Source organism: Salvia miltiorrhiza, chromosome 5, assembly GCF_028751815.1.
Source record: "Salvia miltiorrhiza cultivar Shanhuang (shh) chromosome 5, IMPLAD_Smil_shh, whole genome shotgun sequence".
Classification (NCBI taxonomy): domain Eukaryota; kingdom Viridiplantae; phylum Streptophyta; class Magnoliopsida; order Lamiales; family Lamiaceae; genus Salvia; species Salvia miltiorrhiza.
Window position 1 is genome coordinate 2,515,755 of NC_080391.1, and position 141,449 is coordinate 2,657,203.

At 36.7% G+C, this 141,449-nt stretch overlaps 15 protein-coding genes, 1 long non-coding RNA gene and 1 other non-coding gene across 43 annotated transcripts; 7 read left to right on the forward strand and 10 right to left on the reverse strand.

The window, feature by feature from the left end:
- The first annotated feature begins 1,385 nt into the window (after positions 1-1,385).
- On the forward strand, positions 1,386-15,146 carry LOC130985058 (callose synthase 7-like). Of its 2 annotated transcripts, none has more exons than XM_057907825.1 (42): positions 1,386-1,978; positions 3,096-3,196; positions 3,376-3,488; positions 3,584-3,671; positions 3,752-3,862; positions 3,981-4,103; positions 4,311-4,400; positions 4,533-4,624; positions 4,708-4,831; positions 4,985-5,122; positions 5,203-5,279; positions 5,390-5,477; positions 6,140-6,259; positions 6,899-7,016; positions 7,182-7,513; positions 7,594-7,646; positions 7,978-8,038; positions 8,139-8,220; positions 8,304-8,353; positions 8,439-8,525; positions 8,621-8,725; positions 9,068-9,162; positions 9,330-9,411; positions 9,487-9,650; positions 9,789-9,912; positions 10,020-10,126; positions 10,216-10,318; positions 10,422-10,573; positions 10,783-10,892; positions 10,975-11,094; positions 11,200-11,268; positions 11,408-11,597; positions 11,695-11,806; positions 11,973-12,095; positions 12,357-12,475; positions 12,578-12,661; positions 12,938-13,050; positions 13,136-13,365; positions 13,463-14,260; positions 14,354-14,404; positions 14,471-14,656; positions 14,748-15,146. In XM_057907825.1, the coding sequence occupies exons 1-42, from the start codon at positions 1,783-1,785 to the stop codon at positions 14,985-14,987; spliced, it is 5,721 nt and encodes a 1,906-aa protein (XP_057763808.1). In that variant the 5' UTR covers positions 1,386-1,782; the 3' UTR covers positions 14,988-15,146. The 2 variants fall into 2 exon arrangements, with proteins under 2 accessions (XP_057763808.1, XP_057763809.1); XM_057907826.1 differs by lacking the exon at positions 1,386-1,978 and adding an exon at positions 2,251-2,463.
- A 131-nt stretch (positions 15,147-15,277) lies between these two features.
- On the reverse strand, positions 15,278-16,602 carry LOC131024776 (putative late blight resistance protein homolog R1B-16). The gene is made up of 2 exons (XM_057954315.1): positions 15,665-16,602; positions 15,278-15,575 (listed from the first exon to the last, which is right to left on the reverse strand). The coding sequence occupies exons 1-2, from the start codon at positions 16,600-16,602 to the stop codon at positions 15,278-15,280; spliced, it is 1,236 nt and encodes a 411-aa protein (XP_057810298.1).
- A 7,195-nt stretch (positions 16,603-23,797) lies between these two features.
- Positions 23,798-28,229, forward strand: LOC130985059 (conserved oligomeric Golgi complex subunit 5). The gene is made up of 3 exons (XM_057907827.1): positions 23,798-25,104; positions 26,020-26,493; positions 27,153-28,229. Exons 1-3 carry the CDS (start codon positions 24,013-24,015, stop codon positions 28,077-28,079), a joined length of 2,493 nt encoding a protein of 830 aa, XP_057763810.1. The 5' UTR covers positions 23,798-24,012; the 3' UTR covers positions 28,080-28,229.
- Positions 28,230-32,677: 4,448 nt separating this feature from the next.
- On the forward strand, positions 32,678-32,750 carry TRNAR-ACG (transfer RNA arginine (anticodon ACG)). Its single transcript has one exon. It is a non-coding gene; the product is annotated as a tRNA-Arg (tRNA).
- A 128-nt stretch (positions 32,751-32,878) lies between these two features.
- On the reverse strand, positions 32,879-34,929 carry LOC130985060 (GDSL esterase/lipase At4g10955-like). The gene is made up of 2 exons (XM_057907828.1): positions 34,485-34,929; positions 32,879-34,060 (listed from the first exon to the last, which is right to left on the reverse strand). The coding sequence occupies exons 1-2, from the start codon at positions 34,691-34,693 to the stop codon at positions 33,055-33,057; spliced, it is 1,215 nt and encodes a 404-aa protein (XP_057763811.1). The 5' UTR covers positions 34,694-34,929; the 3' UTR covers positions 32,879-33,054.
- A 549-nt stretch (positions 34,930-35,478) lies between these two features.
- LOC130985061 (cytochrome b561 domain-containing protein At2g30890-like) lies at positions 35,479-36,700 on the reverse strand. Of its 2 annotated transcripts, none has more exons than XM_057907829.1 (4): positions 36,542-36,700; positions 36,292-36,459; positions 35,991-36,139; positions 35,479-35,917 (listed from the first exon to the last, which is right to left on the reverse strand). In XM_057907829.1, exons 1-4 carry the CDS (start codon positions 36,692-36,694, stop codon positions 35,680-35,682), a joined length of 708 nt encoding a protein of 235 aa, XP_057763812.1. In that variant the 5' UTR covers positions 36,695-36,700; the 3' UTR covers positions 35,479-35,679. The 2 variants fall into 2 exon arrangements, with proteins under 2 accessions (XP_057763812.1, XP_057763813.1); XM_057907830.1 differs by having other exon boundaries at positions 36,292-36,453; positions 36,542-36,699.
- A 1,552-nt stretch (positions 36,701-38,252) lies between these two features.
- Positions 38,253-41,473, reverse strand: LOC130985063 (putative late blight resistance protein homolog R1B-16). The gene is made up of 2 exons (XM_057907831.1): positions 38,904-41,473; positions 38,253-38,810 (listed from the first exon to the last, which is right to left on the reverse strand). The coding sequence occupies exon 1, from the start codon at positions 41,443-41,445 to the stop codon at positions 38,905-38,907; it is 2,541 nt and encodes an 846-aa protein (XP_057763814.1). The 5' UTR covers positions 41,446-41,473; the 3' UTR covers positions 38,253-38,810; position 38,904.
- Positions 41,474-42,936: 1,463 nt separating this feature from the next.
- Positions 42,937-62,561, reverse strand: LOC130985064 (protein VACUOLELESS1). Of its 24 annotated transcripts, none has more exons than XM_057907837.1 (15): positions 61,601-62,561; positions 61,007-61,297; positions 60,339-60,478; positions 59,997-60,102; positions 59,807-59,899; positions 58,939-59,028; positions 58,429-58,542; positions 58,139-58,246; positions 57,950-58,023; positions 57,805-57,859; positions 57,503-57,678; positions 56,712-56,841; positions 56,462-56,564; positions 50,847-50,944; positions 50,407-50,735 (listed from the first exon to the last, which is right to left on the reverse strand). In XM_057907837.1, the coding sequence occupies exons 1-15, from the start codon at positions 62,372-62,374 to the stop codon at positions 50,598-50,600; spliced, it is 2,490 nt and encodes an 829-aa protein (XP_057763820.1). In that variant the 5' UTR covers positions 62,375-62,561; the 3' UTR covers positions 50,407-50,597. The 24 variants fall into 24 exon arrangements, 7 of the variants coding, with proteins under 7 accessions (XP_057763817.1, XP_057763818.1, XP_057763820.1 ...); XM_057907838.1 differs by having other exon boundaries at positions 50,407-50,763; XM_057907836.1 differs by lacking the exons at positions 50,407-50,735; positions 50,847-50,944 and adding exons at positions 55,035-55,392; positions 55,479-55,576.
- An 899-nt stretch (positions 62,562-63,460) lies between these two features.
- On the reverse strand, positions 63,461-67,888 carry LOC130985066 (subtilisin-like protease SBT5.3). The gene is made up of 10 exons (XM_057907839.1): positions 67,565-67,888; positions 67,338-67,447; positions 67,146-67,243; positions 66,903-67,067; positions 66,186-66,294; positions 65,303-65,935; positions 64,967-65,212; positions 64,768-64,882; positions 64,470-64,683; positions 63,461-64,148 (listed from the first exon to the last, which is right to left on the reverse strand). Exons 1-10 carry the CDS (start codon positions 67,640-67,642, stop codon positions 63,610-63,612), a joined length of 2,307 nt encoding a protein of 768 aa, XP_057763822.1. The 5' UTR covers positions 67,643-67,888; the 3' UTR covers positions 63,461-63,609.
- A 20,197-nt stretch (positions 67,889-88,085) lies between these two features.
- LOC130985067 (heavy metal-associated isoprenylated plant protein 46-like) lies at positions 88,086-89,074 on the reverse strand. The gene is made up of 2 exons (XM_057907841.1): positions 88,886-89,074; positions 88,086-88,780 (listed from the first exon to the last, which is right to left on the reverse strand). The coding sequence occupies exons 1-2, from the start codon at positions 88,889-88,891 to the stop codon at positions 88,421-88,423; spliced, it is 366 nt and encodes a 121-aa protein (XP_057763824.1). The 5' UTR covers positions 88,892-89,074; the 3' UTR covers positions 88,086-88,420.
- Positions 89,075-99,251: 10,177 nt separating this feature from the next.
- On the forward strand, positions 99,252-101,272 carry LOC131024778 (heat stress transcription factor A-9-like). The gene is made up of 5 exons (XM_057954316.1): positions 99,252-99,373; positions 99,747-99,807; positions 99,883-99,927; positions 100,040-100,138; positions 100,537-101,272. The coding sequence occupies exons 1-5, from the start codon at positions 99,252-99,254 to the stop codon at positions 100,873-100,875; spliced, it is 666 nt and encodes a 221-aa protein (XP_057810299.1). The 3' UTR covers positions 100,876-101,272.
- A 1,824-nt stretch (positions 101,273-103,096) lies between these two features.
- LOC130985068 (putative germin-like protein 2-1) lies at positions 103,097-104,205 on the reverse strand. 2 transcript variants are annotated; one of them, XM_057907843.1, is made up of 2 exons: positions 104,023-104,205; positions 103,097-103,702 (listed from the first exon to the last, which is right to left on the reverse strand). In XM_057907843.1, exons 1-2 carry the CDS (start codon positions 104,141-104,143, stop codon positions 103,179-103,181), a joined length of 645 nt encoding a protein of 214 aa, XP_057763826.1. In that variant the 5' UTR covers positions 104,144-104,205; the 3' UTR covers positions 103,097-103,178. The 2 variants fall into 2 exon arrangements, with proteins under 2 accessions (XP_057763826.1, XP_057763825.1); XM_057907842.1 differs by having other exon boundaries at positions 103,097-103,705; positions 104,023-104,188.
- A 6,612-nt stretch (positions 104,206-110,817) lies between these two features.
- LOC130985069 (tetrahydroberberine oxidase-like) lies at positions 110,818-112,832 on the forward strand. Its single transcript, XM_057907844.1, has one exon. It carries the CDS (start codon positions 111,079-111,081, stop codon positions 112,675-112,677), a length of 1,599 nt encoding a protein of 532 aa, XP_057763827.1. The 5' UTR covers positions 110,818-111,078; the 3' UTR covers positions 112,678-112,832.
- A 2,212-nt stretch (positions 112,833-115,044) lies between these two features.
- On the reverse strand, positions 115,045-116,586 carry LOC131024779 (tetrahydrocannabinolic acid synthase-like). The gene has a single exon (XM_057954317.1). It carries the CDS (start codon positions 116,584-116,586, stop codon positions 115,045-115,047), a length of 1,542 nt encoding a protein of 513 aa, XP_057810300.1.
- A 1,991-nt stretch (positions 116,587-118,577) lies between these two features.
- LOC131024780 (berberine bridge enzyme-like 18) lies at positions 118,578-120,119 on the forward strand. The gene has a single exon (XM_057954318.1). It carries the CDS (start codon positions 118,578-118,580, stop codon positions 120,117-120,119), a length of 1,542 nt encoding a protein of 513 aa, XP_057810301.1.
- Positions 120,120-121,699: 1,580 nt separating this feature from the next.
- LOC130985070 (uncharacterized) lies at positions 121,700-123,554 on the forward strand. Its single transcript, XR_009088892.1, has 3 exons — positions 121,700-121,970; positions 122,908-122,971; positions 123,332-123,554. It is a non-coding gene; the product is annotated as an uncharacterized LOC130985070 (long non-coding RNA).
- Positions 123,555-124,581: 1,027 nt separating this feature from the next.
- Positions 124,582-127,504, reverse strand: LOC131024781 (uncharacterized). The gene is made up of 3 exons (XM_057954319.1): positions 126,691-127,504; positions 126,073-126,616; positions 124,582-125,317 (listed from the first exon to the last, which is right to left on the reverse strand). The coding sequence occupies exons 1-3, from the start codon at positions 127,430-127,432 to the stop codon at positions 124,726-124,728; spliced, it is 1,878 nt and encodes a 625-aa protein (XP_057810302.1). The 5' UTR covers positions 127,433-127,504; the 3' UTR covers positions 124,582-124,725.
- Between the last annotated feature and the right edge of the window lie 13,945 nt (positions 127,505-141,449).

The following is a 141,449-nucleotide window of genomic DNA, read 5'->3' on the forward strand; positions in this document are numbered from 1 at the left end:
TATCACAAAGAATCCAAAGTGTTCCTCGAACTCTTCGTAAGTTGGCACTTTCTTACTTTTTTTCACTCTAGTTGCATTACCATTTTTATTTTTTGTGTAAATTTTAATTTATCTCACGAGGTTAGATTTAATTGTGAATTGCAAGTCTCGTTTTACAAAAATTAAAATAGAAAAGCCGCTTCACGATTCAAAATGTCCGATCATACATTGGGATTTATGATTAATTCTGTTTTTCTTTTCAAATAAAAGAAGTTACAAAAAAAAAAAAAAAGATTTCGATCATAAAAATAAGAAAAGGAATTGAAATCAGTTTGTTTTGGGCTTTGCATCTGGTGGCCCAAATATTGGGCTCTCAATTACCGAACAAGAAAAGCCCAATTGCGATCTATTCACTTCTCATTTTGTTTTGTAATCAGTTTTTTGGTTTGTTTTCATTTTATTTTTGCTTTTTTTTTTTTATTTAGAGCTTTGGAATTTTTTTGGAAGCCAGCAGCTTTGGAATTAAAATCAAATGTAGCCCTCGACCCATTTTAAACCACGGATTAGGATAAAATATTTCTCTAATAAAAGAAATGGTGTTTTTTTTAATAAATTAACAATATTAAATAAAAAAATTTAATGACCGCGTCACAGGGACTCAAACCTAATACCTTTGACCTTAGACATTAACCTCTTACCGCTTGACAAACACACGCACTGACGCACACATGAAAGAAGTGGTGTTAAACAATCATATTCTGACGACCCACAAATTAGTTAAATATACAAATTTTTACTTTATATAGCTTAAAATAAAAATAAAAATTAATTATTTTATTATATTGTCAATACTATAGTTTTTTTAAAAACTTTTTTTTTATTAAAAAATAAAAAATGCAAAAAAATTATTAAAAATAGATACAATATAAATAATACAGTAAAATAATTAAATTTTATTTTTATTTAAAAATATAAATTAAATAAAGCAAAAAAATTCTTAAATTATGGATAGCCAAAATATGACCGCATAGATTTACTGTAATAAAGAAAGAGGGAGTATTATGTAATCTACTACTACTAGAAACTATGCAGATCCATTCAATATCTTTCAGGTAATCAACTATCAACTTTTTTAGTCTAACCACTCACATGCACTCAATACTTAAAAGTTGATAATTTCTCAACGCAAACTATCATTGATTCATTATTCTCAAATTATCAAAAATAAATTTGATAATCCACGTAGATATACAAATTTCAAAGGTCTTTGCTCCAAAATCAAAACTTTTTTTTTTTTTTTTGAATAATTCAAAATCACAACTTTAAAAAGTAAACATTCATTCTCCCCTAAACATCTCTTTGAAACTTGAAGAAAGTGATATAGTAATGGTTAGATATCCGAAATGGGAAGATGATGAAGAAAGGTGGCGACGACAGAAACAGCAATGGCGTCGGCGCATCAGATACAGTCCCTCCTCCTCAAGCATTCCTCCTCGTATTCAACAAAGCTAGTGCGCTTCTGATTTCCCACCATTAAACAAAACCCAAAAACCCCATAAAGCAAAACCACTCACACTAAGCAAAAGCAAGCCAAAGCCAAAGCTAAAAAGCACCTATTTTTATGCACACATCAAAACAAACATTTTTTCCCACTCTTCCTTACCCCACATTCTTTCCTTCCTCCCTGAGAAATCAAAAGCAGGAAAAAGCACACCATAAAAGAATGAATTTTTCGCACTCGTCTTTTCTATATATACAGTCATTACCATCTCCATTACGTTTCCTCAATCACTGTGAAGAATCATGGCTAGTTCGAGCGGGACCAAGAGCGAGCTCAGCCCGCGCTTGCCGTCGAGGAGGACGCCCACCATGGTGGACCGCGCCGACGACAGCGCCGCCGTCGACAGCGAGCTCGTGCCCTCGTCGCTGGCCTCCATCGCGCCCATCCTCCGCGTCGCAAACGAAGTTGAGAAGGAGAATCCCAGAGTTGCTTATTTATGTAAGAAATTGATGTACTGATTATGCATGGAGCTCTGATTTTGTCTTCTGTTTAGATATCGTTTTGGTGTGTGATGACTATGTTGTGATTTGTTGTGTTTTGTTTAGTTGGTTTTGGATGAAAAAATGGATAGTAATGATTGCGATTTTGTGGAATATTTTGGCTTTTTCTTGCTAAGAGCATCGATTCCTTATGCAGATTCAGGGGGGGCCAGTATGGCCCAGCCCCCCCAGTTTTTTGATGAGTGCATGTGTTTATATATAATACCATAATATGTAAATTTCAACCATCTACCTATCTGGCTCCGATTCGATTTGGTTGTTATGGAATTATGCTGGAGATTCCAGCCTTTTTGTGGGTGTGTGAAGTATTAGGATTTAGGAACATGGAATCAGAAGTGCATCTGCTCTTTTAAGTCCGCGGCCCTGGGGCCGGCCCTGGCCCGGGGGGGCCAAGAATCGGAGACCTTTGGTTTGTGAAACGAGGTATCTTACTTCCCTCTCTCACCTTTTGAAGAACACATATTCCATAGTCTACCTTGCCACTTGGAGGATCAATTGCTTATACCTTGATTGCTGACCAAGTTTGTTGTGATGTGGTGGTTTTGATTGATTCCTTTAGTCAAAGAAGAATCTAGTTTTTAGTAATTAATTGGAGCTTTGACTATCCGGTTTATGGTTATTTAGGTGTTTGTTTTTAGCATTAGTTTCATATTTATTTGGTTGGATCTATGGTTTCCTTTTAAGCAAATTGAGAAGATATCATAGATATTTATCAGGTTTGACTTTTTAAGGAGTTGCATTCTGACGAAATGAATGTTTGGAGCTAAGGAAGTGGGGTGGCATCATTGCAGAGCTGCCCTTCCTTCTTTATTCGTTTACCTACATGGAAAATAATGACTATTTAACCATATTTATAGTGAGGCTATACAGGGGCTTGCAATCTTTCATTTCATGTGCTGTTTCTAACTTCTTTGGACTAAATCAAGTTCTCCCATTTCAACAATCCATCTAGTGATTCTTTTTATGCATTTATAGTTTGCATGATCGTTTCCTGCTTATCATGCCCATGCATAACTACTTTGAATTCTTATTGATTTCTTGTAATTTTGGATTAGGCCGTTTCCATGCATTTGAGAAAGCACACCGGATGGACCCAACCTCAAGTGGGCGGGGTATTCGGCAGTTTAAGACGTATTTGCTGCACAGACTTGAAACGGTAGGCCTGATAATGTTGATTTTGGTTTTATTAGTTATCAACCTCTCTTTCTTTCTGCAGGATAATTTGTACTTTTCTATTTGGGTTTGGCATTGTTGTCATTTCCGATCACTTTTTATATGCTCATTTTGGTTGTATGCATCCTGGACTTGTACATCATTGGAACTGTATGGTTGCAGGAAGAAGAAGAGACGAAACCCATACTTGCCTCAAATGATCCTAGAGAAATCCAGAGATATTATCAGATGTTCTATGAGAAGAATATCCGAGAGGGCCAATATACCAAAAAACCGTATGCCTCATCTCAAGATCATTTTATCAACATAGCGTTGGCACATTGTGAATATGCACCTTTTGACCTTAATATTGTATTAATTGCCTCTACAGGGAAGAGATGGCTAAGATATATCAGATTGCTACTGTATTGCATGATGTCCTGAGGACGGTAGTACCTCCATCAAAAGTTGATGATCAGGTTTGGCTTCCGTGTCTGTTTATTGTTCAACTCAAGAATCTTAGTAAAATATGTTTATTCTATTTACATGATAAATGCAGACTCACAGATATGCAAAAGATGTTGAGGAGAAAAAAGAACAGTACGCGCATTATAACATTTTGCCCTTGTATGCTGTTGGCGTGAAACCAGCAATTATGGAACTCCCTGAGGTTTATTTGTGAAGATTCACAATAACTATGAACTCTAGTCTCTTGTTATATAAAGTTAAATATGGATTTTAATTAGCCAAATACCTGTTTTACCAAACTTATTGTATCTGCTAATCAGATAAAAGCAGCACTTTGCGCTATCCGTAGTGTAGATGATCTCCCCATGTTCCTAATGCCTGACGGGAAGGAAAGAAGAGTAATTGATATTCTCGAATGGCTTTCTTTACGCTTTGGTTTCCAGGTACAGTGAAATGCTCAATTTTCCTTTTCTAGAAACACCTAAATTGAACCTCTTTAAAAAAAATTGGTTCCTCTCAACATAAATGTGCTTATATTTCCAATCTACAGATTTTTATTTTTTGTTTGCTAGTTGAGTTTTGTCTGTGAACGCTTAAGATAGCTCAGATAAGCTGACTTGAGTTTGTTTGATCTCCTGTTGGTGTTGAAGAAAGGGAATGTAGCGAATCAGCGGGAGCACTTGATATTGCTTCTTGCTAATATGGATGTGAGGAATAAGAACCTTCAGGACTATGAACTCGTAAGTATTTTGTTTATCGCTCAATATCTAGAAAGAGAGATAAACTACCGCAAGTAAAATTTGATGCTCACCTCTTCCTTCAAGTGAACTGCTTCTCCTTATTATGTATTTTCTGTCGAATTGGTACTGCAGTTAGACAGCAGTACAGTGGAAAGGCTGATGGATAAGGTATTCAAGAATTATCAATCATGGTGTAAATACTTGCACACAGCATCTAATCTGGAGTAAGTTGACTGCTTTACGGCTACATTATCACCTAATTACCGTTAACTAAGCAATAATCACACATTTATCGTTCTACTTGCAGGTGTCCGTGGGGTGACAGGAGGCAACAGTCGCAGCTTCTTTACATTGGACTTTATCTCCTTATCTGGGGTGAAGCTTCCAACCTTCGATTCATGCCAGAATGCCTGTGCTACATTTTTCACCGGGTATGCTCTCTTCTTTGACACAATCATTCATATCTTCGAACGAGCTGGAAATGTTTTAGAATCATTTTATATGGGTTGAAAAAGTTACTCGTGTATTTATTTTTGTCCCCTTTTGGGAAAATATTAACTCTTTCGTATTTTACTAAATCGCAGATGGCACATGACATGTATGGAACTCTGTTTAGCAATGCTCAACATGTAATCGGAGCTACATCTCAGACAGCAGCACCACAAGGTGAGGAGTCGTTTCTGAGGGATGTTGTGACACCGATATATGAGGTTATGCAAAAGGTAAAAATCTTTCTCACTATGCTACTCAATGTTTACTTATTTTGTTTTGGTTTCAAAATCTTTCATCTCTATTATTGAAGGAAGCTAGGAGAAACAAAAATGGGAAGTCAAGCCATTCGGAGTGGAGGAACTATGATGATCTTAATGAATATTTTTGGTAACTTTATTATCTATTTAGTCAAACCTAATTTGATATCTATGTCTTTTGTGTGCTTTTATCTATTTACTTGGTTACTTCTCTTGACCTCCTTTTCCCTTTGTTCTTAGGACCGAGAAGTGTTTTAAGTTGGGGTGGCCTTGGGATCGCAAAGCTGATTTCTTTGTGCATTCAGATGTAATAAAGCCAGCAAACAAGGTATGCACTGTGTTTTTATAGTATAGGGCTCACCTATAAAAAAGAAACACAAAGATTAACCAAATTCTGTTTTTAAATCATGGCACTTTCTTCCTTTTACCCTAAACAACCTACGGTGACCGAGTTTTATTTAGAAATATCTAGAAGCTTACAACCAACAGATTAACCATATAGAAGACGGAAAGATAGCATGTTTCTTAGCTTCGAGGGTGACTTTCTTATATGGAAGAAATTCACTTCGCTACAATTTTGCCAGTTAACTGGAGTGTTGTAACTTGGTAGACCAACTTCCGGTTTTGCATAATGTGAGCATTTTGGCACAAGAACCAATAATATCCTCTTCCTATTGCCATTTGGTGGAATTTCTCTTTGCATGGAATTGGATGGTCAGGAATTCCGAGGATAGCAGTACTAATGGGAGTAGTTTGAGTACCTTTTAACAGCCGCCTGCCATAAAAGTAAAATGAGAATCTTTACTGCTTTGGAGAGAGTGAACAGGCTGTTAGTTTAGTGAGAAGTTTTCTTGTATATTAAATATATTCATTGTACTTGAACTAAAGAATACTCTGACTAGCCATTTAAGATATCTCAAAAAACAGACTGTTGCAATGTAATATTATGTGATTCTCTGATATAATTTCTTATTTGAATCATGTCCATAGGAAAATAACCAGGCTGTAGGAAAGAGAAAACCAAAGACAAATTTTGTTGAACTGCGCACGTTTTGGCACCTTTATAGGAGTTTCGACAGAATGTGGATCTTCTTCATCTTGGCCCTCCAGGTAATTCAAATTGCTTTTGCTATTTCCTTACTTATATCTGGCATTAATTAACTGTTATGACTTCTTATTAATCTTGATATATATAGAGAAATTGAATAAGACAAAAACAGATGGCATAAAGACATGGAAGGAGATGCATGGAACCTTACTGAATTATTCATTCTGTTGAATGTATGCTGATTTCCAACAACATATATTCTCTTGAATAAATGAAGTTGAAATCAAGTTTTTAAAAGAAAAGATGACGTAACTTTCTGGAAACGTTGCTACCAGAGCCCATTGTACGGCTAAAGCTACGAGCCCCCACCCGCATGGGCTTGGGGAGTTACATACTGATACACAGTTCATTAATTGGCACCCAATGAGCTTTAGTGCATGATTTCATGCTCGATAATAAGGCTCTACTTGAGTTGTTTATATGAGGCCTTTTGCATTTTAAATAAGGAGTCTGTAAAGTAGATAGTATCCTAATTTTGTACATGTAAACATGTATAATTTTCTTTACTAAGTGGATTCATTCCATAAAATTGATGTAGAATGTCTTGAGGAAAAATCACAGCATGGGTCGATGTTCTTTATATTCTTTGATTTTTTTCATGACTTCCTTTGGTTTCTTTAACTATCGTGTCTTCTTATCAGGCTATGATTATCATTGCATGGCATCAACGTATATCCTCAAATGCTCTTTTAGATGATAATGTACTCCAAAATGTCTCGAGCATCTTTGTCACGGCATCTATTCTAAACTTTCTACAAGGTAACTTCAAATTTTACTCCCCACATGCAGGGCTTTGTCTCATCTTTTCCTGTCCAGAATGCTATTTCCATTGTTGTGGAAATTCAAATAATTAAGAAATTACTGTCTTTTAAATCTGCTGTAAAAAGATTCATAACATGTCTACAATCTATTCTCCTTCTCCAGCTATCTTGGATATAGTCCTCAGCTTTAATGCCTGGAGGAGCCTGAAATATACTCAGACACTCCGCTACCTCCTGAAACTTGCATTTGCTGCATTTTGGCTTGTAGTCATGCCAGTAGCATATTCGAGATCTGTTCAAAACCCAAGAGGGATTATAAGATTCTTCAATTCTTTGGGAGGAGATTGGCAGACACAGTCTCTCTACTACTATTGTGTTGCAATATATTTGGTACCCAATATATTTTCTGCCTTACTATTTTTATGTCCTTGTCTGCGGAGATCTATGGAGCGTTCAAACTGGCGCATCATTAGTGTCCTAATGTGGTGGTCCCAGGTAAGTCTTTAAGAATTGATATTCCTCATAGTGGACAATATCTTGTGCTTTATGAACTAATGGCCGCCCTCATATTCCAGCCGAAGTTGTATGTGGGAAGAGGAATGCACGAAGACATGTTATCCCTTTTAAAGTAAGATAATAGATGCCCATCAAGAGCCCCTGAACTGTTGTTCTGTGGCAAACGCATGTTAACTTGTAAAGCCGTCTTGATTTTTTCACATCACTTTTTATCCTTGTGCTATCTGCCTCATCTGTCTTTGGTTTTTGCATTGCAATTTTACATATGATAAACGCGCAACTGTGCACATTTCAAGAACATGCACCCATGAAGAAAATATAATTGTCTTATTTTTTGAATGCAAATTATTTCTTGCCCCTGGGGCATAGATATTGTGTTCGAAGAGTTCTCAGATTACATCCCAATTTCACCTTACCTTGATGTGAACTTTCTTGATTTCCAGATACACACTCTTTTGGATTACCCTGATAATAAGCAAGCTTGCATTCAGCTATTATGTTGAGGTATGCGTTGGCAATCAAGTGCTTTGGCATCCTCTATAGCTTTCTACTCCTAGAGATATGCATTTTCTTGTCTTTACTGCTATTTTTTCTGTTGAACTAGATATTGCCGTTGATTCAACCAACATGGATTATCATGAATCTCAAAGTCAGTAGCTATGACTGGCACGAGTTTTTTCCAAATGGTAACACCATTGATTTGAGAGTTATTATGTTTTATGTAGCTTTTGTGGCCCTGGCCTAACTAATCTAGCATGAACTGATGCAGTTACTCACAATTCTGCTGTTGTTATTGCAATATGGGCCCCAGTCGTTCTGGTATGTGATGAGAAACACTAGTCAATGTAAAACTTTCTGCTAAAAATGTCTTTGCAAATCCTTGAAAAGGTTTATTTGCATATAGGTCTATTTCATGGATACACAAATATGGTATGCTATCTTCGCAACTATTATTGGTGGGATTTATGGTGCCTTCAGTCATCTTGGAGAGGTCAGAGATATTTCAGCCATTTGCCTGATAAAATAATAAGCGCGCTCTCTAAAACTTTTCCTTAATCCTTTTCGGTGCCATGTTTCCAATTGTAGATAAGAACTCTTGGTATGTTAAGGGCAAGATTCGAATCTGTTCCCTCAGCTTTCAGCAGGCGCCTCGTTCCATATTCCAAAGATGAAAGCAGACAACACCAGCAGGTATGTAGGTATCCTTGTGGTCATTCAGTGCTCCAATGTTAATACTTTGTAGTAAATGCTGTCCACTTATCGTAGAGGAATCACTATTCAATTACAACTAGAGCTTTATTTAAGAATAGAAATTTCAAAAACTCAGATGCATGAGTAATATAATAAGTATCAAATTAGTTGATTGTCATTATAACTGAGTACATGGATAATTTTGTGTACATTCACAACTAGTGTATTTATGGTCCTTATAGATATATCAGAAGTGTTCCGACTTTCAAATTTTGTGCTCCTGTGGCATTTAAATGTTTGATTCTGCCTTTCTCATTTGATTGAGAAACTTCTATGGCACAGGATGACACATTGGAGAGAATAAATATTGCAAAGTTCTCTCAGATGTGGAATGAGTTCATTTTATCCATGAGAAATGAAGATTTGATAAGCCATAGGTTAGTATGTTTCTATATGATGGTTTATCAATGCTTTAGTTTCAATGTGATTTCAACTACATGGAGACATGGAGTCATTGGAGAAGAAAGTTCTCACTGTATTCTGTCATAATGATGTTTTAACTCGATTCATGAAAATCCGTGCTGTATATAATCAAACTTTCCAGGGAGAAAAATCTGCTGCTTGTGCCATATTCATCAAGTGATGTATCTGTTGTCCAGTGGCCTCCTTTCTTGCTCGCTAGTAAGGTATAACATGTCTAATATAAAGTTCTTTAACTTTTAATGCACTTTTATTGTGACTCATTGTCTTATTATTGATAGATTCCGATAGCATTGGACATGGCTAAAGATTTCAAGGAAAGGGAAGATGCTGATCTCATCAGGAAAATTAAGAATGACGATTTCATGTATTTTGCAATAATTGAATGCTATGAGACGCTACGAGACTTGCTTTTTGCTCTTCTGCTAGATAAAGGGGATAAGAAGTAAGTTGTACCTATTTGCTTACCTTTCAGTGGCAACTCTACCTGTCAGTTTTGCTTGTTAACATTTTTTATTAGAAAGTTGTTCGGTCGCTATTCCTGCTAACATGAGTTGCTTCTATTGTTGGTCCACCACTCCAGAATCATATGGCAAATTTGTCAAGAAGTGGAAAACAGCCTCCAAGAGAAAAGATTCTTGAAGGAATTTAAGATGAGTGGACTACCAATGTTAAGTGATAAGTTGGATAAATTCCTAGACCTACTAGTAAGTTCCATCATTGATTTTTCAACTTATTTTATTTTGTTGAAGCAATCTAGATATTGTATATCTCTTGCTAACTTTATATATTGTTTTATTTTGTAAATTGGCAGATGGCAGACCATGAGGATGATATACAGTTATATCGGTCTCAGATCATCAACAAACTCCAGGATATTGTAGAGATCATCATTCAAGATGTAATGAAGAATGGGCACGAGTAAGTCTATCATAAAATCCCCATTAGCAGTCATGCCTACTAGTTTTTTCCAGAAGTTTGAGAGTTGTAGATGTTCCTTTTTTGTGTAGGGTTTTGGAGAAAGCCCATGCATTCCATAAAGATGAAAAGAAAGAGCAGAAGTTTGAAAGGGTAAACATTGACCTCTTGCAAAGTGGGCCCTGGATGGAAAAGGTATTGGCGATTTTGAAGATTTACATCTTCACTGGTTTCTTCCACCAAATCTCCCTTGTTCTTTTTTCCCCTGTCTTTCTTTGTTTCACATTCTGTTATACAGGTTGTCAGGCTTCATTTACTTTTGACTGTGAAAGAATCAGCAATCAATGTGCCCATGAATTTGGAAGCTCGTCGGCGGACTACTTTCTTTGCGAACTCTTTATTTATGATCATGCCAAATGCGCCTAAAGTTCGTAATATGCTCTCTTTCAGGTCAGTTTACATCTTAAAAGCCTCAGATTACTTGCTAGTATATCTGTGAGCTTAGTTATCAAATGGTTGATTACTTGACTGTTTAAGTTCTTTCAGTCTCATATTTCACTACATTTTGTTACATGTCAATTGAGAATTACGATCTTGGAAACACAATGTTGCTGTATGTCAAACAATTCTAGTTAATGCCACTTTTTTTAATGGTTCAGTGTTTTGACTCCTTACTACAAAGAGTCCGTACTTTATTCAACTGAAGAGCTTAACAAAGAAAATGAGGATGGCATTACGACCCTATTTTATCTTCAGAAAATATATCCTGGTGAGTTTTAAGCTTATTTTTTCTGTATAATAACTAATGATGGTTCATTAAACTCTTCAACTCTTTATTAACCATTGCAAAGATGAATGGAAAAATTATGAGGAGCGAATCAATGATCCTAAACTCGATTATGCCGATAAAGACCGTTCAGAATTGGATCGTCAATGGGTGTCTTACAGGGGTCAGACACTTGCCCGTACAGGTTAGACAACCTGCAGATTCGAGTAACTTATAAATGTTAGTTTTGGCCATTGGTTTAGGGTATATTAATTTTTTACTTTCTTTTTTGGGGTGGCTGAATCACCAGTGCGAGGAATGATGTATTACCGGGAGACTTTGGAGCTTCAATGTTTTCTGGATTTTGCTGATGATAATGGTTGGTTGAGGCTTCTGAATCTTTTGCTACGCACACTTTGATGAATCTTTTAATCTCTTTTAAGACTTTCTACAATTAACTTATCTTTGTTTTCTGATATGATGCTTTCTACTAATAAATATTTTCATATTCTTGCCAGCCATTTTTGGTGGATATCGAGCCATTGATGTAAAGCATAGGGACTACAGAATCCTCAAGGAACGGGCACAAGCTTTAGCAGACCTGAAATTCACTTATGTTGTGTCCTGTCAGGTTTATGGCAACCAGAAAAAATCTAGTGATGCACATGACAGGAGTTGTTATGTCAATATTTTGAATCTTATGTTGGCGTAAGTTAAGACTTAAACTCATTTATATGCGAGTGTGTGTCTGTGTCAGTGTCTGTGTATTCGAGTATGATCTATTGACAGTATTTTAATTTTCAAGGTATCCATCACTACGGATTGCTTATATAGATGAGAGAGAGGAGACTATTAGTGGGAAAACAGAAAAGGTCTATTATTCCGTTCTGGTCAAGGGAGGCGAGAAGTTGGATGAGGTATAAGATCAACCTTAACTCTAGTGCAGCTATCATTTCTACTACAGTTATCCTTCGGACAATTTGAATATGTACCTATGACATTTGATCTAATCTGAGCCTTCTTGTCTTTTTCTATTAATCGTTGCATATCTTAACAAGTAAGAAATGTGCATTGCAATGCCAGGAAATATATCGTATCAAGCTTCCAGGTCCTCCAACAGAAATTGGTGAAGGGAAGCCTGAGAATCAAAATCATGCTATCATTTTTACACGGGGGGAAGCCTTGCAAGCCATAGACATGAATCAGGTTGGTAATCTCCTTTTTTTCCTTTTTGTATATATATACATATGGCCCAACACCTTGTAAGAAGCTAGGCAAAAGATTTTTGTAATCAAAATAAATTATCGTCTTTCAGTTTTTTTTTCTAAATTTTTCAGTCACGAGTTTGAGGAGGATGAATCACTTGAGAAAATTATTGTAATAAAAAAAATTGAAATATCACTACAGCTAATACTATTACCAGCCACTGCTGTAAATATTAGCCAGTATCTGATTATTTTTCAATAGGACAACTATTTTGAAGAAGCTTTCAAAATGCGCAATGTTTTGGAGGAACTTTTGAAGACTCATCATGGAGATCGCACGCCAACAATATTAGGACTAAGGGAGCACATTTTCACAGGAAGGTCTGTATTTGCATTTTGAGGCTATAATACATTAGTTAGGTACAACAATACTATACTTATACACACTATTACGAATATGCTTACCATTTCCTTTGATCATAGTGTTTCGTCACTAGCTTGGTTCATGTCCAATCAAGAAACCAGTTTCGTGACAATTGGTCAAAGAGTTTTGGCAAACCCTCTAAGGTAAATCTGTACCTTCTGTATTTATTAGTCTTTTAAGTCATATTTTGGTTGCACATGTGGTGTAATGCTTATTATTGTGTTATGCTAATTAATCATGTTTAAAAGCGTTGGGATCCTGGTTATTAAGAATATAATCTTGAGCTTAATGTTCAGATAAATGTATCCCCTATTTGATTCATTGCTTTTATCTATCAAATTCATAGTTTGATTGAAATCGGAATTAGCCGGTTTGATATTAGTAGGTTCGATTTTCTAATTGTCCTTGTCGTTTTTCAGGGTAAGGTTTCATTATGGACATCCTGATATTTTTGATAGAATCTTTCACTTGACAAGAGGGGGCATAAGCAAAGCTTCAAAAACAATAAACTTGAGTGAAGACATCTTTTCTGGTAATATAATATCTACTTGAAGCTCATCTACTTAATGCTCACTTTTATCTCTCTATCTAATGTTTGATTGAGTTGCCATTTTCAGGCTACAATTCAACACTTCGAAGGGGCTATGTTACACATCACGAATATATTCAAGTGGGCAAGGGACGAGATGTTGGTATGAATCAGATATCTCTTTTTGAGGCGAAGGTTGCAAATGGCAATGGGGAGCAGACTCTTAGCCGAGATGTCTATCGACTTGGACATCAATTTGACTTCTACCGAATGCTGTCCTTCTACTTCACCACAATTGGTTTTTACTTCAGTAGCATGGTATGTGAGTGTAGTTATGTCTGGTCATCACTTTGCCAATGATACATATCATACAGGGCCATCGTAATTCACGGGTTGTTTTCGGAATTTCTTTCAGGTTACTGTGCTTACAGTCTACGTATTCTTATATGGAAGATTATACATGGCGTTGAGTGGATTGGAAAGGCGTATTTTGAGGGATCCGTCTATTCATCAGAGTAAAGCTCTTGAAGAGGCTTTGGCCACCCAGTCTTTCTTTCAGCTAGGCTTGTTACTCGTTCTGCCTATGGTGATGGAAATAGGGCTTGAACGAGGCTTCCGCAATGCTATTGGCGATTTTATTGTCATGCAGCTCCAGCTAGCTTCCGTGTTCTTTACATTTCAGCTTGGAACAAAATCTCATTATTATGGTAGAACCCTTTTACATGGAGGTTCCAAGTACCGAGCCACAGGTCGTGGTTTCGTTGTTTTTCATGCCAAATTTGCTGATAACTACAGGCTGTATTCTCGTAGTCACTTTGTGAAAGGGTTAGAGCTCTTCATATTGTTAATCCTCTATGTGGTCTACGGCCATGCTTCCAGCAGTTCGTCGCTCTACCTTTTCATTACGTTTTCAATGTGGTTCCTCGTAGCGTCCTGGCTATTTGCTCCGTTTGTTTTCAATCCATCTGGATTTGAGTGGCAAAAGACGGTAGATGATTGGACGGATTGGAAAAGGTGGATGGGGAACCGTGGTGGCATTGGGATCGCGCCTGATAAAAGCTGGGAATCATGGTGGAATGAAGAACAGGAGCACTTGAAATACACAAACCTACGGGGTAAACTGCTCGAGATTCTCCTCTCGTTTCGCTTTTTCATCTACCAATACGGGATTGTCTATCACCTTAAGATATCTCATGGAAACGACGACTTCCTGGTAAAAACATCACTGCTTTCATGATATTTCATTTTTTTTGTTTTTGGATTTTCCATATGTGCTCTGCTCATCGTTCCATTCAAATTCCTGTAGGTTTATGGACTGTCTTGGTTTGTTATGGCTACCGTTCTTCTGGTATTAAAGGTATGTTTCGTTGTAAAGCTACTTAATTCGTTACTTCAATTCGTTTAAACTTGATTTATGGAACAGATGGTGTCAATGGGGAGACGAAAATTTGGTACGGACTTTCAGCTGATGTTCAGGATTCTGAAAGCACTCTTGTTCCTCGGATTCGTATCAGTAATGACCGTGTTGTTCGTGGTGTGTGGGCTAGTCGTAGGCGATATATTTGCTGCTATCTTGGCCTTCATGCCCACAGGGTGGGCCCTTGTTCTGGTAAGCACGCGTTTCTCGTTTCTCTTGCTGTGGATCGAATGAACGAATCATCTCTTAGAGCTAAGCTAAGCTTGTGTTTGGAAATGTGCAGATTGGTCAAGCGTGCAGGTCTTGTCTGAAGCGTGTTGGCGTATGGGATTCAGTGAGGGAGTTGGCCCGAGCATTTGAAGCTGTGATGGGGCTCGTCATCTTCATGCCCATCGTGGTGCTCTCGTGGTTCCCCTTCGTCTCCGAGTTCCAGACGCGTCTCCTCTTCAACCAGGCCTTCAGCCGAGGCCTCCAGATTTCGATGATATTGGCTGGGAAGAAGGACAAGGCTTCCTTCACTTGAGTTGAGTTGATGGATGTCTCTGTAAATCTTTCTCATTCTTTTATGGGAAACAAAATCTTGTAGCTTTTGTTGTTAGCTATTTAGAGGTGAAATATACTCATCATATACATATATACAGGTTTCTTGTGTTGTTTTTTTTCTGCATGAGAAAGAGTCTTGCTTTCCCACACACTACCTACACTGAACACTCGTTCCATCACGAAAATGGAGTATTACAAATCAAAACTAGAAATCCAATCAATTTAAACCAAATCTACCATTTCTTTTTTGTACCTTAGTAGTATTAATTCTCATGAGACACGTTTAACACGAAAGTTAGGACTATCCAAGCTTTCCAGTCCTAGTCCTGCTTCGTTATCACTCCCGAGGCGAATCCGAACTTGAAGGGCTCCTTCCCCGTAATAGTCCTCATGTTCCTCTGATATTCTTTTTGCAGAAAACACAGCCGAATCGCTGCATTCGTTCACATAAATTTCTCTAAGTGTGGGTATTTCTGCAAAATCTAAAGGGATTTCCTGCAACTCTTCTAGTTCATCAAGATGAAGGCACTCAATGCATGGAAAATGGGAGCTTTCATTTTCCAGATTTCTAGATTAAGAGTACGGTAAAGACTCAAGAATTTGAGGCTGCGAAATTGGCCTTCAGTTGTTTCCCACTTCGCTTCGTCGTTGAAACACCCTTTGTAGAGTCTGAGCTCTTGAAGATGGGGCAACACACCTACCTTATCCAATATGTCTTGCCGCCAATAACTCCATCTTGTTTTACGAAGAACCAATCTCTTGAGCGAATGGGGAAAGTTGATTACCGACTTTCCTATAAACATGCAGTCCAAGGACTCAAGTTTAGTTAGACAATCGAGATTGCTGAAACAATACATCTCATCATCAGGCTCTCCCAAATTATAAAAAACCAATTCCTTTATATTGGGAATTTTTTTGACCACTTGTTCGCTACACTTGAAATCTTCAACTAACCCCAGGCTTTGCAGATTTCCCAAAACAATGTCATCTTGGTCGTTAGGAGGATCTGGGAGACGAAGCTTTCCGATCTCAACATGCCTAATGCGAGGCATGTACCAAAAATCAGTTGGCGCAGTAAGATACAATGAAACATTCCCCTCTCTTAAACCTATTTGAAGGAACCGTGAGTTAACTAATTGATCTGCGTGTCCAGATAAAACTTCATCAAATAAAGCTTCATCAGATAAAACTTCAACAGGATCAGTTTTATCTTGAGTTGTTTTCACTATCCTCAACAAGCTCATATTGAGAGGTGATAGTTTTTGTCCAACATTCCACATCATCAAAGAACGAGCTTGTGACATAGGCGGGAAGCCGCTTATGGCTACATTATCTGCTGCCGTATAATAAAACCTTTCTTTTTCGGCTTCTCTCAAGCACAAGTCTCTCAACAAGTCATGGATATGGCAGCTTTTTTCTCCCCACTTTCTTCTTGTGTTCCTTAAAACAAGATTTCTACCTATAAGGTCTTTTAAATACTCTTTTGCTATCTTTTCCAAGCTTTTCCCACTTACTGCTTTCAGAAATCCTTCCGCAATCCAATATCTACTGAGCTTTGACATACTAATCTCCTCATCTTCGGGAAAAACTCCCATATAGAGAAAACATGGTTTCAAATGTATTGGCAATTGCTCAAATTTAAATAACACAATTTATTTCAAATTTAAATTACATTAATTATAAAATCCTAAATATTACATAAAACTTTAATAAAATAAAAACAATTCCTAAAAATTAACTACTCTGGCCCTAGAGGTCCGAAACGTGCCCAAAGGTGCTCAATCAAATCATATCGGAGCTGAGCATGTAGTTGTCTATCTCGGAGAAGGCTATCCATTCGCACATATTCCTCGAAGGACACCGGTGTTTGTCCAGCACTCTCCGTCGAACCACTGCTAGACGCCTCGTCATCATCTCTCCAGTTGGCAGCCGCTTCACCTTCGTGCTCCACAATCATGTTGTGGAGAATGATGCAACACAACATGATGTCCTTCAAGTGCTCTACGTACCAATTGCGCGCCGGACTTCGAATGATTCCCCACCGACATTTTTGGAAGAACGAATATGATATTTTGCAAGAAAAATTGTAGGAGGAAGAAGGAATGAGTTGTGATGAATGAATTGTAGGTGAATGAGTTGTAGGGAGAAGTATTATTTATAGAGAGAAAAGAAGATTAAAAAAAAAAAAAAGGAAAATGGATGCAAACGGACGAAAGAGCCGTTGGGGAAGAAAAAAAAAATTGAAAAACGGTCGAAAAAGCCGTTGAAAAAATATATATATATATATATATATATATATATATATATATTTTTTTTTTTTTTTCTGGCGCGTGCAGAGCACGCGCCTTCTCGAGGATACCCGATAACTCGAGAACTCCTCGAGGACCTCCCCCCGCATCGCGCTCCTCGACGCCGCTCCTCTCCTCGAGTACTCACTCGAGTACCCGCGTTGCGGGTGCTCTTATTTATCATAAAATTATTATACTTTAATTTTTAATCTATTTTTTCACTTCGGATGATTAGTCCTAGGCGCAAATTTTGCTTATACTGAAGGATGAACAGAAAAGAGAGGGAAAAAAGGATAAAATAATATACAAATAAACTAATCTAATTTCGATGGATTCAACAATTTATAGCAGATATTACATGTTAATTTAATATATTAAATAATTATGTATATACCCTAAAATTTAATCTAATTTACTAATCGACTTACCAATAAAAAATCACAAATTCTCTTTGTGCATACATTTGCATGGTGAGGATCATTTGTAATTCTAATACAAGTATCCTATTATAATGCAATTTATTCTAATATTTATTTTTCAAAATTCCTCATCGAAAATATGAGATTCAATGTCTGAAGCGTGTTGGCCTATGGGATTCAGTGAGGGAGTTGGCCTTGATTATTTCTATTATATAAGCTATTTTACTTACTCCGTCCACTAATTCATGTTCTATTTTCCTTTTTGTTCCGTCCACCAATTCATGTCCTATCTATTTTTAGTAACTATTTATACATTTTTTAATTGGTGGGTCCTAATAAACAATACATTTTTTCTTCACTCAACTAATAAACAATACACTTTATGGGTCCCTTTCTCCACTCAACTAATAAACAATACACTTTTTCTTAAAACCCGTGTTTCCTCCCCTAGGTCATGAATTAGTGGACGGAGGGAGTATCATTTTAATCGTGGGATTGGAAAAGTCCTATTTTTAAGAATAAAAATACATAATGCATCTTATCAATCATGCAAAGTAAACCACCATAGCTATTTTTCATGAAGAACTCTTTTTCAAATATGTTAAGGCGAGATAAATTTAGATGATGATACAAAAATATATGAATAGATTTTATTAGAGAAAAAGAAAAAAATTAAGAACCCTTGAGAGCAAATGACTAAAGGTTGAGACTCATCAATATCTATTCAAAGAAAATCCAGTGAGAAAAGCTCCGTAAAAAAGGAAAACAAAACGAGCACACACACACGCAAAAGTCAAAGATTACAATAGAATTTCGTCAAAAAATGACTAAGGCCTCCAAAAATAGTAAAATGTCACAAGTAACCAAACTAGAAGCTCAAAAACCAAATGAACACCAAAAAAGTCCACGGCAAGTGGAATTAGCAGAAAAAAGGGCAGTGAATAAGAATTCAAAAGAAAGAAGCCAAAACATAAAGAGAAAACATAGCACCAACCACGTATGAATGGAATCATTCTGTCCTTCATCGTTCAACACAAAAGTTAGGACTATCCAAGCTCTCCAGTCCTGCTTCGTTTTCACCATAGAGGTCAACGCGAACTTGAAGGGCTCCTTCCCCGTAATAGTCCTCGTGTTCCTCTGATATTCTTTTTGCAGAAACCACAGCCGAATCCATGCACCAGCCCACATCAATTTCTCTAAGTGTGGCTATTTCTGCGAACTCTAAAGGGATTCCCTGCAACTCATATAGTCCACGAAGATGAAGGCGCTCAAGGCATGGAAAGTGGGAGCTTTCAATTTTCCAGATGTTTAGACCACACCAGACAAGAGTCAAGAATTTGAGGCTACGAAATTGGCCTTCAGTTGTTTCCCACTTCCCTTCAGTCCTTCGTTAGTACTCTCGAGGTCAACGCGAACTTGAAGGGCTCCTTCCCCGTAATAGTCCTCGTGTTCCTCTGATATTCTTTTTGCAGAAACCACAGTCGAATTGCTGCAACTTTCCACGATAATTTCTCTAAGTGTGGGTATTTCTGCGAAATCTAAAGGGATTTCCTGCAAGTTATATAGTCCATCAAGATGAAGGCACTCAAGGCATGGAAAGTGGGAGCTTTCAATTTTCCAGATTTCTAGATTAAGACAAAAGTCAAGAGTCAAGAATTTGAGGCTGCAAAATTGGCCTTCAGTTGTTTCCCACTTCCCTTCATTGAACATCCTCGACCCGAGTGTGAGCTTCTGAAGATGGGGCAACACACCTACCTTATCCAATATGTCTTGCCAACAATACCTCGATGGGATGGCACGAAGAACCAATCTCTTAAGCGAATGGGGAAAGTTGATTGCACTTCTTGGAGAAATCTCGCAATGCAAGGACTCAAGTTTAGTTAGACAAACGAGATTACTCAAACAATACATATCATCATCATCATCATCATCATCAGGCTCTTCCCAATTATAGAAAACCAATTCTTTTATATTGGGAATTTTTTTGACAACTTGTTCGCTACACTTGAAATCTTCAACTCTCCCCAGCCTTTGCAGATTTCCCAAAACAATGTCATCTCGGTCATTAGGAGGATATGGGAGACGAAGATTTTTGAACTCAACATGCCTGATGTGAGGCATGTACCAAAAATCAGTTGGCGCAGTAATAACCTCATCGATGTAGGTGTCAATAATTAGTGTTTGTAGATTCCAAAATCGCCATATTGAACAAGGAAAACTCCACTCTATTCTTCTGAAAAAACCTATTTCAAGGAACCGTGAGTTAACTAATTGATCCGCATGTCCAAATAAATCTTCTTCGAACCATTGGAATCTAGTTTGTTTTACTATCCTCAACAAGCTCGTATTGGAACCAACTTCATATTACATGCTACTCTGCTGCAGAATCGAAGAAGATCTCGAGGAATCAGGAGGCAGCTGATGTTGGACTCCAACTCTCCCTTGAATTTGCTTGGCCTCCTCTTCGATAGAAGCCATATCTTTTATCACCTTCTCCAGAGCTTCATACAAGCCATGAGAACTCATATTTTCTCCATTATTTGTGTAGTGTTCAAAAATATGAGATTCGATGGCGTGTTCGGCCGCATAAGCTGCATCTGCAATGCGAGACTCCAATGGATCCGCTTCTTTGCAGTAGTCACGATAGGGGTTATAGCCTTGGAGAAATTCGAGCAGGAAATTGATCTTTTGGGTGAGAGACTCAACTTGTTGAATGTGGAGAGAAATAGGAGGGCGAGGATGATGGTGAAGGTTGTTTATGATATTCAAAGCAGAAACTAGAGTTGCATAAGCTGCTGCCATGGCTTGTATTATTGCTTCGGAGTTGCAGAGGAAAGCAGAATATGAGATGAGAGGAGTGTGAAGGAAGATGAGATTCTTTATTCTAGTATTCAATCGATACCTCAATTAGCGGAAACCTTATTGTCTCTTTTTACAGCTAGCATTGATTAGTGTGAATTAGTGGAAACTTTATTGGCAATATAAAGTAAAGGAGGAGACAAACGCTCAAAGGTTGGGTCAAATAAGAGTTTAAATGTTTGTTATTTATCATAAAATTATTATACTTTAATTTTGAATCTATTTTTTCACTTCGGATGATTAGTCCTAGACGCAAATTTTGCTTATACTTCAAGGATGAACATAAAAGAGAGGGAACAAAAGGTAAAATAATATACAAATAAACTAATCTAATTTCGATGGATTCAACAATTTATAGCAGATATTACATGTTAGTTTAATATATGGAGTACATAATTATGCATATACTATTATTAACAGCGGTCCAACTCACTTTATACAATAACTACACTTTTCTTAATCTCCGTCTATCCATCAGAGTAAAGCTCTCGAAGAGGCTTAGCTTTGGCTACGTACCCAGTCTTTCTTTCAGCTAGGCTTGTTACTTGTTGTGCCCATGGTGATGGAAATAGGGGCTTGATCGAGGTTTCTGCAATGCTATGGGTGATTTTATTGTCATGTAGTTCCAGACGCGTCTCCTCTTCAACTAAGCCTTCAGCCGAGCCCGATGATACTGGCTGGGGAGAAGGACAAGGCTTCCTTCACTTAGGTTGATGGATGTCTCTATAAATCTTTCTCATTTTGGTATGGGAAACAAAATCTTGTAGTTGTTGTTAGCTATTTAGAAATGTTGAATATATTTGTGAAATAGAGAAATGTTCAACAGAGAATGCTAAATATTTAGATAATAGAGAATTCGTGAAACAAAAACGAACAGATCTATAATTTTGATGAACAAATCAATATACCGCATGATCAGAAATTTGCCCCGGATTCGAATTCTGCTGGTGGCGAGTTTTTCTCTATTTTTACTAAATACGTCTATTCATTACTTATGTTGATCTGTTCGTAAAATATATAGATTTATTTATGATGAACAAAAAGATTATTCTCTATACAACTCAACTCTTGTGAAATATACTCATATATACAAGTTTGTACATTCTTCACTTCACTCAACTAGTTCTAATCAAGATGTAGCATTCTTACTTGGTTGCTAATGTTTAATCAATTTGATTTCTAGTGAAACAATTCGAGGCTACGCTTATGATATGTGTGTAATAACTTGGAAATTGTACGGTGAAACAAATTGAGCACGTGTTTGTAATAGTACTGTAATGGATTTTGGAAAATAAAATCTCGAATTATTTTGAAATTGTAATTTTAACGTGATTTTTAAAAAATATCGAATTAAATTATCATCTTTTTAATTTTTGCAATTGCGTCTCTCCAATTATTTCCGGTCGCTGGATTATCGAGTTGAAATTTATGTGAATTAGTTCGTCATATAATATTCATGTTATAATGCTATTTGCATTAAAATTATTGAATATTGGAAATTAGAGTGCAAATACGTCTTTTTATACGTTGAGAAAAAATTTAATTGAAATTGTACGAAACGAGGTTTAAGCCTCACAAAAACAACTTCGTCTTTACTAATCCATGTAAGCACCAATTCAGCACTCCGGCGACCGAAAAAAAATTTGGCGAGACGAAATTGAAAAAATTGTGATTTAATTTGCTACACTTCAAAAATCAAGTTAAATTTATAATTTTAAGCAACTTCAAAAATCAAGTTAAATTTATAATTTTAAAATAATCAGTGATTTTATTTGTTAAAATCCATATTTTAATAATCAATAATTTAGTTAATTAGTGGAATTTATTTAATCATAGAATAAATCGAGGGATACAAAATCTTTAGCTGCGAAATGTATGGAACATATCATCAACCAATTAATATGGTCTAAAATCCACAAAATTACAAACTATTCAAGGGAGGATTCTTAAATATATGGGTTAATTTCATGAAATGTTACTAAACTATGGTACTTGTATCAAATTGGATACTAAACTTTAATTTGTTTCAAAATGATTACTAAACTTATATTTTGTTTCATTTAAAAGTTTAACTACATTTGTATAATAATTTTATTCCAAAAAATAATTAAAATACAATATAATCTTCTCCAATAAAATTAATTTCTCCCATCTTCTTAGGCTTTCCAATTACTCCATAGAAAGATAGCGAAAACAGCGCTCATCTCCAGATTTCGAGCTCAACGGTGCAAAGGCGACGCAAGCAACTTGACCTCCACTCCAACGATCTTCGAACCCAAGCCGGTAGCGCCGCTGCCCACCCCTCAATTCAAGCGCCTGAGAAGCATCTGAACTTCATTTGGGTCACCGTGGTTGTTCCCGACGGCTTCGCCATCACCCTCGACAAAAGCGATTTCCGGTTCATCACCATCCTACTCCTCATTGACAGTTGTAGCCACATGATTAATCACAGACCAGGATGGCCATCAAATCGAGCTCCAACCTAGCCATCATGGCTATTCAGATCGAGAATCGTCAAACATCAAACAAGGGAGCTCGCATGGAGCAGAAATCGAGCTGTCGGGCAACGACAATTGATGCGAACGTGGACGAAAGAAACTGAGGCTCAGATGTGTTGTTGCTCTCTTGCAGAAGATGGATGTTCGTATCAAGAAATGTCAACAGAGTTATGCACTAGCAATAGCTTACAATGTAGCAATTAAAATTGTGGTTTATTCCAACTGTGACTGTAGCTGAAAAAATCAAGCTAACACAGGACCGGGAAGATGGGAGCCAGGAGTTGATTTTAATGCAGAAGATTATGTGGTATTTTAATTGTTATATGGAATAAAATTATAAGAAAAAATCCATTAAAACCTTAAATGATACAAAATACAACTTTAATAATCATTTTGAAACAAATTAAATTTTAGTAACCAATTTGATACAAGTACCATAGTTTAGTGACATTTCATGAAATTAACCCTAAATATATATACATATACTATACTAAAATCCACAAAATTACAAACTATTCAACGGAGAATTCTTAAATATATATACATATATTATACTAGGGTCTTTTTTTTTACACCAAAAAAAGGAAAAAATACACACACACTCTAATCTTTTAGATGACTCGAACTCTCAATCTATTGATTGAAGAAGAAGCGTCTTACCAAGAAACGTGCGTCATCGTATAATTTATTGATTTTGCTATATATGATAGTTAGGATCGTTTAGTTCTCTTTTTGATGTAGTAATAATTTATTAAACAATAATTATATTATAATGTTAAATTAGTGTATTTTTCCTATTATTATAAACTTAAATTAGTAGTATTTCCAAATCATACTACTAGGCACTAGCTCACTAAAGTACAACTATTACTGCTTCGAGTACACTCATAAATCTGAATCGTGCACTGAAACGCAAAACCCAACCGTAGATCGCAGCATCCATGGCTTCTCCGGCCATCTCCAGATCTCCACTCCAACGCTCCTCCACCTTGAAAAGCAGCGCCATCGCCGCCACTCCTATCTCCTCCGCCGCAACCCCACACTCCTCCGCCTCTTCCCCCTTAGATACCTTCTCCTCCGACCCAATTTTGTCCGCTTTTCTCTCTCCGGACTTCAACCCCACCCAATTCTCCTCCTCCGCCCTCTCCTCCGGCTCCGCCGCCTCCCGAATCGAGAAGCTCCAGGAGGGGCTCCGCCTCCTCGACACCCAGCTCCGCCACGAGGTCCTCTCCCGCCACCACGATCTACTCCATCAGCTCTCCTCCATCAAATCCACCGAGTCCTCTCTCTCCTCCCTCCGATCCTCCATCTCCTCTCTCCAATCCTCCCTCCGCCGCGCGCGCTCCGAGCTCTCCGATCCCCACCGTGTCATCTCCGTCCAGACCGTCCAGCTCAACAACCTCCATTCGACTTCGTTGCTGCTTCAGAATACTCTCCGAACTCTCCGCCTCATTCAGAAGCTGAGGCAGCTTGTGGATTCACAGCCTGATGCATCCAAATGGGATCTCTCGAAGGCGGCTCAATTGCATTGCGAGATTCTGACCCTCTGCAACGAGTCACATTTATCAGGAATTGATGTGGTGGATGCTGAGTTGAAATGGGTAATCGAGATGGGATCGAAAATACGGGAGGAGGGGATGAAGGTGTTGGAGAAGGGTCTCGAGAGTTTGAATCAACCGGAAGTCGGGTTAGGGTTGCAGGTTTTCTACAATATGGGCGAATTGAGGGGGACGGTGGATGGGTTGGTGAGCAAGTATAAGCAAGTTGGGGTGAAGAGTGTTAGTAGCACATTGGATATGAAGGCGGTTTCTGGAGCCGGGGCTTATGGCAGTGGAGGTCCTGGGGGGGTGCAGAGACACGGGACGCCCCAAATTGGGGGCGGGGTGAAGGCGAGGGAGGCTCTCTGGCAGAGAATGAGTGGTTGTATGGATCAATTGCATTCGATAATGCTTGCGGTTTGGCACTTGCAGAGAGTGCTGTCGAAGAAGCGTGATCCGTTCACTCATGTTCTGTTGCTGGATGAAGTCATGCAGGTAGTGGAAATGAGTCCTCATTTATATATTTGTTGTTTCAGTTTTTGAAATTTTGCTTATTTATTGACTTGATAGCATTGACTGTATATTTGTTGGTGTGCATTAGATTTGATGAATTGCTTTATCTTAGAAATAGCATAAGATTGAGTGGCATTCTTGTTATGAACTTCTGTGATGGGGGTAGTAATTTTGCAATGAAAATGAAAAACCATGCTCAAGTATAGCCATCCATCTCTGTTAAATACAATTCTGTCATGAGCCACTTATTTGTCTTGTGACAGATAGGTCAACACACTTACTCTTTGTCTCTTCTAGCTCATTTAGTTTATCATTTATCATATTATGGGTTCCTTTTCTTGTTATTTAGATAATTTTAATATTCTTTACTGTTGGTTATGTATGTCTCCTCCTAAGCCTCTCCATGGTTTTAACCTTCCACTGTTGTACACTTGCTTGGAACACCTGCTTTTGTTAGTTTCTGCTTGAGTGGGAGTATGGGACAGCATTGACTAGAGATATAGGAACATCTCGGTGGTAAGGAATTTCGGAGGGAATGGAGACAGAGGAGAGGTTTGTTGGTCATTTCCATGTGTATTAAGCGTGTTAGCTAATGAGGGGATGAGGAAGTAGTTAGCTAGAATTTCGTTGAATCGGTTACACAAGTTGGAGGAAGGACGTATTTTATTCAATTATAAAAAAGGTCCCCCTTTTCCCATGTGTTTCATTATCGAATATTGACACTGAAGTGGTCCATAATTAGCATTTGGCGATGGAAGATGAGCTACACTTTCATACTTCCTTTGGATTAGACTCTTCATCAATTCAATTGTATAATCAGTTTTTGTATATTCCCTTTTTGGTTTATGTTGCCTACTATTCTATGCCTGCTTCTTATTTTTTCTTATGCTGTCCCAGGAAGGTGATCCGACACTAACTGATCGTGTCTGGGATGCGTTAGTTAAGTCTTTTGCAAGCCAAATGAAGTCTGTTTTCACGGCATCGAGCTTTGTCAAGGAAATATTTACTGTTGGGTATCCTAAGCTATTACCAATGATTGAGAATCTCCTTGATAGAATCTCTCGCGATACAGATGTGAAAGGAGTTCCACCAGCACTGACTTTAGAGGGAAAGGAACAAATGGTAGCTGCTGTTGAGAATTTTGAGACAGCATTTTTAGCCCTTTGCTTGAGTAGACTGTCAGATCTTGTAAATTCTGTATTTCCATTATCAAGCCGTGGAAGTGTTCCCTCCAAAGATCATATATCTAGAATCCTTTCGCGCATTCAGGAAGAGATTGAAGCTGTTCAGTCAGATGCACATTTGACTCTTCGAGTCTTGCGTCAAATCAGTAAAGTTTTGCTTCTACTAGCAGAAAGAGCAGAATGCCAGGTAACCTCTAATTTATCCCTGCAAATTCTTCCTACGCCTAATGTTGCCTATTCCGTGGTCATGTAATTTTAAACATGTTAGTATTTCTTTTGGATAAGAAACATCTTTTATTAAAAATTAAACTGTGGAAGTGATTTTAAATCCTGTCAAAAATATTGTAATGGTGGAGTAATTTTAGCCTTAAATTTATTTCAGAAAAGGACTACCATACACTTGAAAGTTATAGCAAAATGGTTATAGAAATAGAATAAAAACTTATCTGGTATATTTGATCTGAACTTAAAAATCACTAACCTTTTAATAAACATGCAATGTGAAACTCAAAACAAACTGGTTCATCAACTGCAAGAAGTCATTACTCTGAAAGCAGGTGCATATATGTTCATCTCTAAACAAACTGGTTGAGCTCATGATTTGCCGTCTATACATTATGGAGAATTTGCTGTCAATTAAAAAACCAATTGGTTCTTCAGATTTGAGTGTTGGCGTTTGATAAGTAATTTTACAAGTTTATACAGGCTGGTCCTAACATTTCTCCGTGTGTGAAATCTTTTTTGGCGCAATTGGCGAAGATGCCTCTTGCATGTTGTTAGTTTCTTCGACTATTATTGAGCTTACAATGCCTGCTTCGTAAAATCACTTGTACATTTTGATGACAGATATCTACGGGCCCTGAAGCACGACAAATATTTGGTCCTGCAACTCATGCACAGCAGAAGAACTTCATGTTGTGTCAGCATCTCCAAGAAGTTCATACCCGAGTGACATCCATGATATCAGGGCTCCCCTCCATTGCTGCTGATGTTCTATCCCCAGCTCTTGGCACAATATACGGTGTTGCTGGTGATTCAGTGTCATCCTTATTTCAAGCCATGCTCGATCATCTCGAGTCCTGCATCTTGCAGATTCACGATCAAAATTTTGGCACTCTCGGCTTAGATGCTGCCATGGATAACAACTCATCTCCTTACATGGAAGAACTGCAAAAGAGTATTTATCACTTCCGAACTGAGTTCTTGTCCAAGGTTTTGCCTTCTTCAGGAGCTATCTCTGCCGGAACAGAGACTATATGCACAAGGCTGGTAAGGAGCATGGCGTCCAGAATCCTCGTATTCTTCGTTAGACATGCATCCCTCGTTAGGCCACTATCCGAGTCAGGGAAGCTGAGAATGGCTAGGGACATGGCGGAACTTGAACTGGCAGTTGCTCAGAACTTGTTTCCAGTCGAACAGCTAGGTGCACCATATCGATCCCTCAGAGCATTTCGCCCCGTTCTATTCCTCGAAACATCTCAACTGGGATCATCACCACTTCTTCAAGATCTTCCCCCAAGTGTCATACTCCACCATCTCTACTCAAGAGGCCCCGAAGACTTGCAGTCGCCTCTGCAACGGAACAAGCTCACGCCTCTCCAGTACTCGTTGTGGATGGATTCGCAAGGGGAGGATCAGATATGGAAGGGCATCAAAGCAACTTTGGATGATTATGCTGCTAATATTAGAGCCAGAGGGGATAAGGAGTTTAGTCCTGTTTATCCTTTGATGCAGAAAATTGGTGCTTCTCTAACAACAGGAAGAGGATCTTAGCTTCTACAGATTCCTCTGCAGAGGTTATTACTCTCAATCTTCTTGTTACTGTCACTAATTTTGATTCTTTTATTTTTAGCTGCATTTTACCTGTACTGAATTATACAAAAACAACATGATACATAGATTTAAGTTCTTGAATTTCCTTCACATATTTGGTCTACTGTCAGAAAAATACAAATGATAAATTTACAATATTAAATAAAGAAATTAAAAGGCCGCGCCACGTGGGACTCGATCAGAAAAATACAGATGCATTTCAAAGATTATGGAGATATATAGTATTTCAAATTACAAAAAGCAGGAAAATCAATTTTTTGACTGGAAACTCATCAATATTGTGGCATATTTTCAGAAGTTATTAGCTGACCGACTCATCCAGATTTTTGTTTATAAATTTATCTGTTTGGCTTATTTAATTGACAGAAAAAATCTTACAGTCAATCTTAAATTTGGTCTACCATTTATACAAAATAAAAAAAGGAATTTACATGAGCCATCTTTTAGACTTTTACCATACTTGATTATATATGCTAAAGGATTGACTAACTAATTTTAATTAGCTTTGAATCTATAGACTATAATAGTGGTCCAAAAAATTAATTGTAAAATCTTATTATATGCCACGTAATTTATTCAGTATAGGAAATTCCACCGATATTTAATGCGCTCCTATTTTAATAGCTACGAGTATCTTTGAAAACTTAAAAAAAAATCTGTATAAATTCATTTTTCTTTTACTGATATAAATGCATAATACATACTCCCTTGTTTTTCTTTTTTAGATGTTCTGTTTATATAGGTTTATTTTTATTAAAAAATAATATTTTTTTTACTCATTTACTATTAATTTCTATTTATTTTTTTAATTTATTATTAAATAATAAATATGAGCATATTAGGAAGTTTATTTATATATTTTTTATTTTCAATAATTTTTTTAATACTTGTGTAAATTTTAATCAGCCAATATATACAGAATGAAGGGAGTATGCAACATACATAATTGGACTGAACGAGTTCGAAAAGAAAACGAGAAAACATAAAAGCTGAAGGACCTGCTATACATTATTATTCTTGTAATAAACCAAATAGACATTAATATTTTTTTATAAGAAGTTGCTTTCAAAATAATGAAACGCCGAATTATATGGAATAATGGGATAGTGAAAAAGGCTATATTAAATTATTAATGGGAAAGACTCCCTCTCAAAGAAAAATAATAGGGAAAAGACAGCCAGCGCCAAAATTCTAGATTTGGATACTGTATTTATATACCTAATTGAATGGACTAATAAGTCTAATATTAGTATTATTTTGATTTTGATTTTTGTCTTTGTTAGGTAGAAAAACTTCCTCCAGTTTATCATCATCATTATCATTATTATTTAATATTACTATTATGCCTGATGATTAGCTCGTTAATCTTCACATTTCACACCTAATGATGAGTATCAAAATTCCTATTTTTTTCATTTTTTAAAAATAAAAAAATCAAATTTCCTGAAATGAAGATGCGTTCATGTTATCTTCCCTCTTCATTTTTTGCAATATAAAACTGTAAATTTTTTCTGTCTCATCTTTAACACACACACACTCACACATACATGTGGATGTGTGTTTTGATCATGTAAGAAAATATATGAAGAAGATGACAAAGTAGTGAATAGTTTTATCAGCGTGCCTTTGATGTTGGTCTACCTCACACCATACAAATTAAATAAACTATTTTCGGACATTGTGTCATTTTCCCACAACTTCAACTTCAAGAATTAACCTTCATGTCCACACTCCCACATTTTACAAACTCCAAATTTTGTATTGCAATAAAGGCTACAAATGAAAAATGTATCTAATTACCTTAATTATTAAAAAAAGATAATAACTTTCATACTCCATATATAATAAGGATTTAGTAATTAGTATTAATTAGATTTGATTAAAAATTAAGCAAATGATTTAATTATAATTAACAAAAAAAATGAAGGAGCCGCACTGTGCGAATGTCTGTACAAGAGTAGGGTACGCGGTTCTTTAACTACTACTTTATTCTGAGCAACTATTGTATTGATGCTACACTCAATAGTCGTGCATTATCGCTTAACATTTACAATTTGTTCGCAATGTTCAGACTCTCATATATTGATCACTTGCTACGTTGAACATATGAAGAATCCCACTATCCCAAAAAAGAATCACAAATTCTTATATATGTACGATTGTTCGCATGGTACAGACCACTCACACACTCTAATAAGATATTTATAAATGTCTTTACAACAATGGGGTTCTCTAACTACTACTATCCTCGAGCAACTATTGATGCTACACTCGATAGCCATGTAACATCACATAATATTTACTATTTTTTTTCCCAATATTCAGACTCTAATATATTGATCACTTGCTAGCTAAGTTGAACATACGAATAATTAAACCATCCCCCAAAATAATCACAAATTCTTTTACGCAGACCACTCACACAATCTAATAATACACTTAAGAATGTCTTATTAATTACTCCCTCCGTCCCACGAATCTTGACACGTTTCCATTTCGGGTAATAATTATTACATTCTTTCTCCTACTTTATCACTTTTATTACATTTTCTCTCCTACTTTATCAGTTTTATATTTTACTATTAACTACATATTTAAAATACTAATCTACAATTCCTTAATTCCCGTGCCGAATCCAAACGTGTCAAGATTCGTGAGACAGAGGGAGTATTACGTATGAGTGATCCGCATGAGATACCTCTTAAAAAGGAATTTAGCACTCTTCCATGAATATAACTACAAATCTTGGCATATATATCATTAATATACTCCAAAGTGAATTTAATTAAGGAGCCATAAAAATACGATGAATAAACATCATCTTCGGCATCTTTGGGTCTCAATTACCTGCTAGGGCTGATCTCATACTATTTTAATATTTCCCAAACTAAATTAAACATTAATTACTAATTAATTACAGCTAACTCCATATTAATACCTCCTCGTATCCTCCGTTACGAAGCAAAGGGATCAAAATCTCCCCATCATTTACAAGAACCCCTCTCTCCTCATTTCCCTTTCCCCCTTTCTCTCTCCAAAATCAATCACATTTCCATGGGGAAGAAGAAATCGAGCCACGCGGCGGCCATGAAAGCTCCGAACAAGCAGGAGAAGAAGCAGCAAAGCCACACTAGTTTGATGAAGATCCTGAGGCCCAAAGTCTACATCACGGACTCGTCAAACTTCAAAACCCTCGTCCAAGAGCTCACCGGCAACGGCAGCTCCCCGGTCTCGTCGCCGCCGCCGCGCATCAACTCCGCCGCCTCCCCTCCGCCGCCCTTCGCGGATCATGCGTACGGCCACGACGCGTCGTTTGACTCGTCGTCGTGCTTCAGCTCGCCCGATTTGAGCCCGCCGCTGGAATACGGATTCGATTTCTCGTCGCAGATTAGGGATTTGGAGGCGCTGCTGATGGGGATCGACTCCATGAATTACTCCAGCGCTTATGATTCGTGCTCCGCGCCGATTCAGCAAGAGGTCTGCGCATATGATTATGATTTTTCCAGCTTGATATGATCGCGATGATGATGATGATGAACATATGTATATATGTATGTATATATATGTATGTTTGTGTTTTGTATATGTTTGGTATATATATGCAGAGGATGGTAGGGGATTAGCGATGTAAGATTTTGTGTGATACTGTAGATTTTGATACATATGATATGGATATGATATTCTCGAGATAATATATGTCTGTGAATAAATTTTTTCATATTATTGTTCATTTGTTCTTCTTCATGTATGTTGAAAAAATAAAAGAATAAAACTACAAATATAATATAAAAATGCAAAAATATATACGAGGGGATGAAAATATGATACTTGCATATTTTGATGGTATAGATTTGTGTATATGATAACATGAATATCACTATTTTGTACAACAAGTTAAACTAAATTAAATGTCAATTAGCAAATATGATGAACTTTCGTCGAGCAAATCTTTATATGTATGCAAAAACATAATACTAGTCTGTAAATAAAATTAATTAGAAAGGTCAAATCGAAAGTTTATTAATATATTTTCAAAAAAGTAAATTTATTAAACTTGTAGATTTTCTTCTCTATTTTTATTTTCACATCTAATTCAAATCAAACTTTAACTATTTAGAAACTTAAATGAAAGGGTCAATCCTTATTCCTATATTAGTTATTCATCATTTTTACATTGATTTTTTATTGAACTTCGCCATTATATGTTTTTAATAATACTTTAATCATTTACAATTCAAAATAATTCGCATATTTTACATTGATGTACGAATATGCAAAAAGAGCTATCGTGCGCATGCAAATACACACATGCATGTTCTACTTTTAACTTAGAAAGACTTCTTTTTATCTAGCATTTGATAAACCTAATTAGTAAAAACAAGAAATGAAGCATCAAGCATATATAGACTGTACAAGTAAAGATCATATATATGACATTTAATTTAATTTTTTTGGACAATAAATACTGATGATAACATAACATAAAATAGAATATATTTATATATTTCTATTTATATTTACAATATTACATCAACAATGACTCTGTGGCCCAATGGATAAGGCGCTGGTCTACGGAACCAGAGATTCTGGGTTCGATCCCCAGCAGAGTCGCTTTAATTTTTTTTTATATTTTTCCTCAGCATTTCAATCAAACCAATTTCTCACTTCATATTTTTTACTCAGTATTTCAATCAAACCATTTTATTATAATTGCAAGTTGCAACATAAAAGAATTTCAATAAAAAGAAAAAGGAATTTATATAATGAAACGAATAAACTATTGTTACACAAATAACCAGAAAAAACAATGTGTGATAATCATCAGATCATGCAACACAACTTTTCATTTCTCAGTTCCCTTTGAGGAACTTGAGCTTGTATGATCAAATTCTTGAAAATAAAAAAAAAAAGTTAATCACAGTTTCACGGCGGTCGTCGGGACCGCCGGTTTTTTGGCCGGCGACTGCTGCGTTGGCGGTGGGACGCTGTACAAGGACTTAAGCTGCCTGCTGATCAGCTTACTGTTGCTAACAGCCATTTGAAGCTCCAAATCATCCGACCACCACTGCTCCAAACCATGCGCTTCCAGAAACTTCTGCTTCCCCTTTGAGAACACGAAGAGCTTAGCCGCGCAGGGTGAGCTCGTCTCCGGTGGCTTGGCATTCTCCTTGTCACTACTATCCTCTGCCCCAACTTGATCACTATAGTAGCAGCAGATGTAGTCACTGTTGTTCACATACAAATGAGGCACCCACTGCTTTGATCCCAACGTGACCGATGAGGTCGCCTCCTCCACGCCATCATCAGCCATACTCGAAGGCAGCATTGATCTGACCCTCTTCCACATCATCCCTGCCTTCTCCCCCATGTTTCTCAGGCTCGAAGCTAGTGACAGCGATGGAGGATTGAACAGATGCGCCTCCACAAACACCCCTTCTTTGGCTAGAGCTTTCCCGACTTGGAGAGCAAAGCCAGCACCTAAAGAGTGGCCTGCAATACACACATTGCTGCTCCCATACTTATCCGAGATGGATCTCAATGCCTTGAATGCACAGCTGAATCTCACCGATCCCTTGAGGCTCTCCCAAGCCAAGAAACGGAGATCATCCTCTATGTCGCGCCTAATTGTGGGGCTCTTGAGCAGAGTCCCCCTCAGCACCAGAACAGCCCTCGGTGCACCTTTAGGCCTCAGAAGCACAAAATCTGCCAAAGCAGCTGCTCGATCCCATTCTAGTATCGCCCCGAATATTGATCCATCTCTCTCGTCTATGAGGGTTTCGACCAGTTTGTACTTGAAAGGTATCCACCACTTAGGGGCAAGACAGGTCTCATCGCTTCTGCTTTCTTGCCTGTCCAGTTCAAGCAAGTAAACTGCTTGTATGAAGCAAGCAATTACTGTCCTTTTGTATTTCCCATCCTTCCTGTTGTATTCAATTCGTGTTAGAGAAAGAAAATCAACTCCAATCCTCCAAATTGCAAGTAAGAAACAGTTGAATTTCTTCATTTAGTATCAAAATGCAAGAGATCAGATCAATTTATGTGGACAAAGAAACAATTTTGGATTTCTCTGGTTCTATTTCTATCTACTTCTCTCCTAACTATTCATTTTCCTCACTAAACACCATTGAACAGAGTAAGAGCTTACTATTTTTAATATTGAACCAGAAACAGATTTAGCTACAGAAAAAGAAATATAATTCATCAATTTATACAGCCACAGCAGAGATCACTAATTCCTTAATTCCAGCACACAAACGAGAAATCAGCACAAATATCTGAGAAAAATAACGATCTAATTCAAACAAAGCAATCAAAATTCAAGTATTGAAGATGAATTGCGCTAACCAGGTGGAGTTGATCAGATCTCTCCAGTTTATGGAAGGAACATTGCGCGGTCCAGATACATGAAACGCGTACGGATGCTGCTGTGTTTGAATTTGAGGCTCTAACTGATTCGCGCAATCTAGGTTTCTTCCTGCTTCATCCACCACCTGCAAAACCTCGCTTTTCGCCTCTTCTGCACCTTTCTTCGCCATTCCTTCTCTCTCTGACATTGAATGATTGAAGGCAGCGAGATGAATAAGATTGGAAAAATGTGTTAAAGCATTGCTGAATGTCGAGCGTGAGAAGGGGAGACTTTATTGCGTTAGATTTGGGAAAAAATCTAATGCCATTATTGCTGAATTTAAAAAACGCCTGCCTTTTGTTTTTTGATTTTGGAAGGGTGGGAGTTTCAGATTTTGTAACGGTCATATTTCCTGCTCGTTGGATTCCAGGTGGGTGCTAACGTAAGCCGTGTCTGGATTCCAACACGGCTAAGGTAAATGCTTCCAAGGGTATTCTCGTCATTCCACAAATTCCACTATACAATAAATGAAAACAATAAATCTATGCAAATGTGGGCTCTCTATAAATTAATTCAATTGGGAAAATTTTGATTTATTTAATTTATTTTTTTAAAACAAAAGTAGGGTTTTGTTATTTTATTGTATTCTCTCTACATTGTACTTATTTCTTTTATTTTTTTGCATTTTTTATTTTTATTTTATTTTTTAATAAAAAAATAATAATTACAATGTAAAGAATACAATAAAAGAACTAAATCTTTTGTTTTATAATAAGTTTAATAAATTAATTTTTTACTATTTAAATAATTATGGATGACCAGAATGTGGTTTAGCATCACTCATTTAGTTTAATAAGTTAAGATCTAAGATATATGGTGATGCATATTGATGAATGAATGCAACACATCATTTACAAATAATTTCACCATGTGTAAAGTGTTCCCACCATAAAATTGAATTTTCACGATAACCAACTTATATATATATAGTAACAAATGAAAGTTAGTACCTTTCTTCTTCTCAATCAAGTTCTTGAATTAATTTGTCTCAAAAAAAAAAAGTTCTTGAATTAATTTGATTACATTCTCTCCCTCTCTCTTCAAACATTCATAAATACATATCTATTGATGGTCTACTCCAATGTCACAAACATTACTCACAAACACAATTTCAAGCAACTAAAAATTTAATTCTCAGCAAGCCTCAGTCTTGTGTTGATGAGTCAAGTAGTGCCATTTCTCTTGGAGAAGGTAGACAAGAAGCATCAAACACAACTCAACCATAAAAGCAACTCTCCAAATTCTGACATCCTCCAACATCCTTTCATGGTAGGCTTCTAAACCAGTGAACACATTCATCACTCCCACCAACAAAGCTGCAATTCCCACTAGCCAGTGGAACACAAACCAAATCTTTCTGCCTTTGCTTCCCCTACAAAACTTACTTGTTATTCAAAAACACAAATGTATATAGTTAGTCAATCACTTTGTAATTATTTATTTACCTCTGTGGCCTCCAAATGCTAAGCATTGTTTGCAACAATATGGCAGCATAGAAGAGTAGACCTATTTTCTGGTGATGATTGCTGAATGAGTTATCAAAGTATTTTATTGATATTAAGCCTCCTGCTGTTGCTAAAAGGACTGCACAAACCTGCACCACATCATAGTAATCATTGATGTACACCTAACTAATTATATGAGTATGTTTCTTTCCTTGCAAGATTTCATTATGATTATTACACATCCATACCATTTAATGATGTTGCATGATGATAATAATCATTGAGATTTTTTTTTTCTTGCCTGAGTGATAGCATGAGTGTAGAATATGATTGTTAGTTTAGTGGGAGATGGATCTGAGTTAGAGATCCTCTTTATGAGTACAGAAATTGGCATCAAGAAACCAACAGAAGCCCAGAGGAGGAATGCATGGAGTTTGATCTGATATGACAGTTTGGGAGTGACCTGAATCTGAAAGTGATTGATGATTTATCAAAATCTTGAATTGTAATGAATTAAGAAATAGTTGGGTATATGTATATATGTATATTACCTTTTGAAGATTGTGTTTTGATGTATGTTGATCATCAAGTGATGCAACTAATGGCAGAAGATTGAAGAGGAGCAGGCCTGCAAGAGAAAGGAGGTTGTGTGCAGCAAACATTTTTGTAGCTGTGTTAAGAGAGGTATAACTATATATAAGCATATATAAATGAATATTTATGCTGAATCACAAGAGTAGAGTCTCTCTCTCTCTCTCTCTCATCATTAGTGGCAAGTTATATCTAGTTGCCAACTTCTTTTTGGATATGTGATAATTGCAATGAGTTTCTAGCTTTCCTACCTATGCCTTGATCTTGCTTTGAAGGGATATGGTCTTGAAGAGCTTTTTAGTATTTTCCTATTTTTTTTAGTCTTTCCCTAAGAAAAAAGTTTGGCAATCTCAATATATGAGCAAATTTACTCAAAGTTCTAGTTGATCAAGCTCCACTAGGTCTGATATAAACAACATTAAGAACTAAAATCATATATATACATATATATAAATATGAATATGTTATTTTATTCATAAACATTAAGGAATTCTGCAGCACGTTTTAACATGGCATCGCTAGAAGTGCCTGAGGCTGAGTCTCAGATTCGAGGATATGCCTTTGTGAGGGGTCTTAAGCCGGGATCTTTCTTTGATGCATTGCAAATCACAATCGAATCGCTGCCTTTGTGAGGATATGCCTTTGTGAAGGGCTCCTTCTTCGTAATAGTCCTCGTGTTCCTCTGATATTCTTTTAGCAGAAACCACAATCGAATCGCTGCAATATTTCACAACAATTTCTCCAAGTGTGAATTAGTGGAAACTTTATTGGAAATATATATAGTTGGAAAGCATACCTTAAACGAACCTACATGCTAACTACAAAAAAAAAAATGTCGGACATTGTGCATTCGTTTTTGTTCTCTTATTTTTTTTAATATACAGTTCAAATGTATTCAGTTAAAATTAATTTTTTACTATATTTATAAATATTATGACATTTGAGTTGATATCAGTTTCATATAAATAAAAAAAATATAAAAACGTTTCTCGTGTATTGAACAGGGTGAAAATGCTAGTCTAATACAATTTTGGGCCTATTTATTTGACATGGATTCAGCCAAGAAAATCTAAGATAGGATATAAGGCCTAAGCTCAATCTATATACTAATAGTAAAGAGCATTAGTCATAACTCATAACATGTGATTGTCTATTTTATCCTTATTATATAATTTTATTGTAAGATTATTAATGAATTTAAATATATACTAGAAAGACCGTTTATGCAAATATTGAATATTCCCCTAAATTCTTCTTTAGCAAATCAATACAGAGGGTGTTGGTGGGAGTTGTATTGGGCTTTTATTCTTGGTGGGGTTGGGCTGTGTAGCTGGGCCCTCAGTGATATGGGCTTCTTCGAGTTGGGGTTTTATATATAGGCTATTGATTCTAAAATAAATCATTCCAGAAAATTGATGTTTATCCTCTACAAATTCTCATTGATTTTACTCATTTTGTCTTTTGCAAAAAAATTAATTGAATATATATCGCTAAATTGGGGTTCAAATATGATTACAAAAATTATTAATACCTTGCTTGAATGATTCAAATATAAATTTACACCAAAAAGATATCGACGTTAATAACAACAACTATATATGGATTACAACAATAAAGCTTGTTCTTTTTTCATCATCATAATCCTTAGGGGTGGGAATCGGGTCGGGTTCGGGTACCCTACCCGAAAAAATCGGGTACCCGAACCCGAAAATTGACCAAAACTCCTACCCGATCCCGAACCCGATTCTGAAATCGGGTACCCTAATACCCGAGTTGGGTACCCGATTCAGGTATTCGGGTACCCTAAATTACCTAACTAAAATGAATTGAAATTAGTCTGCCAGAAGTGGGTGCTTTGATCTCCATCTACATACATAAATTTTAGATGTCCGCGCCGGAATAATTGTTAGACCTAATGGGCGGCGTCTCTTTGAAAAACTATGGTATGGTGTGAAAATAATTCAATTGGAAGTTAGGAGACGAAAAAATGAAACAGAATTGAATAATATATATAGTTCTTGGGTTGGCTATTTCAGTTCAACAATGGCCATCTCTCTTTATCTCTCCCACTTGTTTTTCAGTTATGCTGCCAATGGAAATTTGGAAATAGGAGAAAAAAGGGCAGTGAATAAGAATTGAAAAGAAAGAAGCCAAAACATAAAGAGAAACAGAGCATACGCACCAATGGATTCATTCTGTGCTGTGTTGTGCGCTCTCCCCACACACTACCTGCATTGCACACTTGTTCCATCACTCAAATATTAGAAATTAAAAGTAGGAATCCAATCCATTTAAACCAAATCTACAATTTCTTTTCTGTACCTTAGTAGTAGGCTTGTTTAACACAAAAGTTAGGACTATCCAAGCTCTCCAGTCCAGCTTTGTTATCATCATAGAGGTGAACACGAACTTGAAGGGCTCCTTCCCCGTAATAGTCCTCGTGTTCCTCTGATATTCTTTTTGCAGAAACCACTGCTGAATCGCTGCAACCTTCCACAACAATTTCTATAAGTGTGGGTATTTCTGCAAAATCTAAAGGGATTTCCCCCAACTTACCTACTTCAATAAGATGAAGGCGCTCAAGGCATGGAAAGTGAGAGCTTTCAATTTTCCAGATTTCTAGATAATTACAATACTTAAGAGCCAAGAATTTGAGGCTGCGAAATTGGCCTTCAGTTGTTTCCCACTTCCCTTCGTTGAACCTCCCCCACCCGAGTGTGAGCTTCTGAAGATGGGGCAACACACATACCTTATCCAATGTGTCTTCCCAATATTGACTGATGCCACTTAGATTCAATCTCTTGATCGAATGGGGAAAGTTGATTACACACTTTCCAAAAAATGTGCATTTCAATGACTCAAGTTTAGTTAGATAATCGAGATTGCTCAAGTTTAGTGTCACCAGCCTATTAGGAAAAACCAATTCTTTTATATTGGGAATTTTTTTTACTACTTGTTCGCTACACTTGAAATCTAATACTGTCCCTAACCTTTGCAGATTTCCTAAAACAATGCCATCTTGGTCCTCAGGAGGATCTGGGAGACGAAGCTCGTAGAACTCAACATGCCTGATGCGAGTCATGTACCAAAAATCAGTTGGCGCAGTAATAACCTCGCTGTTGTGGCGAACAATTAGTGTTTCTAGATTCCAAAATCGCCAAATTGAACAGGGAAATTTACCCTCTCTTATTGCGTAAGAAGCTATTTGAAGGAACCGTGAGTTAACTAATTGATCCATGTGTCCAAATAAATCATTTTGAAAAAATATTTGAAAGAATGTAGTTTTGTTCACTATCCTCAACAGGCTCATATTGAGAGGTTTTTGTCCAACATTCCACGTCGAAGAACGAGCTTGTGACATAGGCGGCAAGGCGCTTATGGCTACATTATCTGATGTTGTATTATAAAACCTTTCTTTTACAGCTTCTCTTAAGCACAAATCTCTCAACAAGTCATGAATTTTGCACTTTTTTATGTTTCCAATACTATCCAACCTATGGCATAAAATGAGATTTCTACCAATAAGGTCTTTTAAATATTCTTTTGCTATCTCTTCCAAGCTTTTCCCACTTATTGGTTTTAGAAACCCTTCAGCAATCCAATATCTAATGAGCTTTGACATACTAATCTCCTCGTCTTCACGAAAAACTCCCATATAGAGAAAACAAGGTTTCAAATGTATTGGCAATTGCTTGTAACTCATGTACAGTATTTTCAAGCAACGTTCATCATCCTCTAAATTAACATTTGCATTCAAGTTTTCCCAAATGTCTTCCCAACACTCTCTTTCATGTTTGGACTTGGCCAAAAGGCCTCCCACCACAACAATTGACAATGGAAGTCCTTTGCAGCTTTTTACAATCTTTTTTCCAATTTCCTCCAATTCAAGAGGCCAATCTTCTTTCCTAAACACAGTTTTGGAGAGAAGCTCCCAACTGTGAGCCTCATCCAAAAGTTCCATCGCAAGGCTATTAGACTTGGGTAATGTAGAAGCCAAATCCGATAGCCTTGTTGTTACCACTATTCTGCTACCATTTTTGTTATTTGGGAAATAATTTCTAACTCTATCCCATGCATCAATGCTCCACATATCATCCATTATAATTAGGTATCTTCTATGATAAAGGTGTTGATACAATTTTTCTCCTAATTCATGCTCCCTCAAATTGTCATCAACTCCTATATTTAACTGATGAAGAACAGCTGCAAAAATTTCTCTAATGCTATATTCTTGAGAGATGGTAACCCATGCACAAATATGAAAATGCTTCTTAATAAGACGTTCCTCATAAATATTTCGAGCAAGAGTGGTCTTACCCGAGCCGCCCATCCCTACAATGGAAGTGATTTGTAGATCACGGAAATGAGAAGTGAGCTTATCCATCATTTGAAGCTTGACATCATCAGCACCCACCATGATACTCTGCTGCGGGATCGAAGAAGATCTCGACGAATCCGAAGGCGTTGAGTTTGTGTGCAGCTGATGTTGGAGTCCAAGTCTCCCTTGAATTTGCTTGGCCTCCTCTTCGATAGAAGCCATGTCTTCTATCACCTTCTTGAGAGCTTCATACAAGCCATCATAACTCATATTTTCTCCATTATTTGCTAACTGATCGAGAATATGAGATTCAATGGCGTGTTCTGCCTCATAAGCTGCATCTGCAATGCGAGACTCCAATGGATCCGCTTCTTTGGAGTAGCCACGATGGGGGTTATACCCCTCGAGAAATTTGAGCAGGAAATTGATCTTTTGAGTGAGAGACTCAACTTGTTTAGTGTGGAGAGAAATAGGAGGGGTAGGATGATGGTGAAGGTTGTTTATGATATTCATAGCAGAAACTAGAGCTGCATAAGCTGCTGCCATGGTTGTTTTGGGAGTTGCAGAATATGAGATGAGAGAGTGTGATATTATGAATTCTCAAAGTGTGCCCACATGGAGTATTGTTTCCAATCAGCCTCTATTACTCCACTATGGGAGGAAGTTTCAATGTAGTAAATGTATAACCTCCATAGTGGAGTGATAAAAACGAGGTAGTAAATGTTGGATAGCAAAGAAAATGAAGCATATTTAATTCGCTACCTACAAAATATGAGATAGTTGAAAAACTATGGCTAGCACCAGAGCGGATGCCCATTGAAAACTTTAATTTCACACCTAGCATTCGATGGCGTATTTATTGAAAAACAGAGAAAAGATGGGGAAGAAATTCCTTTATTTGACATGAGAAATGAAATACACATTTATAACTTCAAAGCAAATTATATACATATATGTATTTCTTTTTAATTTTAAACTAGTGCGTTCACATGTGCGATGCACGACGAGCATCATTTGAACCATAAGTCTTACTATTAACATAGGAGGGGTCATCACTGACAAAAATAGACTATTTTTTGTGGACGGATGAAATGTTGATTACACTTATACTTCTTTTATCCATATCAACACATACATCTTTGTACTATTAATCACATTTACTCCATATCACACACATCTTTGTACTATTAATCACATTTTTTCCATATCACACACATCTTTGTACTATTAATCACACTTACTCCATATCACCCTTCTTAAGGAATACATCTTTGTATATGGCCGATAATAAGCAGCCGCTAGACAAAGTGATCTTATTATATGGTCCAACAAAATCTATCTATATAATATATAAAAAGATTATTTTTTTCCCTCCTTTTTTCTCTCTTTTTACCCACCAATTTTATCACTATTTTTCTGTTTATTTTTTAATTTTTTTCTAAACATTATCAAATTAGCTTCATGAAAAAATATTCAATATGCACCTTAAATTTAAGTTTGTTACAAGATCTTAGATATGGCATAAAAATCATTAAAAATGAACTTAAAACAAATAAGTTATGAAAATTTACGAATAATGGCAATTTTCATTATCAAATAATTTAAATTTATTTATCACTATACTTTATACAAAGTTAAAAATTTACATTTTAAAATTCAGGATTTTATTGAGTAATTGATGTAAATTATTTTATTTTATTTTTTAAACATATTTTGTATTTGTTTATATTTTGATTGTGCTTAATTTTTAGATTTATTTATTTAAAATGTCGTTTACTTTTGATGTTCTCCTTGCACCGCACAGATGAACGTACTAATTTATCTAAAAATTATGCAATTAGACAACCATGTGAACCTTATTTTCCATAAGGTCAGTAATAAACAATACATCGTCGAAATTTATCTAAAAATTGTGCAATTTGGCAATTTCAAGACAAATATTGACAAACGTGTTGAATTGCTCGTTTACTTGTGCAATTCTAAAGTTGGAAACTATATTTTCCTACAAATTTATTACAATTGAAGAAAAGTGTGCGCATGCACTTGTTTCATGATCAAGAACCATCAAAACAAGTGAGAGAATAATTTTTTATGCAACATCTTTCATCAAGTAAGACCAAAATAAATTGTGCTCATTTTTTGTCTTTTAGGCTGCGTTTACTTTTATGGATAAATTGATCCATGGAAAAGGATGGATAACAAAAATTTATGCCTTAAAATGTCTCCTTTTTTTTTTTTCTTAAGTAGATAATATTATCCATCATTGAAGTGAAAATAAAGAAGGAAAAATTGTGAACATCTCTTTTGTGTGTCAAATGTTGGAAAAGAAATGAAACATTTCAAGGCATAAATTTTTGTTATCCATCATTTTCTATGAATAAACTTATCCATGAAAGTAAACGCAGCCTAAATAAATAAACAAAATCTAATAATCTCATCTTTACAAAGGCTTCCATTCCCGACTTTTATATCATAGCAAAGTGTGAGATTTTTCTCCTATATATCCAAAACCACAAGTCACGGAAAGGGCCATGTTTTTCAGTTTCTCCTTCCTCATATGTTGAATTTAGAAGGAATGGTGTCAAAATCATCAAAATCATTTCTCTGCCGCTCCCTCCCAACCTGAATAGACGAAACGGCCGAATAAACAGTTGCAGTTTGGTTTTTGAGGAAACAAAAGAATCTACTTTGCTAATTCATTCATGTCCTACAATCTAGCAGATGGAATTGTTTGTCAAAAGAAAGAAGCCAAAACATAAAGAGAAACAGAGCACCAACCACGCATCAATGGATTCATTTCATTGTGTGGTGTGCGCTTTCCCCACACACTACCTGCACTGCACACTTGTTCCATCACGAAAATATTACAAATCAAAACCAAATCAATTTAAACCAAATATACAATTTCTTCTGTGTACCTTAGTAGTTGATACGTTCAACACAAAAGTTAGGACTAGCCAGGCTCTCCACTTCTGCGTTGTTCATACCCCAGAGGCCAACGCGAACATGAAGGGCTCCTTCCCCGTAATAGTCCTCGTGTTCCTCTGATATTCTTTTTGCAGAAACCACTGCCGAATCGCAGCAACCGCGCACAACAATTTCTCTAAGTGTGGGTATTTCTGCGAAATCTAAAGGGATTTCCTGCAACTTATCTACGTAAAGAAGACGAAGGCGCTCAAGGCATGGAAAGTGGGAGCTTTCAGTTTTCCAGATTTCTAGAGTAAGACTACGTTTAAGAGTCAAGAATTTGAGGCTGCGGAATTGGCCTTCAGTTGTTTCCCACTTCCCTTCCTTGAACTCCCCCCACCTGAGTGTGAGCTTCTGAAGATGGGGTAACACACCTACCTTATCCATTATGTCATCCCAACAATAATTGTTGCCACGAAGATTCAATCTCTTGAGCGAATGGGGAAAGTTGATTACACACTTTCCAGAAAAAGTGCAATCCAAGGACTCAAGTTTAGTTTAGACAATCGAGATTGCTCAAACAATACATCTCATCATCTCCAAAATTATAAAAACCCAATTCTTTTATATTGGGAATTTTTTTGACCACTTGTTCGCTACACTTGAAATCAAATACTGCCCCCAAACTTTGCAGATTTTCCAAAACAATGTCATCTTGGTCGTTAGGAGGATCTGGGAGACGAAGATTTTTGAACTCAACATGCCTGATGCGAGGCATGCACCAAAAATCAGTTGGTGCAATAATAACCTCATCGTAGGTGTAGGTGTCAACAATTAGTGTTTGTAGATTCCAAAATCGCCATATTGAACTTGGAAAAATCCCGTCTCTTATTTCTAAAAAACCTATTCGAAGGAAGCGTGAGTTAACTAATTGATCCATGTGTCCCAATAAATCTTTTTCGACCCATTTTGAACCGTGAGTTGTTTTCAGTATCCTCAACAAGCTCATATTGAGAGGTGATAGTTTTGGTCCAACATTCCACGTCAAAGAACGAGCTTGTGACATAGGCGGCAAGACGCTTATGGCTGCATTATCTGATGCACTATTATAAAACCTTTCTTTTTCAGCTTCTCGCAAGCACAAGTCCCTCAACAAATCATGAATTTGGCAACACTTCTTTCCCCAGTAATTGGTACTCCTTAAAACAAGATTTCTACCAATAAGGTCTTTTAAATACACTTTTGCTATCTCTTCCAAGCTTTTCCCACTTACTGCTTTCAGAAATCCCTCTGCAACCCAATATTTAATAAGGTCCGAGATTTCAATTTCCTTATCTTCGTAAAAAACTCCCATATAGAGAAAACAAGGTTTCAAATGTATTGGCAATTGATTGTAACTCATGTATAGTATTTTCAAGCAACGTTTATCATCCTCTAAATTAACGACACTTGCATTCAAGTTTTCCCCTATCTCTTCCCAACACTCTCTTGTATGCTTGGACTTGGCCAAAAGGCCTCCCACCACAACAATTGACAATGGAAGTCCTTTGCAACTTTTTCCAATCTTTTTCCCGATTTCCTCCAATTCAAGAGGGCAACCTTCTTTCCCAAACACAGTTTTGGAGAGAAGCTCCCAACTATCAGCCTCATCCAAAAGTTCCATCCCAAGGCTATTAGAGTTCGTTAGTGTAGAAGCCAAATCTGATAGCCTTGTTGTTACCACTATTCTACTACCATTTTTGTTATCAGGAAAATAATTCCTAACTTTATCCCATGCTTCAAAGCTCCACATATCATCCATTATAATTAGGTATCTTCTATCATATAGCTGTTTATACAACTTTTCTCCTAATTCATGCTCCCTCGAGTCGTCATCCACTCCTATATTGAACTGATGAAGAACAGTTGCAAAAATTTCTCTAATGCTATATTCTTGAGAGATGGTCGCCCAAGCACAAATATAAAAATGCTTCTTAATAAGACGTTCCTCATAAATAGTTCTAGCAAGAGTGGTCTTACCGGACCCGCCCATCCCTACAATGGGAATGATTTGGAGATTGCGGCAATGAGAAGTGAGCTTATCCATCACTTGACGCTTGACATCATCAGCACCCACCATGTTACTGTGCTCTGGGATCGAAGAAGATCTCGACGAATCCAAAGGCATTGACTTTGTGTGCAGCTGATGTTGGACTCCAACTCTCCCTTGAATTTGTTTGGCCTCCTCTTCGATAGAAGTCATGTCTTTTATCACCTTCTCGAGAGCTTCACAAAGGTCATCATAACTCATATATTTTTTTCTTCTTTTTGATTGATGAACAGTATTTTGTCCATTATTTGTGAGCTGATCGAAAATATGAGATTCAATGGCGTGTTCGGCCGCATAAGCTGCATCTGCAATGCGACACTCCAATGGATCCGCTTCTTTGGAGTAGCCACGATGGGGGTTATAGCCCTCGAGAAATTCGAGCAGGAAATGAATCTTTTGAGTGAGAGACTCAACGTGTTTAACATGGAGAGAAACAGGAGGGGTAGGATGATGGTGAAGGTTGTTTATGATATTCATAGCAGAAACTAGAGTTGCATAAGCAGCTGCCATGGTTGTTTTGGGAGTTGCAGAATAGAATGAAGATGAGAGAGTGTGAATGAATTAATTATGAATTCTCAAAGTATGCCCACATGGAGTAATGTTTCCTATCTACCTCTATTAATTTGTCAGTTTACAGCTAGCATTAACACTGAAAGATAGCGACTTGAGCAGCACTATAGTCCATTCACATATTATCATCTCCAAATTATTTCAACAAATCGGTTGTGCCAAATAGAAAACATACCCGTCTATGGAAAGGCAACAGTATGCCTAAAATGGTTAATGCAAATCATTTTTACTTTTTGTTCAACAGGGCAACATGTGGATTATACAAACCTTAAATTTGGCTCTAACTTTATTTGCAGCACGATGATTTCTGCAAGTAATAGACTATGCACGGTTCATTAAACAGAAATAGAAAATAAAGTCTTGAAAGGGATAAAAAAGGAGTGTGGAGGAGAGGATCAAAATGTCACATGTCCAGACTTACCTCTTAAATGGTATTCCCTCCGTCCCGCTCCAAATGTCTCCTTTCTTTTGGGCACGGAGATTAAGAAATGTGTATAAAGTAGATAAAGTGGGTATAAAGTAGATAAAGTTGGTTGGTGAAAATTGTTTAAATATTAAGTATAGAAAGAGAGTATATTTCCAAAAAAGGAAATGAGACATTTGGAGTGGAACAACCCAAAATAGAAAATGAGACATTTGAAGTGGGACGGAGGGAGTATAAAATTATGAGTAGATTGAATTCGCCACTTGACTTGTGGCTTCCCCACAGTTCATATTACTAACAAATTATTAAATCATATGAGTCTAATCCAACTTTTAGGCCATTACATAAAACTGCATGGTATATTAGAATTACAGCGATCAGCAACCAAGTTATATTATCATAAGAATTACATGATAGATGGAACCAATAATCCATGGTGGGCCATAAAATCTGTTGAACGGTTGCCTTCTCGATGAATATGAGTGAATCGAACCTGTATACCACGCAAGATAAGCCGAAGAATACAAAAGAAAGAAACCAAAACATAAAGAGAAATGTAGCACTAACTACGTATGAATGGATGTATACCTTCGTACCAGTGATTCTCATGGGAAACGTTTAACACAAAAGTTAGGACTATCCAAGCTCTCCAGTCCAGCTTTGTTATCATCATAGAGGTAAACACAAACTTGAAGGGCTCCTTCCCCGTAATAGTCCTCGTGTTCCTCTGATATTCTTTTAGCAGAAATCACTGCTGAATCGCAGCAAAATTTCACAATAATTTCTCTAAGTGTGGGTATTTCTGCTAAATATAAAGGGATTTCCTGCAACTTCTTTAGTCCAAAAAGATGAAGGCGCTCAAGGCATGGAAAGTGGGAGCTTTCAATTTTCCAGATTTCTAGATTACCTATACAGTTAAGACTCAAGAATTTGAGGCTGCGAAATTGGCCTTCAGTTGTTTCCCACTTCCCTTCATTGAACTTCCCCAATACGAGTGTGAGCTTTTGAAGATGGGGCAACACACATACCTTATCCAATGTGTCTTGCCTCCAAAAACTCAACCTGTCGGCACGAAAAACCAATCTCTTGAGCCAATGGGGAAAGTTGATTGCACTTCTTGGAGAAATCTCGCAATACAAGGACTCAAGTTTAGTTAGACAATCGAGATTGCTCAAACAATAATACATGTCATCCTCACGCTCTCTACTATTATGAAAAAACAATTCTTTTATATTGGGAATTTTTTTGACGACTTGTTCGCTACACTTGAAATCTAATATTGTCCCCAGCCTTTGCAGATTTCCCAAAACAATATCATCTTGGTCCTTAGGAGGATCTGTGAGACGAAGCCCAGAGAACTCAACATGCCTGATACGAGGCATGTGCCAAAAATAAGTTGGTGCAGTAATAGCCTCTCTGTCGGTGTGAACAATTAGTGTTTGTAGATTCCAAAATCGCCATATTGAACAAGAAAAATTCCACTCTCCTATTTCAGAAAAACCTATTTCAAGGAACCGTGAGTTAACTAATAGATCCATGTCTCCAAATAAAACATTTTGGACGAATCTAGTTTTTTTCACTATCCTCAACAAGCTCATATTGAGAGGTGATAGTTCTTCTCGAACATTCCACATCAAAGAACGAGCTTGTGACATAGGGGGCAACATGCTTATGCATACATTTTCTGATCCAGTACTATAAAACCTTTCCTTTTGAGCTTCTCTCAAGCACAAGTCTCTTAATAAATCATGAATTTGGCAGCACTTCTTTCTTCTAGTACTCCTTAAAATAAGATTTCTACCAATAAGGTCTTTTAAATACTCTTTTGCTATCTCTTCCAAGCTTTTCCCACTTACTGCATTCAGAAATCCCTCCGCAACCCAATATTTAACGAGCTTTGAGATTTTAATCGCCTTATCCTCGGGAAAAACTCCCATATAGACAAAACATGGTTTTAAGTGTATTGGCAATTGCTTGTAACTCAAGTATAGTATTTTCAAACAACGCTCGTCATCCTCCAAATTAACACTTGCATTCAAGTTTTCCCCTATGTCTTCCCAGCACTCTCTTGTATGCTTGGACTTGGCTAAAAGGCCTCCCACCACAACAATTGACAATGGAAGTCCTTTGCAGCTTTTTCCAATCTTTTTTCCAATTTCCTCCAATTCAAGAGGGCAACCTTCTTTCCCAAACACAGTTTTGGAGAGAAGCTCCCAACTATCAGCCTCGTCCAAAAGTTTCATCTCAAGGCTGTTAGAGTTGGATATTGTAGAAGCCAAATCTGATAGCCTAGTTGTTACTATTATTCTGCTGCCATTTTTGTTATTCGGAAAGTAATTCCTAACTCTATCCCATGCATCAATGCTCCACATATCATCCATTATAATTAGGTATCTTCTATGATAAAGATGTTGAAATAATTTTTCTCCTAATTCATGCTCCCTCAAATTCTCATCAACTCCTATATTTAACTGACGAAGAACAGATGCAAAAATTTCTTTAATGGTATATTCTTGAGAGATGGTAGCCCACGCATAAATATAAAAATGCTTTTTAATAAGACGTTCCTCATAAATATTTCTAGCAAGAGTGGTCTTACCCGAGCCGCCCATCCCTACAATGGAAGTGATTTCTAGATCATGGCAATGAGAAGTGAGCTTGTCCATCATTTGAAACTTGACATCATCAGCACCAACTATGCTACTCTGCTGCAGAATCGAAGAAGATCTCGACGAATCAGGAGGCAGCTGATGTTGGACTCCAACTCTCCCTTGAATTAGCTTGGCCTCCTCTTCGATAGAAGCCATGTCTTCTATCACCTTCTCCAGAGCTTCATACAAGTCATCATAACTCATATTTTCTCCATTATTTGTGAACTGGTCGAAAATATGAGATTCAATGGCGTGTTCGGCCGCATAAGCTGCATCTGCAATGCGACACTCCAATGGATCCGCTTCTTTGGAGTAGTCACGATGGGGGTTATAGCCTTGGAGAAATTCGAGCAGGAAATTAATCTTTTGAGTGAGAGAATCAACTTGTTTAACGTGGAGAGAAACAGGAGGGCGAGGATGATGGTGAAGGTTGTTTATGATATTCATAGCAGAAACAAGAGTTGCATAAGCTGCTGCCATGGTTGTTTTGGGAGAAGCAGAATAGGAGATGTGATGAGATTAGATGAGTGATTAATCATGAAGTTTCAAAGCCTGCCCATATGGAGTATTGTTTCCAATCTACCTTTATTATTCAAAACTTTAATTTCTCACTTCACAGCTAGCATTCACACTGAAAGATAGCGACTGCAGCTAGCAGTAGTATTATCATTTTTTTTTTTTTAGTCTGCAGTAGTATCATCATATCCAAATAATTTTGGAATTTTTTCTTTTTTCCATAATTTTTGTGAGTCTTGTGTACTTTTTGGAAGTAAAATGCATAATAATGTAGTATTATCTTATTCACATTTATTGTACTTTTTGGAAGTAAAATGCCATTGATGCTTTCTGCATACACACAAGAAAGGTGAACAAATTTCTATTTTATATTGAATTAACTGATAAAACCAAGAATGCTATTGCTATCTTCATGCTTGCTGCATACACCCATTAAATGTTCAGTCACATAGCATTTTCTCACACCACAAAAAGCTTTACGTTCAAATGCCAAAATCACTGAAACTCAAAGAATATTAACTGTGAAAATGAGCAAAAAAAACTAAGAGAGGCCTTGGAACGATAAGCAGTCGCACAGTGTATCGAAGATGGAAGAAGCTCCAGCATTTTGTGACAATGACTGCCTCAATCTCCCCAGCAATTCACCATCCTTTGATTGAGATGCTGCATCTGCAGCTTCCTTGGCCATCCCGATTTTTCGCATAAGCCTGTTTGCCAGTTGCAGCACATTCAGCAAGTAAAAGAGAAGACACAAAAAAACTATGTGAAAATGGCATGTTAGTCTAGTTACCTCAGCTCTCTCTCTCGGATCTGAAAGCTTCGGTATATATTTAAGCGCTTCATCTTTCTCACCCGCGTCAACACAAGCTTCCACAAATGGACGATAACCTAGAAACGGCATGAGTATATGTCAAATAACATGAAAAAAGGTACCAGCTGAGAAAAATATTCTAGTTTCTTGTAAATGAGTCAAAAGCATGTTATATATACTAGCACAAGATATGCTAAAATATCAAATCAACTATGATTGAAAGTTAATTTGATTTCCACATGAAGAGAATGAAAAATGCAGGCAACACCATTTCAAGAATCTAAGTTAGTTCACAACAACAATATTGTCATGTTGTCCAAATTTATACATCCATTTTGTGTGAAAGAAGCAAACATGTATGGAGAACCTATTACAAGAATGAGATTGTGAAGATTTCGTTTACTAAAAAGCTCATTACCAGATTTAAAATCAGGATATCCTAATTGATCCATTCTAACAAGATTTAAAATATACCTAGGAGCAATGAAAGCATCGAACAAGAAACAACTGGAACATCATGTCCATGGCGAGCCATAAAATTTGTTGGGCGGTTGCCCTCTCGATGGATGTGAGTGAATTGGACCTATATAACATGCAGGATAAGACAAATCCTAGTAACTGTGTGTCTTGTTTGGGCTGATCCATGCCTACCTGAAAGCAAGAGTGAAACAACAGCTGCAAATTGAAGAGTGATCCATGGCCATCTCTCTTTATCTTCCACTTGTTTTCAGTCACGCTGCCAATGAAAAAGTGGAAATACCAGAAAGAAGGGGAGTGAATAAGAATTCAAAAGAAACAAGCCAAAAAACAAAGAGAAACGAAACACCAACCACACATACGCATGAATGGATTCGTTCTGTGGTGTGCACTTTCCCCACACACTGCCTGCACTGCACACTTGTTCCATCACTCTAATATTACAAATCAAAACTAGGAATCAAATTAATTTAAACCAAATCTACAATTTCTTCTGTGTACCTTAGTACTCGTCACGTTCAACACAAAAGTTGGGAGGACTATCCAAGCTCTCCAGTCCTAATCCTGCATCGCTATAACTCCGGAGGAGAACGCAAACTTGAAGGGATCCTTCCCCGTAATAGTCCTCGTGTTCCTCTGATATTCTTTTTGCAGAAATCACAGTCGAATCACTGCAACGGTCCACAAAAAATTCTCTAAGTGTGGCTATTTTTGCCAAATCTAAAGGGATTTCCCGCAACTTATCTTCTGCAACAAGATGAAGGCGCTCAAGGCATGGAAAGTGGGAGCTCTCAATTTTCCAGATTTCAAGATTACGACTACAGTAAAGAGTCAAGAATTTGAGGCTGCGAAATTGGCCTCCAGTTGTTTCCCACTTCCCTTCGTTGAACCTCCCCCACCTAAGTGTGAGCTTCTGAAGTTGGGGCAACACACCTACCTTATCCAATATATCTTCCCAACAATAATCGTTGCAACAAAGATTCAATCTCTTGAGCGAATGGGGAAAGTTGATTACACACTTTCCAGAAAAAGTGCAATCCAAGAACTCAAGTTTAGTTAGACAATCGAGATTGCTCAAACAATACATCTCATCATCACGCTCTCCCATATTATGAAAAAACAATTCTTTTATATTGGGAATTTTTTTGACAACTTGTTCGCTACACTTGAAATCTAATATTGTCCCCAGGCTTTGCAGATTTTTCAAAACAATGTCATCTTGGTTCTTAGGAGGATCTGTGAGACGTAGCCTTTGGAACTCAACATGCCTAATGTGAGGCATGTACCAAAAATAAGTTGGCGCAGTAACCTCACCGTGGGTGTAAACAATTAGTGTTTGTAGATTCCAAAATCGCCATATGGAACGAGGAAAATTCCGCTCTCTTATTCCGTAAGTAACTATTTGAAGGAACCGTGAGTTAACTAATTGATCTATGTGTCTAAATAAATCTAGCCATTGGAATGTAGTTATTTTCACTATCCTAAACAAGCTCATATTGAGAGGTGATAGTTCTCGTTGAACATTCCACGTCAAAGAACGAGCTTGTGACATTGGCGGAAAGGCGGTTATGGCTACATTATCTGATGTGATATTATAAAACCTTTCTTTTTTAGCTTCTCTCAAGCACAAGTCTCTCAACAAATCATGAATTTTGCACTTCTTTTCTTCAAGAGTTGTAGTACTCCTTAAAACAAGATTTCTACCAATAAGGTCTTTTAAATACTCTTTTGCTATCACTTCCAAGCTTTTCTCACTTACTTCTTTCAAAAATCCTTCCGCTACCCAAAATTTAATCAGCTCTGAGATTTTAATCTCCTTATCTTCTGGAAAAACTCCCATATAGAGAAAACATGGTTTCAAATGTATTGGCAATTGCTTGTAACTCATGTATAGTATTTTCAAGCAACGTTCATCATCCTCTAAATTAACGACACTTGCATTCAAGTTTTCTCCTATGTCTTCCCAACACTCTCTTTCATGTTTGGACTTGGCCAAAAGGCCTCCCACCACAACAATTGACAATGGAAGTCCTTTGCAGCTTTTTCCAATCTTTTTTCCAATTTCCTCCAATTCAAGAGGGCAACCTTCTTTCCCAAACACAGTTTTGGAGAGAAGCTCCCAACTATCAGCCTCATCCAAAAGTTCCATCCCAAGCCTATTAGAGTTGGGTAATTTAGACGCCAAATCTGATAGTCTAGTTGTTACTACTATTCTGCTACAATTTAGGTTATCCGGAAAATATATCTGGACTCTATCCCATGCATCAATGCTCCACATATCATCCATTATAATTAGGTATCTTCTACCATAAAGGTGTTTATGCAACTTTTCGCCTAATTCATGCTCACTCAAATTGTCATCAACCCAAATATTAAACTGATGAAGAACAGCAGCTAAAATTTCTCTAGTGATATATTCTTGAGAGATGGTAGCCCAAGCACAAATATGAAAATGGTCCTTAATAAGACGTTCTTCATAAACAGTTCTAGCAAGAGTGGTCTTACCAGAGCCGCCCATCCCGACAATGGGAATGATCTGTAGATGAAGGACATCAGAAGTGAGCATATCCTTCATTTGGAACTTGGCATTATCAGCACCCACCATGCTACTCTGCTGCGGGATCGAAGAAGATCTCGAGGAATCCGAAGGCGTTGACTTTGTGTGCAGCTGATGCTGGACTCCAACTCTCCCTTGAATTTGCTTGGCCTCCTCTTCGATAGAAGCCATGACTTTTATCACCTTCTCCAGAGCTTCACAAAGGCCATCAGAACTCATATTTTCTCCATTATTTGTGAACTGATCGAAAATATGAGATTCAATGGCGTGTTCGGCCGCATAAGCTGCATCTGCAATGCGACACTCCAATGGATCCGCTTGTTTGGAGTAGCCACGATGGGGGTTATACCCCTCCAGAAATTCGAGCAGGAAATTAATCTTTTGAGTGAGAGACATTAGCTGCTGAATGGGGAGAGAAATAGGAGGGGTAGGATGATGGTGAAGGTTGTTTATGATATTCATAGCAGAAACTAGAGTTGCATAAGCTGCTGCCATGGTTGTTTTGGGAGTTGCAGAGAATGAGATGAGATGAGATGAGATGAGTGAGAATGAAGATGAGAGTGTGAATGAATTAAAGCCGTTTGGCATAAATACGATTGTATGACATAAATATGACTGTAGAAAATTAAAGCCCATATCAAATTATATAAATGGATGAAAATGATGTCATTTCAAGTCTAGAGTTTAGAGGAAAAATGAGTGAATTTTTAAAATGAGAAAAAATTAATAATTGATAAATTTTAATAAAAAATTAAAAATTGTGTGCAAAATAAAAATTTATTGAAAGTTCAATATTTTATATGCATTTACTGTAGTCATAAAATTAAATAAACCGAATTATTAATTAAAAAATTAAATATAATAGATATTGTTTTTTATTTATATTTTTTATTTTATCAAATAAAATAATATATGTATACAACTTACGCTCTTTCTACTTGTCATAGTGAATTGCCCTATTTTATGATGCTATGATATTCTTTGATACTGACACATGAAATATGATTGAATGAAACTGTAGAATTTAGTTATCAAATTTGAAAATGCAGAATAATTTATTTTCTTATTTACATTTATTGTACTTTTTGGAAGTAAAAATGCCATTGATGCTTGGTGCATACACACAAGAAAGGTGAAGAAATTTCTATTTTATATTGTATTAACTGATAAAACAACGAAATGCTATTGTTATCTTCATGCTTGCTGCATACACCCATTAAATATTCAGTCACATTGCATTTTTCTCACACCACAAAAAGCTTTACCTTCAAATGCCAAATTCACTGAAACCCAACGAATATTAACTGTAAAAATGAGCAAACAAAACTAAGAGAGGCCTTGGAACGATAAGCGGTCGCGCAGGGTATCGAAGATTGAAGAAGCTCCAGCATTTTGTGAAAATGACTGCCTCAATCTCCCCAGCAGTTCGCCATCCTTGGATTGAGATGCTGCATCTGCAGCTTCCTTGGCCATCCCGATTTTCGCATACGCCTGTTTGCCAGTTAACAGCACATCCAGCTAGTAAAAGAAATGACACAAAAAAAAACTGTGAAAATGGCATGTTATCATTTAGTTACCTCAGCTCTCTCTCTCGGATCTGAAAGCTTCGGTATATATTTAAGCGCTTCATCCTTCTCACCCGCGTCAACACAAGCTTCCACAAATGGACGATAACCTAGAAACGGCATAAGTATATGTCAAATAACATGAAAAAAGGTACCAGCTGAGAAAAAGATTTCGAGTTTCTTGTAATGAGTCAAAAGCATGTTATACTAGCACAAGATATGCTAAAATATCAAATCAACTATGGTTGAAAGTTAATTTCTGTTAGATATTTCTCATTTTAGCCTTTTGCACACAAAAAAGACCAAGCATACATTGCATAACAATGTAAACATGCATCACCAGTCAGTTACAACGACACTCATCATAGCATCGGAAAGGTTATCATATCTTAGCGTGCAAAGCATATTCTCATTATGCAAAATATTTAGGACTAGATGAACGAAGCACAGAGGAAAGAATGGCAAAACAAGAAATTACAACATAATTTAGTCCCCTTGGGATGGCCTAGTGGATGGGGTGGTTGCCTGTTGTCCAAGAGGTCACAGGTTCGAGTACTCTCGGCCACTATTACCACCATAGGTGGGGTGTGTGAGTGGTTTGTATTATTTATTTAGAAATTTCATCAAAAAAAAAAAGAAATTACAACATAAAGGGTGCGTTCTCTTTGGTTGTAAATTTATCATGGGAAAAGGAAGGATAAACAAAATTTCACCCTTTAAATCTTTCCTTTCTTTTCCCACATTTTCTACTTGACCCTTACTCATTCCTCATTTACACTATAAAAGAGGGATAATATTATCACACCATTTTTGGAGGGATGATATTATCCCTCCTTTGTAGTGTAAATGAAGAATGAGTAAGGGTCAAGTAGGATATGTGGGAAAAGAAAGGAAGGATTTAAAGGGTAAAATTTTGTTTATCCTTCCTTTTCCCATGATAAATTTACAACCAAAGAGAACGCACCCAAAGTAAACTATGAACGCATAACACTGACCAATTGGTGGCCTCTTCTCTTTTGAAAATTTTTCCAGTGCATCCCAGTCTCGGATTGTTGCCAGCGCAAAGCATTTAAGCCAATACCACCGCTTGTCAGAAACCTGTATCATATTCATGATATTTCAACAAATAGGTTGTGCCAAATAGAAAAATACCCATGTATGAAAAGGTAACAGTATGCCTAAAATGGTTAATTGCAAATCATTGTTATATTTTGTTCAACAGGGCAATATGTGGATTATACAAACCTTAAATTCGGCTCTAACTTTATTTGCAGCACGATGATTTCCCAGAACAATACATGTGCGAATTGTGTCACTGACACTTGAATCCAGAAAAATAGCCTGCTTTGTTGTTACCTCCAATTCACGTTGAATTCTGCAAGTAAAAGACTATGCACAGTTCATTAAATAGAAATAGAAAATAAAGTCTTGGAAATTAAGCAAGCCCATTTTAACAAGTCCAAACTTATCTCTTAAATGGTACTTTGTATTCGCAAATTATATCAGAGGGGTTTGTTTTTATCAGTATAAGCTATCTACGTTCTTAATTAATGTAGTAGATTAAATTTGTTACTTGACTTGGAGCTTCCCCACAGTTCATAATACTAACAAATTATTAAATCAGACGAGTCTAATCCAACTCTTAGCCATTACTTAAAACTGAATGGTATATTAGAATTATAGCGATCAGCAACCAAGTTATATTATCATAAGAATTACATGATAGATGGAATCAATGACTTTACATAAGTTCTACCGTTATGGTGGTTTAATAGGTTCAAAACCTATAGTTTGAGATATGGCTAGAAGCCAGTAAAGTTAGATCTACAATTCTTCCATCAACAATTTAACTTGTTTTTTAGTGGATATCGTACCAAGAGATTGCAAGTAAAGTTATATCAATTTAATTTTAATAAATATTTTTGTTTCTTATCATTTGTGACAATAATTATACAATAATTCTAGGGAGTACATAGTTTTTGGCAATTACTCATAGAGGCATTCACAAGCCCATAAGTGCCCAACACAACAATTACCTTAACAATTTGGCGTGTTCCTCGGCTGCCTTGGACTCAAACATATGTTCTTTTGATTCCGCAAAAAGATTACTAGCCTTTTCGATTAGTTTTATGCGTGGGCCAAGAGATGATCCTTTGGCCCTTGGATCTTTTGCAAGTTCCCACGATTCTTTCCACAAGAGGTAAGCTACCTCCTGCAAAATATAAAACCTTTTATTACAACAAATGTTATAAAAGAGAAAGAACCCATGAATCAGGTGAATGTGAATATATAACAAATGAAGGAGAAAGACCCCACAAATCAGGTTAGTGATATTAACCTGGAGTTGCCCAGTGGATAGAAAGAAGTCCTTCAAGAACTCATGCTTGTAACACCTGGAAAAAGATCAGAAAGATATCCTGCATTAATGAAACTAATTTCTTCCCGCCCTCATGGCATTTGGGAGGGATAAGTACTCTACCTACCGTGCGTATTTGATAAACAGATCACGTGCAAGAGGTCTAGTCTGTATTGTTGAAAAAAACTCCAATGGTGGCCTCTGCAATATTGCAATTGTGAATCAATGAACTATGACCAAGAATTTCATCTAACTATATATTAGCACTTGCTCCTATATAGATGTCTGAGAATATTTATCTTAAACAATACCACACCTTCTTCCAGATATGAAACATGACAAGATAAACAAGATCAGTGTCTCCGCTTTCGGTAGCCTTCACAAGTGCTGAATTTTCTTCCCCAATACTTAACAAGAGAGGGATCTGACATATAGATATGTTAATATAGGCACAAAAGTTTCCCAAGAGTGTCAAACGAGTATGGCTTTACAGATGAATGATATCAAGCCAATATATAACCATGTCTATATAAACATGTAATGAAGAAATAATCATATCAGAGAATGGCATATGGAAAGGAATACAAAATACAACTTAAACTCTACCTGTTTAGAGGAACGTGGCTCATGTTCAACTAGCATAGCAGCTAATTTCCTACGGCCACTTTTATCAGCATGAGCAGCAACGGCTGCATAAGATATTCCTTTGCATATCTTCAACTGAGATCTAATAAATAAATATATTAGACAAAACATTTTGCAACCAAACAAGTGGTGCAAATTACAGAATCAAGTTACAGTTGGTAATATTTAAACACAAGATATGCAGTGAGATTGCTGCAAAACTAACTACACCTGCTCTTACATCACAGTCCACAGTCAACAATCAGGGTGAATGAAACTAGTCATGAAACCTTTGGGTCAGTAAGTTGGATGGTAGGGGAAATTGAATAGTTCCTTTACTATTAACTATTCTACGTAGCAAGATGCAAGCTAAGAATCTCCTTAGAAGTAAACTGGCAGAATAGGTACTATATGTTGAATGGCATAAAAATATCTTAAGATTTACAATTTTTTGGGGGAAATAACTAAAACATAGACTACTGAAAAACTGACCTTGTCAAGTAGAATCTCAAGAAGAGTGGCATCAGGAATCGCTGCGGAAGCTGATATCTTTGTACACGTCCAATGCATTATTACAACTTCCTACACAAGCATCAAAATATAATGATCTCATTGCAAATTAAGTGAAAATTTTGCATCTGAATGCCTTACTGCTTTTGTAAGGAGCATTTCATTTGCTAACAGATATGAGAAGAGGTTTACATTCACATTCTTCTCAAATAAACATGCTCATTATAAGCCTCAACTTCAAAAACAACAATTTTCTCATGGGCTATTTAAACATCAAGAGAATGTACAGATCACTGTTTGGAACTGGGAGTCTTGCCAAAGTTAAACAAGATAGCCTAACTTCTTCAAGAATAAAGTCTAGGCAGATATACATCCGACCTAAGAAGTATTTACACAAAACTGAAAGCAACCCAGAACCTTTTTTTATAAGAAACAAGCTTTTATTATACTCTCTCCATCCCTAAAAACTAGTCCCTTTGGCCATTTTGGTACGTCCACAAAAATTAGTTCCTTCCAATTATAGACACTACCCCACAACATATTACCCTCAATATATAACTTATTTACCTATTTTACCATATAAAACCCATGCCTTCCCCTTCTAGGACTATTGCTTAGGGACGAAGGGAGTATATATATAGAAAAAAAATTACAGAGTGATGATTCCAAAGGGATGAGAAATCCCCAAAAGTAAAAACACCTAACCACCAATAAAATATAGCTTCCCTTGTTTTGTTAAGGGTGGACATTTAATCCTCTATTAACACCGTTTTTAATATTTCTACTACATTAATAAAATTTTGTTTCTTATATAACAAAAAGTATACATTACAAAAAGTTGATAACTTACTTGGCTTAAGCCGAGGTATTCTGATATCCGCAAAGCTAGAAGGTGTTTGTGGGCATTAATTAGACGATTGATCAGAACAGATGGAGTAAGTAACTGCAGAGAAACATTAGAAAAACAAATAAATAAATGTTTTGCAAAATCGCCAACTAGGACTTGAAATTTTTTTAATAAGGTACTGAGATGTTAACACCTTGTACTGTTGAAGACTTAGAGGAATCCCAATGTCGACATGGCGTACGGCATTTAAGACACGCAGCATTTGACACATCTCTCGTATACTGTCACGTCGAATATGGCTGCCAAAGACAACTGGATATCATTAACAAGAAAGAAAAACAGAAGATATTGCTTTATTTGGAGCTTCGGACCAAATTTAGACTAAATGCATGCAGGAAACTACAACAACCAAGTCCAATTTATGAAAACACATGAATAGTAATCCTAACGAGAATTAGTTACCAACACAAATTAAATAGGAAAGAAGATAACCTTAATTTCGTGCATATGGCTAAAACTTCAGCATTAAATATACCTAGAAAAGGTTTGACCATAGCTTGCAGCTCTCAATAGTGTCCTTTGCTGTGAAATATCAAATTCATAGCCAGCAGCATCTATACAAGACTCAACAGCTTCAGGCAATGAAGAGCGGATTAATCTCAAGTTTTCAACAGCCTGCATATTATAGGATACAAATATTCAAAAACCAACAATTTATTGCATAGGTTTAGAAAACAATCCCAAAAGAAACTCATCCAATTTTGATGAGTCTACTACCGTATTTAACACTATAAAGATGCGTCTCTTTCCCAATTTTTCACTTTCCAATAATAATTACATCAACTTAGCGTATATTTTCTATAAATAGGCTAGGTAGAAAAGGAGAATAGTAATAGTGTAATACAACTTCAAGTTTTTATCAGCTCTGCAGATTACAAAACTTCGAGGAGGTCAGGCTATTGCTGTGGCAGAGAAAAAACTCTCTGTGTGAACCTCAGTTTTGGAATGTTTCCTCCTTCAGTAATTTCAGTAATTTAAGTATTTCGTTTCAACTATCTTAACTCTATCAAACCTCAATGTGGCACATTTTAACTAATTGCAGGCATATATGAGTTGAGGCAACAAATTAGACAAGCTTGTACATAACAATTTTAAAATTGAATATTGCAATAGAAGGAGATAGATAAGACAAGGGCCGACTACCTTCGCACTTCGCCTATCAAAATGCTCTAAGGCATCATACAATAAAGCAGGAGGTGACGTGCTTCCAATCTGAAAGATCGATACTGTAGAGTCTGGCACTCGATGTAAAAACTCCATGTTGGTGTTAGATAGTATACGCACCCCATCACATTCTGGAATAAGAATAATTGGCTCGTCATATATGTACCGTACTGGCTCATCATAGGGACCCACCATCAACAACATGTCATCCCAGTAAAGTAAGACAGTGTCCGATCCGCACCAAGCTAGTTGGTCTGGTGGGAGGGCTGACTGAAAATGTTGGAAGTAATATAACATATTAAAGTTTTTATACCCGGACTGCCCATGAATGCAACAAGTTTTCATAAATGGCTGACTGATAATGTTAAAAGTGATACAAAAGTGTACAAGTTATGATTTTTTTGCAATTACATAATCACTAGTCTCTAATATTTCAAGAGTCAAAACAATTGAATTGGTATTGATTTAGCTAAACAATGACAAATCCATTGCAATTATCACTAATTTTTCAAGAGTTAAAAGCAATTGAATTGGTACCGATTCAGCTAAACCAAAATCCTAATTACAATTTACCTCACAAGTATAGTCGATGAATTCTTTGGAAAAATCCGAGGACATGACCAAAAGCCTTCCATCATGTGTGAAGGAGGCGACGAACTCTCCTTTCCTGGACAACACCATCTTCTGCAACGGCCCAATTCCGGCCGCCAACGGCTGCACCCCCTCCTCATCCACCAACAACACGTGATCCCCAACCCCAAGCAGCACCTCCACGTCGCCCGACTTCGTGTATTGCGGCTCGATCACCGCCATACAATGCGGGAGCTCCTCCAAACTACAATCCGCCAATTTAACCGTCTTCGGCATCTTGAAATCCGGCACCGCCAGAATCTCGAACGCCTCCGTGATGCACACGACGCCGTTCCCCCAAAATACGCACTCGACGACGCTGTTGTCGAAGCACTCCTTGCCGAGGGAGAAGGTCCCGAGCAGCTCGGCGTGGATGTTGTAGGAGTAGACGGTCCCGTCCTGCGTGATGCAGGCTAGGGTTAGGTCATCGGTCCAGGACATCCCGATGAGGCGGCCGCCGGGGTTCCGCCAGACGGTCTCGGCGGTGAGGCGGCCGGAGGAGGTGAAGATGCGGAGCTTGCGGAGGGCGGACTCGGCGTAGAGCTGGACGATCTTGGCGTCGTCGCGGATGACGGCGATTGGGCCGCCGAAGGGGGCGCAGGCGATTTTATTGCGCGTGAGGTCCACTTGCTTCCACTCCATCTGGTAGAGCTCCGGCTTCCGGTAGTAGCGGTTGTAGAGGAGCTGCCACTCCGCCGCCACCGAGACTCCTGCCATCTCAACGGAGATTCGCTGAGAATTTTCTTCTCCCCTCAGTATAATTTACAAAAAAATGTCAGATTTGATTGGAAATTAGGTTCATAGTGATTTGCAGGAAATGTAGAGTAATGATAAGAAACAAAGAAGAGGAGTCGTGGTTACTTTATTCAGGCCATAGAAACAATTTCAAGCATTATTACTTCTTTATTTGGGTTCGAATTTAATCGGATTAGATTTCTACTTTTATTTTTTTGAGAAAAAGTCGAGCAGAATTGAATTATCTGAAATTTTAGGATCAAAACTAAACAGAGACAAAAAAATTGCATAAAACTGAGACAAGTTTTATTATTATTATTATTATTATTATTATTATTATTAAGACAAAAAATTCCATAAAACTGAGACAAGTTTTATTATTATTATTATTATTATTATTATTATTATTATTATTATTATTATTATTATTATTATTATTATTATTATTATTATTATTTTAAAATTGGAACTCAATTATTTAAATAAAATTAATAATAGAATTAATTGCATATAAATATACGAAATATACCAATTAAAATTTTAGTTTTTAATAAACATTATCTTTTTGGTCCATAAACTTTGAATCTTTTGAAATTCAGTCAAAATTAAAATTTCGAACGCGTTTAATTCCACATAAATGTTCAAATTTTATTGCACGATATTTTTTATATGAATTAGTTATGACGAGAAAGTAAAGGATTAAAATTTTGGGGTTCATGTAATAAAATTTCGACTTGCCGGTAGGATAAAATATTACTCAAACTCAAATATTTGTTCAGGCCGAATTCTAAAAACTTCAAAGTTTATTTATTAATTTATTAATTGACAAAAAAAAGTAATGTCAGATTTAAACATTTTGATATATTTCGTATTTTTACAGACAATTAATTCTTAATAATATGTGCCTATGTGCGGCTCGTCTGCTTACGGTGATGTTTTTCCACCGTTGAGTGGTGTTGAGGTCCCGCCTGCATGCGAGTTGCATAATTGATTGTATTTATATACCTCTTGTAACTTCAAAAAAAAATATGCATATAATTCGAATTTTAGTCTTGAAAATGTCAGACAGGATCGAAATAATCCAGATTTTGAAAGAAAAAGAGATAGTTACAATTGAGATCTTGTCTAAAAACAAAAAGTGAAGAAGAAAAATGAATTATTCCAGTACAGGATAATAAAAAAATCAAAGTTGCAAGAATATGAAATGTGGCATTTGCCTAGAGCTGTTTGACAACAATTGGAGTTCTAACATAATGCCTTCCATCACTCCATATCAGCTGTCCAAACACATAATCCCTCAAACCTCCATATTTCTTAGCCTTCAGAGTCACTCTGAAGGCCTTCTCCTCCCCTTCCCTCTCGAACTCGAGCGTCTCCGGCTCGACCTTCACTGCCACGCCGCGTGGGCTACGCACACGGGCTCTGTAGGTAGCCGGTGATCCCACGTTCTTCACCTTCCTCGTCACGCTCACGGAGCCGTTGAGGTACGGAACCGTGATGGCAGGGTTGTTGAAGTTGATCAAGCTAGCAAGTGGCTTGGAGCATGTGTACTCTTCTTCTGAGAACAGCTGGATCTGCGTCTGGTTGAAGCCGAGGGTGCAGAGGAAGCCGAGGTAGTCCCTCACGGATAGGTCGTACACGAGCCCCGGGTCCATGGCCCGGTTAGGCTGCACGTGGCCTCCCCCGTAGCTGAAGGGCGTGGCCTTGGCGTGGGAGGCGTTGGTCACCGGGTTCAACGTGTTGTCACGCGTCCTTGCTGCAAGGACGAGGGTTAAAACGAGTGATGGATGATCAAGACGACTCTGCTAACTCATCCTCAAAAGCCAGGCTATCGAGGAGAGGGTGCCTAAGGTGTTATAAACCACATCAACGACCCGTGGCCCGTGACGGCCCATAATGCCCCGGGTGGACCAGATCATGAGGTTGGCTCTGATACCATTACAACACCTAAAACTCATCCTCAAAAGCCAGACTATCAAGGAGAGAGTGCCTAAGGTGTTATAAACCACATCGATCAGTCCATATTTTACTGATGTGGGACGGATCATGACATACTACTGGTGCCTGACTGCCTTACCGGTTGTCATGAGGGCGGATCTGATGGCTGCGGGGCTCCATCCGGGGTGGAGGGTCTTCAAGAGGCCGACGACCCCAGAGATGTGAGGGCACGACATGGATGTCCCCGACACGGAGTTGAAGGGCACGCGTCGCGTGTCAAAATCTTGATTCGTCGGCCCCTGCGCCTCAGTGTAGGCGGCTATGATGCTCACTCCCGGAGCAGTGATATCCGGCTGCAAACAGCAAGGCTCTGTCTATGTAGGCATGCATATATACATAAAAAGGGAAAGGGAGTGAAAATGAATGCATTAAAAAACCTTTAGAATTTCTGGTGTGATGGTGTTAGGCCCCTTGGAGGAGAAGGCTGCCATGAAAGGCGCAGGCGTCGCGCCTAGCTGAGTCGTAGCCTTCGTGATATACGCCACGGGCGACCTGACATCCATGGAGCAAGCAGTAAACTGTGAACACACCAATGTCAAGAAATAGGATCCATGATTCATGATTCATGATTCGAACCTCGTTGAGTTGATGTAGGAGAAAAGGGCGACGCCGTCGGAGAAGTTGATGTGAGAAGCAGGGAGAACATGAGGATCAGCAAGGATTTCATTACCAGAAGCCTCATTGTTAGCTAAAACCATCCCCACTGCACCAGCCAAGGCGGCTTGCTCGCCCTTGTCAACTCTCGCGTTGTCCCCTCGTAGGCACACCACGATCTTCCCCTTCGCCTTCCGAGGATCCAGGGTGCCAGATTTGCAGAGCAAGCTACATTTTACACAACATTTCTTGATGAAAAAAAATAGCAGCAACAGGATCCAGTGATTGATCATCAGCAATAAATGTACATCAACTTACGCCTCATCAGCTGATGCGTTGCCAGCTTTGGCTGATGCAGCAGAGATGACGGGGTACGCCTTGTGCAGAGGCAACGACGTAGCTGAGAGGCTCTCCCCCTTCAACTGCAGCTTGTTCCCTAGCAAGACGAAGCTAGAGAACTGGCGGTCTATGGTGCTCGCCCCAACTGTGATCTGCCAAGGTGCAAGATTCGAAGCTGTGGCAAGCCCAGGCCCCGAGTTCCCAGCCGAGCAGACCACAGCAATGCCGTGCTTCGCAGCATGGAACGAGCCAATAGCTACGCTGTCGTTGTAGAAGGGGACAGAATCTCCTCCAAGAGAGACAGACAGCACATCAACTCCATCATGTATGGCAGTATCAAAGGCAGCAAGGATATCTGCATCAAAGCATTCGTTGCCGCCCACGGGCGGCCAGCACACTTTGTAAGCAGCCACCCGGGCTCTGGGCGACCCGCCTTTGGCTGTCCCGTTGCCAAATCCAAAAACGCTCGCCCCCCTCACAAAATTGCCACCGGCTGTTGACAACGTGTGTGATCCGTGGCCCTCCGTGTCCCTCGGTGTCCTGAACGTGGAATTCAGTGGCCCGACAACGGCACTATACCCCTTGTTGAAGTATCTTGCTCCAATGAGCTTCCTTCACACATCAAAAACATCCAGACAGCATCATAGTTAGATCATTTAATTACTGTGACAGACAGTTATGCTATTCTTTCCTCCTATAGTAAAAATGTCCATATAATGCCAAAGATTCCCAACATCTTGCATCAGATCATACAGAAAGTGTAAACTAAATGAAGAAACATACAAAGTGATGTCTGTCTGCACATGAAAACTAGATGAATTTGGTAAGAAGTTGTATAAGGATAAGGTGCAAAAAGGGTCACCTGTTGCATCGAAAGCTGGCATCCAAATCATTTTGGCAAATTCCTCTCCACTTTGAAGGAACTGGTCCCAATTCTTCATCACTAAAACTTTTTGAAGCAGGCCACACACCTTGTTTCAACCACACAACAGTGAGAAAGTGGAGGTAGTAGCTGAGAAAGACCCTACAAAGAAGCTATGATAACGAGGCCATGACGCGATTTTCTTATTCTTGATACCTTTATATGAAACTTAGATCTTAATGTTTAGTTGTTCATAACCAAGTTCATCAAGTAGAACACTCAGCATTTCTCACTCACTCACACTATTTACTCAATTTTTTAAGTTACAAGTTAAGATATTTCATTCATAAAACCAAGCCAAATACAAATTTTTAATCACCATTAGTGGTTGCCCATGTTTAGGAGCCAATGGTTTATGGGGAAGCAAACTCTAATAAAATAAATAAACAAAATAATTTGATCTTCTTTAGCTCTACACAACCCCACATTGCCATATACAACAATATGTCTTACATCATACAGGTCAATAATGCCCAATGCTACCAGCAACAAAGCTCCAAAGATAGATGGCATAAAACAATAAAATAATTCTACTACCTAACAGATTCAAGCTGGACATATTCCTAATTAAAGGAAACTAACACTGACTTAACTGACATTACTGTTAGAAATGGCTGGAATTCAGATAAGATTTGAAGACAATGACAATAAACTAACCAGTATCAAGATTCCCAATAATAGTGTCTTCCCCAAATCTGGCCTTCTTCCACAGAGAGCCGGCTCGAATTTCGCCATTGCTCTCGAGCCCAAGAAAACCCCATGACCTGGTTGTGTGCAGCTTCTTCCCCTGATTCAGGAACACTGATACAACCTTGGGATGCTCTGACATAAATTTCACTAAAAATTAGAACTTCAGACAAGAACTGCAAAACATCATTAACTTCTACGAATCACTCTTACTAGAAATCTGAGAAGCTTCTTCATCTTCAAGAATTGCAGCAAACCCATTGATGTGTTTAGTGTATGAGTAGAAAATTGCGTCTTTGGCCTTATCAGAGCTACATGGGATCAATAAAGATGAGATTTTTATTTTACTTCTTTAAAATTTTCCCAACAAATCTTGATTTTTGCACTCAAACTCAACTAACTAACCTGCCCAAGAATGATCCAAGAAACTGATAATGAGACTCTGTGACTCTATCATAATCACTAGATGCGATTCCTTTTCCGTGTGAATGAGCTCCCAAATACACCACATATGACTACACAAGAAAAAGAAAATCAAGAAGAAAAAAGAAAAAAGAAAAAAATCAAACTCCATTATTAATCAGAGCAGGAAATAATTAGTGGCAGGTGTGATCAGTCATTAAAATGCTTACCTTTTTGGTGGCAAATGTGGGTCTAAGCAATAGTGTTAGAACAAGTGAGATATGAGCAAGAGCGCTAATACTTCTCATTGCTCCTCACTTTAGATAAATCTTTTTTTGTTTCTTTTTCTTCTTTGAAATCCAACAAGCTTCCACTCACACCACTAAAGGGAAAGAATGTGTAGTGATAGTGAGTAGTTTGTATTGGTTGCAGCAGCAGCATCAGATATTTAATAGATTCTTGAAGGGTGTGGTGTTGACCTTTCAATAGCCAAAAAGTTTGAAACCCCATCATTGTTTGACTTCATTCGTAAGAAATGATCGTTACGAGGTGATGATGTTTGGAGCTTTAATTGTGTACTGATATTATATTCAACCCCGTAATGTGATTTGCATGTAATAATTTATAAATAGACATAATGTTCATTCTAGCCTTTTTCATATAATAAAAGAAAATTCAATTTATGTAAATAAAAATGTGAATATAATAGAAACTTTTAACTACTATGTCCTTACTATCTTACGCGATTTATGCAAATTTTCTGTGTACTCAAATTTCGTGTAAGGATATTAAAGTAAAAAAAAAAATGTTATTTTTATCTACATAGCTACTAGATTAGGGTGTTGTCTCTTTATAAATATGGAGTAAATGATATCTTATCTGTCCCACTATTCATGGCCTATTATTCAGGGAAATTTTAACTATTTTGTTATTTTTTTTCCGAGACATCTTTTCTTAGGAAAGAAATGTAGAGATAAAATTACGTTATTTGTTAGATTTGAAAATTTTTCAATTGTTATATTGGTCTAATGGTATATTGATTAATACTTTTTAAGTTTGAGTTCACCGCCATGGATCAGTATATTAAAATATTTGTCTCTCCTAAAACTACTTTCAACTAGCTTATTAGGTTTATTTGTGAATAGTTTATTAATATGTTAGAGTTGAAAATTTAAGATATTTTTTTATTAAAATAGTACATTTGTCCTAAATAGATACAGGCACAACATGTGAGTGATCATAAAGGGATTTCGAATTTAGATATAAACATGTGAGTAAACTTAAAAGATTTTTGAATTTAGATATAAAATTAATAGTATTTAAATTGACAAGTAGTATTGTCCTTTGAGTCATCCTAATTAATACTGACATCTCACAAAAGAAAAATATATATGAATATGAAGTGTGTGCACTGTGCAGTGAATGTTTGACCAGATAATTATTTTGTTTGACTACTGTATATATCTAAGTTTAAAGATAATCAAATACAAAGAAAATCACAAATTTATCATGAGATTTGAATATAGGTCTTGATCCGTCAAACAGTGAACACAATTTTTTTGAGATATATGATGTGTATATCAAAAACAAACAAACAATTCAATTTAAAAAAATGAGAAACAATTCATTTTGTAAAATATGAATTAAAATTCTTAATTTGCCAATCCAGTGAGTATATAGTAGTGAAATATATAACCAAACTATGTCAGTATATGGCAGGCTGCATGGGCTTTCATTTCCTAAGATTAAATTAATATATTATATATCACTCGTAACAATAATTTGACGTGTATCATCCTACTTTACAAGTAAAAGTGCGTATTATATTTCATGAATGCAAGCACTAATTCGTCAAATTATATATTATATTTAGACCAAATAGGTAATCAGGGATATATATCCATATCAAATGGAGATAATATGATCAATTAATTACTTAATTATTAATTAATTAAGATGAAGTATTTGTGGTGAGGCGACAGATTACAAGTGGGTGATGTGACTAAATTACATTTGACAACAAAGTTATGGGCAAAGTTGGTCAACTTTTGTAGGTAGTAGTGTTTCAGTATGAATAGGGATGTCAATGCAGCCCGAAACCCGTGGGCCGACCCGAATAACCCGACAAAATTAGAGGGTTAGGGTTGAAAAATTACAACCCGAAAAAACCTCCAGCCCGATTAGCCCGCACCCGACTAACCCGGAACCCGATAGGGCTAGCCCGAAAACCCGATGGGCTGGCCCGGTGGGCTTACGAAATTGTGACTAATGCATCCAGTTACAACTTCTGCTATGTTTAGATCTATGGTATTTGCTTAAATATATATATGTAGCCTCATTAAAAAAAGTGAAATTAATTAGTTAGAATATATATGTGTGTGCAATCTCATTAAAAAAAGTGAAATTAATTACAATTTTTTGTACAAATTGATTATTAGTATCTCATTAGTTAGAAATTAATTATTAGTATCTCTTTTTAAAGTGATACCAATTTTTTTTTCTGTCAATGAGACGTGCATGGCAAATTCACTAATTATTTAGTAATAATCCAGATTGATTCTAGTGCATTCATACATGTTAAATTTTACTATCTCATTTTAATATAATTTTGTTTATTTAATCTTGAATATATTATATTTTTGCATTTCATGCTTTGCTATATAATTTATATCTTTAATATCTATGTATATTTTATACATTATACATTAGATCATTAGGAATAATAAAATACAAATGATAATTTTATTTTTACGCCTTTAACCTGATTAGCCCGATGGGCTAGCCCGAAACCCGAAAGTTTAGGGTTAGGGTTGAAGATTTACAACCCGAAAAAATCTCCAACCCGATTAGCCCGCACCCGATTAACCCGGAACCCGATAGGGCTAGCCCGAAAACCCGGTGGGCTGGCCCGATTGACATCCCTAAGTATGAAGAATAAGATTTTTTTTAGGGAATGTATAAGATATTTTTATAGCTTATAAAATTATAAAAATATTTAGATAATTGAGCTTATAAGTTAAAGAGAAAAATTGTGAGCTCCAGAGAAAATGAGCTTTAAAAAAAAAAAAGTAAGATGATCCCTTGTTTTTTGTGATAAATTTACAATTAAAAAGAAAAAAAAACAATGGTCTCAAATGTACATTATACACTAATTGGGTCCAAAACTAAGTTAATTAAAAGGTAACGAAACTCTCTAGTTTAAGTTTTGAAAGAAATAATAATCCACGACTAAATACATGGATTAATACCCTGGACCAAACAATATTTTTCATCAAGATTTGAGAAATATTCACACATGATGGACCAATATATAGAAATTGATGATATTGGTGGGTGCTTTTGATAAAAAAGCATATGACCATACCCTAGGTGTGAGTGGGACTTATATAGTATATGTATATAATGAATGGCCATTAACATCATGGAGGGGACCCTTAAGCTATTTGAATCTCAATCTTTTTCTTCACATAATAACACCTTTTACACACATATTTGAACTTATAGTTCATTTATGATTGCTAATAAGATCGAAGATCAAGGAATCAATGAAGCTAACATAAGCAGCAAAGTTGAGGCATCAAAGTCTTTTTATTGCAAGTGATCATTGATTCAAATCTCACAGATTGTCGTGTGAGATTGTATTTTCATTCATTGTAATATATATTAGGTTCATGATATATATCGTGTATTTAAAGTAAAAAATTATATATCAAAGATACATGAAGACTCGAGTAATGTCAAAACAGGAGAATATTTTCTTAGAAATGCAGTTTAAAGTGTAAGCTAAAGTTATTTGCATGGGACAAAATGTATTGAAAGATGTGGTGGTATACAAATTATGAATTATTGTAAGATCATGAAAAGGATATTATTCGTAATAAGTCAAAAATGGGTTGGAATCAAAGATTGAAGATTTGAAGAAAGTTTCAAAAATTGGTACCACCACAATGTGCGTTAAGTCAACTGGTTGGGATTCGGTATCCAGTTTCCACCCCCACTGCCACACCACACACCATAAAAGTATGTGAATATTCACTACTCATTAAATTTTCATCTATTTTAATCTTCAATTTTCAATTCAAAGTAGGTGTCATCAACTTAATGATGTAGATTATTGTGCTTATTTTAAAATATAAACTAAGAATTATGAATATCACGATGAATTTTCTGTAAGTTATGATGAACCTAAAAAATATGAGATTTCGCGCTCATGACCACTAATTCGTTCAACAAAATGATACATTTATTATAAATTTTCATGATATGAGGATTGAAAATTAATTATAATTTACATTTTAAAATAAAATTTTATTTTATCCAATCTACTTATAAATATAGTACTATATAAGTAGGTATACATATATTATTATTACTGACATAATTAAAAGACACCAGTTGCCTTTTATGAGCATATAATTTGCATTGAAATGGCCATGCAAAACTCCCCATCTATTATACACAATGTCACAAGGGAAAAGACTTTTTATACAAATACTATTATTTAATGCTATTAGAGTTATTAGCAATAAAGTAAGAGCTTATATACAAGATTACTTAATGCTAATTAATTAATCATTTGGGATGAGCATTATATGATTAATGTTTATCCACTTTATCGCATCATTTCACTTTTAAATGACTAATTTTAAATTATTATTTCCCCTTCATCCACAATCAAATTTGAGAGAGTGAACATTTAATTTCACAAAATTATACCTCTAGTCACAAAAAAATTCACTCAAAGCGAGTTACATAAACTCACTTTCTTAAACTCCATTTTCCAACACTACTAAGCTATATAATTTTGAAACTAAAATGGCTATGTACATTGATGTCAACTGTTCATTTGACATTAAATTGTCTACATAAAAGTATAAATTAATTTTCCCTTCAATTAATTACAAAATGCTAACGTATTTAGGGATTTTTTTTTTTTTCAAGTTGTGCTTCGCATAAAGCAAAATACTAGTATTATACATATCCATATCATACTTAACTCAAGAGAATATAACTGCTTATTTATATTTGATAAACAGAAATCTTTGCCCTTATACAAATTGATTAATGGTGTACGGATATGAAAGTGGAGTATCAGTCTCACAAATTCCAAATTTTCTCCCCGTGTTTGCTGTATTTATGGAAATAATGAAAATAATAATACTAAAAAACAAAGGAAAAGATGGAGATTACATTAAGATGTCGGTTACGACATATGACAAATAACGAAGTCACGTAAGACAAATAGGTTGCTTATGTCTAAAGCTTGAACATGGCGGCCGCGCGCGTAAATACGGCTAAGATCACGCAGCACATTAATGCCCAAGATTTCTTATCTCAATAAATTTTAGGAGTATTTGCCTATAAATACATTAACTTTCCCACTTTTCTAGAATGTAACACCAACTTTAGGTTCTTCTCCATAATACACCAACTTTACTATTCTTCTGATTTTTCCCTTACAGATTTCTGAAAATTCTAAACTATCCCCAGCATAATAAAAATTGCAAAATAACCCCCACAAAAACAAAACCAAGACAAAATACCCTTATTATGCATTTTAACACAGTTTAACAATTAATCAGGCCCAACATGCTTCCGTAACACTTCAAAATAATTCTTAAATAAAACCAACATTATACCTTCGTCGACTGGTCTTCTTCAGGAGTCAGTCTCGTTGCGTTTTACGGCTCGTCTGCCTCCCCGGCACGCACCAACCACACACTCGCAAGAGATGGTTGCAACCCTCCTCCTTCACTAAGTGTCGACTAAATATTTTGTTGGAAAAATAAAGAAAATATTTTTACTCAACCCGGAATAGTTGGACAAAAACTAAGCGTTTATAGAGGAATTATATAATAATTAATTTATTTCATAAAATAATCCCCAAAGGAGGAGACTAACTTGTTTTAGCTACTCATAGTAGCCAATACTTGTGTACATAAAAAAAAAAAAAAAACTAAACTAAAATAAAACTTTTGAAAATAAGAATTACAAAGATAATTTTCTAGAGAGAGGAAGTGGTATGTGAAAAATGTTGTGAATTTTCCCCGATGCCTTCTTCTCTCCAGCACTTGTGATTTTATAGAGGTCTGATACCCTCTATTATTGCTTGGTGGTTGGCTTCGGATGCTATCCTCGTGGCCAGCTTGCTTGAGATTGACAGCCACCTTCTTTTGTTGGCCATTATTGCCGACACTTGTTGGTGTTGTCACATGTGCTGGGCCCTTGCTTTATCGCTTTGTGATAATGCTGGTAGGGGCCGGCTGCTTTCTTTCCACTCACATTTGTCCTGGAGCGCTGAGTGGTCCTCCTGTCATTCCACCCACTTTTGTCGTTTCTTTTGTGGGTGCGATCCTTGCTGTGAATCACATGATTCACTCTGCTCTGTCGGCCACCCTACTTTTTTGGTGCCCGAGGAGTTCTTCCCTTTGGGGTCTGATGCTTGTCATGCTCATCAGACCGGAACCTTCTTCTATCGGGTTTCGGGAAGAAACCCTTGCCGAATTCTGGTTCCTTCTGCGACGAACATTGATCGCAGATTTTCTCGATCCACTGGCCCGAATGAGCCATGTTGCAGAATTTGCGACGAGTCTCTTTGCTCCCCGCCATCTTGTTGTCCCAAATCGTTTGCCTCTTTTTCTCGAAAGATTTTTCGGCAAACTCAGTTGTTGTTCCTGTCATTGTGTTTACCAGGAACGTTCCCAGATCTGAACTCAGAAAGAATTTAAACCTAGACTTCATTTTGTCCATCTCTGTGAGACAGACCCAAAGACCCCATGCTCGTCTCGTGGAGATTTGATCCTCCGTAAATGTTGAGGCGATTGGGACTTGAAATTCAGGAACTTTGATTCGGTTCAAGGCTCCTGTATCTGGTCTTCGAAGCTTGATGAAATGGAAAGCTTCATAGACTCCTTTTCCGACAGGTTCTGGTGCTGCGCTGAAGAAATACAGTTCCAGAACGTCTCCCCGTTTAAGGGACTCGTTGTTTTCCCAGGCTTCAAACACCGTTCTCTGGATCCACTTTGGTAGACCCTTGATTTCGTTGAAAGCTGGGGCAGTGGTATAAACTGAGGCCAAAGCCCCGAACTCATACCATTCCTTGATGTGATTTGGATTGGCTCCCGGAGTTGTCCAAATCCTAGGGTATCTCCCTGCAACATCAACCCGGCAATTTCCCGGATTAATGCCCTTTCTCGTGATGAGTTTCTCCCATCGGTCTTGATAAATCTGCCAAGAAGGAGAAATATCAACAAAATTAGTATCAACCTTAAGTTGGCCAGTCATCGGCCTAAGATTGATCTCTCCCTCTTTTACCCCAGAGGTGGAGGGTTGACATGTTGATTCAGGGTGTGACCCCTTAACAACATCTTTTCCTCGAGCGTCCGGCTGTGAAGCCATTCTCTCAGGACTTGTGCTAGGGGTACTTGAATCCCCTGCTACAGGTAATCCGCCCTGTACGGAAAGCATTGCTTTAGCCCGATTTTCACGGACAACGCGCAAGAGCGGCTTGCTGAGTACTTCCTGAAGATTGAACATCTTCATGAAGCAATCATCGATTTGGTTGGATACTTGGGCTTCGTCAGCCGCTTGTATCTTTCCAGCTTGTTTAGTGTGTAGTACACACTTCTGCCATTCTTGTTGTAGCAGCTCTAGACTTGCAAAGAGCTGCCCCTGTATTGCCTCGATGGCCTCCACTTCAGGGAGCTCCATCCCTTGTAAGGAAATCTGCAAGAACATTTTGATCAGATTTCAAAACGACAATATCATAATCATAATATTGACATTCGGCTTGCCATCTAAGCAATCTAGATTTTTCAGGCTTAGATTCAATCTTTTTTGTTAAGAAAGCTTTAACGTTAGTGTTATCTACTTTCAAAACAAATTTCTTAGCAAGTAAGAAAAGCGGCCATTTTTTAAACGCCTTTCGCACTGCAAAGAATTCTTTTTCGTTGATGTGCCATCGCACAGCTTCGTCGTCGGAAAAGAGACCGCTACAGTATCTGCAAGGTTCTTCTCCATAGGGGGTGATCTTTGTGAGCACGGCTGCCCACCAGAAATCGCTCGCGTCTGTATAGAGGACAAGGTCATCCTCATCTTGTGGTATTGAAAGTTTTGGGAGATTTTTACAAATCTCTTTTAACTTTTTCATACCCTCCCGATGCTCCTCTTTCCATATGAATGGAACATCTTTCTTCAGTAATGGACTGAAGACTTTTCGGTGCTCTGCAAGATTTTTGATAAACATTCCTGCAAAGTTAACAACTCCGAGAAAGCTTTGGAGCTGTTTTTTCTCTTTGAGATCTTCCGGAAATCCCTGGACTTTTTCCACAATATGATCTTGTAGAATTATCCCAGATTCATCGATCTCGATCCCCAGAAACTCCATCTTCTGGGTGGCTATGACTGCCTTCTTTTCTGACAGCACTAGTCCTTCTTGTTGACAAACATCCGCAAAGATCTCCAGATGCCTGACATGTTCATGAATGTTTTTTGATGCAATAAGGATGTCATCAATGTAAACAAACATAAACGAAGAATAATCTTTGAAGAGATTATCCATCTTCCTTTGGAATATCTGAGGCGCATTGGCTAGCCCCATTGGCATGACATTCCAGACATAATGTCCTTGTGGAGTCGAGAAGGCTGTGAACTTCTTACTCCCTTCCTCCATGCGAATCTGGTAGAAACCTGATTTGCAATCAAACTTCGAGAATACCTTTGCACTTCTGATGCAGTTGATGAGGTGTTCTCTACTTGGGATGAAGTATCCGTCAAACTCCAGAATGTCATTAATCCCTTTATAATTAATGACCAATCTTGGCTTTCCTCGCTTGATCTCCCCATGATTTCTCACCAGAAATCCAGGACTGCTGTAGGGTGATCTTCCTCCTTCAATAAGCTTTAAATCAAGGTGTTCCTTGATTATACTCATCATATCCTGTTGATCTTGAGGGTTCATCAGGATAGGTTTGAATCTAACGAACTCATGCTCCTTTCCAGTTTTAACTTTCAAGGTTGCTCTGAGCTGGTTCTTGTCCCACCATGCCAAAGGATCCTCGTGGTAACATTTCTGGATTCTCCTTTTGACGTCGGCAATGGACACCTGTTCTTCTTCCTTGATATCTTTGTGTGATATCAGGGATACTTTGAGGATTTGAATTTCTTCCTCAGAGAGATTTGGAAATCCCTCAGTTCTGCATTTGAGCAAGACTTCTCCGAATCTCCTTTGATCCTTCATTTGAGGTCGCCGGAGTCTGCCATCATCACCATGCTTGCTGCGGAATTTGATTGGCATTGAACGATGAAAAGCTCCTTGGAGCCTTTGTACAATGATCTTGTGATCACAATTGGTTGTGAACACTAGCCTCCTGGCTTCATTGTCCTGTATGTACCTCTTGAAGCTTTGCAGAAAATTATTTCCGAATAATATATCTGCTCCGGTATCATGGAAATAAATTGGTGGAGTCTTGACCTTATACCAAGGTGTCTGTCCTGCTCCGCCGATCAATATTTCCGTTTGTTTTACTCCTTTTGATAAGAGCAAAATCCTTTTGGAGAAATCCCTTCCTATAATTCGAGGTAGATCTTCTTCCACTTCTGTTGGAAAGACTCCTCGCTTTGCTGTACAGATTCCTGCTCCTGAATCCACATAAGCAGCAAAATATTCTGCTTTGTATTTCTCGTATAACATCCCTACAGAGATGTATATAGAGAATGGGCTAGTCATTGGATCACCACTCTTTGGCGTCCAATGGTAATCTCCATTCCTCCTGATTTCCATGACCATGGCTTATATTTGTCAATGAAATTTCGTCCTAAGATTAGGACATCCGCTTCTTGTCCGGCTTGGCCTTCGGTCTGAATTTCAAAACCTCCCACCTCCAGAGTTCCGATGTATCGGTTGTCTCCTGGATTTGCCAAATAATACAACATACTACAAGGAAACTTGTTTTCCATGTTTGTTGTATCAATTCTTGTGGAAACCTGTCTCCATCCTTCGGGACATTTGAATTTGATTCTCATGTCTGGGACTGGTTTTTCCTGGATCGCCCTTCTCTCATAGGAATGAGAGAAACTTCTTGTTATAGGCCCTGAAGTTAGCCTATTTCCCTGGAATGATAGCCTTGGTGCTCCCAGTCTGAGACTCTGGGTATGGCTAAGCACCGGCTTGTCTCCAACATCGATGTCGATTTCCCTGACTTGGGGAACTTCTACTCGGTTTGGAGGGGCTGCCTTGGCAACTTCTTTGAATATTTCTGGAATTTCAATAAATTCTTTTCCCAGAAATAACTCCGTATGATGGGAATTTGATAGGGCATACGAGACTTGATAAGTCAGAGAGTATGGCCTATTTCCATCTGTCATGTACTCCTTCTTTTTGTAGTCCTGATAGAGAGTCAGGGCTCGGCTGAAGGATGAATCCTGTAGATTATAAGCGATCTGTGGGTAGAACTCGGTTATAATCTTCTTGGCATAGAGATTGCCCGAAAAAGCTCCAATAACTGATTCTCTGGCATCTCTGACTCTTTTATCGCAAAGTGCGACGTCAATTGGTTGGTCCGTCCCTGGAAAAAGGGAAGATTTAAGTACCAACTGAATTGCTCCAATATGAATCCATTTCATCGTACTTGCGACTTCTGGCTTCATTTTCTTGAGATCCTTCCTAATATCTTCGGCCGGAACCAGCTGGATTTCCACCTGGTTGCTTGTGATCTCAATTGGAAGCGCCGTTTCTTGGCTTGTGACGCCAAAATAGACATGATGCTTCCTTTTGGTTGGAATCAAGCTATTTAAAACTCGATTCAATCTCCCATTAGAAAACCCTTGGTAGGTTTGAACCTCTTCGGTTTCCTTCTTGAGTTTTTTCACGAGCTGCTTCACCACTTCTTTTTGTGGAATCAGGAAATGGCTGGTAAATCCATTCTGATCCTCCTTCTGGGTGTGGTGGACCTCGTGCTCCTCTTTAGTCTGACTCGTCTCCGGTTGATCCATCGGTCATCTCCGAATCCTCAGAACTAAAGACCTCTTCTTGCTCATATATACTCTCATCAGAGGATATATCTTCGAACTGATACACGGGTATCAATTCCTGGTGGTAGATAGCGTCTTCGATATCTGGTGTGGATTCGAATCTTCTTATCTTCCTTTTCTCGTTGTCTGGGCAATTGGTTGAAATATGCCCCTTTGCTCCGCAGGTCCAGCAGTTGCATTCTTTAAAACTTTCATTTGTTTTGGCTTGAGTTCGCCTGAAAGTTTTCCTCGCCGGGATTCTCTTTTGTTTTGAGAATCAGTTTCTTGATGGTCCGCTCCGTTGGCCTGATTTGTAGGAGCGCGCCTTCTGTCTGGTCCACATGGTTCTTGGCTTCCAAGAACTTCTTCTGGACTTTCTTTCATAGGGTTGGTACCTATGCTTCTTTCGGCTCCTTTTTTGATATAGCAATTCAGCACCAATCTCTGTTGGAAGATCAATGTTGTCGCACATCAATAATGGAGATCTCTTATTGAGTTTCCTCAATCTCTTGAGATTCCTTTGATCCGCCGCCTTCTGGCACCATTCAGACAGCTTCTTGTGAACATATGACATCCTCCTTGATGCACTGTCAAGTGGATATTCTCCAGGTGAAACGTACTCGTTGGTGAGCATCTCCCTCCATGGACTTGGAAACTTTGTGAAAAAGAGGTCCTTGGCAGTTCGATCATCCACTACCCCCATATGGACATATAGGGTATAAAGGCGCAGAAATTCATCGAGAGCTTTTGGCTCTAGCACAACCAATCTTAGATTGTAAAGTGCCTGATGATATTTCTTTTGCTTTTCCTCTGCAGATCCTTCGAAGAAACCCATTCCGAGAAAATGGATTTTAATCTGCCTGGTAGCCAACGTAAGAATTTCAGCCGCTGATGTGTGGCTGAACAATACATTCTTTCCTTCGATGTCGGCTCTATCCCAGAATTGTTTTGCCATGCCCGCAAAACTTGCCTCGAAGATTTTGACAAATTCTTCTTTGTCATATTCTATTGTGGCAATCACAATCCTCATTGCTGAAGCCCATTCATCGATGAGTCCTTCCCAATCTTTGAAACTGGCTTCATCGAGGTTGAGAATCAATCCGTATGGGTGGATTGGTTCAAGTGTGGCCTTTCCTATAGGAGTGTCCCGCATCTGAGGCCTGCGTCTTCTGGTTCGTTGGTAATGGCTTGCATCATCTGAAGCCCCACCCCTTTTTGACGAACTTTCTTCTTGGTGCTCAGGTTTGGGCACCTCATCTCCTTGGTTCATCTTTAGATCAACCATGTTGAGGTTAGCAAAAGATTCTGCTAACTCCTGTAGATCTTCTAATCCGATTCGATCAAGGCTATTCATTTGCCTTTCATGATTCGAATTATGTCCTCTGGTGTCAGCTCCTTGGGTGCTGCATCAAGTGGTAATGGATACGTCGGGTCTTTGGACCATTTTTTCCAGAACATGGTTTTCGCCGTTCGATTTCCTCCATTCTTTTCTGGATATCACGCAAGAGGGTAAGGATTTCCTCTTGTTTGAGTGATATTCTGCTTATCTCCATCGGTAGTTCATACAGCTTGTTGCCGTAATATTCCACCGTTTTCTGAATCTCCCTCAAGTTGACGTTGTCGGAAGAGTCTGGCTCGATCTTGTGGTAGCTCGGATAAGCTACTCCCGCCTTGTCTTTTTGTTCCATCAATCGTGGGATTGATGGGCCTCCTCCATGGTTCGTTCAATCCTTGCTCTGGCTGTGGCCATTATCATGAGATGTTCATGATAAAATTGGATACTCGCAATGACCTCGCGAATAAACTCGATGTCTCCTCCTCGTCGTATATTGGTAACGAGGACTCGATTGTTCCACCTGAGATCACTTAAAAAGTGACTGGTTTCTATCTCCAGATTCTGGAGAGAGTTCCTGTAGTGTACACATCTCGGACACTCGTCCGGATCCATAAACTTTTAATGGAGTCTCCTCCCACATGGGTTAATAAAAAAAACTAAAAATTATATAATTCCTCTATAAAAACCCGCTCTGATACCATTTTAAACAAGGATCTTTTAAACTGTTTTTTGCTTAAAAGTACGTGGCGTTGTCTCACAGTCCAGACCCAGATTACAAAGTAATCTATCGGGCACGAGGAAAGTTTCCAGCCGATATACCATTTAAGCCCAATCTTATTTAGGTATAAATTGTCTTTTGTTTACAATAAAGAGTTTTAGGGGTCAGAGTGCAATAAATTTTATAATGGGGTAATTTTCGAATATCCATACTTTGGGCATGGGAAATTCCAGAAAATTTTGAAAGTTTATGTATTATGGGAAGAATCTAAAGTTAGTGTTATAAACTAGAATTTGGTCATAGTTTGTGTATTTAGGGGCAAAATACCCTAAATTTTATTTCTACACATTAAAACAAGAGTAGTGATATTTGAACACCAGGGGTACGTTACACCTGGTAAAAAATCAGTTTTTTACCTGCTTAGAGTGTGGGCCGGTTTTATGGATTTAGTATATTTACTGATTTATCCTTGATTTATTCCATCCATTTTCTTTCTTTTTTTTCTGCCATATTATTTAATGATTCTTATTAATTCGATTTTTTTTTGTTCGTTTTGTTTTTGATTTATTTGTTTTTAAATTTAATTATTGATTTGTTACCAATAATTTAGTGTTTCTTGTTATAATATTTCTAGGTTTATTTCCAGCTATTTTTTTCTAAATTAATATTATTAATTTTTTCAAAAATTATTTCTCCTAAATTTTGTGTTTAATTGTTTTTTATTAATTTGTTTCAACTAATTTTGTGTTTCTCCTTAAAATAATACTAGATTTGTTTTTGGATATTATTTTTAAATTTTTTCAAAAATTAGAGTTTTTTATAAGATAAAAATAATATTATTTATTTTTATCTAATATAAAATTATGTTATAATTTCAGATATTTATATTGCTAAAATTTTGTTATTTTTATTTGTTTCCACTAATTTGTTTCCTATTATTAATTAATTAATTAAATTTTAGGATTTGTTAGGATTGTTTTCATAACAAACCCTTGATACACAAGTAAATAAAGATTATTAGGTCCTATATTGATGGATTGGATTTATTCCAAATTCGAATTAGCCGCCCATCGTCGATAGGATTTTGCCCTAGAAATGATTCCTATGAATAAATAGGTTTCCGCCCTATTCATTCTCAAAACCTTTCGGCTTAATGACGAGTGAAAAGAAAGGAACTTTTGAGAAGAAAAAAAAATCCGGCAAGGGCAACGGGAAATCCCACATCGTCGGAAACAAAACTCCTACGACTTCCCCAAAAACACCGTCCAAAAAGCTCTTCCGCGACATACCTTCCCCGTTCCCTAAATCGTACGAGCCGGACTGTGAATGATACTTTGTCACCTTGTCTGGTAGTGGCAACAACATAAGTCTTTAGTTAGAATTGATAATAAAATGATTCATGCGATTGGACATCGAGTGAATAATTTAAATAACATATTCATTATATTATTTCAACTCTTATAATAAAGTATTAATTAATTGAAGTAAATTAGTGAATATGAGAAAAAAAAATGATTGATACGAATGTATTTCGCTCGCAAGACTATTTAACATAGACTTGAATGAAAAACTATGTATTATTGTAAATAATACAATGAGGTGAAATGATTCATATGGTTCATATGAATATATTTCGCTCGCAAGACTATGTAACGAAGTCGATTCAATTTAGTTATTCGTTATAAAATAAAAGTTTATTGATTAATTTAAGTTAAATTAGTGAATTTGAGGATAAACGTAATAAAATGAGGTGAAATGGTTCATATGAATATATTTTCGCTCCCAAAACTATGTTTAACAAGTCGATTCAATTATTCATTATAAAATAAATATTTATTAATTATTTTAAATTAAATTAGTGATTTTGAGGAAAAATATAATAACAGGAGGTGAAATGGTTGATATGAATGTATTTCGTTTGCAAGACTATGTATAACAAGTCGATTCAACTATTCGTTATAAAATAAACATTTATTAATTATTTTAAGTTAAATTAGTGATTTTGAGGAAAAATATAATAAGAGGAGGTGAAATGGTTGATATGAATGCATTTCCTTTGCAAGAGTACTATGTATAACAAGTCGATTCAACTATTCGTTATAAAATAAACATTTATTAATTATTTTAAGTTAAATTAGTGATTTTGAGGAAAAATATAATAAAATGAGGTGAAATGGTTGATATGAATGTATTTCACTCGCAAGACTATGTATTACAAGTCGATTCAACTATTCGTTATAAAATAAATATTTATTAATTATTTTTAAATTAAATTAGTGATTTTGAGGAAAAATATAATAAAATGAGGTGAAATGGTTGATATGAATGTATTTCACTTGCAAGACTATGTATAGCAGGTCGATTCAACTATTCGTTATAAAACTATATAACATATACTTGTAGACAATGTATTATAATATAGTATTGAAGTCGATTTGATAATTAAAAAAAATGAACTACTATAGTGTAAATAATGAAGTCGAAATAATTATACTCAATGAAATGAAGTTGAATTAATTAATTGAATTAAATTAGTGAAGTTTTAATAAAAAATGAATCATATGATGGGGTTTTTCTCGGAAAGCTATATAACATATACTTTATTAAAAGCGATATAATAGTAAGAAAATGAACTACTATAGTGTGAGTAATGGAAAAAAAAATTAATTCAAGTGAATCATACAATGGGATTTTGCTCGAAAAACTATATAACATATACTTTATTTGAATATATTATAATGAAGTATTGTAATCGATATGATGATAACAAAATGAACCACTATTGTGTGAGTAACGAAGTCGAAATAGTTATACTCGATGAAATGAAGTTTAATTAATTAGTGAAGTTGTAATAAAAATAAATTTTATAAGATATATATAATGAAGGAAATTTTATTAAAGTATAATCAATCCTACGTAGAGATTTTGCTCGGAATCTATATAACATATACTTGAATACAATGAATTATAATATAGTATTAAACGCGATATAATAATAAGAATAATTATACTCAATGAAATAGAGATGAATTAATTAATTGAAATAAATTAGTGAATTTGAAAAAAAAAATGAATCATACAATGGCATTTTGCTCGGAGAACCATATAACATGTAATATAATACAATACTTTATTATAATATATTACAATAAAGTATATGTAATATTGTTTTTCGAGCAAAATCTCATCGTGTGATTCAGTTGAAAATTTTCTGTTTCGCTACTCACACTATAGTAGTTCATTTTCTTATTATCATATCGCTTTTAATAAAGTATATGTTATATAGTTTTCCGAGTAAAATCTCTACGTAGGATTGATTATATTGTATTTTTGCTTTCAACTTCACTAATTTATTTCAATTATGTAATTAAACTTGATGAACGTTGAGTTTAATTATTTCGACTTCAATAAAATATTATAATACATTCTCTTAAAGTATATGTTATATAGTTTTCCAACCAAAATTGCATTGTATTCACAATTTTTTTTTGAACTTCACTAATTTATTTTAATTAATTAATTAAAATTTATTTCCTATTGTTATATAGCATTTACTGGATTATTATAATACATTTAATCCAAGTATATGTTATTTATTTTTTCAATCGATGCCCCATCATATGATTGACAAACATGGTTTTCGTACCTCAATATCGCATGAATTGTTGTCATTTCCCCCCATGAATTGATTGCTAATATGTGTTTGTATCCCAATTTTGAGTTTTGTTGAGTTTTAATTCCTTGGTGTAGTTTTGGAGTGATTTCAGGGAAAATCAAGAATTAATTGGAGGATTTTGAAGACATGAGATCGAAGTACGTCTCGAGAGGAATCCGTGAGCGCAAACGGCGACCAAATCCGAGTCCGGACGAGGGAGAACGGAGCAAAACGAGCGGACTGTGCAAAACGCCCAGTACCCCGCGGTCACCACCCGCGGCCGCGGGGTAAGACCGCGGGTCAGCTGTTCCCGACTCAGGAGACACCCGCGGTCACCAACCGCGGCCGCGGGGTGGGACCGCGGGTCCCCTGAGCATCCCCCACGTTTGAAGGCCGCGGACGCGGGCCGTGACCGCGGGAAAAGGGCGGGGCTCCCCCAAATGGACCCCAAACGCGATTTTACCCTCAAAACTCCATTTTTCTCTTCCTTTCCCCATTCATTCACCACACACACCCACTTCATCTTCCCCAACTCTCCAATCCCAAACCCTAGCCTCCATTCTCTACCATTTTTTCTCTCTTCCACACACAAAAACAACTCCAAAATCAAATAAAGAAGGGGAAGACTTGGAAAGGAGCTCATCAAGACTACATGATTGAAGATCAAGATTATAGGATTTGTCTATGAATCTCTATCTCTCTATATCTTTATTTATGTTTTCTTATGACTTGAGATTTGCTTTTATTATGAATATGCTTGGCTAAAATCTCTTATCTTAGGGATTAGATTAGATGGATTTGTAATGGATTGATTTCTTTGTTCAATATATATCTTGATTGTGCTTATTGTTATCTTTTCAAGTCCTAGATTTATCTCTTGTATGATTGGTTGGCCACCTTTTGTGCATTTCTAATTTGTGATTTGAATCGGGAGAGGATAATTACAATAGATTAGGAGTTTGATACATATCATCTCAATAAACCGGGAGGTTGAGAGGTGGGTGAGGGCGTGTTGATCTTTTGTGCTCTTGGGAGTTATAGGTTAGAAATTGACCGGGGACGGCAATTATGACCCGTAATCTACTGTTTTAGTCGTCCGGGAGGGGGCTAAAACTAGTGGGGAGATCGCCCTAGATAAGTAGGCCATATCAAGATTTATATTGATTTAGATTGAAGTTCATTACGATCCATCGAAATCTAGTCCCTAGGATAACTTTCATTCGAGTCATTCCCCAATTTATTAACTAAGTTTATCTTGTTGTTATTTTATTTACTTGCTTTATTTAGCTTTGTTTTAGTTCTCAATATCTCTTCATCTTTGGTTGTCTAAATAGATTGAAAACAACTTATTAATGGTATTTAGAAGTTTGAATTCACCAATCCTTGTGGGATACGACCTTGCTTCCCTTATATTGCAACTACACCGTATACTTGCGGCGTGGTGAAAATAATTGCGAACAATGATTAATTTTATTTTTCTTTCTAACGCTTCACTAATGTGGTTGCCACTATCGGACAAGGTGGCAAAGTATAACTCACATATTATTGGTGTCTCAGGTTCAAATCCACCAAACACCTTTTTTCTTGTATTTCACTTTTTTTTTTTAAATAATCTTCGAATTTTTTTATTAAATATTTGAAAAAAATATAAAAATGAAAACAAATCTAGGAATACTTTGAAAGGAATCTCTAAATTAGTAGAAATAAATAAAATTAACATATAATTCGCAAAATAAAAAATAAAAATCGAAAAACAAAATAAATGTAGGATTATTTTATAAAAATCTATAAATTAGTGAAATCAAATCAAAGATTATTTATTGGAGAATAAAAATCTCTAAATTAGTGGAAACAAATCAAGGATTATTTTAGGATAATATATAAATTAGTGGAAACAAATCGAAGATTATTTTAGGAGAATTTCTAAATTTGTGGAAACAAATCTTGGATTATTTTTAGGAGAATATCCAAATTAGTGGAAACAAATAAAAAAATATATAATTTTCGAAAAATACAAAAAATTCAGAAAAAAAATATTTTTGAAACAATAAAAAAATAATATGTGGAAACAAAAAAAAAAAGAATATATAATTTTCGAAAAATACAAAAAATTCAGAAAAAAATATTTTCGAAACAATAAAAAAATAATATGTGGAAACAAAAAAAAGAATATATAATTTTCGAAAAATACAAAAAATTCAGAAAAAAATATTTTCGAAACAATAAAAAAATAATATGTGAAAACAAAAAAAAAAGATTTTTTTTAAAGAGAATCATAAAATTAGTGGAAACAAAATAAAACACAATTTTAGAATATAAATAAATAATTTAATCATCAATAAAAATAAATAATATTAATTTTTTTAAAAAAAGTTGGAAAATATAAGGAAACAAAAAATCGAAAAATTAGGAAACAAAAAACCATAAATTTCAAAAATCATAACACAGAAAAAAAACAAAAAACAAAATAATAAAACAATATATCTAATAAAGGATAAATTAGTAAATCAATAAATCACTAAAAACCGGCCCATTTGGACTAGTAGGAAAACCGGCGGTTTTTTGGAGGTGTATTGCACACCTAGTGTCCAAACATCATTATTGTTAAAACAAATGCCAACTTACAAATATTTTTAAGAACACTACGGGTATTGATCAGTGGGGGAGTCAGGAATTTACATTAGAGGGTTTTGAACTTATACAGGGTTTGAGGGTGATAGGCCACGGGAAAAATAATTTGGACATTTTGTACATTTTAGACAATTTTTTCTTAAAAAACAAACTTAATAATAATAATAATGAATAACATTGTCATAGATTATATAGTTCTAATACATTATAAATAACTTAAGAATAAATACTTGGTGAGCCAGTTGTTTCCGTTTGATAAAACAATAACAGTGGATTGCGACGTGTAATCATGGATTGAACACGTTGTAATATCTTCTCGTTATCAATTATTGAAAAAAAAAATATCATTTTCAATATACAGATTAAATTGTATCTGGGGTTAGCGGCGCAAGGGCAAAATATTTTTGCGTTTAAGCTATTTTGATCAATCCATTTATGTATTTACATTTTAATTTTTTATTTATGTATATATTTAAAAGAAAATAAAAAATTTGGGTTAGAGAATATTCTATTTAGTGCGATTGGTTGCAACAATAATAACAACAACAATGATGATGATGATGCATTTTTCACTTATGGGCCAATAGATGTAGTATATTTTCTAGCATAATTGATATACTTATCCTAATCCAACCCAATAATTTGTCTCTTATTTAGTTCCACTAAATTTTTGACCCAATAGTGAAGGATGTTTTTAGCTCTGAAAAGCTTACAAGCTACAGTTGATGGATTTGTTTTAGCCCATTGAGGCCCAAGTATTTATATTAGATTTCTTTGGAGTATGATAATGACCCTATGCTTATGGCCTTATGGTCCCTTATGCAATTTAATTTTCAAATACATTTGAGTAAAAATAGAAATCGAGGCGATTAATCGTGGAAAAAAACACGATCGTTTTGCGATTTTGTAAATTTGACGCCATTCTCTAAAATAATTTTTATAATGATGTAATGTTTAAATTTTGTAGCATATTCTCACATCTCTGAAAATTATTCCAATGACCAAGATATGACGTCATTTTTTGGAAGTTTCTTTTCCACGTGTGCAGCTATATAGTTGGATTCGTATTTCGTCATATTGATTTGCTTAATTTTTCATCGTTAGTCAGTGGAATATTAAAAATAACAATAAATCTATCTAGCCGTGGCTTCCCACAAATTAATTCAATAAAAATTATTTTACTGTATTTTTTTTAATTTTTTGATAATTTTTATTTTAAAAAAAATTAAAATATACAAAAATAACAAAAAAACTATGTGAAAAATACAGTAAAATAACTAAAGAAGTATTTTAAAAAATAAATTAAATAAATATTTTTTTTCTTATTTAACGAAATTTATTTACATAGCATCACACTAAAAATTTATTGTTAAGGTGGAGTATTATTATTAAACAAAACACTTTTGCTCAACAAGTACAATTCACTGTTGATATATTTATTCACAACGATCGAACTCAAACTTGGGCATTGATCATCTACATATACAACATTCATATATGATTAGAAACATGATTATTGTTTCTAGATTCATTCGTTCATGATTATTGATTCATCATATATTATATTTAGAGATTTCAACACCTACTTACAAACACAAATATTATATTTTAGAGGCTAATTAAACACCTAATTTACAAACCCAAAATTATGAGCTCCCACTTCTTCTTCTTCCTCTTAAAAAAAATGGAACTCAAATTCCCCAGAAATTCATCATCATCATCATCCACCCCTCAATTCACATAATTGTGCAGGTGTCACTGGGCCTCGTTTCGTAAATCGGGTAGCTGTCGTACCCGGGGTGGTAGGGGTAGGACCAGAGGGGCACCGACAGCGCCGGCGGCGGCGCCTCCATCTTGGCGGCGGGCTTCTCTTCCTTCTTGTCCTCGCCCACGCTCACAAGCTCCGCGTAGCCCACGCCCTTCCTCAGCTGCCGCGTGAGCTCCACGGCGTCGATGCTCTCTCCCGCCACCACCACCTGATCCTTCGACGCCCCCGCCAGCGCCGCCGATTCCACGCCCGATATCCCCACCGAAATTTTTAGGGCTTTGGATCGGGATTTCTCGTCGTTCATCGACACCCTCACCACAATCTTAATCTGCATCAAATCGGAATTAATTAAGCTGAATTTAAGCGATTTAATCAATTAAACCAAAATAGGAGTAAGGAAAGGGGAATTCCTCCAGTTTTTGTAGTAAATTACCTTCATTTTGTTGATTGATGAATGTGATGCCGACGAAAGGAGTGAGATATTTTGCGAGGAGATGAAGATTCTGTGAGAGTAGTGTGAGTAGATTTGTCCCTTGCAAGGCTGAGGAAATATGGAGTTGAGAGGGGCGTATTTATAGGGAAAGAGTCAGTCGTCACACTCATTTACACGCGTAAATTGAATTGTGTATTTTTCTTTTCTTTTTCTTTTTCTTTTTCTTTTTTTTTCTTTTTCAAGGAAGCATCATTAATAATTTATGAATATTGTTGTCCCTAAAATTTTTTGTTCGAGTGTCTCAATTTTCAACGCCTTTCAAAACATGTTTTGAATTTTCATTTTACAAAGTCTCCAACTTTCAGCTTTTATCAGAAAATACCCCGATATATAAAATTTAATAATCAAATAATGAGTCATTTCGTCGAATTCTTAAGTGAAATGTTTTTTTCATTTTATTCAATAGAACTACGTCATTCACCTGAGAATCTAGTGAGATAACTCATTATTACATCGTCAGATTTTATATAACAAGTCATTTTTTTTGAAAACTCTCAAAATCGTAGATATTTTTTGAAAAACTCCAAAAATTGGGGGTATTGAATTAAAAATGAAAAACTTAAAATCTTTTAAGAAAAAATGAAAATTAAAAATATTTTATAAAAATGGTTGAAGTTGGAAAACAAAACATGATTATTCTTGCATGTATTGATCACATATTTGACGGTTTCAACTAGAATTCGCTAATTACAAGTCAACGTCCCCCAAGTTTACGTGTCATCATAATCATCTATCTTCCACAATTGCAACACAATTAAATAATATGATAATAATCCCCCAAGATTACTTAATGAGCTGCTTTGCTCTTCCTGCTCAAGTATGCCAAGTTGCCAACAGTTGAATAAATATGGCAGCCAGATTTTTTTGGGGGCAAAAGGAGGATGAGAGGCGTATACATTGGCAAAGTTGGACGAAGTTGTGTCAAACAAAAGGGAATGGTGGTTTGGGTTTTCGCGACATATCCTTATTTAACCAAGCGATGCTTGCTAAACAAGCGTGGAGGCTCATTCTTCATGACAAGTCTTTGTTGGCTCGATCGTTGAAAGCGAGATATTTTCCGAGAAATGACATACTCTTGGCTAGTAATGCTCATAACCCGTCTTACGCATGGAAAAGCATACTAGTGGGTAGGGATTTACTTTCGGAAGGTATCGCGTGGAAAATTGGAAACAGAGCTCGAGTGAGGATCGGTATTGATTCTTGGTTGCCCGATGGAATTGGTCATTTTTTTCCGGCGAGGGTTGAGGCTGGTAAAGCACAGTTGTATGCTTCGGAGCTTATGAAGTCTGATGGTGGCGAATGGAACAAGGAGAGAATTGACGAGTGTATTCAGCCTGGAGATAGTTGGAAATTGCAAGCACAGATTCCGATTTATCCAAATAACATCGACAAATCGTTTTGGCCAAAAGGAAAATTCAATATGTACTCTGTGAAATCTGGTTACCTTTTAGCTGTGGAGATTAAACAGCGCGACGAAGCATCTACATCTCGGCAGGTGGGATTGTTGTGGAAGTGGGTATGGAGTCTTGAGGTGATCCCAAAAGTGAAGCTGTTCTTGTGGAAGTGCTTGTCCAATTGCCTCCCTACTGCTATGGCTCTTCGTGGTTGAGGGATTGATGTTGATAGTTTATGCAGGAGATGTGGTTTGAGTGAGGAAACAATGGAGCACTCTCTGAGGGATTGCCCTTGGGTTCGTATTCTTTGGGCTATCTCCCCCATTAGGCTGCAACCGCTGGAACAAGAGGAATCCATTGTTCATTGGTTCGAAAAGATTAGAGCTTGCCCACAGAGAGAAGTTCATGCCTTGTTTGCTACCCTTGCATGGACAATCTGGTACGCAAGGAATTTACTTGTTTTCCAAAATAATGATATATCTCATGTTGATTGTCTGAATATTGCGAACTGATCCCTCTGGTCGAAGCCTAGCTATCTGTGCCAATGTCTCTAGACATTCTGCTGCCTCTTTGGATTGCGATGGTGATAGCGTCTACAAAGTCACTTCAGATGCTGCTCTAAGAGTGGGAGTGGGAGTGGGTGTTGGTTTGGGTGCTGTAGTTAAACGTGGGGATGGTGCTGTGTTGGGCTACCGCTTTGGGTTCAAGAGTGGAGTGTTCTCTGCTCTGGAAGGAGAAGCTTTTGCTCTACTTGAAGGACTTATTTTGTGTAGGGAGAAGGGTGTGCGAGAGGTGATTGCAGAAACTGATTGTCAACATCTCTACTGGATGCTTGCTCGAAAAGATAACGATCTGTCCTACCTGGGTGATACTTTGAATAAGATTCTTGAGTTGAAGTCTCAGTTCCATCGTCTTGATTTCAGTTGGACGCCGCGGGAAGGGAATTACATTGCCGACTCTATTGCTTGTTTTGCTCTTAGTTCCTTGTCTTGCTTTTCTTCTCATGATGTTATACCTGCTGGTGTGAACTGTTTTGCTGGTTACTGCAAATTTTTGTTGGTTTGATCTAAAAAAAATATATATATGATAATAATAATAATTTTACGATTACAAATCACTATTTTAGAGTCGATGGGTTAATCAGATGTTTTTATTAATTAAATTGGAATCTAATGATTGGATGAATCACGTAATATTAGTGTGTGTTTGCTTTGAGGTATAAGAAAATGAAAAATTACATTTACCATCTTTATACCTTGTTTGTTTTGATGTATGAAAAAATTCGAACATGTTGTACTCCCTCTGTCCCACTGTAAGTGAGACCTTTTTTTTTGGGCACGAGAATTAAGAAAGATGTATTTTGTGTGTAGGTGAAAAAGTGAAAATGTGTTTAAAGGGAAAAACTTTTACCCAAAAATGAAAGAGTCTCACTTACAGTGGGACGCCCAAAATAGAAAGAGTCTCAGATACAGTGGGACGGAGGGAGTATAATTTTTCAGGCAGGTCGTTATTCCTTGGAAAAATGATAATTTTATACCTAAGAAATGATGGTATAATTTTATACCATTTTATAAAAAGTAGATAAATATATTATCCTTCAAATAGAATAAGATATAAAAAAATGTGGTCTTCATTTTAAGTGATAAATTTATATTTTATTATATTATCCCTCCATTTAGATGAATAACAAGCAAACACACCCTTATGGTATTAAACATTACGTAATAATTCCCCGTATAATTAAGGGCCAGACAGTAATTACATCCTTAATATTTATTGCAAAATAAATATATATTTATAACGTTATATTTTATGCCAATAGATTCCCGACATTCACAAATTAAATTAAGATAAGTATGTCGATCTCTAACATTCATAAATTAAGATAAATAGATGTGTATGTCTAACAGGAGTTAACAATCATCAAATGAAGAAACTTATTTGCTCCAATATATAAACATTAGAATTTAATAGCACAAAATATAATATTAAAAAATCTATTTATTTTTTACTATAAATATTAAGGCTGTATTTATTATTTAACCGTACAGTTAATTAAAAAGTTGTTAGAAATATGAACGAAGGTGCTAATTAACCTCGAACTTGGTCCACACGACATTTTACATCTTTTGTGGGACCCACAAATTATGTCATCTTCCATATAATTTCGAGGAAGATACAGTTCATCAATGAGATTCGAGAGGTTGTTAGAAATTAATGGAGACTTTGTGATTTCACTTTCACCCACATATATAAAATTTAATTTTTTGCGATGAGAATTAGGATTTGATGTTAATCATTCCGTGGACATGTGTGAACAGAATAGATTGAGACATGTTAATAGACTAATATTTTTTTTCCTTTAATTATCGGTATTTTTTTTTTTTTGAATTTTTGCTAAAAAGATTTTGATGGTGTTCGACTCTTAATTTGCATTTTTATTTTTTCAAGTATTTTCTTTTAATAAATTTTCTATTCAAGCATTGATGGCACATGGCTACTGATAGATATATATAATGTTGTTGTTTCACATTTGGCCCCGTGAATTTATTAAAATACGATTTTATTAATGATAAAAAAGAAGAAAACAACCCTTGAAAGAAGAGAGATCAAAGATCGGGCCTAGTTAAAACCTTTCTGGAAGGACACAGACTTAACTTAATTGGTTATATAGCTTTAAAAAATATCAATGATTGTTGAGTTAAAAACTATATATTTCTCATAAAGTCATAGTATTATGCCAAATTGAGTATTCATCTCACTATGAAATTATGTCACTTCGCACACGTCAGAATCTGCATGTCATCCTCGATGGAATTAATTATATTTCCAAATACTGAAAATCACATACGAACATAAAATAACTACAAATTTGATTTATATGACTTCAGTAATCGAATAAAATTAGACTAATTTCACGATATATATGATAATTGATATGCCAAGATGACAAGGGATATGCGATAATCATAAGAACAAGTGGTGTTTTCGTCATTGTGTACAAGAAAAATAGTGGAGAAACCACCAAGAAATATAGTCGAACTCCGACGAAAAGAAAAGCGTCAGTAATTACTGACGATATCCTTGACATTATATTTTCTACATTGTACTTATTTTTTTTTAATTTTTTTTGTATTTTTTATTTTTAATTTATTTTTTAATAAAAATAAATAAGTTACCAAAAAATAACTATAATGTAGAGAATATGATAAAATAACTAAATCTTATTTTTATTTATAAAAATAAGTTAAATAAATTAAATTATTTTCTACTTAGTTAAATTGTGGGTGACCACAACGTGACTGTTTAGCATTACTCTTTGACTAATGCACCAAACTTGAATACGTTTAATTCTCATTTAATAAAGATAAATAATGAATTTTAACAAAAAAAAAAACAAAAAGTAAAAGGAAATAAAAGTGAGTGGTAATTTCAGCATTTAATTCGACACCAATATTTGAGGCAGTGGTAAGACGAGTTTTTTGAGCATTTTACTAGATACTCCTTTTGATAGTGTGAACGCAAAAGAAATCAGATATTAAAAATCTGATTATAAAATGTACAAAAAAAGCTACACGGTTGGATCTATCAAATCCTATGGTTATTATTCTATCTTAGATCTAACACGTAGGTGAACTCATTGGAGTGCATCCCTATATATATGTGTGTGCGCGTGCGCGCGCGTGTATGTCAATTTTGCTCAAAGCAAATTCAAGCATGAAAATAAAAAATCAGTTTTAATCAAATCAAATTGAACCAAATCGAACCAAATCAAAATTTATGGTTCGATTTCATTATGCAAAATAGTTTGATGAGGGTTGGATTTTAAATCTAATTCAAATTTAAATATTTTGGGTTTAGGGTTAGGAACTTAGGATTTAGAATTTTTTTATATAATTTTCATAAAGATTAAGACATTGTTAATTTTTACATTTTCAAAATTCAGACTATTTTTGCAAATTATTATAAAATTTGGGCTATAAACTATAATGAATTCCATTTAAGAATAACCTTTTTTTACAAGAAATATCTAAATATAAACAAATAAGCAATTCGCACGTAAGCGGGTACAGTGGAAAGATAACCATACGCAAGCGGGATCACTACCCCCACAAATATGAGAACACTATCCACACAAAGTGAAAAAACTACACCGCATGCATGTGAGAATGAACCCAAAATCTCTCATAAAAGAGAGTGCTTTTGGTGTATCAGTTTTACCATTTGAGCTAGGCTTCATCGGTAGAAACAGTAGAATAACCCTTCTTAAAATTATTAGTCTCAAACATCGCCTAGAAAATGCTCTGCTTTATAGATTAATTTTGAATTTTAAGGTACTATGATGCATGTAGTCATTAATTTTGTTGGTTTCTTAGGATGACTTCCTAAGTCAACGTACCTTTGTCTAAGTCTTTAAATATTAGTTCACACTTCACATTAATATGAAATTACCTGTAATCTTCCTGGATAAGAATGATCGTGTATATATATATATATGCCGATCAACGATGGATTCAAACTTTGAAATATTTCGAAAATTTTGATTATTTTATCATTTAAATTAGTTTTACTTAATTTATATTCTATCAAAAAGGGAACTTTTTGAAGTATGAACTTGAAAATATTGCATGGGGTTCGGGGGCCAAATTTTTTGGACAGTCTCTAAATTCCACCTTTGTACCAAAATTTTTGAGCATTCTGTAAAATTTATTTTGTATTCAAGTAGAATCTTAATGGATTTAGAATTAGAATTTGATCACCGGCTATAATATATTATCTTTTTAATGATTCAACCAAAGATACATTGAAAGCACATAAAAATCTACATATATATATTTTTAGAAAAACTAATCAATCTTTTATAACTATAAATTAGTTTTTATTATTATTATATTATTTTTTAAAATCTTTTATAAAAATGAGACTGTGCTATGAGTTGAACCATGTAGATATCAGGCTAAATATATTTAATATATATAGAAAAAAATTTGAATTTACAGAGATTGGCTCTAGTTCAGTGCAATTCCAAAGTAAGTCCACCCCTAAATCGCCTCAAAAAGAAAAAGAAAAAAAACGTACACCCTTAAATAGAATTAGAAAAATTCTATTTTTAAAAATAAAAATATTTAATTATATATTTATCAATTATACAAAGTAAACGATCTTCGACTTGTATAAATGATCTTCGACTTATTGTTGGAGTTGAGTGAATCCCCCAAAAAAACACGGTTACTTTCTAAAAAGAGGAAAAAGGTTTACTTTACAAAAGGCTTCCATTTTAAAAAGCAATGTTTCTTTTTGGGCAAACTTTGTGACATAAATCAATAAATCATTAGTGAGACGAGAGAGAGAGAGTCAAGGTCAGTCGCAATTGCTTATTCCACTCGATTTTTTTTTTTTAACACTAACTTTAATTTATAAATGATTTTGCTTACAATATATGTAAACAGTATTGTGAGAATGGCTAATATTAATAACTTTACATTAAGAGCCACCCTCCTGTTTAGGACGTTTGTACAGTGCAATTCATTTAATTTTTTGTATTAGTTTTTAATTAACTATACTTAAATAAAATTGTAAATTCTGATTATAAATTAATACTATCTTAATTAAAAAATAAATTAATGTACCCTATCGTTGCTGTCCTATAATTCCTTTGTATACACTTGTTTATTTACTTTCAGGTCAGACCATCTAGATCTAGCCTTTGATTATACACTTTTCAATAGTGTGACGGTTTCAACAAACAAATTTGTATATTTGCTAAAAAATATCAATTTTTGTTGACTTTTGGGGGGCATAATTTCATACCTTATGTCAGAAATACAAATTCACAAATCTTAGCAAATAAGCTATCATTACTTCTGGCATATTTAATATAGAGATATAAGGTTCAATCCCTATCGTTGGTGCCCTATAATTCAAAAAAAGAAAGAAAAGAAAAGCAAAGAAGCTAGCTATTTTATGTAACACCTTCAAAATATGATAAAATACAATACTAGAATGTTAGTAGCTATAAATAAGCGAATATATATATATAGATGCATGTAATCAAATTATAATTAGCTTGCGTGCATGTGTTGCATTTTTCAGCCATAGAGTGATTGATACATGAGGTCAAAGAGATTAGATCGAGTCGAGTCCACTGTAGAGCGATTTTTAAATTTAATTATTATTTATATAAAAATAGGGATTTTGGCAAATAAAATCATGAATTATTTTGAAATTACAATTTTAAGGTGACTTTTGAAGTGTGGTGAATTAAATCACCATATTAATTTTTGCAATTTCGTCCCCTAATTTTTTTTGGTCGTCGGATTATTGAATTGGAGTTTACGGGGATTAGTTCGCTACGTAATGTTTATGTTCGCGGTACATTCCCTTTATAATTTGAAAAAATTTGTAATTGAAATTGTACGAAATAGTGTTGTTCCTTACAAAAATAAGGCGTCATCTTTACTAATTCACGTAAGCTCCAATCCAGCACTTCGACGACCAAAAAAATTATTAAGGTGACGGAATTACAAAAATTAGAAAGGTGGTGATTTAATTCGTCACACTTCAAAATCACGTTAAAATTATAATTTCAAAATAATTTGTAAGTTTATTTGCCCACACCTCCTAAAAAAATATAATTAGCTCTTATTAGCTTAATTATAAAACTATGCAAAGCATTCAAAGTGAAATAGAATGGGTCAAATTCACACGTTGCATTCAATCTATTAATGTGGGGTTCATATTTAATTATTGGTGCAACCAATCCCAACTTTTCAAACAAACGATGACGTTCCTAATTAAGAAACTATCCATCCTCACGACTCATGAAATTTCCACATAGAAACAACAAAGACTTTGATTTCTTTTTCTTTTAGTCGTTTTTTAAATATTTATTAAGATAGTGATTTATATATATTTGGCTTGCTCATCAAGGAGAAAAGAAACTAGCATATACTAGTATTGTTTTTCCTTTTCTTTTTCCATGGATAATATCAAATCAAATATTGTATAATCTCTATTTCTCTAACCATGACGTATAGTTAAAGAGGTTAATTAGCAAATAAATCACCACTTTTCTATAATTTCGTATTAGACTCAATTTCTAAAATATTTAAATAACGATAATACTTTTTAATTTGTAGTAATTTCAGCACTCCCTAAGTTACCAAATAGATACAAACATTCAAACCATGTAGTTTTAAGTTCACCTTCCAAATTTTTGTGTATTTTTAACATCCCATTTTTTATTTTTATTTTTTTTGTGGTGAACATGAATTTCCTACATGATAGGAAAGCAAAATGGCGTTGTTTCGGCACATATAATTATTGGTAAAATAATTCACAATTTAGAAGTTGTTGCAAATTAATTCTACACAGCCTTCTTAAGTAGTTGTAAAATTCAACACAATCTGTAATACTTTTCCGGTTAAAACAAAAAAAAAAATCATATAATTTTTATTTGACTAATTAAACTACTATAATTCCATCCTCGTATCATAACTTGTATATATTGCACATGATTTAATATACCAAAATAACTTTCGTGAAATAAACTAACAATTTTAGAAGGATAATTAAGAACATACCTCGAGAGAAGAAGTTCATTAGCCATCTCCTCCTATATATGAGTATGGTTTGGAAATAGATGCCAATCACACAATTTATAACAACCGGTAACGCGGCATATTAGATTTCGTTAATTGTAACGAAATTTTCTTGATCAAGACATAAATATATTATACTTGCTATGTAAATTTCATTGGGTTATTATAAAAAAATAGTCAGAATGTCCACTTTTTAATTCAAATTTATAGGTATTATAAATATAGGCTGTATTTATATTCGTTGTTAAGTTTATAGTTCGAGTCGAAATTTTGATCAATTGAAACTGACGTGGAATTATAAAATAAAAATAAAAATCACATATATATACGACAAATTAACTTCAAAAAAATAAAAACTATTAGTTTCTCCCACCTCCCCCTTCTCTCTCGCACACCACGATTCAACGTTCCTAGCCGTTGCCACTTCCCTCACCCGTTGGATCGTGCTGCTTAGCAACGATCCAACAAGCAAAGGAAGCAGCGCGCGCCAGGAGGCTGAGTCGTGTTGTGTGGAGAGAGAGAGAGAGAGAGAGAGAGAGAGATGACGTGATTTGGAAACTGAGGGAAAAACGAGGCAGATGACGTCACTACAAAAAAACCTTATTTTTGCGACGGAATTAGAGACGGATCCCCAACACGGGTCGTCACGTACGAGGTACGACGGATTTAACGACAGAAATATGAGTTCGGTCGGGTCTGCTTTTGAGACGGAATTTAAGACGGAATTTCCGTCTCAAAATTCTAAAGACGGATATTTTCCGTCTTAAATTTTAATTTAGAATTAATAATAATAAATTTAAAAGTTAACGACAGATAATTTCCGTCTCAAAATTTATTTTAAAATTAATAATAATAATAATAAAATTAACGACGGATTATTTCCGTCTCAAAGATTAATTTAAAATTTATAATAATTAAATTGAAATGTAACGACAGATTTATTCCGTCTCAAAATTTAATTCACGCTTTTCAGCGCCAGATTTCTTTCTCTTCTCTCCACTTCTTTTTCCCTAAAATCCTAAATCCCTACCGCCTCCAGCCACCCCACCGCCGTCCACAACCTTCACCGTTCACCGTCCTCCGCCTCCACCAGCTATTGCCGCTGAGGAACACCTTCGCAGCCCGCGCCGTCAGCCTCTACCTCCGCAACGTCTGCAATCTACAATTCGAAGAAGAACCGAAAGCGCCCCTCCGCCGCCGCCGCCGCCGCCGCCGCCTATTTTGTTTCGGCAGGAGTTAAAGGTATGGCTTATTCCGTTCAATTTCTGTTTCGCCGCAGCCTATTTACAATTTCTGTTGCTTAAAGTTCAAATGTGGCTTATTCCGTTCAATTTTTGTCCCAGCCTCCAATCGCCACCACCGCCTCGGCCCTCCGGCCTCATCCTCAGCCGTCGCCGGTCCTTCCCTGACCCCGTTGCTGCCTTCCTCTTCAGGTAAGTTTGTTGCCTCAATTTGAGGATGATTTGTGTGTTTTGGCAGTGAAATTGGGACACCAGTTCCAAACACCGCAGACATTATCTAGTTTTAGTTTTTCAGTTGGCTGTGTGGGATTCAATACTTATCTGTAAAAGTGTGGGCATTTCGGTAGTTTGAGGAAATGAGTGATCCAGAATTGTTTAACGTGAAGAAGTTGATTCCAAATGTGACAAACTTATATTGAAATCTTTCTGTTAATGATTTTTTTTGACGTGATTTATAATTGGTATCTCTAAAATATTATTCTGTTAATGATTTTATTTTGACGTGAGGGCAATTTCAGTATCTGAAGTATATTGATATCTCTAAAATATTATTCTGTCATTGTAGATTTCCTTTTCGACTAGATCTTGTAGGATCTCGTCCCGTGCAGTTTCCTGTTTTAGAGATGGTATAAGTAGAATTGGATTCATATGAAGTAAGCAATTTATTTTTGATTTGTTTTGACTGGATGGTTTTTGAACAGATTATGCATATATTCTGCAGCAATTCCAATATTCAGTTGGAATTTGTATGCAACTTTATTGGCTAAACCCCTGCTCCTTCTTAATAATCAACCATTTTTCTCTTATCATATAAGATGGTGTATTACGATATGAATTCTTGAAACTTTTATATCTTGATTCGTCGTTTGGGATCCTCACAGATTCTCCGCCGATCTGCTGCCCAAACATTTCAAGCATAACAATTTTTCTAGCTTTGTCCGACAGCTCAATAGTTATGTGAGTCTCACTATCGTTATTGTTCATTTTTATTACTCCTCCAAGCTTACAAAACAATTTTTATGTGTTTTCAGAATAAAATACAATTTGTGTTCATTTGTTTCGTTTTTATGTGCAAAGTTTTGTTTTGTCTGATTTCATTTTCTTGGTTTTTAAGTTTTAACTTGATTTGGAATGTTAGTCTGTTCCTGTCTCATCAATTCTAAAATTGCTTGAAGCTGACTTTCATCCAATTTTATTTGCTTTTCTTCTCAATTATGAAGCTGACTCTTTCATCCAATTTTGTTGGGAATAGCTGCTGATCTCCCATCATTTGTGCTGCTTATTGATGATTTGGTTCAACACTCTGTTTTTTCCTTAAATTCTTTGAAAATTTTCTATTTTGTTTCTTTGTACAGAGATTCAAGAAGATCGATCCAGATAGGTATGAGTTTGCGAGTGAAGGGTTCAAGCAGGGAAAGAAGCATTTGCTGAAGCACATCACAAGGAGAACGTACAAGTCTGATTCCCTTCAACAAAAAGGAGCTCCGGATTCCACCGATCACGGAGTCGGGGCAGAGCTCGAAAAACTGAGGAACGACCACTGCGCATTAAGAGCAGAAATCTGGAAGATGAGGCAGCAGAATGAGAGCTCAATGCATGAACAGGTTACTACTAGATGCAGTTGGAGGCGTATCGGCCAAGAAGCGAGTTTTTGGGATTGGTTCACGTTCTCATGCTTACACGTCCACCTCTAGATCTAACCAAGGAGCCAGTTTTAGCTCACAGCCTCAGCTTGATGCAGTTCTAGCCGATAAGATGAAGGAGTACGGGGCTCAGATGCAGGCTAAGATGGAGGCTAGAGAGGCGCAGATACGAGAGGAGGCACAAGCTAGAGAGGCTCAGATGCGTGCAGACGTACAAGCACAGTTGCAGGCACAGCAAGCCGAGTTCATGAAGATGCTAGTTGAGATGAGGAATCTACCACCCCCTTGATTATGTTTGTTTTAGGAACTTGAATCTATTTTGCTAGGTGCTAACTTTGTTAGATACTAGAATTTGGATTGTTAGATACTTTGTTGATTATCGTTGACTATTTGGATTGTTAGATACTTTGTTGATTATCGTTGACTGTTGGTTACTATTTAAAGTTTATCTATTATGTTGCTTGATGAAAGTATTAGAATATAGGTAAATAACAGAATTTAAAAAAAATAAAAAAAAAATATTGGCAGTTTTAGCGACGGAAATTCCGTCTCAAAATAAAAATAAAAAAAATTCAAAAAAACTGACAAAAAAAGTCTAACGACGGAAATTCCGTCTCAAAAGAACGGCGGCGGCGCCGGAAAGTGATCGCCGGAAAATCTAACGACGGAATCCTTTCCGTCTCAACTAGAGACGGAATTTCCGTCTCAGTTTCCGTCTCAAAATTCGGTCAACACACACGACCACCAGTCAGTTAGAGACGGAATTTCCGTGGCTATTCTGTCGTTAGATTTGAGACGGAAAATAAAATCTGTCGCTAGAGAATTTAGCGACCCAGTTATCAGCGTCCCCGTCGTTCAGTCGTAGTTCTGTCGTAACCAGAATTTTGAGACGGAATGTTCGGGATTTTGAGACGGAATTTCTGTCGCTAGAATTAATTTTTTTTGTAGTGCGTGATTTGGAAAAAAATGTTAATTTTTATAATTTTACAGGTTAGTCCGTCATATTTTATTTTTTTATAATTATACATTAGTTTTCAACAAGACATGTCACTTTCAGTTCACAAATTTTTTGAATCTGATTATAAACTGAATAATATATGTAATTACAAATTATAGTTATAATATTTATTAATTTGAGCTAAAATATAAACATGGGGTCAAAGTTAAGACAATTTTTTAATAATATAACTTCGAAATTTTCTTTCGAGTGTTGATAGTTATGTTCGATTACTAGGAAATTTACTGGAAACCCACAGTTGTAAATAGAGATGCCAAATAACTATTTTATGTGAAAAATTGTCAAATTTGGAAAGATTCGAATATACTATGAGTCCTCTTTTGTGCATGTCTGATGATGTATCGTCTATATATGAATTGTGTTCTTTCTGAAAATTGATCAAATTGCCGGAAATGTACATAGTAGGAGTAATACCTTTGTCCATGAAAAATTTATCACAATTTTTTTCTTTTTCAATCCGTTCACAAAAAATTTATCACTTCTATTTATAATAATAGGGTCTACAGTCTACACAACCCCACTCACATTTGAAGACTCCTGTGGCAAATTTTTTATGGACGGATGAAGTGTATCGTTTATGAAAATGTATATATTTGATCTTATAAATTGGTTTGTTGCGCGAAACATTTTTTATGCATCTTTTACGAGGGCTGAATGTATATACTACTACTCCCCTCGTCCCACGAATCTTGACACGTATTCTTTTTTGAGACGTCCCACGAATCTTGACACATTTCCAAATAAGGTAATAATTATTAACTTCTCTTTTCTACTTTATCACTTTTATTATTTATTAACTATACACTTAAAACACTAATCTACAACTCCTTAATTCCCTTGCCGAAACCAAACGTGTCAAGATTCGTGCGACGGAGGGAGTATATGTTAAGCAAAAATGGTACACATTGAAAAAAATATGGAAGAAGCCCAATGCAAAATTTGTTCAAAGCTGGTTGTATGCTTAATTTGATATGGGCTTCCCAAATTCTTACAGTAGGCTTTTTGTCAGAGCCCAATATCATCGTTACCAAATCCACCTTGTATGAAGAGTAAATTTACAATAAATGGGAAATGCCTTCTTCTTCTTCTTCTTGTTTTTAAAAATCCCAAATGGAATGTCATACAAATTTTCATGAAATTTTTGGTGAAGATCACACACAAATTAATGTGGCATGACTAAAAACGTGGTTGCTATATATAGCTGCAGCGAGCAGCCAACAGTAAGTAACATCAACTAACATTTTTACAAAACTTAACGATGCAAATATAGAGGATATATAGGAAATTGAAGGCCATCAATTCATTGCAAAAACCGAGTGAAAGTAGCATATAACGATTAAAGCCACGGCTTTGTCTGCAAAACTCTCACAACAGACTCATCCACCTTAAACGCTCCGGCCAGATAAGTTGAGTTGATGGCCGGCTTCGCCGCGAAAACATTGTCCGGTATAAAAACAAAGCCGGGATTCTGGCTGTTGAGAGCCGCCAACGCGACACTTTCTCCCCTCGCCGCCACGTTTCGCACGGTGTGGACGAGCCCGACAGGTATGATGAAGACATCACCTTTGTTCACAACTTTGCTGTAATATTTGTATTCTGGGTACGTGGTGACGAACCCAACTTCGACCGCACCTTCCGCCACATAGAACACCTCCGACGCCCTAGGGTGGGCGTGCGGCGGGAAGTAGCCATTCCGCGCAAACTCCAAGCGCGCGAATGTCATGCCCAGAGCGTTGAACCCCGGCACAGTGGTTGCGTTGGCAATGACGAAGGCGAGGCCGTAGGCGTTAAAGCTTCCGGGGCGATCTAGACCGCTGAGGAAGAAGTCGTCGGCGGTAACTGTTTTTGGGTCCTTGCATGCTGCTTAAGATATAAAGTAAGAATCATTTTCAGCCCTTAATTAGATCATCAAGATCTACGGTTTGATTCATCGTCCTGTTGGATGAATTCATGGTCCTGAGTTCGAATCCCAAAGGTAGCAAAAATTTATTTTTCACAATTCATACCTTTATAACAGCGAATTCATACGTGTTCTACATAAAATTCATACATTGAAAATTGTTCTTATTTTTTGTTTTAAGAGGTGTTCTGATCAGTTCTTTCAATAGACGAGGGTAATATTTGCAAGTGCTATATATCTGCTAAAATAATTCAACATAAGATTAAAGAAGGTTAGTTACCATTTCCTGTTGGATCTGCAACGCAGAAGTCTTGAAGAGGACGAGGGTCGAAGGCAAAGGATACATAAATGAAACTGATCAAGAGGGCTAATGTGATGAACAAAACAACATTTGAAGCCATTTGGAATTCTTAACTTTTTTTTATTTATTACTAAATGAAAATCAAGAAAGCTTCCATGTTTTAGGTTGTAAGAGTGGAGGCCTCTTTTTAATTTATAGAGGTGTTCCAGTAAGATTGGAATGTCGTAAGCCCGTATGAGAAATGTAAGAAATACATGGTGAAAGGTACACTAATTATTATCACCCGGCTAGGGCGGCTGTATCGTATTGTTCGGTTCTCTGCGCTCGCCCTGGCGGCCCACCTCGACGTGCCCGACCCATCCAATAAAGTATCATTTTTTGTTATTAATGATTAATAAAATACTATTAATTATTATTAAGAAAATGTCATTTTATATCATGTTTTGACGTACATGATTTCATTTATTATTGACAAAATTAATCATTTATTATTAATAAAAATATTATTCGTAAAAATATCATTTACGTATAGTAACTAGATGAAGCAGGGCCACGACGGAGCAGGGTGGGGCAGGTTGGAGCAGGCGCGGATTGACCCGATCCGAATGGTGAGGGAGACAAAGAAGAGACCCGCTCTAATTATATATAGAGTGCGTTTTTTTTTTTTTTTTTTTTTTTGATCGGGCAAAGTCATGTTAGATGTTAGTAATTAGTTTCCCATCCACTCCAAGAACCACCTTATTTCTCCATTCACCAAGATCCACCTTATATCTCCAATCTCCAATTCGCTCCCAAGAGGGATCGAACCCGGGTCACTTCACTTAAGTGAGGACCCGGTGGCCAGTGGACTAAGCCCCCTGGTTTATATATAGAGTGCGTCTACTTTGATAAATAAATTTATCATGGGAAAAATGAGGAATAACAAAAATTTATGTTTTTAAATACATAATTTTTTGTCTTTTTTTCTTATGATAAATTTATTCATCAAAATAAACACACGCATACCCTAAAATTAATTATATCCGAAACTTAGCTAATTAATTTTGCCAACCCTATTCTACAATCTCTTATCAACACTAGCAAAGATGACGTGCATTCGCACGTAAAAATTAATTATTTTAATGAATAAATTTTTATGAGTGTAAATTTATATTTTATTTCATTTTATAGAAATATTTATCATTTTAATGTATTTTTTGAACCATTTATTGGTTAATTCTTAAAAGTATAATGTTATAGAACTCATAAAATTAAAATAAAAAAAATTAAATTTAGTATAAAAAATTAATTTTAATTAATTAAATATCATCTAATTTTGTCGTCATATTTATTTTATAGGTTTCATCTTTACATAATTAAATTTTTTAGGGAATTACAAAATTAATTTTAATTCCAAAGATTCTAGCAAAATTAAACTTTTAAAAAAGTAATCCTTTATATTTTAATTCTAAATTATTAAAATTATATTATAAAAAATAATAACTTATACGATGAAGAGTCCTAATGGATACTACTACTTAAATAACTATTAAAATATAAAAGATAAACCATAATATATTTATAGATATATTATATATATAATATATTAAATCACACAATTGACCTTAAATTAAGTATGTATAAGAGATATTATAGACAAATCAAATTTTATAAAACATGGCTACTTTATAATAGGTATAGATACGTTGCAATTATTAAAGCTTTACTTGACAAATTTCCTTTTTGCAGCCAACTGTAGTAGAATAGGGTTGGCAAACTTTTATTTTCTTTTCGGCTAAGGTTTTGGAGATGATTATTTTTGGAGTATAACTGTATAAATGTACCTTTAAAATTGGATTAAGAAAAATTGGGTCTTGAGGCAAAATAGAAATGAGGTGATTTTGGGGATAATCGAGTGTATTGTATAATCGAGCTGTATTTGCACTTAGACCCTGACCTGCATTCAAACTCAAATCCGTATCTTGACTTGAACCGTGCAAATGACACTGTCCGATTATACAAATAACATTGCGTATAAATGACACTATAACATTATAAAATGACACTGTGTATAATTGACACTATTTATAAATATAAATGACACTTACTGTAATTGACACTATAAGATTATAAACGACACTACAATATTTTAAATGACATTATAAGATTGAAAATGACACTATAATATTTTAAAATATTGCAATGCCATTTATATAATCGAGTAATGTCAATTATAAACAATGTTATTTGTATAACCGAATAGTATTATTTATACGATTTGGGTCGGGATGCGGATTCGAGTCAGGATGCAGGTTAGGGTCTGAGTATGGGTGCAATCCAGTTATACAGTACATCTGGTTGTAGTGTTATACCCAAATTTTTATGATAGTAGGGGTACCACACAAATTTCTTTATATTTTCTGATTCATTCTCAAAATATATTATTTTCATTTTGTTCGACACTAGCATAGGTATCAAGAAGTGTTTGGTCTTCACTTTTATTATTAATTTATATATTCTCATATTCTATTACTAATTATTTTTTAAATATATCTTATTCTTTGAACGAACTTGTGAAATATGCTTTTATGATTTATAACAAAATATCAAGTCTTCCATGTTGAGATTTTATTAACAAAGCAATTCTTCTCTTTTTCTTTAATTTTTCATAGCCACTTTCCTATTTTGTCTGGTGTGGATGTTTTTTTTTTAAATTTATCGACGGAATACCGACGAAAACCGTCGGTAGTAAATCTAATCACTTTTTTATGCATCTTTTACAAGGGCTGAATTCAGACGAAAAATATATGTTTAGCAAAAAAGGTACACTGAAAAGTAATATGGAAGAAGCCCAATGAAAGTTTTGTTCTGGGCTGATTGTATGCTTTATACGATATGGGCTGCCCAAATTCTTACAGCAGGCCTTTTATCAGAGCCCAATATCATCATTACCAAATCCATCTTGTTTGAAGAGTAAATTTACTATATTTCCAAATCCATCTTGTGTTAGCGATGTGATTAAGGATTTTGAGATTTACTAAAGAAAGATTTCAAAGAGAAACCCAGCGAAACTTGAGCGTTTCAGAGTGTTTGTGTTAAGTTTGGGTACTCTAATTGTACATGAACATGGATGAGGTATTTATCGGTACCGCCGGATGCCAAGGGTATTTCAGTATTTTTTGAAGGTGAGTGCGGAGGAGGCGAGGGATGAGAAGAAGTGGGAGCGGCGAGGCGGCGTACGGACGCCAGCAGGGGGTGGCGGCGGCAGCTGGTGAAGGGAGGGGAGATTAGGATTTGGGGGAGGGGAAAGGGAACAATATGGGAGGGGGGATCGGATTTCTTTTCGGGGCATTTGCAAAAATGCCCTTTTCTTATAAACACTTTCTTTTTTATTCCAAGTGTTATTTTCGACGGCCACAATATCATTTCTGGTCGCGACAATATCATTTTCGACAGCTATGTCGGAGGAAACCGATGAATAGATATAATTTCTAAAAAGTTATGGATCTTGAGGAAATTGTTAAAAAATAAATGCAATTCAGAATTCGTGAAAACTTTTGGATTTACATGTAATCAGTTGTTTAGAATTCGACTTGAATAAGAATTTCAATCATATTTCATATTTAATCCAATGTGGAAGATGAAATTTTCGTGACAATTCAGAAGTCATAATAGAATCAACATGCCAAATTGAATATGATTGATTTATCAGATAATCTAGAATTCTAGATAGTCGTGACTGTCATTATGTGCCAAAGAAATCAGCAGTATTGACCTTGGGCAAGTTGTTCACACTTTATTTGGTCATTCCATGTATCTGAGCAGATTAGAAAATACTCCCTCCGTCTCAATATTCAAGTCTCCTATTCCTTTTTGGGCCGTCCCAATATTCAAGTCTCCTTTTCCTTTTTGGCAAAAATTAGTTACTTAATTAACAATTCTCTCTCTCTTCTCTCTCTATTATCTCTCTCTTTGTCACTCTCTCTCTCTCCTCTCTTCACTCTCAAATCGCCGCCCTCTCTCTCTCTAGCACAGCCGCGTCGCTCTCTCAAATCGCCGCCCTCTCTCTCTCTAGCACAGCCGCGTCGCTCTCTCAAATCGCCGCCCTCTCTTGGAACTCGGGCGGAGCTCCTCTCTCGTTTAATTCTCCGTCCGGCGCCGCCGTTCACGCGGCGCGACTCAGGCGGTCACCCACCCCTTCGCAGTTCGCACCCCACCGTTCAGACGTCCACTCGCGGCTCTTCTCCGCCGCGACTCATCCACTTCCAGTCGCCGGAGGGCTTCTGCGACCACGACTCCCACCAACCCTTCTCGACTCTGTGAACCTCCCATGGTGGTGAAATTTTTTGGGATTAAAATTTTGGGATGAAAATTGGGGCTCGATTTTGTGTGTGTGTGTGTGTGTTTTGCAAGAGATCTGGGCTGTTTTGGGATGTGAACCTCCCATGGTGGTGAAAATTTTGGGATGAAAATTTCACACCCCCCACCAGTCGCCAGAGATCTGTGTGTGTGTTTTGCAAGAGAGAACGGCGAGAAGAGAGAGAAGAGATTTGGGCTCGATTTTGAGAAATTGAGTGTGAGGAAGAGAAATGGAGAGAATGACAGTGAAGAGGAAGGGGGAAGTGACGCCGACCGAAGAAGGAATAAGGGCGACGACTCTCCGGCCTCTCAGCAGCGGCGGCAGCGGCGGATTCGAGAGAGAGAGAGTAGAAATCACGTACAGAGAGAGAGTAGCAGGCAGCCCAAAACATCAACTTAACATCAACTTAATTAAATTAGTCAATTTAATTAAGAAATAAAATAACATTAATTAAAGCACTAATTATGTGGTCCCTACTAATTTAACATCAACTTTACCTCTCCTAAATACCTGTGCCCAAAACAAAGGAGACTTTATTATTGGGACGGAGGGAGTACTATTTATAGTACTATTTACAATTAAAACATGAATTTTTAATTAGAAATTTTAAATTAACTGTAAACTTAATTAAGTGATAATTAATTTTATGATTAGAATAAAATTGAATACTTTTTTTGAAAACAAAATTGAATATTTATTTGTATGCTATTATGCTTTTCTGCTCTCTCTCTTTTTTTCTTTTGCAAAATCATGATATTTTGTTAATGAAAATTTATTATTATATTAAAGATCACGACAAGAGATTTAATTTGATATATTATATATAAAAATGATTTGTCAATCAAAAAAATTAAATATATGTCTTTAAGTAATTTAAAATATTCAAATGATACAATATTAATATTGTGTGTGTGTGTGTTATATAAATATAATGTGTATAGAAATTATAATCTCACAAAAAATTTATATAGTCGAAATTATGTATTTGTCAAATTTGATCTTGAGTCATTTTTCGATTGAAAAAGATGATGACTGAAATTGTAAATATATTAGTATATACATGTAAAAATTTAAATTTAGTGATTATTAGATTTTATTTAAATATGGGTTATTGACATATAAATACACCAACTACGGATTGATTTTGGTTTTTAACACAAATTTTAAAAAGTGTAAAAAAAAACACCAACTTATTGATTCTAGTAATTTTAACATGAATTCTATTTACGGGCAAATTAAAGCTTACTTAGCATGCCGAAATGTTGATATGGACAAATTAGATTGTAGTAATTTTAACACGAATTCAAATTGCCGAATTATATTAAATTATAAGATATTTATTTTGGTTCGTTTCCAATTGTATTTATGAAAGTAAATAGATTAATTCCTGTTAAAATTACAATCAATAAGTTGGTATATTTTTTGACATTTTTTTAAGTTCATGTTAAAAACCAAAATATGTCCAAAATTGGTGTATTTATATGCCAATAACCCTTTAATATTTATAATAAAATTATATTTTATTGTATTTATAAATTTTTGTAATATATATACATGTTTAAACTAACTAATTTTTTATTTAAATATTTATAATAATTTTGAGGAACTAACTAGTGCATGGTTACGAGAAATATTTTTATATAACAAAAATACTAGTGTTAATGCTAATTATATTTAAATGCAGTCTAATGAAAGGTGGTATTTCTATATGTACATGTTACATTTTAAAATAAAAGGATTGGGATAGAAAGCGAATGAAAAATAAAGATAAGATTTATAATATGAATTGATGTTCCTTTCTCCTTGAAGGACTGATGAAATTTTGAAGAGTCAAAGCAGTCTAAATAAGAAAATGATTAGGTGAACTACTAATACAATATTTAATGTGTGTCTGCTTGAAAATTCAATTCTAAATTTCGTTTCTAGATAAGAAACTTTTATTGCAGGAGCTTTCCTATGATCATTCATCCCTGAATAAGATCCAATATTTCATAAATAATGTTCCATTCCATGTCTCACACTTAAAATTACTACCTCAAACTCCATAAACATGTATAGGTGTTTTCAACACAAAGACTTCATATATTGATAGTGAAGAAAAGACTTCATATTAAGAATGTTGTTAAGTATATTGTGAATAAATAAGTGAATTAATTATAAGGTTAAAATTGTTCAAGTTATATGTGAGGTGGTATCCAAAATAGAGTATGCATAAATTTGAGCGACGTACCAAAAAAATCATATAGGGGAGTACATAGCTTAGCACGAGAAAGATTTCCTTCCTTTGCAGATGAAGATATTTGTGAAAACATTTCCTTCATTTTCGGGCCGTCCCAACGAAGATACTACAATTCTAAATATGAAAAAAATAAGGGATTCTAATTATAGAATTATAACTAATTAATCAATCCCTTATTATCTTCTATCTCCTACTTTATCACTTTTATACTACACACTTACAACATTAATTTACAATTCCTTAAATCCTGTGTCGAAAAGAAATGTATCGTCTTAGTTGGGACGAACGGAGTATAATATTGATCAGTTTTAACTGTGAGAGGTAGAGTGACGCCATCTCTGAAACACTGAATCTCATCCAATACTTCCCCACCTTAACATTAATCATTTTATAAATAGCACAACACATACCTCTCAAACACCACAAACACAAACCCCTCTTATCAAAATCACAAATCATGAAAATAACTCCTCCATCAATCTCAACTCTCTCATTAATCTTCCTCGTTTTAACCTGGTCAACCTCATGGGCTGATGAACAAGACGATTTCCTCGCATGCCTCTCCCAACAATGCGACAACTACGCCTCCATCTCCGCCGTCGTCTACACCCCCGCAAACTCTTCCTACACTTCCATCCTCGATTCCTCTATCCGCAACACGAGATTCTTATCCGAATCCACCCCTAAACCGCAGGTGATCATAACCCCGGTCTACGAAACCCAGATCCCGCCGGTCATATCCTGCGCCAAACAAACCGGTCTCGAGATCAGAACCCGAAGCGGCGGCCACGACATGGAGGGGCTGTCCTACGTGGCACAAGTCCCGTTCGTGATCATTGACTTGGTCAACCTCAGCGAAGTCACCGTCGACGTCGAGAATAAAACCGCGTGGGTCGGAGCCGGCGCCACCACCGGCGTCGTGTACTACAGGATCGCGGAGAAAAGTTCGGCTCTCGGATTCCCGGGGGCCATCTGCACGACGGTCGGCGTCGGCGGGCACTACGGCGGGGGAGGCTACGGCGCGCTGCTGAGGAAATACGGCCTCGCCGGAGATAACGTCGTCGACGCGAGAATAGTCAACGCCAACGGCACGATCCTCGACAGGGCATCCATGGGCGAGGATCTGTTCTGGGCGATCAGGGGCGGCTGCGCCGCCAGCTTCGGCGTGGTCACTGCTTGGAAGATACAGCTCGTCGATGTTCCAGAAACAGTCACTGTTTTCTCAATCGTGAGGACTGTTGAAGAACAGAACGCCACTCAGCTGTGGGAGCGGTGGCAATACGTGGCGCCGCAAGCCGAGAAAGATTTGTTCGTCGGAGTCATCGTGTACAGAGTGAACACGACGGTGTTTGTGAATTTCTTCTCGGCTTACCAAGGCGGCGCCGACAGTTTAGTTTCATACATGCAAGAAATCTTCCCTGAGCTAGGGCTAGTGAGAGAAGACTGCACAGAGATGAGCTGGGTCGAATCCACCTTGTTTAGCAACCAAATGCCGATCGATCCACTAGATGCTCTGCTCAACCGGACTCAGCCCGGCCTCAGACAGCTCAAAGCCAAGTCGGATTATGTCCGAACCGCGCTTCCTTTGGAAGCGATCGAAGGCATGGTGAGTATGCTACGTGAACCAGAAGCGGACGAGACTATTTACTACATGGTTCCATACGGTGGAAGAATGGAAGAAATATCAGAATCATTCACACCGTTTCCTCACAGAGCTGGTGCGCTCTACAAACTCGCCGGCTTAACTTACTGGCAAGACTCCGAGGCTGCAGATGCAGACAGTTACCTAAGCTGGAGCCGCAGGTATTACGAATACATGACTCCTTATGTCTCGAGCTCGCCCAGGGAAGCGTATCTCAACTACAGAGATCTCGACATCGGAGTGAATAACGTTGTCGGTGAGACGAGTTACGAGCAAGCCAGTATTTGGGGGAAGCCTTACTACAAGGATAATTTCGATCGTCTTGTTCAGGTGAAAACCGCCGTGGATCCGGAGAATTTCTTCAGGAATGAACAGAGCATTCCGCCGGTGGCGACGACCGTCGCGGATATTTAAGTATTGGGGTTTTAGATATTTTTGTTGACTAGTTTTGAATAAGGCTATTTAAGTATGGAAATTTTGGTATTTTTGTTTATGTAGTTTTGAATAAGTATCCTAACTGAGCAATTTATAATAATTGTATTAAAGTTTTGATGAGGCTCGACCTTTAATCAGCGTTTCTTGTGTTTTTATGGATTTTTAGATTTTTCTTTTCCTTTTTTCCTATAAATATCAGTTAGGTGAAGTGGGGATGCTAGAGTGACTTTCCAACAAATTTGTTTCAATTTTTCAATCACATAATCAGTATTCTGCAACCCCAAATTTACAGAGTGATTGCCAAACAAATACTCCAGCAAACACTTCAACGCCATGCATTAGTTTTCCTTTCCCATAAAAGAATCACATAAACAAGTAAACAAACAAATAAAAATCTAATCTTGGAAATGTGAATTGGAGAAACGATTTCGAGATTCACAGCTGTAAATAGTTACTATTAAAATCTGAAGATAATAAAATTTGACAACTAGATTACAAAAAATTGAAGGGCCACGTTATCTCTTTGTTTTAAATAAAAAAATTTAAAATGAATGTTGTCATGTGATGTCAAATATGATGCAAGAATGAGTAGGGCGGCTATAGGACTTGACTAAGTCAATAATCAAACAAGATATGAACGTGACGGGTGCTAGTGAAATTTCAAATATATAAGTCCAAGTATTATCAGTATGGCTTTTATAATATGGGAGAATTATGTACATCATAATCATCATTAATGTGAAAATGTGTAATTGCGATCGAGATTAGTTCATTTATTATCGAAGTCAAGTTCGAAATTAATGTACATTTCAAAAAAAAAAAAAAAACCGTTCGAAATCAATGTGTCTAATTTTTCAAAGGATATGATAATGTATGGAATGAGATTCAGTGTACCATATTTTACGTTCTACTTTTAATTTTATTTATTTTCTCATATATTTTTTCTTCAATTTTAATTTTACATGTTTTAGTTTTTTTTTTTGTGATTATTAACTAGAGTTTACTCCATCAAATTAGGGTACATAACTATTTTTTATCATTTAATTTCACTTTTATTAGCTAATAATTGATTGATAAATTCAAAGTCATGGTATATATATATATATATATAATTTTTTGAAATAAAATTCAAGTATAATTCATAGTATTATAATAAATTTTGTTTTTATAAAAAAATATTTTTAAACTAATAGATATAAAAATGGAACATAGTGGTACACATAAAATTGTGGGACATTGGATCTCATCCTGTTATGTACAATGAAGTTTTTACATATTTTATTTTTCAAAACTTGTTCTTTACTCGATATTTTTAATCTTCACATCTATTTGACATGATGGACATCCATCGAAACACGTTAAAACTCCGGCAGACAAATATTTTTATGAGCCACAAACAAGAAAAAAATGAAATAAAGTGACAAATATTTTGTAATTATCCTAAAGTTATGACATTTAAAAAAAATACTAAAAGGATATTAGGTTATAAAGTGGCGTTCGCCTAACTTTCAATTTGTTATGATTTAGAAATTAAACTATTCCAATTTAAATCCATTTCAAAGTATTATATATTTTCTAAAGTACGTTATTGTAATTATTCTTAATCAAATTCCTTGAAATTAATGGTGATTCCCGTTTATTATCCCATAAAATACTAACCATTTTTAATAATACTTGGACTTTATTTGAAATTGCACCAACACCTGTCACCACCATCATATCTTATTTGATCATTGACTTCATCAACCATTATAGCCGCCCTACTCATTCTTCCATCATATTATCTCGAAATAGATATGATTAATCACATATATAATATCTTAATTAATTTAATCAACGTGGAAAGAGAATCACAATCAGGGAGTTGCTAGACTATCTTTATCAACAACCTACATCAACTCAACTTTTATGTTTTATCAATAACCTACTACAACTTAAATACTTTTTCTTTTTTATTAATTGTTGTCATATTTTTTAATTATAAAATGCCAAATGGCATTATCTCATTTAATTGAAAAGGTTGATGACCTTGGCTGGTCTGCAATTTTTTGGACAATCGTTATCATGCTTACCAATATTTTATTAATTTTTTGGTTTAATCTTTTTGTCTTCTAGTTACGACGGGTGGTAGATGGTCATGGACAAATGTAGCCTTACTAGCACAAACTTTCTACAAAAAAGAAAAAAATTATAAATAGAATTAAATAACAATGAAAAATGATTCCAACACAATTAAAATAAATCTGTTTCAACTACAAATGGTTCAGTAACGAGCCTTATTCAAAAACAAAATAATCAAAGCATGCTTTCACACTAAATCAGAACAAAATATCTAAACCCCCATACTTAAATACCGGCGGCGGACTTGCACACCGGCGGAATGCTCTGTTCATTCCTGAAGAAATTATCCGGATCCACGGCGGTCTTCACCCGAACAAGACGATCGAAATTATCCTTGTAGTAAGGCTTCCCCCAAACGCTGGCTTGCTCGTAACTCGTCTCACCGACAACGTTATTCACTCCGATGTCGAGATCTCTGTAGTTGAGATACGCTTCCCTGGGCGAGCTCGAGACGTAAGGAGTCGTGTATTCGTAATACTTGCGGCTCCAGCTTATGTATCTGTCTGCATCTGCTGCCTCGGAGTCTTGCCAGTAGGTTAAGCCGGCGAGCTTGTAGAGCGCACCAGCTCTGTGAGGAAACGGAGTCTCCGATTCTGATATCTCATCCATTCTTCCACCGTATGGAACCATGTAGTAAATGGTCTCGTCCGCTTCTGGTTCACGTAGCATGCTCACCATGCCTTGAATCGCGTCCAAAGGGACTGCTGTTCGGACATAATCCGACTTGGCTTTGAGCTGTCTGAGGCCGGGTTGAATCCGGTTGAGCAGAGCATCAAGTGGATCGATCGGCATTTGGTTGCTGAATAAGGTGGATTCGACCCAGCTCATCTCGGTGCAGTCTTCTCTCACTAGCCCCAACTCAGGGAAGACTTCTTGCATGTATGAAACTAATCTATCCGCGCCGCCTTGGAAAGCGGAGAAGAAATTAACCTGGACCGTCGTGTCGGCTCTGTACACGATGACTCCGACGAACAAATCCTTGTCGGCCTGAGGCGCCACGTATTGCCAGCGGTGCCACAGCTCGGCGCCGTTTTGCTCTTCCACATTCCTCAGGATTGAGAAAACAGTGACTGTTTCTGGAACATCGACGAGCTGTATCTTCCAAGCAGTGACCACGCCGAAGCTGGCGGCGCCGCCGCCTCTGATCGCCCAGAACAGATCCTCGCCCATTGACTCTCTGTCGAGGATGTCGCCGTTGGCGTCGACGATTCTCGCATCAATGACGTTATCTCCGGCGAGGCCGTATTTTCTGAGGAGGGTGCCGTAGCCCCCCCCACCGTAGTGCCCGCCGACGCCGACCGTAGTGCAGATGGCCCCGGGGAAGCCCAGAGTGCGGGTCTTCTCGGCGATCTTGTAGTATACGACGCCGGTGGTTGCGCCGGCCTCGACCCACGCCGTCTTCGCCTCGACGTCGACGGTGACTTCGGTGAGGTTGACCAAATCGATGATCACGAACGGCACTTTTGCGACGTAGGACAGTCCCTCCATGTCATGGCCGCCGCTTCGGGTTCGGATTTGGAGACCGCATTTCTTGGCGCATCGGATGATGGGTGGGATCTGGGTTTCGGATTCTGGGGTTATGATGACTTGCGGCTTCGGAGTGGATTCGGATAAGAATCTTGTGTTTCGGATTGTGGATTGAAGAACAGAGGTGTAAGAAGGGTTTGTTGGAGTGTAGATAACGTTGGTGATCGAAGAGTGGTTTTCACATTCTTGAGCGAAGCATTCAAGAAAAGATGAGACAGATGAGGTTGAAGGAGTTGTCATGGTTTTTGATATATTGAGAAGATTTTGAGTTTGTGTTTGTGTTTGTGGTGTTTGAGAGGCATGCATTCTGCCCTATTTATACATACAAATTCTTAAGGGGAAATGTTTGACAATTCATAGAAAGTTTCTGGAAATAAAACCTTGTCGAAGACATTAAATTCAAACTTCTCAAGCTAGCAGACACGGTTAATACTAGTAGTATTATTTATTTGAATTTATTTAGTTACCAATTTTATTTATTTTTTGGACTACTTAATTTGACTAACATAATGTCACGTGTCCTTGGATGAGAGGACAACCAGGCTATATTATAATCTTTTATTTATTATTCATTCACTTTAAAAATTTTAATTCATTGTTTTGTTTGAAAGTGCATTATTCACATCGAATGGTAATTCGCTCAAGGATCCCATTTGCATATTCTATTTCACTCGTGTTATAGTCATTGACTCAATTTGACGTCTCTACGTAAACCAGTTCTCGGCCAAATCCCCCCTTTTTCACTTTTTATGTCTTTCTTCAAGAAGTATAATGTCTAAAGAATAATATGATCATAATAATAAAGCCAAATGCCCCCCTTTTCACCTTTTTATGTCTTTAATCAAGAATTATAATGTCTAAAGAATATATAATCACCTTGTTTTAATATTATTTTTATTATTTCATATAGGTTTTTCGGTTAGTGTTAATTACTAAAAATCCAATGTGAGATTAAAGATTTTTTAAAATATATGAATCAATCAAAATGAGAATTCTTTTGACAAATATGAATAAAGATTGGAGGAGATGCCACTTAAGACCCTGAATTTTAAGATATAAGCAAGCCATACATGACTATTAATATATCGTCATATATATTCATATTATTTTAATGATGTTGCAGGTTTAAAAGTACGCTTGTCAGATATGAAGCAACTATAAATCCAGGTCCAACAAAAAGGAAAAAAAAATTGCGACGAGTTTAAGGAAAGAAAGAAATCAGACCTGAAGACGAAAGTAAAAAAAAATAACAAAGACACAAAGCAAATCTAAAGATTAGTCAGACCATTATTGCCAGATCTGAATGATAAAAAAAATAGTATATAATTTGGACTCTCTTATAATTACTCTTAGACCAAGTTCTCCTTTTAATTTATTAGTGTTTTTTTCATTGGATTTTCGCAAGAAATTTTAACGAGGTTTGAGATAAGGAACCAACACTCATGGACTAATGAGCCTCACTAAAAAAAATCGATCATTTTCATAACGTGCGAGAATTTAAATTGTTATTTATTATCAAAAGTACTAAAACTTTACGTAAAAATTTGAAAAACTAGAGGTTGTCAATTCAATTTGGTGTGCTGCTGTGCTGCCTTCCTCGATATTGGACTACGTCAATCACAATTTCGAGCCTTCTAGGGATGCTGAAAAATTAATTTGGCACTACATGTTGAAACACGAGGATATGGGTTCGGAATATATACTATATAATTAATATAACTACGTACTATATCGATATTAATTATTAAATTGAATAATAATGAAGTAACAGATCACGTGTGAAATAAAATATGCAACTTGCATCCGGAGCGAGTTACCATTCGATGTATCTGATCAAGCTATGAAAATATTGCAATAATACGCATATATATATATATACTGTCATTAAATATATATGATATTGAATTAAAATTCAAAGTGAATGAATAATCAATAAAGAAAACATTATAACATACTATTAAATTATTAGTCAAAGCAGTCTAGAAAGGTAAAAATACAAAAAATGGTGAACTAATAAATTTCAAATACTAATAATAAGCGTGTCTTCAGCTTGAAAAGTTTGAACTTGGCTTCTTAGTTAGATAAGGTTTTATTTCCAGGAACTTTCTATGCATGGTCAAACAGAATCTGTATAAATAGGGCGCAATGCATACCTCTCAAACACCACAAACACAAACTCAAATCTTCTCAATATTCAAAAACCATCATATCTTCTCAATATATCAAAAACCATGACAACTCCTTCAACCTCAGCTGTCTCATCTTTTCTTGAATGCTTCGCTCAAGAATGTGAAAACCACTCTTCGATCACCAACGTTATCTACACTCCAACAAACCCTTCTTACACCTCTATTCTTCAATCCACCATCCGAAACACAAGATTCCTATCCGAATCCACTCCGAAGCCGCAAGTCATCATAACCCCAGAATCCGAAACCCAGATCCCACCCATCATCCGATGCGCCAAGAAATGCGGTCTCGAAATCCGAACCCGAAGCGGCGGCCATGACATGGAGGGACTATCCTACGTCGCAAAAGTGCCGTTCGTGATCATCGATTTGGTCAACCTCACCGAAGTCACCGTCGACGTCGAGGCGAAGACGGCGTGGGTCGAGGCCGGCGCGACCACCGGCGTCGTATACTACAAGATCGCCGAGAAGACACGCACTCTGGGCTTCCCCGGGGCCATCTGCACTACAGTCGGCGTCGGCGGGCACTACGGTGGGGGGGGCTACGGCACCCTCCTCAGAAAATACGGCCTCGCCGGAGATAACGTCATTGATGCGAGAATCGTCGACGCCAACGGCGACATCCTCGACAGAGAATCAATGGGCGAGGATCTGTTCTGGGCGATCAGAGGCGGCGGCGCCGCCAGCTTCGGCGTGGTCACTTCTTGGAAGATACAGCTCGTCGATGTTCCAGAAACAGTCACTGTTTTCTCAATCCTGAGGAATGTGGAAGAGCAGAACGGCGCCGAGCTGTGGCACCGCTGGCAATACGTGGCGCCTCAGGCCGACAAGGATTTGTTCGTCGGGGTCATCGTGTACAGAGCCGACACGACGGTTCAAGTTAATTTCTTCTCAGCTTTCCAAGGCGGCGCGGATAGATTAGTTTCATATATGCAAGAAGTCTTCCCTGAGCTGGGGCTAGTGAGAGAAGACTGCACCGAGATGAGCTGGGTCGAATCCACCTTATTCAGCAACCAAATGCCGATCGATCCACTTGATGCTCTGCTCAACCGGATTCAACCCGGCCTCAGACAGCTCAAAGCCAAGTCGGATTATGTCCGAACAGCAGTTCCTTTGGAGGCGATTCAAGGCATGGTGAGCATGCTACGTGAACCAGAAGCGGACGAGACTATTTACTACATGGTTCCATACGGTGGAAGAATGGATGAGATATCAGAATCGGAGACTCCGTTTCCTCACAGAGCTGGTGCGCTCTACAAACTCGCCGGCTTAACCTACTGGCAAGACTCCGAGGCAGCAGATGCAGACAGATACGTAAGCTGGAGCCGCAAGTATTACGAATACATGACTCCTTACGTCTCGAGCTCGCCCAGGGAAGCGTATCTCAACTACAGAGATCTCGACATCGGAGTGAATAACGTTGTCGGTGAGACGAGTTACGAGCAAGCCAGCGTTTGGGGGAAGCCGTACTACAAGGATAATTTCGATCGTCTTGTTCGGGTTAAGACCGCCGTGGATCCGGATAATTTCTTCAGGAATGAACAGAGCATTCCGCCGGTGTGCAAGTCCGCCGCCGGTATTTAAGTTTGGGGGTTTAGATATTTTGTTCTGATTTAGTGTGAAAGCATGCTTTGATTATTTTGTTTTTGAATAAGGCTCGTTACTGAACCATTTGTAGTTGAAACAGCTTAATTTTAATTGTATTGGAATCATTTTTTATTGTTATTTAATTCTCTTTATAATATTTTTTATTTCAAGAAAATTTGTACTATTAAGAACTCTATGATTGTGATTCTATTTACACGTTGATTAAATTAATTAAATAGTTTATAAACTATTTTAAGGAGCTTTTATTAAACTGATCAGATCCATACACCCCTTTATTTGTTGAAGGCAACATACAAAACTAAATTGTCCACTTGTAAATTTTCATTTCTTTTTTTTCTTTCTAAAGTACTAAAATATAGTAGTTTCAATAGTAATGATCAATCTCAATCTTTTTCTGAAAATGATTGAGTTTTACCTATGATTGAATGCATGAATACTTTTACTAGGACGGTATATATCAGTTGAGCTATTCGTAAATGGAATATCATTAAGCTCATGGTTCAAATTCGAAATTGTGACTATTCAGCTAGTTAGCTTGAGATAAACTAATTGTCGGTGTGAATAAGTTTAAAAATATAATTAAAGAATATTAATAATTTAATACGACTTATATTTTTATATTTAAATTTGTACACATTGTCCGTGCATGAGGCGCTACTACTATTATATTAGTAAAACAAGCAAGTGTTCTGTTTTTCAAAATTTATTACAACAATTAGACGTCGTTTCTATTTTCTCATGCAATCATATTTATGTCACGCAAGCATATTCATGTCCAATAAATTTGTGTGCAAAATGAGAATTGATCAAAAGTTAAAATAATTTATGTGAAATTAACCCTGTCATTTTTTGTAAGTTTCTCGCTTTGATGAAGACCGTATTTTTTTTAATATACTACAAAAAGGAATACGTGTCAAGATTCGTGGGACGGATGGAGTAAAAATTAAAATCAGAGCTACTTGCGCATGAGCGTAGCTTCATTGACTGATCGTTGGGGGTCAGTATTGGGCTGCTGCTCTGTCGATTTGCCATTGAAATAATAATAAAAATAATAAAAAAGAAAAAGCCGCCTCAATAAGTGCATCCAATTTAACAACATGCATCCGCCTTAACTACCTACTTCTATTTTTAGAAAAATACTATTATGTAATAGCCCGAAACCACAATATTATTTGAGATTATATTATTATTATTTCAGTTATTATAAAACATCTAAAATTTTAAATTATAGAGTCATTAAAAATATTTTATGTTGAGATTATGAAATATATAGTCGCGCCCCTAGTTAGATAAATAAATTTAAATTACAGATTATAATTTTAAATGTAAAAGTTTTGAGCTCAAAAGATTGGGCTATGAACAAGTACATACTTGAACTCTTTGTTATTGGGCTTTATTTTTATATAGATTAAATTCTCTTGGGCCATAAATGAATATTTCTATAATTTCTTAATATTGGGCCTTATTAAATCACTCTTGTTGGGCTAAAAGAATAGAATGAGCCCATTAGTTTTTAGTACGAGATTTATACTAAATTATCACTATCAGCATTTCACTTCATCCTTATCGACTCTTAACTGCTACTCAGCCACGACTTCGAATTCTTGGGGAGAAAGTATTTTCCCTCAACCACAATTTCAGTATTTTTCTTGTCAGCCACACATTTAAAATTCCTGCTCAACCACGAATTTTATTTGACATTCTTGGGCAGCAAGCATAACATCTTCTATTTATAGCTCAATTCATCATCCCCAATTCGCTTTTTCCTCATCTGTTTCTCTTACACCATATAATCCATTTCCATCTCTCACTACAGAATCCAAGCTGGTAATTTTAATAACTTTTGCAAAGTTATTTCATTTCAGCATATCAATCATTTTCTTCATTATTTTTCCTTTGTACCAAAACCAAAAATTTCCAAAAGTTTGCTTTCAAATCCAAGCATGCTTACTTTTATTTTCCTGTTGCATCTGAATAATAATAATAAAAAAAGAATATATATATATATAATACTCATTGCTAATTACATAGAAAAGGAAAAATAGGAGAAGAAACTGGAAATGGGAGTTTGTGGCATAGAACAGGGGGAGGGACGGTGGAACGGAGCCGCCGTGCGCTGTTGCTGGCGGAGGGCGGCGGCCGGCGGACGGAAGCAGGGGCGGTGGCGGAAGGAGACAGGAGCAGGGCGGCGGTGCTATGGTCTCGACCGTGCGTCTCTGATCAGGAAGAGGGAGAAGGCGGCCTGACCGGCTTGTGCTGTCGACACGGCGGCGACAAGGGTGCCGCTGCTGTCGGCCAGGAGGAGGCGCTGGCAGGCGGCGAGGGTCGCCGGAAAAGAGGGAGGCGCGGTGTGGAGAGGGACCGAGGGAGAGAGGGAGAGGGGAAAGGGGGGCTGCTGGAGAAGGGTGCGTGAGTGTGCTGGTGATTTGTGTGTGGAGTTTTAAATTAAGTTGGAGAGTAGTGGGCTTAGGGTCTCTTGATAAATGGATGTGGGAATGGGCTTTTAAAAGTGGGTTAATAATGTTTTGGGCTTGATTTACTTTTTATTGTGGGTTTGAAATGATTAGCCAATAAATTATGGTAGTAATAATTCTTAATATGATTTCAAATTATGTATTAAGTTAAATTTATTTTACAAGAAAATATTTTATTATTTAAACTATTAAACCAATGATTTCTACATTATCTTATAGAATAAATTCATAAAGTTTAAATTATTTTATAGATTCAAATAGGCCTTTATATTTTGAATTTATCTGACTAGGTGCGGCGCGACTAGAACGTGGATTTTAAATTATCGCAGTTACGTTTCAAAGTTCAAGTTTCAGGTGTGGGATTTATTTAAATGCATGTTATGGTTTATTGTTGTCCATTTTAATATTATGTGTTTACCATATGTGAGTTAAATTAAATATCGCTAGGGGCCAGCATAATTGGTCCAGGATGGTAAAGATCCTTGGTATGCCACAATGCGATATACATGTTAAACTTATGATTGCAATCATAGTCGCCAGGGGCCAGCATAATTGGCCCAGGATGGTAAAGATCCTTGGTATGCCACAGTGCGACTTTCAATTATGAATGTTACATTGGATCATATGTGTTACCATTTTATTAACGTGGACAATGATTGCATGTTCCCACACTGAGTGTATTTTATATGCTCATCCCATATTTAACATTTTCAGGTAATTAAAGTTGGAGACGCGTAGAGGATCGAATGGGCGCGTCAAGTAAACTTTTTGAAAAGGGTGTTATGTAGTAGTTGCACTTAATATATTATCAAATGTTTTGCTTGTATAGCTTTTGAGTCTCAAACTACTTTTGAGATTGATTTAACTTATCAAGTTTAATATTGTTATATTTTCTCTCGTGACTTGTCGTAATTTTAAATTCAAGTTTTATATCAAATAGTTTATTCGAGTATTCACTTCTTTTATGTTTGATAGAAACGATTTTCAAATAAATTAAAATCTTTGTTTTATGGTATTTCCGCTGTAAAAAATTATTTAAATTCGTATTTAACACTTTATTTAGATTAGGGTGTTACAATTATCTTCTAAATCCAGTGTGAATCATAGTGGCCAATCTTGTAACGATACAAAAGATAATGGGAAAATAAAAAGAAAGAAAGTGAGAAACAACATACGAAGACGATGAATATTATTATTTCCTTCGAATTGAATTCATGAGCTCATAAAGTCAAGAATTTAATCAATTACGTGTTTGATTGAGTCGAGATGATCAAAACGTTCTAGCTAGTTGTTGTTTGAAGATAGGTATAATTGATAGATTAGATTCTGATTTTTTTCGTGGCTTGTTTGGCTAGGCATTCTTTCTTTACTTTTTTCTCTAATACATCCCCACTTTAATAAATAATTGACAGATTAGAGTTTAGCTCTTAAATGTTGACAGCTTATATGGATGATGCAGCGTAATTAATTAAGTTGCTAAAATGCTTTCATTTCAATCAGTAATTGAAGGTTTGAGTCAACCAGTATACATATATAAGTGTGAGTTGTAAATCATAAAATAATTTTTAACTTCGTTACTTATAATTTACATAAATAACATTAGTATGCTATACTTGATTTATTTATATTTTTTTAAGGACACTGAATATATGTAAATTTATAATTGATTTTTCTATAAAATTGACATGATAAGAACATTAAAAATCACATAAAAGTGAGGCCGCATTGATCCAGTGCTTGAAGTTCAGGGAGGGAAATCCAATTGGATTTTCTCAATTGATTTCTTTCTCAATTGAGAAATATTCATAGGCATCGACGGGAAATCCAATTGTATTTCTCAATTGATTTCTCCATGTAAAATTTTGATCCTTGCAAATTTGGATATGTAAGAAGTAAACTAACAGAACCTGCTTCATATAATGATTCACATATATAAAAGAAAATATAATTTGTAACGTTTCATATATAAAAGAACAAGTTGTATACACATTATTCTGATACATCATTGTCTGTAATGAGAGGCTGCATCAACACCTGAATACAATAAACTTGCAACTAAAATGTGGATGTGAAGAAACTTCTTATTTCTTTGAAACATCTAAAGTTTATCACGGAATCTCAGACATGGCGCAGGTCTCATGTATCTTATAACAACACTTGGAGCATTCATATGCGCGATGTTCTTTCTTATAGTTTTCATACCTGAATTTGGACTTACAACAGTCGCAGCGATAACCTGCAAGTGTACTCTCTCGGACACCAGTGAGGGGGCAGTCATGGCATTTGAAACCAACACTACCACCAAACTTGACCCTAGAAAAACGACGATCCAGAAAGGGAATGCAGTTGACGTGAAGCCATTGCTCGCAGTCGTTGCAGCTGTAGTTCCAGCACCTTTTATCGATATCCTCTTCACAAACCTCACAAATTTGTTGGGTATCATCCCTAGTTGAAGTGGTTAGGTTGAGAGGGTGTGCATCAAATTTGTGGGTAATGGTAGTGGGAAGCAAAGCGCAGCGAGCATGTAGTTTTAGATGACGACAATTGCCGCACTCATACGACACTGTCCAGTATAAGCTGAGGTTGCAGCAGCTACACCTGCCGTAAGAGTAACGCGACATGTAAAGAATGTGCGTCTTCCCGTGAGAGGCGTGGGTGATTGAGGCAGGGGCGGATCTACATGGGTGCAAGGGGGTACAACTGTACCCCCAATTTTTTTTATTTTTTTTTACTATATATATATATATATATATATACAAAAAATATATAATACAATATTTTAATAATTATAATATCCACATTAATTGTTTAACAGTTTACAGTTATTTGTTCTATTAGTTTGTTAAGTTTGTGTTATTTTTGTCTTATTTTCCTTTCTAATTAATAAATTTTTAATATTGAATTTGAGTCAATCCTCGAGTTAAAGTAAATTATGAACTATTAATAATGAAATTAGTTTTTTTTTTTATTTTAAGATAAAAGAATTTTTCAAAAAGCGTATAGAAGTAGGTCTTTATATGTTTCTAATGTACTTGTCATTCAATTAAAATTGCGAACAATTATTTACTACTCCCTCCATTCCAACGAAAGCGGTGCGTATTTATTTTTGAGCCGTCCCAACGAAAGTGGTGCATTTCCTTTTTTGATAATAATTTTACACTACAAATAATGTGGCCCCACACACCTTTATACGATTTTACACTACAATTTTATTATCTTTAAATCCCGTGTCGAAAAGAAGTGCACCGTTTTCGTTGGGACGGAGGGAGTATATTAAGTGACCGATTATAATTCTAAACCCATTAAGATTCTAGTTGGATATAAAAATTAATTGACGGAATGCTTAAAAAAAATTGGCTCGGGAGCTTCCGCCCGCGAACCCCCGTATGGATATTTTCAAACGTCGTACTTCAATAAAATTCGTCCCCCCTAATAACAAATCCTGGATCCGCCACTAGATTGAGGCAGGCATTAGTGCGCACAAAACATCCATGCTGAAGTCTCTGCAAGTTTTGCAGCAGTATGCAAATCCTGAGCACTTAATCGAGCAACCTTTGCAGAAGAAGTAATCTACAATAGAATGTTTGATGGGTGCTTTTGTGAAGAGGGAAAGGGTGTGGTCTGGATGAAATGGGTGCTTGATTTTGGCTGGAAGATTGAAACAAGAGTCGTGGAGGAGAAAATCCGGACATTGGGAGCAGCTGTAGAATGGAGGGGAAATGAACTGAACACACGCATTGCATACTCGGGATGAAGAATGCCCTGTGCCATCATCGTCGTCTTCATCATCAACATCATCTTCATCATGAAAGATCAACGGATGTTTATGTAATCTTTGATCATATCCGTATTCGGGATTACCAACCTCCTCATCACCATATTCTTCTTCTTCTTCTTCTCCAACATGAGTATTCTCCAACATATAACGCACGATGCTTGTGCGTTCATCTGCCATCGGAAGATGGAGCAGGTCGGCCAGCTTTGCATCTCGAATTAACACTGCAAATTAAAACATCAGTTTGATTAATATAATGAATTAAGCACATATATTTACATAGGTTAATTCTTCCAACCTGGCTCAAAACAGCGAGGATCCCACGTTGCGCACCTAATATGAGCATAATATTTACACTTGTAACAGATATATGCACCCAATCCAAGCGAGATTATTTTTCCACAGACTGCACATTTGCAATCTCCAGAAGAAGTAGCAGCTACATCAATATCATAGGTGAGAAAAAGAGAATGGCGATGCTGCTGTGGTTGCACTAGTCGGATAGCATTAGGTGAGGAAGCGCAGTCTGTATGAATCCAGAAACCACAAGCAGTGCACAGATACGACGGAGACGATAGCCCTTCATGTTGCGTTCCACACGCGCTGCATCTGAAGGCAGCCCGGCCCCTTATAACCGCTGTCAACCTGTGCTCGTGGCTCCTGTGCAAGATTTTGATCTGCAAACTACACAACAAGTCGAGTCGAAAATCACAAGAAGGATCAAGACATTGATAGAACATACTCCCGCATGTTTTACTACATTCACGGCAAGATTGTGATGATGATGAATCCCAGTTTTCCTTGAGCATGAGGGGCGCGCCGGGGTGAAACGCATTATCCATCAATTTCTTGGGGAGATTAGCGCATTGATCGTGCAGGAGCACTTGACCGTGTCTGGTGTTGATTGTGGTGAAGGGCGTGGAGAAGATTGGGAGCGTACAAGCACTGCACATCCAAGAATTTCCATCATCTGGATCTATGCCGTTTTCTTCAATACTCATTCTAGTGTGATCTCTAAATGTGTTACGCCATAAACGCATTTTGTCTCTTCTACACAAACACAGAGTATAACCAATATGATTACTATAATTTTGATATGGTGATATACTACCAAAACCACAACCCAAGATAAGAATAATAAAGTAATTCACTTCTTAATTTATCATTTTCATCCATCTAAAAAATGAATACCTAAACCTCAGCGCAAGATAAGAATGAAGTAGCATAATTTCCCAAGCACTAATAATGAGGTATACAAAGGTGTGCTACCAAAACCCCAGCGCGAGATAAGAATAAAGTAGATATATAATTCCCCAAACAGACAACACACGAATCTATACCTATTCCTATTATAAAAGAGCCTTGTTTTACAAAATTTGATTTGCCTATTATATCCCTCATATATACTTAGTTTAAGGTTAATTGTATAATTTAATATATTATACATATAATAAATCTAAAAATGCATTATATTTTACGTTATATATTTTAATAATTATTTAAGTAATACTATTCATTAGAACTCTTCATCCACATCCATTACAATTTTTTATTTAATAAATTTATAATTACATTACGAATGATTTAGTTATTAATTTTATTAGAAGTTTAATTTTGCTAGAACCTTTGGAATTATAATTAATTATGCAAAGATTAAATAAAATAATTTTATATTAATTTTTTTTCAATATTATGAGTATTAATCATAATTTTCAAACATGGTCCAATAATTGGTTCAGAAAATATATTAAAATTATAAATGTTACTATAAAACAAATTAAATTAAATTAAATATATAAATTTACGCTCATAAAGTAGTTATTAAGATAGTTCCTTTTAACGTGCGAATGCACGTCATTTCCGCTAGTAATTATAAAAGGGCATTGTTTTACAAAATTTGATTTGTCTCTTATATCCTCATATATTATTCTCAATTTAAGGTCAATCGTGTAATTTAATATATTATATATATAATAAATCTAAAAATATATTATGATTTATGCTTATATTTTAATAATTATTTAAATAGTAGTATCCATTAAAACTCTACATTCATTATTTTTTATTCTATTAATTAAAAAATTTAGTATTACAATATAAAGATTTGTTTAATAATTTTATTGGAAATTTATATCAATCTTCTCTTTTTGGACTTTTTTTTTCTTTCTAACGGTGAAAATACTCCCTCCGTCCCAATAATGAAGACACACTTTCCTTTTCGGGCTGTCCCAATAATGAAGACACATTTCTATATATGGAAATAATTAGGGTTGCCAAATTAGAATTAACTTCCGCCTCCCTCATATCAGCCTCACCTCTCTCTCTCTCTCGAATGTTCTCTCTCCTCCTTCACCATGTCTTCTCCGATCTGATCTGCCGCCCTCCAATACGCCGCCGCCCTTCTCCGATCTGATCTGCCGTCCTCATACTCCTCCGCTACGCCTCCCTTTGTCTCCGATTATTTACCCTCCGAAAATTGCGCCGCCCTCCTGTTAGAACCCTAGGGTTCCGCCGCCCTCACCCTGAATCCGTCTCCACCATCTGTTAAATCCACCTCACCCATCGTTCAAATGGCCGATAAATTGGGTTGGGAGGCCTATTTGAACTCTGAATTCGTCCCTGATTCGGAGGACGAAGAATTCTTCGTGTAGTGACCCGCTCTTTTATATATTTTTAAATCCAGTAATGCGTGTTTATTATTGTTCATCAGTGAATGAACCCAGTTATTATCCTGATATGAATTCAGCTTATGATCCTGAATTTATATTGTTAAAGCAGTCAATGATATTATTTCAGAGTTATAACTGACTTAGCAAAGTCACGTTATTTATTTAAGCGAGATGGAATTTTATTTAGGTCGTGAATTATTTCCGACTCAAGAAGTTAATTAAATCTGCGGATTTAATTTAGATATCAGAACAACGAACGAATTAAATCTACGGATTTAATTTAAATTCATTTTATAACTTATCGATTTTAGAGAGATATCACATGTCGAAATCGAGATTTATGTAAATACAGTATCAAGCAGAATCGAAGCCAGTATTTTATTACAGTTACAGAATCACTGAGACATAGAAAATACATCATTAATCTTATACTACATTTTTATTCTTTCTTTTTCTTTCCACTACCTTTGCTCCCCACTTCATTTTGCCACTAACTCCACTTTTTCACTATCACCATTACATTTGTCAAGCCACTACAACAACTTCTCCACTTAGCCTACATCTTCAGCTCACGCATACCAAATTCATTCCTTTAATAATTCAGCCAACAAACTCCCTCATTCACTCACAGTTGCTGCTCGACAACTTTCAAAGGGAGTAAAGTGAATTTCCTGCTGCCAACTTGAGCAAGGTAGGCTTTAATTCTCAGCCTTCTCCATGTTTTCACCTGCATTTATTGAAGAACAAAATCATTTCAGCCATTCCAGTAAACATCTCAACACTTGAAGAAGTGAGAGAGAACCTGTTCATTTATTACTATGCCAAACTGCCAGATTATCTCAGTTCATTCAACAACCAACAAACATTCAGGGTATTGATTCTATCTCAAATATTCAATCCAGTACGCATACATACTCAAGCATGATCAGTTTATGCATATGAAATCAGACTCCACAGACAAAAAGAAAGAGAACACCTTAGCTCTTAATCGAACACAGACTTAGTCCCAACATTGATGTTTTAATATTCAGTTTGCATACTCGTCGACACTCGAGTAATAGAAACAAACGAGACTAGAGAACTTAGCTTTATAAATAAGACCGGCTGCCTTTTCGGTTGAGCCAAGACGACGACGATGACGGCGGCAGCTCTTACTGCCTCGGCAGAAATCGGGTGACAGCAGCAGCAGCAGCAGTGTCGCGAATAGAGCAACGACGCTGAATCGCCGGCCTTCCACAGACGGTGGAGATGACGGCAGAACCATGGTGGCGGAGGTGCAACGGAATCAGGGCTCGACTCCCTGCCTACTTTGACATCTGAATCGGGACCGGAGCGACTCAGTGGAGGAGGCGAGACGACGCCGGCTTCGCCGATTGACGGCCAGGGAACCACGGCGGCGGTGATAGTATAGGCCGAGATTAGGGCTCAGATCTTGGGGCGACCTCCCCTGAAGCTGAAAGACAGCAGCAGCGGCTCGGTGCACGGCGGCGGTGGCGATTCCAGACGGAGCAACGCCGGCTTGAGGCGACAACGTCGCCGAAGATTTCAGGAGCGGCGGCGGCGATTTCCGATTTGGGAGAATTAGGGCTCCTCATTTGGGGATCCCCCATTAAATTGAGGAAAGAGGGAGGACGAACGAAGGCGGCGGCCCCAGAGACGCAGACGACGGCCGTTCGCCGGACACCCAATTACAGCGGCGACGGCGACCTTCAAATCGTGAGTTAAAATTGACAATCGAATGGATGAAGAAATGAGACGAAGGGAGAAGGCTCGGCTAGCCGCCGTCCTCGCCGGAGCAGTTCGCGGCGAAGCTCGCGAGGAGCAAGATACGGTGGCGGCGGCGTTAAGCCTCGACTGATCTCGAGAGAAGAGGTTCTCGACTGATGTTGAGGGAGGAGCTCGACTGATATTTGAGAAGAGAGAGAGAGTAGGCCGACTGATCCTTGAGAAGGAATGGGCCTTTGATTTTTTTTAATTTCAGTTGGGCTCTTTTTTTTTTTTTAATTGGGCTTTCTATATTGTAATTGGGCCTTTAATTAAATTCTTTGGGCCTTGTGGTATTTATTTTCAGTGGGCTTGAGTGGGGCTGGCTTATTTATTAATTTTGGGTCTGGATTTATTTATATGGGCCGATTTTAATTACTGATTGGGCCTCTGATATGGGCCGATTTTAATTACTGATTGGGCCTCTGAATTTATTTATATGGGCCTTTGATTATTCACTTATTTGGACTGCTGTATCATTTCAGTTGGGCCTTGGTTATTTTATTTCATTGGGCCGAATTTATTTAAATTGAAGCCCATTTATTTTATTTTAATTGGGCTGTTATATTATCTTTGTTGGGCCTCGTTTGATTTATTTAATTGAGCCCAGCTAATCAAATTATTTATTTATTGAGACAAGATTTATTTAATTACTTGAGCCGATGAATTATTTCAATTGGGCCTCTCATGTTAATTATTCAAGCCCACTTCTACTTAATTAATTATTAGGCTGACTTATGTTGAGCCTTTTTAATTATTTGAAATTATATTATTATTTCCATTCATATTCGTTAAGCCTGATTAATTCTTACGTGATCATATGTCGAATGTTCAGTTTAACTGCCTTTTATTCGGCTATATCGAGCGAGATTTATTTAATTGGCGGATTAGAACACCCTAAGAGAACGGATTAATTTTTATTAATTATCCGGCTTCATGAGACGAGACTTAGCTTTTGTTTAAATCCGATAGCCTGATTAACAATAGAAATTTCCTGATTATTATTTCAGAATAATAATTCATGCATAAGGATCATGCATAGTAAATACACATTCTCATTTGAGGATTTTTATTCGAGCAAATATCTTATACATGTACATATATTCTCGTAATAAAGGTCAAGGGCGAGATTGATAATCTGTTGAGGATAGGGCTGGGAATCGGGTCGGGTTCGGGTACCCTACCCGAAAAAATCGGGTACCCGAACCCGAAAATACCCTAAACGCACTACCCGACCCCGACCCCGAATTTTAAATCGGGTACCCTAATACCCGACTCGGGTACCCGAGTCGGGTAATCGGGTACCCGAAATTACCCGGTCAAAACATCCTCTTCCAAGTCAACTGTGTAAATCGGGTATTTCGGGTAATAGGGTACCCGAATTACCCGATTCGGGTAATAGGGTACCCGAATTACCCTAATACCCGAAAATACCCTATTTTTTTAAAAAAAAAATTGAAAATGTAACCCCTATTTTTCCGAAGCATTTCTCCGATACCCGATACCCGATCGGGTATACCTGATACATATGTAATTTAATTAGAATTCATATTTAATTTAATTAAATAGTTTAAAATTTATAATTTAAATAATGGGAGTTTTAGAAATTTCAAATTAGAATTCATATTTAATTTAATTAAATTAAATAGTTTAAAATTTATAATTTATTAATTAAAATTTTCGGGTAATTCGGGTATACCCGATACCCGATCGGGTATACCCGATACCCGATTCCGTAGACCCCTAAATACCCGATCCCGTACCCGATCCCGAAAAAATCGGGTATCGGGTACCCTATACCCGATTTTTTCGGGTCGGGTATCGGGTACCCGATTACCCGAACCCGGAATTCCCAGCCCTAGTTGAGGAGCTTTTGTATCACAGAAAATTACTATCAGGTGGGCATTACTTTCATATATATCAAATGAGTTTAAATGTTACGTTTAAGCAAGTTATTTCATGACTAAATTAATTGAAGTTATTTCAACTATTGTCTCGCCATAAAATGTTTCAATTTTAGTATGATATCTATCTGCTTTGGCTTTGCCAATGATGCAATCGAATTCGGGTCCTGAGCAGTTGATAGCTATCCTGCCAGGGCTAGTGTACACCAGTGACCGTGAGTCATCTAGCGGGTTGGCCGGTCAAGTGACCGTGAGAGGTGGCCACCTCTCCGGCACACAGTTTCAGATATGATAGATTACAAAAGAACTTAGTCTGATCAGACGAACTTTAAGAATCACAAATGAATTTAGTAAGCTTGGGCCTTTTAGCGAAAAACTCCCTTGCTGTACTGTTTATGATGGCATGACAATTTACAGTTTTGAAGCATGTATTTTTATACTTAGGCATACGTGCCCACTGAGTACTTTTGTACTCAAGCCCTGCATATATTTCTAAATGTGCAGGTTGAGCAGCCGCCGATGGTGATGAAGTGACGAGCGGGATTATTTTGTTTTATTATGTATTAATGAACTCTAGGGTTACATGTCTTCATACATGTAATCAGAACCTTATTCCGCTGCGTACTCAGAAGTTTTATGCTATTTTGGATAAGTCGGAGTTATCCGAACTTACTAGTTATTTGAGTCTATACGACTAAAACTCCGTTATATTATAAATATCCATGTTGTTAACAATAATTAATTGCGATCATTTCTTGTTTGATTATTCCCCTTTCTACCCCGCTTCTAATCTCCCTCCATTAATCACGGTTTCCCCGGCTTAATTATCCTTAATTAGGGTCGGTCGTGACAGAGTGGTATCAGAGCAGTTCATTTGCTCTGAACCCTAGAGTTAACAAATTTTTCTAGTATGATCACTAGTATATATGAGTCAGTCAGCCAAAGCTCATCACTTCATCACATCGTCATGCTCAGCAAGAAAGAAGGTGGTAATGATTTTAAAACATTGAGAAGTTCACGTTTTATATGAATGTACTGATGCTTACATTCAAGTTTTATGCTTTATTGATTGATTAGATATCTCAATGAACTTAGATGCGTTAAGAATGCATGATCACTGTTACGAGAAGAACAATAGAAGCTAGAAACTCAGTTATATTTCACTATAGCCATGGTGAAGAGCTAAGAAAGAAAAAGAGAATCCCATGAAAGCAGTGCAAGCGGAGTGCCACGCACGAATCACTAAAGCAGGCATAGTTCTTCATTCAGGTTGTTCACGAGTGACAGAACACCGAATCGACTATTGCCTTATTTGATGATAGATCACGTGAGTCATTGCTCGTAGCGACGAGTGTGACTTATGTAATCAGCTAGCTATCGCATAATGAGCTAAGACTCATTACTAACTCTCGATTATCACCAGTTATGGCATGAAGAGAACCTTCATGATTTATGTTTGAACTTCAGAGTCGGATTCATATGCAGTTATAACACTTTGTGTATGATGTTATAGCATCGCGATTAGAACTGCCAGCTTACAGTTTCAGATATTCAGAACCTTTATGATTACAATTACCTATTATATTACACGTGAGCATGATTTAGAATCCCTAATGATTACGATCACCTGCTACAAATCGAAAGGAGGATAGGTGCCATGGGTAACTAGAAGTTACCAACCATTATGATTGACTAGAAAAATCTATACAAGTGCGTAAGACGGAAGGAGTTCCTGAAGATGGTTTGGAGTTTAACAAGAGCTAGAAATATCGACAATGGTTCGATGTTAAAGTTAAGAGATTGAGATTATGATGAGAGACTAAGCAGGTTAAGTATGCATACCTTAGTCGATCAGAGACATTCCCCAGTTAGAACATTTTAGACCAAACATTCAGTTTAGTAGCCAGAATGCAAGCATTGACTAAGGTCATTCTATGACTTAGCATTACACATGGAGACACATACCCTATAAAGGTGCTCAGATGAGCAAAAGCTATTTCCTTATTGAATGCGTGATGATTCAAAAGGTCTTTTGCAATAACACGGAAGAGTGCTTCAAATTATATGGTTGCATTTCAAGCGCTATGTGAAAGAACACTAAGTACTAGAAGTACTACATTAAGATCATATAGAGGAACATTGTTGAGTAAGGTAGAGCCTACCTTATTTCCCTATAGAAGATGTTTAAGGATTGCATTAAACTAGGAGCTAGACTCCAAGTTTGAGAAGCTCTAGAATATTCTCAAGGACATGTTCAAGATAGTAAAGAAGAAAGTGGTGATTTTAGACCAAATATACCTTTTGCAGCCAAGGAACAAGAGTTGCCAAGTTCGGAAAAGTATTTCCGAATGACTGAGAAGTAGTTGTGTCGGACCTGGCCAGTCCACATGGCCAAAATCTCAGTAGTCGTCATATATGGGTCTTTAAACCTATATATTTTAAACCTTCATCTGAAAAGCCAAACGGGTTCAGACTATTAGGTCATTTCGTTTCGACCTTTCAGTCAATTCATTTCTACCCTATGGTTATTCATTTTCAATTATTTGGCAAATTATTGAAACACTTTGCCTAATTGCCATTTGTGATTTGAATCATTGCGATATACTAGCTATTGGTAGATTTTCTGTGACCCAAGGACAAACAGATACTCATCAGATTAAATCAGTCAAACACGTATGCTTCAATCCAAGGGTCAAGCACGTAATGCATACAGACATTCTCTTGTGCATTTAGTAGGACGTTATTTGTGTATTTCAAAAACGATGATCATTTCGATGCTTTTGTATGCCCCTATGTTGGCTTAGTTATTTTGATAAGTATTAGTACGAAAATGCTGGTTCGTAGGGCATTTCGGAACTGAGCTCTTTCATGATGACCTTGCTAGATAGCTAGTTCATCGTGTATAATGCTTGGATAGATCACCAGATCTATATTCAATTGTTGATGAAATAGTCCTCATTGATACTAATTTCCCATGTCTATGTAGCGACCCTATCAGTCTTTTGCGGCAAGTTACTTCCGCTATGTTATTTCATGAGGAAGAGTATGAGCGAGATTTGAGAATCAAGAAAACAATTTACAGAATCGATGATATGCATCTGTGTATTACATTGGTGACTATATGTCGACTCATCGGAATGCCAACAAAGCAAAGGCGTCCGAGAGAAGTTGGATAGAACAATAGTATGCCTTGTGATGTTGCATTAACAACTTGTGTTTTGACCTAATAGAATGCCGTCAAAATGAGGACGACCAAGAGGAGGGGGCAGGATTCCCCGAAATGAAAGAAGAGACCCATAACCAGGGCCAGAACCAGAACCAGAAATAGTTCAACCACCTGTTCAGCCAGAACGACGGATTGAAGAATTATTCTTGTGACAGAACCCACCTACCTTCAACGGGACAGGAGACCCGACAGAAGCTGAAACTTGGGTTCGCGCTATTGAGCGCATTTTCAACTTCCTGCGTTGCACCGACCAAGAGCGCCTGACTTGTATGTCCTTTCAGTTGACTGGGTCAGCTGATTTCTGGTGGGAAGCACGGATGAAAACGATGACAGCAGAGCAGTTAGAAAACCTGACTTGGGAACAATTCAAAGCCGGTATATATGACAAGTATATACCCAGGAGCTACCGCAAGAAGAAGGAAGCTGAATTTTACAATCTAAAACAAGGGAAGATGTCGGTAACTTAATACGACAGGATGTTCTGCGATATGTCTAGATATGCGCCGGAACAAGTTGACACAGATGAAAAGATGGCTGAAAAGTTTTGTGCCGGTTTGAGGCACGAAATTAGGATGGCTTTGGCAAGCCACAGAGGATTGTCTTACACTGAGTCGCTCAGCCGAGCGTTAGACATTGAGGCAGCCATGCCAAGAGAAAGACTTGCAATTGTACCTGCGCCAGCACCTCCACATGATCAAAGTTATAATCAGAATTTCAAAGGAAAGAGGAGATGGGACAACAGTAACCCGAACCAAGGCGAGAAGAGGCCATGGCAGGGACGGGTCTTCCAGTCACAAGGTTATGGAAGCCAGGGCGCACCGAAACAGATGGGAAATAACCAACAAAGAGCCCCACATTGTCCCAAATGTAACAAAAGTCATATGGGAATTTGTAAGGCCGGCAGTGATAGTTGCTATATCTGCAACCAGAAGGGGCACTATGCAAATCGGTGCCCGAATAAGCAACATGGAACGAGTTTAAGGCCAAACCCACCTATCCAGGCTCCGCATCTGCGAGCAATCCAAGCTCTGCCCCAACCATACCCAAGGCAGCAACCACAGTATCAGCAGCCACAGCAGCACCAACAGCTACCGTACCAACCACAACCTCAACAACCGTATCAGCGACAACAAAAACAACATGAAAAGCCTCGTCATGCTAGAGCCTATGCTATGAGGCAGAAGCAGCCCGAGAACAACCAGGGAAACCTGGCAGGTATGGGCATGCTACTCAATACTCCTGTTGTACTTCTATTTGATACGGGCGCATCGCATACTTTCATTTCAAGTACATGTGTTGACACATTAAAATTTAAAATGGAAAGAGCTGACCAGAAGTTGAGTATATCATCACCTATAGGAGGGATGACGACAGTAGATCATGTGTGCTTGAACCTAGAACTGAACATAGGGTCACTCAAGATTGTAGTGAACAACTCCTATGTTATACCGATGGGAGATGTGGACATAATCCTAGGAATGGACTGGCTAGTCGAGAACTATGCCACCATCCTTTGTAACGAAAGACGGATATCATTTCGACCCCCAGGAAGGGAGCCGTCACATTTCCACAGAATTAGTATGGGAAGAAGAAAAATGATCATCTCCGCCCTGCAAGCAACGAAAATGATGAAGAAGGGATACCCAGCTTACCTCGTATACTTGCACGGAGAATTGGGTACTGAAAAGAGTATAGAAGATGTAGAAATTGTACGGGACTTTTCAGATGTATTTCCAGAGATTCTGCCAGGACCACCACCGGACAGACCAATTGAGTTTACCATTGATTTGGAGCCCGGGGCAGCTCCCATTTCGAAGGCACCATACCGAATGGCTCCTAAAGAGTTGGAAGAACTCAAGATACAACTGCAAGAACTTTTAGAACTTGGATTCATTAGGCCAAGTGTATCACCTTGGGGTGCACCCGTACTTTTTGTGAAGAAAAATGATGGCACATTGCGAATGTGTATAGACTATAGAGAACTGAACAAAGTGACACTGAAGAACAAATATCCTTTACCAAGGATAGATGACCTCTTCGACCAGCTCAAGGGAGCAAGCGTGTTCTCGAAGATTGATTTGCGATCTGGTTATCACCAGCTGAAGATTCGACCAGAAGACGTACCTAAGACGGCATTTCGAACTAGGTATGGCCACTACGAATTTGTAGTTGTGCCATTCGGGCTAACCAATGCGCCAGCTGTGTTCATGGACCTCATGAATCGAGTGTTTCATCCGTACTTAGACAAATTTGTCTTGGTGTTTATAGATGACATCCTGATCTACTCGAAGAACGAGAAAGACCATGAGGAACATCTGAGAATTGTCCTAGAAACGTTGAGGACGGAGCGCCTTTATGCCAAATTCAGCAAGTGTGAGTTTTGGCTCAGCGAAGTCACGTTTTTAGGACATATTGTATCATCAGAAGGGATTAAAGTGGACCCTGAAAAAGTGCAAGCGGTGCGTGAATGGAGATCGCCTACTAACCCTAATGAGATAAGAAGTTTCTTAGGATTGGCAGGTTACTATCGGAGGTTTATGGAAGGATTTTCCAAAATTGCAAGGCCAATGACGCAACTACTCAGGAAGGGAATAAAATTTTCTTGGACAGAGGAGTGCGAGAAGAGCTTCCAAGAACTCAAGGAAAAGTTGACTACGGCACCAGTGTTAGCCGTCCCAACAGCTGATAAGGAATACGTGATTTACACAGACGCGTTCAAAAATGGACTTGGCTGTGTGCTGATGCAAGAAGGAAGAGTGATAGCATATGCGTCACGACAGCTTAGGCCACATGAACTGAATTACCCGACTCATGATCTGGAGTTAGCTGCAGTGGTGCATGCGCTGAAGATTTGGAGACACCACCTATATGGAGTTAGGTGTGAGATATTCACAGACCACAAAAGCCTGAAATACTTTTTCGAGCAAAAGGACCTTAATATGAGACAAAGGAGATGGCTCGAACTAGTGAAGGATTATGACTGCGGTATTAACTACCACCCGGGTAAGGCCAATGTAGTAGCTGATGCATTGAGCCGTAAAACTCAATCTAGGTTGGGATGCCTCGTCACCCAAAAGAATGAGCTCATCAAAGAGTTTGGAAAAATGAGCATAGAAGTGGTTAAACCACCAGGGACGATAGCAAGCGTTGTTGCAACAATACCTAGCTTGAGAAAGATGATTGTAAAAGCACAAAGAAAAGACGAGAAAATGGAGAAACTACGGGAAGCAGTAAGGAAAGGAGGAGTCAAGAATTATCAAGAAGCATCAGATAATGCTATCATCTTTGAGGGAAGGATATGCATCCCCCACGATGATGAGCTTAAGGATAAAATCATGAGTGAGGCTCACGATACCCCTTATACTGCCCACCCAGGCAGTACTAAGATGTATCAAGATCTAAAGAAGCATTTTTGGTGGGAAGGCATGAAAAGAGACATAGCATCCTTTGTAGAGAGATGCCTAGCTTGCCAACAAGTGAAGGCCCTACACCAAAGGCCATATGGAAAGCTACAACCATTGGAAATCCCAGAATGGAAGTGGGAGCACATCGCAATGGATTTTGTGACCAGTTTACCCAAAACAAAGAGAGGAAACACTGCCATTTGGGTAATAGTGGATCGACTCACAAAATATGCTCATTTTATACCAATACCGATCACACACGGGTCAGACAAGCTAGCTCAGTTGTATGTTCGAGAGATTGTACGCTTACACGGTGTACCCGTGTCAATCACATCAGATCGAGACTCGAAGTTCACATCTAGATTTTGGATGAGCTTACAGAAAGAGTTAGGCACGAGACTAATTTTAGCACCGCCTTCCACCCGCAGACAAATGGACAGTCTGAAAGGACAATTCAGACCCTCGAAGATATGTTGAGAACAGTGGTGTTAGACAGGGGTGGAAGTTGGGAAGCAGTGCTGCCGTTGATTGAATTTGCCTATAATAACAGTTACCAGGCGACTATCGATATGGCACCATATGAGACATTATATGGAAGAAAATGTAGATCACCGCTTTACTGGATGAAGTGGGTGAGAGAAAAGTTTTAGGACCAGATATGGTCAATGAGATGGTTGAGATAGTCCGCCAGATCAGAGGGCGAATAAAAGAGGCACAAGATAGACAGAAATCTTACGCTGATGCACGTCGAACTGAGTTACGTTTTGAAATAGGGACAAGGTCTTCCTAAAGGTATCTCCTACCAAGGGGATAACTAAGTTTGGTGTCAAAGGAAAACTTAGGCCCCGATTCGTAGGACCTTATGAGATTTTGGAGAGAATAGGCCCAGTAGCCTATAGGTTGGCATTACCGCCAAGTTTTGGAAACGTTCACAATGTTTTCCACGTATCACAACTCAGAAAATACGTTTTCGATCCAAAGCACATAATCCACCAAGAAGAGATGATCCTTTGCCCAGGCTTGAGCTATGAAGAGAGACCAGAGGTCATTCTAGATCGAAAAGTACAACAACTCACGAATAAGGCAATCACATCAGTGAAAGTCTTATGGAGACACCACGGACAAGAGGAAGCCACGTGGGAGCTTGAAGACAAAATGAAGGAGAAATACCCCGAACTGTTTTAGAAGAAATATGCAAATTTCGGGACGAAATTTTTGTTAAGAGGGGTAGTATGTAGTGACCCGCTCTTTTATATATTTTTAAATCCAGTAATGCGTGTTTATTATTGTTCATCAGTGAATGAACCCAGTTATTATCCTGATATGAATTCAGCTTATGATCCTGAATTTATATTGTTAAAGCAGTCAATGATATTATTTCAGAGTTATAACTGACTTAGCAAAGTCACGTTATTTATTTAAGCGAGATGGAATTTTATTTAGGTCGTGAATTATTTCCGACTCAAGAAGTTAATTAAATCTGCGGATTTAATTTAGATATCAGAACAACGAACGAATTAAATCTACGGATTTAATTTAAATTCATTTTATAACTTATCGATTTTAGAGAGATATCACATGTCGAAATCGAGATTTATGTAAATACAGTATCAAGCAGAATCGAAGCCAGTATTTTATTACAGTTACAGAATCACTGAGACATAGAAAATACATCATTAATCTTATACTACATTTTTATTCTTTCTTTTTCTTTCCACTACCTTTGCTCCCCACTTCATTTTGCCACTAACTCCACTTTTTCACTATCACCATTACATTTGTCAAGCCACTACAACAACTTCTCCACTTAGCCTACATCTTCAGCTCACGCATACCAAATTCATTCCTTTAATAATTCAGCCAACAAACTCCCTCATTCACTCACAGTTGCTGCTCGACAACTTTCAAAGGGAGTAAAGTGAATTTCCTGCTGCCAACTTGAGCAAGGTAGGCTTTAATTCTCAGCCTTCTCCATGTTTTCACCTGCATTTATTGAAGAACAAAATCATTTCAGCCATTCCAGTAAACATCTCAACACTTGAAGAAGTGAGAGAGAACCTGTTCATTTATTACTATGCCAAACTGCCAGA

What these genes read in the sequence shown, in the direction of transcription:
- LOC131024776 (XM_057954315.1), bottom strand. Translation starts at nt 16,602, where the DNA reads ATGGGAGTTTTTCCCGAAGATGAGGAGATTAGTATGTCAAAGCTCAGT. An exon ending in GAGCTCAGACTCTACAAAGG is followed by an intron (nt 15,576 to 15,664) that starts GTGTTTCAACGA and finishes CTCTTAATCTAG; the next exon opens with AAATCTGGAAAATGAAAGCT.
- LOC130985061 (XM_057907829.1), bottom strand. Translation starts at nt 36,694, where the DNA reads ATGCTTATATATAGTTATACCTCTCTTAACACAGCTACAAAAATGTTT. An exon ending in ACACTCATGCTATCACTCAG is followed by an intron (nt 36,140 to 36,291) that starts GCAAGAAAAAAA and finishes GATGTGGTGCAG; the next exon opens with GTTTGTGCAGTCCTTTTAGC. An exon ending in AGCATTTGGAGGCCACAGAG is followed by an intron (nt 35,918 to 35,990) that starts GTAAATAAATAA and finishes TAAGTTTTGTAG; the next exon opens with GGGAAGCAAAGGCAGAAAGA.
- LOC131024780 (XM_057954318.1), top strand. Translation starts at nt 118,578, where the DNA reads ATGACAACTCCTTCAACCTCAGCTGTCTCATCTTTTCTTGAATGCTTC.
- LOC131024781 (XM_057954319.1), bottom strand. Translation starts at nt 127,432, where the DNA reads ATGCGTTTATGGCGTAACACATTTAGAGATCACACTAGAATGAGTATT. An exon ending in TCCTCGCTGTTTTGAGCCAG is followed by an intron (nt 126,617 to 126,690) that starts GTTGGAAGAATT and finishes TTTAATTTGCAG; the next exon opens with TGTTAATTCGAGATGCAAAG. An exon ending in CTAATGCCTGCCTCAATCTA is followed by an intron (nt 125,318 to 126,072) that starts GTGGCGGATCCA and finishes TTGGGGGTACAG; the next exon opens with TTGTACCCCCTTGCACCCAT.
- LOC130985068 (XM_057907842.1), bottom strand. Translation starts at nt 104,143, where the DNA reads ATGGCTTCAAATGTTGTTTTGTTCATCACATTAGCCCTCTTGATCAGT. An exon ending in TGCAGATCCAACAGGAAATG is followed by an intron (nt 103,706 to 104,022) that starts GTAACTAACCTT and finishes TTATATCTTAAG; the next exon opens with CAGCATGCAAGGACCCAAAA.
- LOC130985059 (XM_057907827.1), top strand. Translation starts at nt 24,013, where the DNA reads ATGGCTTCTCCGGCCATCTCCAGATCTCCACTCCAACGCTCCTCCACC. An exon ending in TGCTGGATGAAGTCATGCAG is followed by an intron (nt 25,105 to 26,019) that starts GTAGTGGAAATG and finishes ATGCTGTCCCAG; the next exon opens with GAAGGTGATCCGACACTAAC. An exon ending in CAGAAAGAGCAGAATGCCAG is followed by an intron (nt 26,494 to 27,152) that starts GTAACCTCTAAT and finishes TTTTGATGACAG; the next exon opens with ATATCTACGGGCCCTGAAGC.
- LOC130985064 (XM_057907833.1), bottom strand. Translation starts at nt 54,489, where the DNA reads ATGCCAAACGGCTTTAATTCATTCACACTCTCATCTTCATTCTCACTC.
- LOC130985063 (XM_057907831.1), bottom strand. Translation starts at nt 41,445, where the DNA reads ATGGCAGCAGCTTATGCAGCTCTAGTTTCTGCTATGAATATCATAAAC.
- LOC130985069 (XM_057907844.1), top strand. Translation starts at nt 111,079, where the DNA reads ATGAAAATAACTCCTCCATCAATCTCAACTCTCTCATTAATCTTCCTC.
- LOC130985066 (XM_057907839.1), bottom strand. Translation starts at nt 67,642, where the DNA reads ATGAGAAGTATTAGCGCTCTTGCTCATATCTCACTTGTTCTAACACTA. An exon ending in GCCAGCTTTCGATGCAACAG is followed by an intron (nt 65,936 to 66,185) that starts GTGACCCTTTTT and finishes TGATGTGTGAAG; the next exon opens with GAAGCTCATTGGAGCAAGAT. An exon ending in AACGCATCAGCTGATGAGGC is followed by an intron (nt 65,213 to 65,302) that starts GTAAGTTGATGT and finishes TGTAAAATGTAG; the next exon opens with CTTGCTCTGCAAATCTGGCA.
- LOC131024779 (XM_057954317.1), bottom strand. Translation starts at nt 116,586, where the DNA reads ATGACAACTCCTTCAACCTCATCTGTCTCATCTTTTCTTGAATGCTTC.
- LOC131024778 (XM_057954316.1), top strand. Translation starts at nt 99,252, where the DNA reads ATGTGGCTTATTCCGTTCAATTTTTGTCCCAGCCTCCAATCGCCACCA. An exon ending in GTTGCTGCCTTCCTCTTCAG is followed by an intron (nt 99,374 to 99,746) that starts GTAAGTTTGTTG and finishes CTGTCATTGTAG; the next exon opens with ATTTCCTTTTCGACTAGATC. An exon ending in TCCGACAGCTCAATAGTTAT is followed by an intron (nt 100,139 to 100,536) that starts GTGAGTCTCACT and finishes TTCTTTGTACAG; the next exon opens with AGATTCAAGAAGATCGATCC.
- LOC130985060 (XM_057907828.1), bottom strand. Translation starts at nt 34,693, where the DNA reads ATGTCAGAGAGAGAAGGAATGGCGAAGAAAGGTGCAGAAGAGGCGAAA. An exon ending in GATCTGATCAACTCCACCTG is followed by an intron (nt 34,061 to 34,484) that starts GTTAGCGCAATT and finishes TGAATACAACAG; the next exon opens with GAAGGATGGGAAATACAAAA.
- LOC130985058 (XM_057907825.1), top strand. Translation starts at nt 1,783, where the DNA reads ATGGCTAGTTCGAGCGGGACCAAGAGCGAGCTCAGCCCGCGCTTGCCG. An exon ending in CTTTCTTGCTCGCTAGTAAG is followed by an intron (nt 9,412 to 9,486) that starts GTATAACATGTC and finishes TATTATTGATAG; the next exon opens with ATTCCGATAGCATTGGACAT. An exon ending in GAGGCGAGAAGTTGGATGAG is followed by an intron (nt 11,807 to 11,972) that starts GTATAAGATCAA and finishes TTGCAATGCCAG; the next exon opens with GAAATATATCGTATCAAGCT.